At 43.0% G+C, this 118,769-nt stretch overlaps 1 protein-coding gene across 2 annotated transcripts; it reads left to right on the top strand.

Annotated features, from left to right (window-relative positions):
- Positions 1–36,118: 36,118 nt before the first annotated feature.
- OGDHL (oxoglutarate dehydrogenase L) lies at positions 36,119–108,056 on the top strand. 2 transcript variants are annotated; one of them, XM_043988088.1, is made up of 24 exons: positions 36,119–36,315; positions 46,712–46,844; positions 64,086–64,281; positions 68,262–68,447; positions 71,432–71,534; positions 72,620–72,735; positions 73,238–73,392; positions 75,014–75,160; positions 79,831–79,921; positions 80,537–80,716; positions 81,039–81,167; positions 82,087–82,266; positions 84,720–84,872; positions 85,647–85,749; positions 86,408–86,536; positions 89,302–89,452; positions 94,182–94,309; positions 95,874–96,052; positions 99,618–99,689; positions 100,183–100,308; positions 102,363–102,435; positions 104,620–104,783; positions 106,113–106,264; positions 107,312–108,056. In XM_043988088.1, exons 3-24 carry the CDS (start codon positions 64,087–64,089, stop codon positions 107,433–107,435), a joined length of 3,036 nt encoding a protein of 1,011 aa, XP_043844023.1. In that variant the 5' UTR covers positions 36,119–36,315; positions 46,712–46,844; position 64,086; the 3' UTR covers positions 107,436–108,056. The 2 variants fall into 2 exon arrangements, with proteins under 2 accessions (XP_043844023.1, XP_043844024.1); XM_043988089.1 differs by lacking the exon at positions 36,119–36,315 and adding an exon at positions 36,623–36,765.
- The last annotated feature ends 10,713 nt before the right edge of the window (positions 108,057–118,769 follow it).

The following is a 118,769-nucleotide window of genomic DNA, read 5'->3' as shown; positions in this document are numbered from 1 at the left end:
TTCCCATCTTTTGTCTGAGGGATTACTTCACTAACTGATTTTCCTGAGCTTCATCCAGCAGTCCTAGGAGAGGATTTTTGAGGGAAGAGGGATTAAAAAAAAAAATCAGACAAGCTATGTAAAGACCTCAGTCAGAGGGTCTGAGCAGAAATGCCTTAGAGGTAAAATAGCTTAGGAATAACCCAACTTTTGAGGTTGGGTTTGTTGAAGCCAATTTCTCTTGTGTTTAGTCTTTTTTTTGGGGGGGGGTGAGGCAATTGGGGTTAAGTGACTTGCCCAGGGTCACACAGCTAGTGTTAAGTGTCTGAAGTTGGATTTGAACTCAGGTCCTCCTGACTCCAGGGCTGGTGCTCTATCCACTGCGCCACCTAGCTGCCCCTCTTGTGTTTAGTCTTAAATCTGAAAGTGTCACTCGTATTTGACTGTTGGTTTTGAAAACTAAACAAGCACCCAGCATAAGACATAGAACACAGAAGGCTCCAGTCCTGTAACACAACTAATATTATAATTGAGACGTAGCTGAAACTAATGCTAAGAGTTGAGATACAAGTCTTTCTTCTACTGGAGGAGACACATAGGGTAGGAATTCTCATTGTCCCTTCTTTGGTTCCGTAGGCTAGGACTTATAAAACTGAGATGTCTCATATTCTGGTGCATATTGGGACTTTAGTGTTAAATTAATTGTAGATTTGCTTTTGTTATCTGGAACGTGACCTGCCCTGTCTCTGAATGTAGAAGAAGGTATATTTAGGGTGATTTTTTTTTTTTGGTAGGGCAATGAGGGTTAAGTGACTTGCCCAGGGTCACAGAGCTAGTAAGTGTCAAGTGTCTGAGGCCGGATTTGAACTCAGGTACTCCTGAATCCAGGGCCGGCACTTTACCACTGCGCCGTCTAGCTGTCCCATAGGGTGATTTTATCTTACCTTCAGAGCCTGATGTGTCGAACTATTCCACGGTAACTTGTGGAACCTACTTCCCAGCATTTTGATGATGAATGATTATATATGCTCAGTTTGTCCAATTTCTCTGCCTTAAGAGCTATGCTTCATACTTACCCCCATTCCTGCCCCTTTGCCAGGGAGCCAGGCCTAGCACAGGACCAGAGACAGTTTCCCAACCTCCTGCTTTGTCTGCTTGGGAGATGATAAATCAACTCTGAACTGAGACCCAGAATACAGCTACTACTGCTGCTGAGAAGAATGTGATCATTCACCCTCATCCCCTCCCTCCATAGTTTATCAGTTGACCAATAGCCTTGTTTCCACCCCCCATAGCAGTTCTTGAATCTCTTCCCTTCTCTGCCCATGGCTGCCACCCTAGCTCAAGCCTTCACCTCTCACCTGAACAACCACTGCATTAAGACAGCCTCTTTTTTTGGCCTCCCTGCCTCCTCTCTCCAATCCATCCTGCAAGCAGGTGTCCAAGTGATTTCTTTCCAGGGCAGGTCTAATTGTGTCACTCAATAAACTCCACTGGTTCCTTTTGCCTCTAGGACTAAATACTAACTAAAGGACTAGAATCCTCTCTCTGGAATGTGGCCCAGCCCACCATTCTGGCCTTATTACACATTAGCTCTTAGCTCTCCCCATGTCCACTTAAAGTGATCTTAATGTTCCTGATGCCTGGTGCTCTATTTCCCATATGCATGACTTTCCACTGACTTATCCCCATGCCTGTAAAGCACTCCTTCCTCTTGGCGTGGGGTTGTGTCTCCTACTTATGCCTTTAATCCTGTCTCCCAGGGTTTGCACATTCAACTACCCCCTCTCTTTAATCTTCAATCTCTATCTACTGGCTACCTACAAACGCATCCAGATAGCCCCTGTTCCTTTTCAGCTGCCATAGTCTCTGTTACCCTTTATTTCTTTCACAGCCAAACTCCTCCTTCTTTGTCATTTGTTTTTTTGTTTGTTTATTTTGCAGGGCAATGAAGGTTAAATGACTTGCTCAGGGTCACACAGCTAGTAAGTGTCGTGTCTGAGGCCAGATTTGAAATCAGGTCCTCCTGAATCCAGGGCTGGTGCTTTGTCCACTGTGCCACCTAGCTGCCCCCCACTGCACCACCTAGCTGCCCCATTTGTTTTTGAAGAGGACCATGACATCCAGAGGTGATGTCATGACTTGCACTGAATTGGATTAAAGTGAGGGAGGGCTGTGCAAGGTCAGCAACCTCACTGCCCCAGAGCTATTTGGGTCCAGTGGCAAGAAATAAATCAGGATGACTGGAGATGGCCCTTATTTAAGGCAATTGGGGATAAAAGACTTGCCCAGGGTCACACAGTTACTAAGTGTCTGAGGTGAGATTTGAACTCAGGTTCTCTCTACTTCAGGCCCAGTGCTCTATCCACTGTGTCACCTAGCTGCCCCACCAAACTCCTAGAAAAAGATGGCCTTTATTTCCTCACCTCACTCATCTCTCAACCCCCTGCAATCAGGCTTCCAGTCAAACCATCCAATTAAAAGTGCTCTCTTCCCAGATTGCCAGTGATTTCCCAATTGTTAAGTCCAAAGGTCTTTTCTGAGTCCTCATCCCTGACCACTCTGGAGCATCAGACAATATTGAAACTACTTTCTCCTGGTTAATCTCTCTCCTCCCCAGATTTTTGTGGCAATATTCCCTGGTCATCTTTCTACCTTTGTATATACTCAGGTCCTCCTGAATCCAGGGTCGGTGCTTTCTCCACTGCACCACCTAGCTGCCCCCACAAGATGATTTTCTAAAGCACCCCTTGTCACTTCCATTCTCAAGAAGTTCAGTTGTCTGACTTTCGCCTTGGAAAAGGAAAACAACCAGAACACCAAACTCCTCTTGTTTGGTATCTAAAGTCTTTTAGAATGCGGCTCTAACCAGTATCTCCAGAATGATGGTTGCTCCTGCACTGTACCGTTATCCAAGTTGTCTGCTTGATTTTGTTCCATGTATACAATAGTCCATATCCTGCCTACATGCCTTTGTACGGTTGTGTCCCATGTCTAGAATGTGTTACTTCTCTTCTCCCCACATTTTGGAATCCCGCAATTTCTTTCTTTCTTTCTTTCTTTTTTTTTTTTTTCGGTTGGGGCAATGAGGATTAAGTGACTTGCCCAGGGTCACACAGCTAGTGTCAAGTATCTGAGGCTGAATTTGAACTCAGGTCTTTCTGAATCCAGGGCCAGTGCTCTATATACTCTGCCACCTAGCTGCTACTGCCTGCCCCCCATGATTTCTTAAAGATTCATCCCAGGGGCAGCTAGGTGGCACAGAGGATAGAGCACCATCCCTGGAGTCAGGAGTACCTGGGTTCAAATGCAGCCTCAGACACTTAACACTTACTAGCTATGTGACCCTGGGCAAGTCACTTAACCCCAATTGCGTCACTAAAAAAAAAAGATTCATCCCAAGTGAATCCCAAGTTTTTCATGATTCTTGCACGTGCTATAACCTTCCTCTAATCACTTTGCATTTCTTTTATGTGTATTCTTTTTTTTTTTGGGTGCAACAGGGGTTAAGTGACTTGCCCAGGGTCACACAGCTAGTAAGTGTCAAGTGTCTGAGGCTGGATTTGAACTCAGGTCCTCCTGAATCCAGGGCCAGTGCTTTATCCACTGTGCCACCTAGCTGCCCTTATGTATATTGTGTGTGTGTGTGTGTATATATATATATATATGTATATATATATATATATGGAGGGGTGTATTTATATGTAAATGGTTACCCTCGGGCAGAATGTTAGCCCCATGAAGACAGGCACTCTCATTTTTGGTCTTTGTATGCTTCATAGACCTAGCACAGTGACTGGCAATAAACACATTTATTGAACTTAACGGAACTCATGACATTTTAATCTTTCCATATGCTCAGGTTCTCTGGGTTCCCTTTGTTATTGATTCAGCCAATCCCAGAGTTATAGTTTCATAATATAAAAGAAAACATTCCCTTCTGTCTCTCCCCAAGTTGGGTGTGATGGAATAATGGTGCAGAATTTATCTTAGTAAACTTTACTGCAGTTAGCTTCCTGTTTTGCATATTCAGTGTTTGTGTAACCCCTAAGAAGCCTTCATCTTTTTCCCCAGCTCAGCCCCGCATCAAAGGAGCCTTTAACAGCTGCTCCCCAGGGACAGCTCCAGAGGCACCTGGATGAGATCAGTGGCAGGCAGGCTGGTGGCCTCCTTGCATCCCAGTGACCTTTGTTGAAGAATGAAATGTTATGGCTCAGAGACTACAGTAGCCAATATAATAAGAGCTCATCCTTTCATTCATTTTTCATTAAGAGTGCTGCCTGGGACCAGTTCTTCCACTGAAAGCTCAAGTTGGCAAATGACACATGCCTGCCCCAGCTGCTATCTTGAGTGAAGAGAGAATGAATGGTAGGTAGAGAAGGAAAAGTCTCTGGGAAAAGGCAGAAAAACAACCATTTATCTTAGGTAAGGACCTTTTGAAGAAACAAGTGATTCTGACATTCTTATAGGGGTCCTGGGGACACAAGCTGTCAGTCGGCAACAGTGGAAAAGCAGCCAGGAAGAATTTATGAGATACCTACTGTGTACTAACTAGCCTTTTAGCACACAGATGAGAATGAGCCTCTTAGTCCAACCTGGAGGCATAAAGACTTGGTTTCTAGCTCAACTTCTGCCACAGACTGGCTGTGTGACCTCAATAAGTCTCAGGGTCCCCAGGCCACTTTCACACCATAAATTGGTGGGCCATGTCTGTCTGAATTGCAAAAGCATTGCTGCTGCCCCGCCTCCCCTCCCCGCCCCGTTCCCTATAACAATGAAAGCAGAGATCCTGTCCAAAACCAAACCAAATCCCAAAGCAACTGTTGTGCTTAGCTTTCGGATCAGGTGCTGTCGAAAACACGGAAATATAAGACAGGGCTCCTTCCCTTAAGAAACTTTTGATAGAAAGCTTGCACTGACACATGAAACTGCTGAATGATGTGATGTAGATGATATTCTGTAAGCATTCAGAGGGGAGAGAGGTTAGAGAAGAGAATTCAAGATGAATCTTGAAAATGGAGGGGAAGGAGCAGCTAAGGGGCACAGTGGATAGAGCACCAGCCCTGGAGCCAGGGGGCCCTGAGTTCAAATCCAGCCCCACACACTTAATAGCTGTGTGATCCTGGGCAAAACCCCAATTACCTCTCTTCCCTCCACAAAAAAGAAAATGATGGGGAATGGTTGGATGGGCTGAGGGAAAGACCTTCGGGATGAGTAAGAACACCAGGAGGACAAATTAACGTGGCTTGTTTGGAGGAAGCCCAGCCTGACCAAAACAGTATGAATGTACATATGGAAGGCAAAGGACCTGAGTTCAAATTCCAGCTGTGACACCTATTTGCTGTGTGACCTTGGGCTAAGCTGTCTGTATCTGTTTCCAAATGAGAGTTTTGGTCTAGATGACCTCTGAAAGTACCTTTCAACTGTAAATCTATGATCTTGTGTTGGGAGTAAGTAAAAAATAAGGTCAGAGTCTGATTAAAAAAACTATGTAGTTGGGGAATGGCTGGACAAGTTGTGGTATATGAATACAGTGGAATACTATTGTGCTGTAAGAAACGATGAGCAGGAGGAGTTCAGAGAAACCTGGAGGGTCTTATGTGAGCTGATGATGAGTGAGATGAGCAGAACCAGAACATTGTACACAGTATCATCAACACTGAGTGTTGATCAACTGTGATGGACTAGATTCTTCTCACCAATGCAATGGCACAGAAGAGTTCCAGGGAACTCATGATGGAGGAGGATCTCCAAATCCAGGGAAAAAAAACCCCAAAACTGTGGAGTACACATGCTGAATAAACCATACTATTTCTTTTGGTTTTGGTGCTGCTGTTTTTCTATTTTGAGGTTTTTCCTCATTGCTCTGAGTTTTCTCTTATAACATGACTAATGCAGAAATATGTTTAATGTTATTTTATATATATATATATATATAACCTATATCAGATTACCTGCTGTCTAGGGAAGGGGGGGAGGGAGGGGAGGGAGGGAGAAAAATCTGAAATTGGAAAGCTTGTATAAACAAAAGTTGAGAACTATCTTTACATGTAACGGGGAAAAAATACTTTATTTTTTTTTTTTAAACTATGTAGGAGCAGTGAGATGAGGCAGCCCCCTTCTAGAGTTTGGTTCCTCCATAGTGATACTCTCTTTTCCAACCCTCTTGTTCATACAAGAACCTTACTTAACTCAGCAATCCCACTACTGGACACATACCCAAAGATGACAGAAAGATTCTGCACATTCCAAACTAGTCATCCAGTAAGCACACTTATTGCAGTAGCAAAGAATTGGAACAAAGTGGGCATTGAATGAGGAGTGGATGAACAAATTGTGATATTCAAATGCAATAGAAAAGCATTGCATCATCAAGAAACTACAAGTATGTGGAAATCAGGGAAATAGGGAAAAATTTCATGGAACTAACGCAAGGAAATAAATAGAACCAAAAAGTCAATATAAACAATGGCTGTAATGTTTATGAAAAGAACCCTGAAATAAAGCCCAAAGCCAAATACTTTGGACACCTAATGATCCATTGATCTTCAGAAAAGAAATGAGAAAGTGTAGCTCACTTTTTTTTTTCTTGGTAAATTCAAGTGACCATTTTAGTCAGCATGATATTTTGACATCTCTTCCATGACTATAAATTAAATCTATTTTAACCTTTCATATTTGTCTTGGAACCAAAACTAGACTCTCCTTGAGGATGAGTGCCAGGTCTTATATTTCTTTGTATCCTCTACAAGACCTCAGCATTATCTCCTTGCACCAAACTCAATAAAAAAAATTGATTTGTTAATACCAATATTACAAAAATTGAAATACTATCTGTCATATACCTACATTATTTGATTTCCACAAAATAGTACCATTTGCATTTCTATAAAGTATAGAATCCATCAATTAATTTAAAAGCATTTTAAAGCATCTAGTTATATGCCTTGCTTAGGAACCTTAGAGACCACCTAAATTTTGAGAAAGCAGATTTCAGAGTTCAAAGGAAAGATTGGCTTGGATACCCTGGACCAGAATAGGAAATATATCTAGGAAGGTCAAGAATTAATTCTGAAGACACGAAAGGATACAATTCTTATGAGGGGAAAAATGGGATTTGAGTATTGGACTTGGAGTCACAGGAAGACCTGAGTTCAAATCCAGATTCAGACATTTACTAGTTTTGTGACTGGGGCAGCTAGGTGGCGCAGTGGATAAAACATGGGCCCTGGGGGTAGCTGGGTGGCGCAGTGGATAGAGCATTGGCCCTGGATTCAGGAGGACCTGAGTTCAAATCTGGCCTCACACACTTGATACTTACTAGCTGTGTGACCCTGGGCGAGTCACTTAACCCCAATTGTCCTGCAAAAAAACAAAAACAAAAGCAAAACATTAAAAACAAAAAAACAAAGGGGCAGCTAGGTGGCGCAGTGGATAAAGCACCGGCCCTGGATTCAGGAGTACCTGAGTTCAAATCCGACCTCAGACACTTGACACTTGCTAGCTGTGTGACCCTGGGCAAGTCACTTAATCCCCATTGCCCCGTTAAAAAAACAAAAACAAAAAACCAAAAAAACCAAAAAACCATGGGCCCTGGATTCAGGAGTACCTGAGTTCAAATGTGGCCTCAGACACTTGACACTTACTAGCTGTGTGACCCTGGGCAAGTCACTTAACCCCCATTGCTCCGGAAAAAAAAAAAAGAAAAAAGTTGTGACCCTGGGAAAATCATTTAGCCTTTCTTAGCCACAGTTTCCTGATTTATAAAAGTGGCATAATAACACCCCTCACAGGTATAAGGATCAAATGAGCTGACATACAAAAAGCACTTTTCAAACTAAAAGCACTATATAAACATTAGCTATTATTATTGTCACTGATGCTATTATTAATCCACCAGCAAACTTATTTTAAGAGGACATGTACAGAAGATGGAAGCAAGGCCAGGTAACAGGATGAACAGAAGACATGGATGGTCCTGTAAAAATAGTTTCAGCTTGGTGCAGCTAGGTGGCGCAGTGGATAGAGCGCCGGCCCTGGATTCAGGAGGACCTGAGTTCAAATGCAGCCTCAGACACTTGATACTTACCAGCTGTGTGACCCTGAGCAAGTCACTTAACCCCAACTGCCTCACCAAAAAAAAAAAAAAAAGTTTCAGCAGTGCTAAAGCTCAGAATGATCTGAGGATACTGAAGGGAGTTGAGGACCAAAGAAAGGAGGGGGGAGGGGGTTAAAGCTATATTGAGAGAAAAATGAAGATCAAAGAAGGGATGATACTTTGATTGAGACAGTTGAGTATGATAACCAAAGAAAGAAAACTGCTGCTTGATTTTTATTTTACTTCCCTTTTCTTTGCCAAGGAGAGTGATGTTTGCAGACATTATTAATGTTGAGTAGATTCCCAAGATAATAAGTAAGGGGTCACCTGACCGTCTTTAACAAATTCAAGCTACCTGGCACAGATGAACCCCATCATCAGGTGCTACAGTAGCTAAGTCACTGTCAGTAATATGTGAAAGATCACAAGAAATAGGAGAGATACTGTATTACCAGAGAGGGGCAAATGTCTTAATTTTCAAGAAAGGAAAGTATAGTCTGTGAACTGTCAAGCAAGAAACTTGACTGATTCCTGGAAAAAATTCTAGAATGGATTGTTGTGTGTGGTTTGTTTTTGTTTTTGGTTTTTTTTGTGGGGCAATGGGGCTTAAATGACTTGCCCAGGGTCACACAGCTAGTAAGTGTCAAGTGTCTGAAGCCAGATTTGAACTCAGGTCCTCCTGAATCCAGGGCTGGTGCTTTATCCCCTGTGCCACCTAGCCGCCCCTAGAATGGATTGTTAAAGAGGCGGATAATTAATATTTATGAAGGATAGTGATGACCTCAGCATGGTTTCATCAACAACAGGTCATACCAAGCCAACCAAGTTCATTTCCTTTTTCAGACAGGATTGCTAAACGAGTTAATGAGAGGAATGCTATGAATAAGGGCTACCTGGATTTTTAGCAAAGCTTTTGATAAAGTGTCTCATATTATTCTTGTGGAGGAGAAATGTAAACTACCTGGTAATGAAACTAGATGGATTTAGAATTGATTTGATGGTTATACTCAAAGAGTAGTTGTTAATAGTTCAATGTCAACCTGGTAGGAGCTCTCCAGTTAGGGGATGGTGGTAGGTATTTAACAATCAGCTCTCTGAGGGGAAAAAAAAAAAGTATGCATAGCACTTTTTTAAAAATTGGAGGGTTTTTTTACTTTTTAAGTCCAGACAGTCAACAAAACTATAAATCAAAACTGGATTTGTAGCATTTGCTGATTTTTGAGGTGTAAATGCTAACCTTTGAAAGAAAATATCACAAAAGACTTCCACAAGTTGGTACTGGCCTGCTACAGCAAACTGCTTCATCCAGAGAACTCCAGGGATCTGTGCTTGGCCTTGGGCTGTTTAATACTTTTTTCTCTCTTATTTAATTTTTTCCCTCAATTATAGGTAATTTTTTTTAACATTAATTTTTTTTTTTAAAGCTGAACTCTAATTGGAACACTAATGCATTGTTGGTGGAGCTGTGAACTGATCCAACCATTCTGGAGAGCAATTTGGAATTATGCCCAAAGGGCAATAAAGCTGTGCATACCCTTTGACCCAGCAATTCCACTTTTAGGTCTTTTGCCCAAAGAAATCATGGAAGGGGGAAAGGGACCCACATGTACAAAAATATTTATAGCTGCTCTTTACGTGGTAGCAAGGAATTGGAAGTTGAGGGGGTGCCCATCAATTGGGGAATGGCTGGACAAGTTGTGGTATATGAATACAATGGAATAATATTGTGCTGTAAGAAATGATGAGCAGGAAGAGTTCAGAGAAACCTGGAGGGTCTTATGTGAGCTGATGATGAGTGAGATGAGCAGAACCAGAAGAACACTGTACACAGTATCATCAACATTGAGTGTTGACCTACTGTGATGGACTATATTCTTCTCACCAATGCAATGGTACAGAAGAGTTCCAGGGAACTCATGATAGAAGAGGATCTCCAAATCCAAGAAAAAAAAAAAAGAAAGAACGAACTGTGGAGTATAGATGCTGATTGAACAATATTCTTTCTTTTGTTTTGGGTGCTGTTGTTTTTTTTTTTCTATTTTGAGGTTTTGCATCACTGCTCTGATTTTTTCTCTTGTAACAGGATTAATGCAGAAATAGGATTAATGTTATTATGTGTATATATATATGTGTGTGTATATATCTATATCTATATCTATATGTATAGAGATATATAGACATAACCTATATCAGATTACCTGCTGTCTAGGGGAGGGGGGAGGGAGGGGAGGGAGGGAGAAAAATCTGAAATTGTAAAGCTTGTATAAACAAAAGTTGAGAACTATCTTTACATGTAACGGAAAAAATAAAATACCTTATACATTAAAAAAAAAAGCTGAACTCTAAATTCTTTCTCTCCCTTCTGCCCCTCCCCCTCCTTGAGAAGGCAAACAAATTGATATAGATTTATATATATATATATATGAAAATATGCAAAACATGTTTCCATATTAGTCTTATTGCAAAAGAAAATACAGACCAAAAAAACAACCAAGAAAAATAAAGAAAGTAAAGAAATATGCTTTGATCTGCATTCAGACTGTAATCAGTTCTTTCTCTGGATATGGTTATCATTTTTCTTTATAAGTCCTTTGGAATTGTCTTGGATCATCATATTGCTCAGAATAGCTAAATCATTCCCAATCAATCACTGTACAATATTGATGTGACTGTGTACAATCTTCTCCTGGTTCTGTTCACTTCAGTTTGCATCAGTACACATGTCTTCCCATGTTTTTCTGAAACCATCTTGTTTGCCATTTCTTATAGCACCGCAGTATTCCATCACAATCATATCTGCCATTCCCCAATTGATGGACATCCCCTCAGTTTCTAATTCTTTTGCTTTTTTTTTTTTTTTTTTTTTGCGGGGCAATGGGGGTTAAGTGACTTGCCTTAGAACTGTAAGTAGAATTGACTACTTTCAGAGTAGGGTTCCTCTTCCTTAAAGGTCTTGGAGCAGACGCTTAAAAACAACTTGTTGGGTATGGTTAGTGGGTATTAGACTAGATGATCTTTGAGGACCCTTCCAGCCAGGAGTGTGCTGGTAAATATTTAACAACTAGCTTGGGGAGGGGAAAGGTATACGTGACACATCTTTAGATTTATCTGCATCATTAACATTCTTCATTATTTTCTTGTCTAGACAGACAACAAGTAGTAAACCAAGCCATGATTTGTATCATTTGCCAGTTTCTGAGGTGTAAATCCTCACATTGACAATTTAATAATCAGCTCTTAAAAGATAGTTCAAGCTAGCTCTAGCACACTCATGCTTCTAGCTCTCAAATTCTGTGATTCCATGATTTCGTTGAACTTATTCATTTTACTGATGCGGAAACTGAGTCCCAGAGAGAAAAAAAGAACTTTATCAGGAGCAGAGAAAAAGTCAAACCAAGATTCAAACTGAGGTCCTCTGATTCCAAATGCAATCATCTTGCTGCTCCACACTGCCTTCCAATATCAGATATAATTTTTGTAAATGATATCATATTGTTGTAAACCAAATAATTTTAGGTGCATTAGGGATATGATTATTTAAAGTTAACCTTTTGGTAAAATCTTTTGCAAATTAATCCTTTGCCTATGTAGGTTTTTGTATATTGAATTTTCTGTATATCTCCTAAATCAAATCAACAGTCACTAAAAAGAGGACAATTCAATTCATTAAACTGGAAAAAAAAATAAGTGGATAAAAATAACTAGCATTTATATAATGCTTTAAAGTTTGCAAAATGCATTATATGTGTGTTTCATTTTAACCTAGCAACAACCCTGGGAGGTAGGTGCTATTATTATCCCTGTTTTACTGTTGAAGAAACTGAGACAGAGGTTGAATGAATTACTGAAGGTTCCCCACCCCTCCCGCCCTTGTAGACCCTGAGGTAGGATTTGAACACTGGTCTTTCTGACTCCAGCTCTAATACTCTCTCTACCTTACCACCTAGCTGCCACTAAATTATGAAAGGATAAAAAAGTCCTATTGTCCAAATCATATTATGTAGTTGAATGGAAAACCCATAGAGTAGGTCAATTAATATGTCTATCATGGGCAGACATATATTTTGGATAGACGTTGGGCTTGGACAATGAACTGGGCCTAAAATTGAACAAGATGAAGAGAGCTAGTTTGTATTGACATTGGGAAGTCACATAGTGATTTTAATGACCCAAGGTTCTTCCTGAATTCACTTTTTTTTTTTTTTTTCCCGGGGCAATGAAGGTTAAGTAACTTGCCCAGGGTCACATAGCTAGTAAGTGTCAAGTGTCTGAGGCCGGATTTGAACTCAGGTCCTCCTGAATCCAGGGCCAGTGCTCTATCCACTGCGCCACCTAGCTGCCCCCTGAATCCACTTTTTAAAAAGCCATTTGCTTTTGGTGATACTCTATGTATTTAAGTCATGGAACACCAGTATATAAATAAAGATCTACAGGGCTATGGAGAAAGTCATGGTGAATGTGATCAGGCTGCACCATATTACCAACCATTTGCTTGCACAAATGAAACTGCAAAGGACATTAGTAGAAATCTATGAACCTGAAAGGAAGATGAATTGAGAATGAAGAATAATTTATGTACAACCCTCAGACTTCCATGTTAGCTGAGTCTGGGTGTCCTCTCTTCCCCACTTTGCTTAATGACCATCCCTTGATTTATCCTTATATAGGTATTCAAAATACACATCTACACTTGTTCTCCTAGGGAAAATCTATGGGACAATAGGAATCAAAGTTGCCCAAGATGAGAAGGCATGGATGAAGTATTTTTTGGGGTGAGGCAATGAGGGTTAAGTGACTTGCCCAGGGTCACACAGCTAGTAAGTCTCAAGTGTCTGAGGCCAGATTTGAACTCAGGTTCTCCTGACTCTAGGGCCAGTGCTCTAACCACTGTGCCACCTAGCTGCCCCATGGATGGAGTATTGTTGAAAGGAGTACTTACATTGGTGAGATCCAAGGTCCATAGAAGTTTCTGAAGTTAAGGCAAACCTGTAGTGTTGGAGGGAGTTTCTAAATGAAAAGTATATGAGTAGTCCCCACTCCAGATTTTGAAGTCCTACTCATCGAATATTGCATAATAAAAACTGTATTTTACTTCTTACCATCTTCTCCCTACTCATTCAATGGTTACCCTGATGTTCCAGTTGCCAGGAGCAGCAGCTTATCCACATACTTGGGTATCTTTTTAAGATGTGGTTTCCTGGAATATGTCGCTTCTAAAAGTGGGAACCACTTATGTCAGCAAGTTGAGTCTTATGTGACAGCCATTCAATCCCTTGTATTACATATACATAAGCCCACTTTAAAAAAATCAATACTAGACATAAAGAACTAGGAGATGTCTGCACTCATCCTTCCTTAAAGCACTGGGGATTTTTCCAACTTTTTGTTTATATGACGCTGGCATTAGTCCCTGCCTGCCAGATGAAAGATGAGGGGTGGGTTCAATATTCATTTGGGATTATGTCAGCCATAGGGATGAGTATATCAAACCCTGGTCTGGGATCAGAGTCAGGAGCTATTGGCTACTGCAAATTCAAGCAATCTTGACAATCATTAATTAAAAAGCTTTAACAGAACAATGAGCCTTCTGGTTGCTTTTTATCCCCTCCTTGATTGATTTTTAAAGTACTTAGTAATCAAAGGAAGGAAAATACTTCGGGGGGGGGGGGTTGCATATTCTCCGGCTTAAATTAAAAAAACAACAACGACAACCCAACACTCAGAAGCATCCTTTAGGTATCAAATAATGTTTCAAAAAATTAAATATTAAGTAGAGGCAAAGAGCAGTGACTTCCAATTGCTTAATGTATTTGGCCAGAGAATAATGAATTTGAAGTCTCTTGGGGGCTTTTAAACCAAATGTAAGATGAAATGATGCTTTGCTGGCATCTTTCACCTCCAGGAAGGAAGTTACCATCTAAGGCAAACCGCACAATTTCTTCTAAAGCCTTAGACTCTCCCTCTGGGCTGGCAGCAAACTCAGAGGCTAGTCTTTTAGCCTGCTCCTTTGTATTCCTAGGGGCATAGTTGGTTCATGCTTCTACATAGCCCAAGAAGCCTGATTATCTAATGTGTTAAAATGATGACCCCTGGAAGTGGAAGGAGATATATATTATCCCTCAAGGATTATATCTCTGAGTCTAAATAGAATTCTGTCCTATACAGGGTTTATTGCTTCTAGGAGAAAGTATATTCTCTTTTAGAGTCCTCCATTATTTGGTTCCCTCCAACGTTTCCAGTATTATTTCATATATGCTTTCTCCAGTGCAAGCAAGCTGACCTTCTGGTTGTTCCCAGCACATGACACACAAAACTCCATTTCTCAACCACCACACCTTTGTACAAGTAGTCCCCAGTGTCTGAAATGCATTCCCTCTTCACCTCTGCTTGAGGTGTCACCCCTCACATGAAACCTGATGCCGATTTCCCCTGAGTGCCCCTGCGAGGTATTAGCACCAGCTCCCTCTTAAAATTATTTTATATCTTTTACCTTTGCTCTCTATTTGAGGGTTTTATTCTTTCCCACCTGACTGCTCCTTTGGATTTCTCCAACATGCCCTCAGGGGCCTCTTTAGCCCGTTCTTGATCAATGTTCATCCTTGGATACTTTCTTCCACCCATCAGCTTCTCTTCCCCATCTTCTCTTCACCTATGTATCTATATATCCCCCTTCTAGTGAAAGGCTTTACATTTTCTATACATTTTTTGCCTTTCTTTGTATCCCTAGCACTTAGCCCAAAGCCTGGCACATAGCAAATGCTTGATAAATGCTTCTACTTTTTGGCTCTTTGTGAAAGAAAGCATCTCAATAAACAATACAAAAGTTGTTCCTATACCCATTTTGAAATTCTCTCCTCTCCCCACTCTGTCTAAGCTCCATTTATGGTATTAATAAATGAAGACATCAGAAACTGCTGGCTATATGTGTTCCAGGAGCATTTGAGGTGCAAACCTATATTTTTATATTCTATTTTGTGCTCTGAGTAGCTTGTGTTGGATTGTCATTGCCTAAGTGAGTATGTCCTGGAAGTGATATAGGAAGCATCTTTATTACTGAAGCCCTATCAGTTTCTGGTTGGCTGAACTGTCTGATGGTTTTATAATATGATGGGGCTTTGCAGGGATAAGTAGCTAAAAGAAGATACATTGTAAGTATTATTATTTTTTTTATTTTGGGGGTTTTTGTATTTTTTTGGTAAGGCAATTGGGGTTAAATGACATGCTCAGGGTCATACAGCTAGTAAGTGTCAAGTATCTGAGCCCATATTTGAACTTAGGTCCTCCTGAATCCAGGGCTGGTGCTTTACCCACTGCTCCACCTAGCTGTCCCCAGATATATATATATATATATATATATTTTTTTTTTTTTTGAGAGGCAATGGGGGTTAAGTGACTTGCCCAAGGTCACACAGCTAGTAAGTGTTAAGTCTCTGAGGCCGGCTTTGAACTCAGGTCTTCCTGAATCCCCTCCAGATATATTATAAGTAGAGGGGGGCTGTCATCATTGTGGGGTTCAACTTGGGATTCATACTGTACTGCTACTAACCACAGGTAAAGGGGAAGAGTGGGATTTTTCTAACCAGGGCTATGCCTCTGTTATTTTACATTTTTCCTCTGCTTTCTCTGGTTTCTTTTGGACTGGCCCATGTAGCCAAGCTCGTATACAACTGGTTTGGGTTCAAAGTCATATTTCATTATGGTGTGAGGTAACATAGGGGCAAAATTAGGTGTCCACAAGGCATCTTAGAAACACAATTTCACATTAGTGTTTTAAACCTGTGTAAGACCACAGGGGTGCAGTAGCTTTTGGGGCAGCTGGGTGGCTTAGTGGATAGAGGCTGGGCCTGGAATCAAGTCTCAGGTCAAAGGCAGCCTCAGACAGTTATGTGACTCTAGACAAGTCACCGAACTCTGCTTGCCTCAGTTTCCTCATCTATAAAATAGGTTGGAGGAGGAAATGTCAAACCACTCCAGTCCCTTTGGCAAGAAAACCCCAAATGGGATCAAGAAGAGTTGGACATGACTGAAAATGACTAAACAACAAAACTGCTTGAATAAACAGTTCCAGGTGGTATCTATCATCACACTCCCCTTGACTCCACAGATTCTTTTTCCAGGCCAATGTTTCTTAACCATTTTTGTATCCTGGATTTCCCTGAAAGTCCAGTGAAGCCTAGGGACCTTGTCTCAGAATAATGTTTTTTTTTTTTTTAATGCTATAAATCACTATTGATCAAAGAAATGCAAATTAAAACAATTCTTAGGTACCACTTCACACCTATCAGAGTAGCTAATAGGACAAAAAAGGAAAATGTTGGATGTCGAAGGAGATATGGGAAAACTTGGAAACTAATGCACTGTTGGTGGAATTGTGAATTGATCCAACCATTCTGGAGAGCAATTTGGAACTATGCTCAAAGGGCTATAAAATTGTGCTTACCCTTTGATCCAGCAATACCATTGCTAGGTCTATATCCCAAACACATCCAAAAAGGGAAAAAGACCTATTTGTACAAAAATATTATGGCAGCTCTTTTTTTTTTTTTTTTTTTTAGTGAGGCAATTGGGGTTAAGTGACCTGCCCAGGGTCACACGGCTAGTAAGTGTTAAGTGTCTGAGGCCGGATTTGAACTCAGGTACTCCTGACTCCAGGGCTGGTGCTCTATCCACCGCACCACCTAGCTGCCCCAATATAGCAGCTCTTTTTGTGGTGGCAAAGAATTGGAAATTGAGGAGATGCCCATCGATTAGGGAATGCCTAAACAAACTGTGATATATAATTGTAATGGAATATTATTGTTCTATAAGAAATAACAAGCACGGGGCAACTAGGTGGCACAGTGGATAAAGCACTGGCCCTGGATTCAGGAGGACCTGAGTTCAAATTTGGCCTCAGACACTTGACACTTACTAGCCGTGTGACCCTGGGCAAGTCACTTAACCCTCATTGCCCCACAAAAAAAGGAAAGAAAAGGAAAAAAAAAAGAAAGGATGAGCAGGATGGTTTCAGAAAACCTGGGAAGATGTATATAAACTAGTGCAAAGTAAAGTGAACAAAACCAGGAGAACAGTGTATACAGTAACAGCAAAACTGTCATGATGACAACTGCAAATGACTTACCTACCCTGATCAAGACAATGATCCAAGACAATCCCAAAGTACTTGTTTCATAATGAAACACACTATCCACCTCCGGAAAAAGAACTGATATCAATCGAAGACAGACTGAAGCATGATACTTTTCACTTTCTTTCATTTTTTTTTCTTTTATTTGAGTCTTCTTGTACAATTCTTGTTTTGCATAATTAAAAATGAATAATATTTTAAATGTATAAAATAAAGTACATGGCATTACCAAAGAGACAAATTATGTTGGAATATGGTTAGCAAAATTAAAAGCAAAAATGCTTCCAAGTGAAACCTGTAACATGATAGTATCATAGATCTAGATAAAATCATAGATAAAAAAACCCAAGTTTATTTACTTTAGGCTAAGCCTCCCTATTCTAGGTCCTTTCCTGGTTGTAGTTTCTCTGCCTAGGGCACTACCACTTCTACCCTACTGCTCCAGGGCTGGGGATGCTGTCTAAAGCCTCCCCAGTAGTCCCATTTCCAACACAAATACATACATACCCACACACACACACACACACACACACACACACACACACACTCATAGCAATGCCACTCCTTTTGATCTCTAAACACTCAGATCCTTTTTTGTTTAACCCCTGATACACACACAAGTTTTGTTTCTGGCTCTTAGCTACTGCTGGTCTCTTTTATCTGATGCCATCCTGGAAATCTTGTCTTCTCTCAATAAATGGGTCTCCCCTCAGCCCTTGCACTTTTCATTGGTATCCACTGGCTAATGTTATGCCAGTTATGCTTGTCCCCTGTCATGCCCCACCCCACCTCAGTTTCCTCCATAAAATCACTTTTTTCCCCTTTAACTCTTTCCAATTCTGCCTCCAGGTATCACTTGAATATCCTCTCCTCCTCAGCCTGATCATTAACTATCCTGTGATTTTATCCTCATATGAATATTCACAATATACCTCTGCATTTAAAACATTTAAGACACTTTCAACACAGGTACCTATGTGCCTCAGTCTAGGAAAGGTAGAATTTTGCCACCCACATATGCCAGCCACATTTTTTGTATTGTTGTTGTTGTTGTGTTGTTTCAGTTGTGTCTAACTCTTTGTGGCCCTAATTGGTGTTTTCTTAACAAAGATGCTAGAGTGGTTTGCCATTTCCTTTTCCAGTTTATTTGCCAGATGAAGAAGCCATTAAACAGAGTTAAGTGGCTTGCCCAGGGTCACACAGCTAGTAAATGTCTGAGGTCAGATTTGAACTCAGGAAGATGTGTCTTCTTGACTGCAGGCCTGATACTTTATCCACTGCACTACCCAGCTGCCTTTGTATGCCAGATCTTAAATGGTATTTCCATTCATGGCAGTCAACAGTTCAGTTTATTCTTTCTTTTTCTTTTTAAAATTTTCACATTCATTTTCAAAAATTCTGAGTTCCAAATTCTCTCCTTCCCTCCAACCCCTCCCCTACCCATTGAGAAGGCAAGCAATATGAAGTCATGCAAAACATATTTCCATATTAGCCATGTTTGGAAAAAAGCAAGAAAAATAAAGTGAAAAAAGTATTCTTTGATCTGCAATCAGAGTTTATATGTTCTCTCTTTGGAACTGGATAGAAGTTTTCATCCTGGGTCCTTTGGAATTGTCTTGGATCATCGTTTTGATCAGGGTAGCTAAGTCATTTGCAGTTGATCATCATTACAGTTTCACTGTTACTGTTCTCCTGGTTTTGCTCACTTCACTTTGCATTAGTTTATATACATCTTCCCAAGTTTTTCTGAAACAATCCTGCTCATCATTTCTTATAGCAAAATAGCATTCCATCATAATTATATACTACAACTTGTTTAGGTATTTCCCAATCAATGGGCATCCCCTTAATTTCCAAGTCTTTTCCAACAAAAAAAGAACTGCTAGAAATATTTTTGTAAAATAGATACTTTTTATCCCTTTTGTCTGATCTCTTTGGGATATAGACCTAGTAGTGACATTTCTGTGTCAAAGGGTATACACAGTTTACTTGTCATTTGGGCATAGTTCCAAATTGTTCCTCAGAATAGTTGGACCAGTTCACCAGTCCACCAACAGTGCATTAGTGTTCCAATTTCTCTACATTTCTACCAACATTTATCATTTTCCTTTCTGTCATGTTAGCCAATATGAAAGCTGTGAGGTGGTACCGCAGAGTTGTTTTAGTTTGCATTTCTTTAATCAATAGTGATTTAGAGCATTTTTAAATGTGACTATTGATATCAGCTTACCTTTTCAGAATGACAGTGCTACTAGATTCTGCCCCAGTGGCCATGGTTCTTTATTATTTTTAAGGTGCTATTTTCCTCCCTTGGGTTGCTTTCAGGATGACTCATACATCTTGTAAATTAGAATACAGAGACAGGCAAGCCAGGGTGTTCTCAAAACACAGAAAAGAGGGCAATCATTCATCAGTGCAAAGAGCCACCTTGCATCATCCACCTATCCATATCAGAAGTGATTACTCTTCAATGATAGAAAATAGTGACTTATATGAACATTGCATCCTTTTCTTACCCAAAGCATTCAAATCATTTATGCCCTGTTTTACACTGGGGAAAATTATCTCTTAAGAAAGCATTAAAAAAGAATCAGTAGCACAAGTGAGACTCAATTCAGACTTTGGCTGCCACAACCCCCAATTTCAGTTTTTTATTCAAATACACCTCTATAGATAAAGCAATAAGAATCAATCTTTTGAATGGAATTGGCTTCTATCCTTGGCTTGTGCAGCAAATATAGTGCTACTTTTTTCCAGTGAGACCTTGAACAAGTCCTATAAAATGAAGGGGTTGAACTCAATTATTTCTAAGATCCCTTCTAGTTCTAGATTCTATGAATTCTCTAGTTTATCTCTTACTGTAGAAAGTAACACACTTCAAAAGACAGTGAAAAAGTCTCCATTTATCCACTCTAAAGGCATGTGTGTTGTAAGAAAGGAAGATGTTAATGCCAACATGGTATAAGACAAGTGGTCAGATACACTCAACAAAAGCTAGCCTTGGGGGGCAACTAGGTGGCGCAATGGATAAGGCACTAGCCTTGGATTCAGGAGGACCTGAGTTCAAACCTAGCCTCAGACACTAACTAGCTGTGTGACCCTCGGCAAGTCACTTAAACCCCATTGCCCTGCAAAAAAAAAAAAAAGCTAGTCTTGGCAGTTTTTAAAAGAAGCAAATAGCTCTGCAAGGGGTGACACTGTAAGTTAATAGTTAATACCTTACTCTTAATTAACAGTAGTTTAGACAGGAAAAAGGGTGCATAGATAGATTAAGGGGGACAAAAGACAAATGTTCCTGATTTTATAATTATGCCCAAGGATGGTCCTTACTATGCCACTTAGTCATTATGGGTACTACCTTTGGCATGCATATACTACATTCTCAGTATCCATAAGATTCACACACACAATACCTACATCAAGGCTGTATGGAATTTAGGACTGATAGGACCATGGTGATCATGTTCTCTGATATCTTCACTTTGTAGCTAAGGAAACTGAGGTTCAAAGAGGTCAAAAGGTTTTCCTGAGGTTATAAAAGTAATAAATATCAGATCCAGGTTTCAAACCCAGATAATTTGATTCCAAATCCAGTGAACTTTCCATCAGAACTTGCTATGTGTATGCGCGCACACACACACACACACACACAGAGCCTAGTAATTCTCAACCTTTTGGGCATTTGTTCTGACTTGTTTGACTTTGGTAGCACATTACCATTATAATATTGCTTTATGGAGTTTTATTTATTTAAATGAAAGTTCTCTTTTTTGAGAATTCTGCTATACCTTTTGAGAGAGAGAGAGAGAGAGAGAGAATTAGCCTGAGAGCACTTAGTTGTTGCAAATCCAGAAGGAAAAAGGAACTGCTGTAATAGATAGAACTATGCAGAACTAAAGGTTGTATGATATGAAAAGGACCCCAGATTTGGCATCAATAGATTCAAGTTCAAATCCTACCTTTACTACTTACCAGTTCTTGGACACATCACCACTTCTTGGAGCTTTAGCTTCTTTGTTTGTTAAATGGTAACAACAGCAACAACGATGGTGATAGTGATGATGGTGATGGTGGTGGTGGTGATGACGATGACAATGATGCCTGCACTATTTAATTTACGGAGTTGTTTTAACTAATGAAATCATATATGTAACAGTGCTTTGTAACCTTGCAGAGCAATCTAAATGCAAGCAAAAAGCTGTTAAAGTTCTGGATGAACTGTCCGTGGTCCTGACAGTCACGTTGTACTTTACTGCACATATAGGGAGAGAAGATGTGTACCCAGAACAGCAACAGCTTCCACCCCAGTTTGATCCCAACATTTATTCTTGCTAGAAGCTCTCCAAAAGTGTGGTGAGGCAAAGATCATTGGGCCCATTGCTGCCTATGCACCTTGCTTGTCTGTTCACCTCAGTGCAATAAACTTTGGAATACACTGATATATTCATTGAATAAGAAGGAGGAGAAGAAATAGGAATAGGCTTTTGAATAAATTATAGTGAGATTTTCCCTTGAAAAGTGATTTTATTCAATAGCATTATCTACATAGATTATTACAAACATACACTTGAGTCACCCCTACTTTATATGTCTTATGGAGACTGTTACCTTACTCCATCTTTGAATGATTTTGGAAACATGAATCCTTCATGTATAAGTAAGATCATAACATATCCATATACTACTTTAAGGTTGACAAACTGCTTTCCCTATATCAGCACTATAAGGCAGGCAATGAAAGTTTAATCATCCCCACCTTTCAAATGAGAAAACTGAAGTTGAGAAGTCACAGGATCATAGATTAATCAATAAGTATTTATTAAATAATTACTATATGCCAGGTATTGTGTAGTTTTAGAGTTAGAAGTGACCAAGGAGGTGTTCTATTCCCAAACTCCTCAGTTTACAAATGAGGAAACTAAAGCCTAGAGAGAAGAAATAACTTCTCCAGGGCCACAGAGGTAACACAAGGCAGAACTGGGATTTGAACTAAGTGCTCTAACTCCAAATAAAGTGCTCTTTCTACTTCAGCATACTCCCTTAACTATAATCACATAACTAGAAAGAGTCAAAGCTAGAACACAAACAAAGGGGAAAATGTTTATCATTTTTCAAGATTGCATTATGTGTGTTATTTGTGCACTGGAACTTTGCATAGTTAACCGTGGCAGAAGACAGCTTGAATCTGCTTCTTTTAAATATTCCTTTTGTTGACAATACTAGCTTGGATAGAAATCCCCTCCAGATTGCAACAAGAGTCTTTATGTCACCAGGAGAATAATGGTCCCAGGTTGATAAAAGCAGTTTATCAGGTCCTTTTAAAGCCCTCATCTGAGAGCATAAATTGCCAGGACTCTGGGCTTAACAGAAAAAAAATGCTGTGCACTGAGGGCTTTACCTGAAAGATCAACATGGCACCACATGCCAACTTTGAGTTAGATGTCTTTTTGGAGAAGCATTTTGAATTATGGCAGAGTCTAGATATATTTCTTACTGTCCTGATTCAATAGCTAGGGACATGTTGGAGACTTTTCTTCCCCCAAATTGAACAATTAGAAAATGTTGTTGAAAACCTACATCTGGCCATGTTGCAATGCTCCAGGCTTTTCTTATGAAATTCGTCAACATAAAACCAAAGTGGTATTGATTATTGTAGAAAGACAGTCATCTCCAGCCCACATACTTCTGTACTAGACAAAAACCTCCCCCCAGTTCCCATCATGAAATCACCTGTCTGTTCTATATACTGGGAGGTAATTATATTGTTGAAGTTTCTAAGCCACTGTGCTTGCAGTTGCCTGGAGATATTTTAAAGGAAGAATGAGGATTAATAAGATGCCAGGAAGCCAGGTTTCTCAGCTTCATCTCTGTCATCATATAGGAGACAAGCAGACCAACTAGTACTTTCATTCATAATTGCTAAATTCACTAGAGTAGTGAGTTAGGGAGAAGAGACAGGGATGACCTAACGTTAGTAGTTTGAAGCAAGTTAATGAGCACCCAGCCTTGTGGCTGATCTAATGGATGCCCTATGGCCTGATTGGAGCCAGGATGTTTAATAACCATATTCCTCCCAGGAAGTGTAGGTCTGGAAAACGGGCCAACAATAGCTCCCTGTCTTGCTCTTCTCCAAATCTAGGGCTACATGTTTCTCCTTGAGCTTTCTTTATGTTTCTCTTAACCCTGCAACTTCACCCTCATGGCAGCATACTCCACTGGGATCTGTCTGGCTGGTGATCTCATCTCTGTCCTTGAAGTGATGTTCTGTCTGCTAGGAAGGCTATACACAGTCTCTGCTGTGTGCTTCAGTCTGAGCCCCAAAGGAATAGAAAATTCCATCCTGGCTGAGCAATCCTTGTTAAATGAGGTTGGCTATGCCAACCTGATTCCTAAGGATGCAGGACGGAACTGTGATTCTTGTCCCCTTGTGGAGGTGAAAGAACATTCTCTTCCTATACTCCTTGACTCCTTTCCAACTTTTGTGCCTTGCAATCATGGACATCTTGCTCAGGAAAGCCTCCTAGAATTGTAGATTTAGGGGCAGCTACATGGCGCAGTGGATAGTGTACTGGCTCTGGAGTCAGGAGGACCTGAGTTCAAATCTGGTCTCAGACACTTGACACTTACTAGCTGTGAGACCCTGGGCAAGTCACTTAACCCCTATTGCCTCACCAAAAAAAAAAAAAAAGAATTGTAGATTTAGAGCTATAAAGGACTTTAGAAATCATTGAGCCCCATGCCCTCATTTTTCAGATGTCCAGAATTCCTCATGATACCATTCAGCCTCAAGAAATATAATGTTAATATAACCCAAAAAAGGATAAGATTGGACATTGGAGGGGATGTAGGAAAACTAGGATGCTAATCCACTGTTGGTGTAGTTGTGAAAAAGATCCAACCATTCTGGGGAGCAGTTTGGAAATATTCCCAAAGGGTTATAGAACTGTGCATACCTTTTGATCCAGCAAAACCACTGCTAGGTTTATATCTCAAAGGCATCCCCAAAAAGAGAAAAAAACATATATAAAAATATTTATAGCAGCTCAAAGGAATGTCCATCAATTGGGGAATGGCTAAACAAGTTGTGGTATATGATGGTGATGGAATATCATTGTGCTATAAGAAATGATAAATAGGATGCTTTCAGAAAAACCTGGAAAGACTTGTATGAACTGATATATAGTGAAGTGAGCAGAACCAAGAGAACATTGTGCACAGAGACAGTAATATTGTTTGATGAAGAACTGTGAATGACAACTATTTTCAGCAATCTAATAATCCAAGACAATCCCAAAGGACTAATGATGGAGTATACCTCCAAACAAAGAACTGATATTGATTGGAGACTGAAGCATGCTATTTTTCACTTTATTTCATTTTTTTCTTTTATTCAAGTTTTCTTATATAAAATGACTAATATATAATTGCACATGTATAACCTATATCTGATTGCTTACTACCTCAGGGAAGGGAGAGGGGAGGGAAGGAAGGATAAAATTTGAAACTCAAAACTTTAAATAAAAATATTTATTATTTTAAAAAAAGAAATATAATGCTGTCAGGATCCCACTTCAACCATCCAAATTAATAGGTAAAGGCAACTTGATGTAGTGGAAAGGATACTAGATGGAAGCCCAAGAACCTGGGTTCATCTTCTGACTATGCTACTTACTACCTGTGTGAAATAGGGCAAGTGACTTGTTCTCTCTGCTCATCTCTTCTGTACAATGGGGGCACTGGACTCAATAGCCTCTAGCTTCTTTTCCAATTCTAAGTCCTAGGATCTCTCATTTTTAAAAACTCCCTTGATAATCATATCCCATTTCTAGGACAGAAATTGTGATTTTAGAGCCTGTGGTAGGGTGGGGGGCAGGAAATTAGAACTGCTAGTAGTACAGGAAGTAGATGATCAACAAGGGAATGTTCCTGAAATGTGGAAAAGAAAAACAATTCAGAAAGCCTGAACAATCAGAAATAGCACTCCCCCGCATATTACTTTTCTTTATTTTATGTTCCAGTCAAAGTGGCCTCCGTGGCATTCTATCTCCTAACTCTTTGATTTTTCATAGATCATATCTCAAGCCTGCAATGTCTGTCTCTCCTTCACTTCACCTCTTGGATTCCCTCACTCCCTTCCAAGCTTAGATGAAGCACCATCTCCTACAAGAGGTGAACCTTCCAATTGTTAGTGCTTCCCTCCCCCAATTACTTTGTATTTATGTTTATTTTTTACACATGCGTTCGTGTTGTTTCCTCCCAGGAGAATGTAAGCTCTTGAGGGCATGGAATGTGTTGTTTTTGTCTCTATTCCCTGGGGCCTTGAAAAATACCTGGCACATAATGGGTGTTCGTTGGATTGAAGTGAATTGATGTTTCCCTTCCACCACCAATCTGATGCCAATTCAGAAAAAGAACAAACAAGGTTTTAAGACTGTCAGGGGTCTTTTCTTAGCATCAGCCCTGGGGTAATGGTCCCATGTATTCTTCCCTAAGGCTGTTCCTGAGCGATAAAACTAAGAAGTCATATTACTACATCACTACCTCTGACCCCCATAACATACCTGGTTATATCCATAGATTTTGCCTCTCAGTTCTTAATCCGTTTTGTGGAAAGGCCAAGAAAAGTTATCAAGGAGGTGAGGGGAAATCTTGATGTGATGTGAAAGTGTTAAATAGACAAAACAAAAAAACAAAATCAAGACCCCTTTTAGGTAGAAGAGGTCTAGAAAGCCTGCTTCAAAGGCATCCATTAAGAGAATGAATGCATATATACATATATGTGTATACATGCATAACAGACACATACATAAACAAATAAATAAATAAATGACCAACAGCCCCAACCCCCTCCAGCATCAGAACAAAAGTTGACAGTGGAAGCTGCCTAGTAATTGCCGGAGGAGCCAGTGGGGGCCTGGCATCTGAAAGCTCTTTAGCTTTGAGACACAACATGATGTTGATTAGTGCAAAGCCAGGCCCCTTTCAGTAATTATAATCAGACACTACCTCTGGGGCTTCAAAAGCTTCATTAAAGGGACCCTCCAAAGGGAGCCGGGAAACATAGACATGGGAGAAGTCGGACAGATTGGAGGGAGAGGATGATGTGCTTATTTGTTTTCAAATAATAACAAGGAGCTTAAATGTATCCATCCTAAATCTCCAAGAATAGGCATATCCTCCTGGGTAGGATAGCCTAATAGCCAGAAGCAAACTTTTAGTTCCCTATGCACAGAAATCTTGAGAATATGGTGACAGATCCTTGGGGGAGAAAGGGTGACCACTGGGATTGATTGGATGGGGTCATTCATAATAACTACAGCTAAAATTTCCATAGCTTTTGACAATGATGACTTCATCTTAGAATAGTGGATAGAGAGCCCAGTTTGAAGCCATGAAAGACCTGGGTTCAAGTCCTGTCTCTGACGTATACTGGCTATGTGACCCTGGACAAATCACTTGGCTTTTTAGTGCTTTAGATAGCTCTCCAAGACCAGAAATCGCTCCCTATTACTGATGAAATCACAGTTCCGGCCTTTATCCCTTGACAATTTACAGAACATCTCCCATTCATTGACTTGTTTGATGCTCCCGGCTCCATAATTTCAAGAGCACCAGTATATTATTTCCATTTTAAAGATGAGAAAAAAAAGCTCTAAGATGAATGACTTGGCCAAGGTCATGTAGCTAGTAAGTGGCAGATATAAACCCATGTCTTCTGATTCTTCAGTCCAGACCACTTTTCCAGTGTTTCACCAAGACAGGCCACAAGGATTTATGAGAACATCAAGGAAGGAAACATGCCTTTATTAAGCGCCTGTTATACGCCAGGCCCTGTGGTACTATTGTCATGCCCATTTTATAGTTGTGGAATCTGATGCAAACAGAGGTCAGGTCACTTGTTCAGGATCACAAAGCTGTTAAGCACCTGAGGCTGCATTTGAATTCAGGGTTTTCCTGAGTGCTCTATCCACTGGGTCACCTCAATCCTAGCTAGGGAAGAAAACCGTCGAATTCTGTAGTTGAAAGTCTGGCAGCAAGAAGGCTATGTTTCCTTTACAAGCCAATTAGCCTGAGATGCCAAGCTTTGCCCATTCTTTTCTCAGGCACATTGCATCAGCTTTGAAAGGGACTATTGTTTTGATCTGCATCTGCACAATCCCACCGCTATCTTCTACCAGTCTTTTGTATATTATCATTACGGTAGCAGAAGAATGTTGTGTATCTTTCAGCCACTGGGCGGCCTAATAGAGTTGAAAGCCAAAGGCAGGCACACCAGGGGAAATTGGGAGGGGGCATTGCTAGGGGTCAGCTACTGAGGAATACAGCAAGCTAAGTGGCTGTCATCTACTGCCTGACCTAATTCTATTTTGTAGGCGGTAATTGTGTTAGCTCTAGGGTGGATGCATGCTCCAAAGATGGATGGTTTCTTTCATTAAAACTGACATGGCAAAGACTAGGCCCATCTTAGGGTATAAGAGAGACTGTGACAAATGTAATAGGACATAGTGCCTAGAAAAAGTGAGCAAAAGGCTTGCTTTCAGGGTAAGAAGTGGAGAAGTAAGCCTTTGGATGAGAAGTGTTTGGGGGTTTGGAGAGAGTTGGATTCTTCCTTGAGGCTGAAGCAAGTAGCTATCACAGAATCATAGGATTTCAGAGTTGAAAGAAAGCTGGGAGGTGACCTACTCCAATTCCCATCTGTCCAGGATTCCCCAACAAGTAGCCATCCAACTTTCATTTGATGCTTTTTTTTTTTTGGGAGGGGCAATGAGGGTTAAGTGACTTGCCCAGGGTCACAAAGCTAGTAAGTGTCAAGTATCTGAGGCCGGATTTGAACTCAGGTCCTCCTGAATCCAGGGCCGGTACTTTATCCACTGCACCACCTAGCTACCCCTCATTTGATGTTCTTTAGTAAAGGATAATCTACTATTTCCTTAGGGAGCCCATTCTTCTTTTGGGGTCTATGTTAAAGGAGTGCGAACACCTCTGGTGTGAGGGCTTGCTGAGCCCTTTCTAGGGCTGCTCAGCCTCCTTTGGTGCCCATCTCTCACCCAACTCTCACCTGTGGCTCCAAGAAGCTGTAGCATGCTTAGTGGCCATACTCCAGTAAAACTGGGCTAAACCAGGTGAAGGGTAACAGAAAAGGCTTCAAACCCATCAGTCAACATGTGAAGACTTTCATGGTAGAACAAATGGATGAGAACAATTTGTTTCAAATTATGGCTGAAGCAGGCACTGTGGAGCCCTGAGAGCTTGGTCAGACAAGGAAGATGCCAAGGTCATTCACCACATCCCAGGCCATCACCAACCCTCTTGACTTTTGTCCTGTCACTGGCCTTTGCTGACTCTGGAGGAGAAAGTGAGGTCAATGATTTTGTGCAACTCTACCTCACTTAAATCCAATTTACCCTAGTTAAGACACCATCCCAAGATGTCATTCCTTTTTGAAAAGAAAGGACAAATGACAACACCCGTCTTTTTAAAAAAAATAACATTTTTATTTATAGTTTTGAGTTCCAAATTGTATTCCTCCTCCCCTCCCTCCCTTCCCTCCTCCCTGAGGCAGTGAGCAATCATGCAATTATGTAAAATGTTACCATATTAGTCATTTTGTACAAGAAAACTTGAATAAAAGAAAAAAATGAAAGAAAGTGAAAAATAGCATGCTTCAGTCTCTGTTCAATCAATGTCAGTTCTTTTTTTGGAGGTGAATAGTATGTTTCATCATGAGTCCTTTGGTAATGTCTTGGATCATTAGATTGCTGAAAATAGTTAAGTCATTCACAGTTCTTCATCCAACAATATTGCTGTCACTGTGCATAATGTTCTCCTGGTTCTGTTCATTTCACTATACATCAGATGTTCATACAAGTCTTTCCAGGTTTTTCTGAAATCATCTTGTTTGTCATTTCTTACAGCACAATAATATTCCATCACCATCACATACCACAGCTTGTTTAGCCATTCCCCCATTGATGGACATTCCTTTGATTTCCAAGTTTTAGCCACCACTAAAAAAGCTGCTATACTTTTGTACAAATAGGTCTTTTTCTTTTTTGGGGGGATGTCTTTGGGATACAAACCTAGCAGTGGAATTGCTGAATGAAAGGGTATGCACAGTTCTATATCCCTTTGGGTATAGTTCCAAATTGCTCTCCAGAATGGTTGGATCTTTTCACAACTCCACCAATAATGAATCCCCTCCAACATCCAATATTTTCCTTTTTTGCTATATTTGCCACTCTGATAGGTATGAGGTGATACCACATAGTTGTTTTAATTTGCATTTTTCTGATCAATAGTGATCTAGGGGGCAGCTAGGTGGCGCAGTGGATAGAGCACCGGCCCTGGAGTCAGGAGTACCTGGGTTCAAATCCGGCCTCAGACACTTAACACTTACTAGCTGGGTGACCCTGGGCAAGTCACTTAACCCCAATTGCCTCACTAAAAAAAAAAAAAAAAAAATAGTGATCTAGGGCATTTTTTCATATGATTATAGATAGCTTTGATTTCTTGACAACACCTTCTACTTGGAAAAGCTATAATTATTAAGAACCTTTAAAGATAGTCTACCTCTCAATAGAGCCTAAGATCATATTAGTTTATTTGGTTGATGTGTTATAATATTGTCTTAGATTGAGCTCTTAGTTTCTTAAAATATCCCTATCTTTTTCACACAAATTATTGTCCACCCCCTCCCTTCACATACATATACTTCTTGAACTGATTGAGGTTGATTCTTGAGTTCAAGTGTAGGCTTGTATGTTTATTTAAATGTCATCTTATTAGATTTCAACTTCATCCATTCTATCATATACAAATCTTTAGGATGGGTGTCTGACTCTTTCAATCTGATGTTTTAGCTCTTCCCTCCCTCTTGTGTCATCAGTAAACTTGATAAATATGCTGGCTTCCTTCTTCTACCTCATTTCAAGTCATTGTTCATAGCATCTTTGTATTGGAAAGGACCTCAAAAGTGATCTATGTGATTTCTAAGCATGAATCCTGTCCAAAACATTCCCAACAAGTGAATTTTTTGTCAGCCTCTGCTTAAATACATCCAGTTAGAATTCACTACCTCACAAGGTAGCCTGGACAGTTATCATTAGGAAATTTCCTTACATTTAATCAAAATCCTTCTCCCAGGAGCTTCCAGTCATTTGTCCCATGTCTCCCCTCTTGGACTAGTCAGAATATGTGCAATTTCTCTTCTATATATCAACTCTTTGGATATTTGAAAACAGATCTCACACCTCCCACAGGGAAGGAAACAAATGTGCATTTATTGTGTCTTCTCTGTGCCAGGGACTGTGCTAAGCATTTTATAAATATGATCTCATTGGAGACTCACAACAACCTTGGGAGGTAGGTGCTATTATTATCCCCATCTTACAACTGGGGAAACAGAAGAGATGAGTTAAGTGACTTGCCCAGGGTCACACAATTAATAAGTGTCCAAGGCTGCATTCCTGACTCCAGACTCAGTGCTCTATCTACTGCACCACCAGCTACTGCCAGTCTTCTCTTCTCCAGGACAGAGGTAATAAACAAGATGTAGCACTGTCATCACAAGAATCCTGTGAGGTAGATGGCTCAAATATTCGTATGCCCATTTTATAGGTGAGAAAACTGAGGCCCTAAAGGGTCAAGTAATATGTCCAAACTGACTTTATGGCCCCAAGTGAGGCTTTCTGATTTCAAGGCTAGTGCTCCTCCACTCATCACACCACATTTTAACTGTTGGTTAAAGGCTAGGATGATACTTCCTTTTGAGAGGAATGAAATAATCTAAACTTTTAATTGTCCCAAATTTTCTATTTTAATCAGCAAAATTAACCTGATGCGTCAATTAAATTAGAAAGCATGATCTCTTTCCCTGCAGGAGCCAACAGCAGTTGATCCATTTATTCTGTTTCCTGGACTTTTCTCTCTCTCTTCTCCATTATTAAGAACATTTGTGGGAAAGTGGAATCTTTTTTGTTTTTTACCATTGAGGACTGTCTAGCCAGCAGTTTTCCTGGAGAATTTCTGGCCTATTTATATAAGAATCTTGATTTTTTAATAAAATTTTCTGGTCCAAACAATGACTTCTGCCCTTCTTGTCCTCTCCAGCCTTCTGGTTACTACCAGGACAATGGGTAGATAGTAATTCAAAGTTGAGATAACAGTTTCAGATTTCTTTCTTTTTTTGGTGAGGCAATTGGGGTTAAGTGACTTGCCCAGGGTCACACAGCTAGTAAGTGTTAAGTGTCCGAGGTAAAATTTGAACTTAGGTCCTCCTGAATTCAGAGCCAGTGCTCTATCCACTGCTCCACCTAGCTGCCCCTCAGATTTCTTTAGGTCCTGATTTGCACTTAGATTTTCAAGCTATTTAAACACCTGAATTTAGGCCATGTAAATTCCCAGGGACTAGTCTCTGTAGTTTCTACATATTGAAGGACAACAAGTGCTGCCATACCCTCTAATTTTAATGTCCTAGGGACAAAGCTCTGGTGACCATTTCCTAGTTATGGCTTTACCTGAAAGAAATTAGGCTTTAGTCAACTTTTTTTGGGGGGGGGCAGGGCAATGAGGGTTAAGTGACTTACCCAGGGTCACACAGCTAGTAAGTGTTAAGTGTCTGAAGTCAGATTTGAACTCAGGTCCTTCTGAATCCAGGGCCCGTGCTTTATCCACTGCACCACCTAGCTGCCCCTTTAGTCAACTTTTTAAGAAATTTAGACTTGTGATTTTCATCTGAATAGGAAACTCTCATTGTCCAAACTCCCTCCATTGATGCACACAATTCAGTAGTGACTTATAGTTTTAGAGATTTGTCTGGGACACTAAGAGGTTAAGTGACTTGTCCAGGGTTTCATAGCTAGCAGTAACCACATTTTAACCAAGACTTATATCTAGCTGACGCTCTTATTCACTAGGTTAGGTTCCCTTTCTTTGGCAAATAAGTGCTGAAAAATCTAAACTGTAAGTCTTATCATTTCACATGACGGACATGTGAGGCCATCTTTGCTTTAGCAACATCAAGTTTGAAAATAAAAGGCAGTGTGGCATAATGGATAGAGTCAGCAGTCAGGAAGACCTGAGTTCAAGTCCTGGCACTAACAGGAGTGGGAACATGGGCAAGTCATAATATCTAAGTGCCCTACGTAATTTTCTAAGTGTGTATGTTACAAATGAGTTACTAATCTGCATCTGTGGAGAGTTTCCATACCAAGAGTTCCCCATGATGACAATTTTGACCAAACATGAAAAAGACCAGGGCTGGAGGAATTGTGATTTGTTAGCGACTTCTGGGAATCTGTCTTTTAAACCTTTGGCTTTATTCAGCATCTTCCCCAAACTCCCTGACAGGAACCATTCTTGAAAATGTTTCTAGTTGTTACTGATTCATTCTTGCTTTATCCTCATTTATGAGTCATCTGAATGATTCCTAGCTCTGTCCCAAGGGTATGGCTTTGATGATAAATCCCTTTAAGATCCATCTGCTTATGGCAGCCTGTAGGCTGAGAGAGGGCAATCTTATCTCTCACCATTGGAATTTACCATACTGTCTGATTCCAGTTGCTTACACTCATAAATAATGTGGGAGTCAAGTTCTTAATGTGTAATGAACAATTTTAATGTACAGGTTCCTTGGATGAAAATAATCAATGACAGCTTATATTTAAATCACTTGCTTGTCTAATAGGTAGACCATACATTAATACTTTCTGTCCTTTAGACAAAGGATTCATAAGAAGAAATGTGGGGGCAGCTAGGTGGTACAGTGGATAGAGCACCGGCTCTGGAGTCAGGAGTACCTGAGTTCAAATCTGGCCTCAGACACTTAACACTTACTAGCTGTGTGACCCTGGGCAAGTCACTTAACCCCAATTGCTTCACTAAAAAACAAAACAAAACAAAACAAAAAACAAACAAAAAAAGAGAAATGTGGCATGATGGAGCAAGCTGTAAGGGGCTAAAATTCTAGCTATACTAGCTAAAATCTAATGAGTGGTTGCCAATAAATTATAAGCTTTAGCAAGAGTATTTAAGTGTTTAAGTATTTATTAAAGAGCATTAGGATCAGAGAGAAAGGTAAAAATCTAACTATTTCTGAGAGACCCCCATAGCGAGGTCAGGAACCAAAAGAAGAAAAAACCCTCTGCCAGTGTCCACTTCCTACTTTGTGTCTTCTTCCCAGAAATGGGAGGCTCCTCAAGTTGATTGGCTGGTAGCCTTGATAGACAGTACCCACGAGCAAACGTCACTTCCTGACGCCAAGGACCTTGACCACATGGCTTGCCCTCAGAAGCCTTCTCCTCGTGGTGGAGCTTTCCTAAAGTAGCTCTCCAGCAGGTGGCATCATTCCAATCATTACAGAGCTAGGAGCCAGTTAGATCTAGCTGAGTTCAAGTCTCAATTGTGAGACATACTGACTGTGTGTCTGAACCTGGACAACCCTGGACAAGTTACTCTCGGTGCCCCACAACTCTCTGATAAGTTGCAGAAAAGGTGCTGACTTTCACTGGAGGGGGACTCCCCATCCAGGCAATTCCCTATATCAGTGAAATTACAGGACCAGGCTCTATCCATTTACAGATGAGGAAACAGACTCTGACAGGTTAAGTGATTTCCCCTGGGGTCACACAGACAAGAAGCGTCATAGCTAGGATTCAAAACTCTTTAGGGACACTAAAGACTACCAGAAATGGTGCTGAGGCCTTTGCTTCCCACATTTCCCCTAATCTTCCAATTGTTTGGAGAATCCCTGTGAAACAGCACTCTGAGTGGGTGCTGCAATGTGATTTCTGCAAACAAATAAAAGTGAATCAGGGCAAATTGATTCTGGAGCAAGCATATGAAGGAAAGTGGAAGATTTGATGACAAATTTGTGAATGAATTTCATTTGCCACTAGTAAGTATAACAAAGGATTCTTCTCAGAGAATAAGCCAAATGATTGATTTCCCTTTTCTCTCATCTCCTCCAAACTCCTGTCATTCAACACTTTCATCTGAATAGAACCAGTCAACTCTCCACTTACTATGTGTAGTTCATCCACTTTTCTGAAGTGCTCATGTCAAAATGTTAAACCTAGGTTGACTTCTTTCTTTCTTTCTTTTTTTTTTTTGTGGGCCAATGGGGGTTAAGTGACTTGCCCAAGGTCACACAAGTGTCTGAGGCCAGATTTGAACTCAGGTACTCCTGAATCCAGGGCTGGTGTTTTATAGACTGTGCCACCTAGTTGCCCCGCTAGGTTGACTTTTTAAGGCTGTCCAGACTGTTCCTGGACAGCTAGGTGGTGCGTAGAAAGAGGGCCAGGCCTGGAGTCAGAAAGATTCATCTCTCTGAGTTCAAATCCAACCTCAGACACTTAATAGCTGTGTGACCCTGGGCAAGGGCCACACTTATCCCTGTTTACCTCAGTTTCCTCATCTGTAAAATGAGCTGGAGAAGGAAATGGCAAACCAATCTAGTATCTTTGCCAAGAAAATACCAAATGGAGGCGGCTAGGTGGCGCAGTAGATAAAGCACTGGCCCTGGATTCAGGAGTACCTGAGTTCAAATCCTGTCTCAGACACTTGACACTTATTAGCTGTGTGACCCTGGGCAAGTCACTTAAGCCCCATTGCCCCACAAAAAACCCAAACCTAAACAAACAAAAAGAAAAGGAAAAAACCCAAATGGGGTAGTGAAGAGTAAGCAAAACATAACTAAACAACAACAATCTGTTCTTTCCTATGCCTCCTTAATGGATGCTGGGGAAGACAAACCTAGTAAAGGGGATAATGATAAAGAAGGCCTTTTTCAGTGCACACCTGTGCCAAGAATATATTGTATTATACGTGTCACTCTCCCCAGAAAGCCTTGAGTTTTGAGTTTACAACCTAATAGGCTGATGATTTTTCTTTCTTCCTTTCTATTATTCTGTCTGTCTGTCTGTCTGTCTCTCTCTCCCCCTTCCAATCTATCTAGGTTTGTGGTTCTTATTGTTCAGTTATGTCCAACTCTTAGTGACTCCATAGACCACAGCTTCTATCTTCCACTATCTCTTGAAGTCTGTCCATGTTCATGTTCATTTTTTTGATGGCACTATCTATCCATCTCATCCTCTCCCTTCCCCTTTTCCTTTTTCCTTCAAACTTTCCCAAAGTCAAGGTCTTTTCCAATGAGTTCTGTCTTCTTCTCAACACGTGGCCAAAGTACTTAAGCTTCAGCTAACCTTTGTCCTTCCAGTCAGTCAGAGTTAATTTCTGGGACAGCAAGAGTGCGCATGTGCGAGCAGTTTTACATCAAGGTTCATAGGATCACAGATTTAGAAATGTGAGGCATGTAAAAGGTTATCTAGTTTGCTCCTCCTTCCATTTTTACCGATGAGGAAAATGATTTCATCCCTCCCCTTCTACTTTTAAAACGATAGGTTATGTCCTTTGAGGACCAGGTAGAAAACTCAACGCCACAAATTTGATCACCAGGTAGGTAATGAAGCCAAGGCACTGAGGTGATGCAATTAGCGCTTCCCATAGGCTGGTCCTGTGAGCACATAGTCTGTTACTGGGCCCCCTCTCAAAGCTTCCCAGCTATGTAGGAGCTTTCAAGGCTTTAGAGGTGTCAATGGGGCCTGGTAAGGACAGCCTTTGTGGCACCTGGAAGTGGATCACCATGGACTAGGGTGCAAGCGACGACTGCACCCTCAAGCACACATCCGACAGCGGGGTCAGGCGACTACGGGTCAACCAGCCAGAGCTGTAAGGAGATAATTTTGCTAGGTCCTGGGGGAGAGGGGGAAAGGGGTTTGAACTGAGGGGCACTAAGCCGCCAGCCTCTCCTAAGACTGGCTAGGAGGCGAGACCCACGTGGCTCGTAGGGATGCGGAGGCTGTGCGCTTTGGCTCGCCCGCCACACCTGGGGACTGATCCCTTTTCCTACTACGGACGAGCCCCACGGCCTGGTCCATCCTGCCCTGGAGATCACCCCCTTCCCGCCCATCTCTTAATGGAACAGGAGGAGGGGCGGGTCCTCCGACGCGACCCATTGTGACGCCACGACGCCGAGAGAACCCAGAGAAGCGAGCTCTGCTGGGACCGGAGCTGCTAAGCGTTCCAAGAGATTGTCAATGGCCACGTGACCCAGGTAAATTTCACTCTCCCTGACGACGCCTCCCCCACCCCAGTTCTGTAGGCCCCCATCTCCCCGCCCGGCCAGCCCCCAGCTCCGGCAGCCTCCCGCGCCCGGCTCAGGTCGGCTCCTGCCATCACCCGGGGGTGGGGGGTGAGCCCCAATTTGCCACCGTCACCGCCGCTGCTGCGCATTAGCCGGCCTGGTGGCGCGTCTCTTCTCCCGGGTCTGGGTGAGAGCCCTTGCTGCCCGGTTTCTCCCCTGGCCCCCTGAGCTTGGTGGGGCCCAAGGCGGGAGAGGGGGGTGAAAGGACAAAGCTTGGCGGTCCCGCAGCCGGAGATCAGAGCGGCCACACGACCTCCGAGTCCTGGCGCCAGCAAGCCAGAGGGACTACCCCCCTCCCATCCTCCATCCCCGCCCCCCATCCTTGTGGACACAGCTTCCTTCTCCGGTGGCTTCCGAAAGGTCACTCCTTTTTTCCAACTCCGAAAGCAGGGGAAAGGAAGGGTGGCTGGGCAGCAGAAGTCTCTGCGCACCCCGGGGTGGGGATGGGATGCCCCTGCCCCTAGAAGGCTGCAGCAGGTGTCAGGCAGATTACTCGTCCACAGTCTCCTAGGCTTGGGGAGGCTTAGGAACCAGGCCCACCAGCCTCGAGGGGCCCTCAAGTGAGAGCATTGCCTTTGTGGGGGGCACGACTTTGTGGATTGTCCTTCAAGAAGGGACAAGAGGAGGCCTGCAGGAGGGGGTGGAAGGAGAGAGCCCAACACATCCCGGTCAGGGGCGGGGGTAGGGGGAAGTATTTGACCTTTTGACCCTTCCTTAGGTTCCCTCCCCATTCCCCAACTGTATCTACGAAAAGTTTTCGTTTGATGTGTGCTCTTTTCCTGGCGGAGGGGAGGAGGAGTTAGGCTCTTGCAACTGGATCTCGAGAATGTATCGAGGTCAGATCTGGAGGGCAAGGAAAGGCGGAGTCATCCCTTAGCAAACTCGGTGAGGGATTGGCTGAGGCGCTTGGAAGCTGCTAGGACTGTGTAGGACTGTGCTGGGAAGTGCTACCTTAACCCCAAAGAGTGAATCTCTAACTGCGGAATTTCAGGCATCACCGGCTCCCTCTCCTCTCCTCATCTTCCCACAAATACCCACCCAGCCAGGCGTTCACCCAAGGCTTATCTTGAGCTCTGCCATCCTTTTCGTTTAGTGTCTGGTGAAGGACAACATACTTTTTTCTTGAACCTAGCAGGGAAGCCCTCTTGTTCTGGATAGGAGATGCTAGGCTTCCTTTCCACCTGGTCCTCCAGCAAGGAATCTGGAAACGTAGAACAAAATGGAACTGCTCATTTATAGATTTTTAAAAAATCACTCATTTAACAAAAATCGGTTGAGCACTGATGGGGATCCAAGGGAAGCCAATGTCCTTATTTGGAACTTACATGGACCTTAAAGATTGTCTAGATCAACACCCCTCATTTTACAAATGACGCCCATGGGGGTTGTGGTTTGCCTAAGGCACAAGGGTAGTGTCAAAAGTGGGATTTGAACCCAGTTCTTCTGACTCCAATGTCAATGTACACTACAGTAGAAAGTACTACTGTAGTGTACTTCCTCTATGAAACACTATTAACCTTCCTAAAACTCAGGTCTGACCATGTCTCCCAAGCCCTTCCTTTTTTCCCATCTTCCCTCCTTCCTTCCCATTCAATAAACTCCACTGGCTCTAATACTTCCAAGATCAAATATAAAATCATCCATTTTTAAAGCTTTTAATGACTTGGTCCCTCCAGACCTTTGTTTCAGTCTTCTTACACTTTACTCACCTTCATGCACTCTTTGATCCATTGCCTTTGACCTTCTGGCTGTCCCTCCCATAAGACATTTCATCCCCCTGATTGTGCCATTGCCTCTGGCTGCCCCCTCATGTTTGGAATTCTCTTCCTTTTCATCTATTTACTGACTTCTTGCCTTCTTTCAAGTCTCAGTTAAAAATCAAATGCCAGTGTCTTCCTCCTTAGACTATCTATCCCTAATTTATCCTATATGGAACTTGTTTGTGCATGGTTATTTGCGTGTTATTTTCCCCATTAGAATATGAGCTTCTTGAGGGCAGAACCAATTTTTTTGTTTTGTTTTGTTTTGGTATCCCTAGTGCTTAGTGCTGTGTGCCTGGTACACAGTAGGTGCTCAATAAATACTGTTGATTTGATTGGGCCAGTACTGACACAGTTGTGCCACCTTGTGTGATACTGGACTTATGCCTTGTTCCCAGTCTCTTCTGTTGTCTAATATAGGCTCTTCAGCTGCATTCAGTAATCCCTGTTTGACAACAAATTCCTTTGGGGTTTTTTTGTTTTTGTTTTGTTTTGTGGGGCAATGGGGTTAAGTGATTTGCCCAGGGTTACACAGCTGGTAAGTGTCAAGTGTCTGAGGCCAGATTTGAACTCAGGTACTCCTGAATCCAGGGCTGGTGCTTTATCCACTGTGCCACCTAGCCGCCCCAAATTCCTTTGTTTTTTGAGCAAGCAATCAATGTTATTTAATGTTCTTAAGGGTCTTCTACAATTAGGACCCAAAGCCATACTCCAGTGCTTTGTTACCCAAACACAGGCCAGGCCAACTGAGCTCTTCACTGCCCCAGTGTCAGTCTTCCACATTCCTGCATTGCAAGTTTGCTCTTAACTCCCCCTAGCCCAGAAGCCCCTCCTCTCCCTAGCCAGATCTTGTACTTCTTTCACAGTCCAGAGACAAGTCTCCTCTTTCTCCTCCCCTGCCCCTTTTTCATGGAGCCTTCCCAGACACCTCAGATTCACAACCAGTCCTTCTCTCTGAACTCATAGTGAACTCTACAGTGTTGAAAGTCATCAAAACGTCATGGGGAAAATAGGGTAGGGGGTTTGGGGTCCTTAGGAATTCCTCTTTAAAGAATTACACCCTCTTGCACACAAAAGCAATTAGAATAAGATGGTAGTTTATTTAGGGCAGGGGAAGGGAAGGGAAACCAAGAGAGAAATCCTTGGACTTCTTCTCATGGGGAGAAAGGCATAGCACAGAGTGTGGCTCTGAGATACCAATCTCCTCAAGCAGGAGACAGGCAGGTACTTTTATAGAGGACTGATGGGGGTGACCATCTGACTGTGGAAAGTTCCCTTAGTGAGGGAGGACAGGACCATCCCCCACTGGTGGTGGCTGGAGGAGTTGGGTGAGGGGTGGCCAGCCAGGCGTTGTCTCCTCAGGACACAAAGGCAGCAGCCACACCTAATTTTACCTCCCCAGGGGTGAGGGAGACTGGAATGAAGGGTGGAGGAAGCTACCTCGGTCTGATCTGGTTCCACTTATCTTTTTAGGTGTGTCTCTCCTTTGGTTTAGCTTCTCTCTCTCTCTCTTTTTTTTTTAGTGTGGCAATTGGGGTTAAGTGACTTGCCCAGGGTCACACAGCTAGTAAGTGTTAAGTGTCTGAGGCAGGATTTGAACTCAGGTACTCCTGACTCCAGGGCCACTGCGCCATCTAGCTGCCTCTGGTTTAGCTTCTCAAGGAGAAGGTTCCTTGATGTACCCCAGAGAACTTCTGGGGTGCTCTGAGCCCATAACAAAAAGTATGCAGAAAGGTCTAGCCAGTGTATTTTGGATGGTTCAATCACTTACTAAATTATCCTCATTTAACTACAAATTTAGCCAAGTTCTCAGTCTACACACATTCCTGGTCCCTAGAGATATAGCCTAGAGACCCTGGGGCACCAAACCTAGACATTCTTCTATGACCTTGGGTTAAATTTGGTCCACAGGTATTCTCATTTAAATTTAAATTTTGTTTAATTTGAAGCTTTGCTAACATTTGTTTTTCTTTACAGTCATTTCCTATTACATATTCCCCACATTTTCCCAGGCCTATGGCATACAAATCCTAGTAAAAACAATCAGTATCCATTGTTTTCCATCCCCCAGTCCAGCAAGTGGGTAGAAGGAAGTGTGTTTCATCATTTGTCTTTCAGAACTAATATTTTTGTTGTTCATCATTTTAGTCCTGTCCTACTCTTTGTGACCCCATTTGGGGTTTTCTTGGCAAAGATACTGGGGTGGTTTGCCATTCCCTTCTCTAGCTCATTTTACAGGTGAGGAAACTGAGGCAAATAGGGTTGAATGACTTGCCCTGGGTCTGAGGCCAGATTTGAACTCAGGTCTTCCTGACTCCAGGCTTAGCACTCTGTTCACTGTGCCACCTGACTGCTACTAGAACTAATTATCGAATGTCCTTCATCTGAGTTCAATTGTCTTTTAGCATATTTTTCAGTCATTGTATATGATGTTCCCTTGGTTCTGCCTTTGCTCTGCATCTCTATTTCTGATGGAACAATAATGATATGGGGAGAAAGCACCTGGGTCCTTAGGAGTCCTTTGTAAAGAATTACACTATCACGCAAGTCCTATTTAGGAATAAAAGAACAGGTTTATTGGGGTACAAGAGAAACTGGCTGGGAGGAAGGTTTAAAAAACGCTTTCCTCCCCAACTAGCTTGGGGAGAGCCCTTTCATAGGGCTAAGAAAATGTCCCTTATTGGGCAATGGGTTGGAGGTCATCCGGTGGTGGGCTGGGGTAATTTGATGATGGGTCATGGGCGTTAACTCCATCCTGGTGGGTCAGAGCAGTCTGCTGGTGGTTGGTTTCTGTGTCTTCTCCTGGTGCAGCCACACCTAACAGGATTACCTCATCCAGGTGGTGAGGAGGGCTGGAATGTAGGGTGGTGGTCTTGGAATTTGCTCTGTTCCATCCGTGCTGCTTATCTCTTTTGGATATGTCTGTCCGGCCTTGATCTCAGGGGAAAACTCCTGGGGTTTTCCGCATCTGTAAAATGAGCTAGAGAAGGAAATGGTAAACCTTCCCAGTATTTTTGCCAAAAAAATCCCAGATGGGGGCATGAAGAGTTGGACACAACTGAAATGACTGAATGACAACAGCAACCCAGTCAGAAACCACCGTTTTAGGAAACATTTTTTTTTTCTTCTAGCTTCCCTCACAGTCCCTAATACAACTTGATTGATAAGTGCTATAGGCATTCACAGCCTTCTTTTGATCTTTTTACTCCTCAGCCTACTTACCTTTAATAACTTCTTGAAAACGTTTATTCCTATTGGGTCCACTTCCTTATTACCCATTGTTTTTCGAACCCTCTAGCTTTTGCCCCAAATATTTTGTATTGAATCTTTAATCTCAAAGATTGCCCATGACTTAATTGCCTAATTGAGTGACCTTTTCTCAGTCCTTATTCTCCTCAACCTCCCAGTAGTATTCAATGCTATATTGGCCATTCTTTCCTACTGGCTACTGATTTTTCCTTATTCTCTTCCTACCTCTCCTGAATTTCCTTTCAGTAACTCCTTGTTCTCTTCTTGACACCCCAAGGAAGGTGATTCCTCAAAGTTCTGCCATCAACCTTTGTGCTTTTCTTTCTTTAGTAGTTCTTAAGTAGGGTCCACAGACTTGTTTCTTCAAAAATATTTTGATAACTGTAATTTAAAATAATTGGTTTCCTTTTAATCCTTTGTCTTTTATTTATATGGATTTTGAAACATGATTCTAAGAAGGCATCTATAGGTTTCACCAGACTTCCAAAGGTTAGTCCATGACTCAAAAAGGCTTAAGAGGGCAGCTAAATGGCACAGTGGATAAAGCACTAGTCCTGGATTCAGGAGGACCTGAGCTCAAATCCAGACTCAGACACTTGACACTAGCTGTGTGACCCTGGGCAAGTCACTTAACCCTTATTGCCCCGAAAAAACAAACAAGCAAACAACAAACGAAAAAGCTTAAGAACACCTGTCTATACCTTTGACCTTGACATGCACTGCTCCCTCCGCTTTATCCTTCATGTAGTTGGCTCCCATATCTCTCCATCTCAAGCTCCTGACCTCCCAACTTGTACCTCCAACTGTCCACTTAAATGACTTATTGGTTCCTCAAACTTTACATATCCCAAACAAAAGATACTTTTTTTTTTGGTTCTACCCTGTTCTTCCTTTTGACTTCCTCTTTTTGTGCTAGGGGCACCATCATTCACCCCGTTCTCATATTTGAAACGGTGATGACATCTATGACCCTTCCTTCCTTCTCCCTCATTGCTCATATCAAGTAACTTACCAAGTCTCATTGATTCTACCTGGGCAATTTCCTTCCCATTGGCCCCTTCCTCTCCATGGCTACCACCACCCCCACCCCCACCCTTATTCTAGCTTGCTTATTACTGACTGCCTAGGCTGTTGCAATAATCTCTTTACAAGTCTTCTCACTCTCCTGCTGCCCCATTCTGCATAACACTGCTAGACACTGCTTCTTTATGAACAGATTGGATTACGTTACTCCTCTTCTCAAAACTCTTGAGTGGCTGTTATCTATCGAATACGGTAGCAGTTCCTTTGTCATTCAAGGCATAGTTTAGATTTAATTTTCCTTATCTCATGTTTTTCTCCTCCACCAAATCTGTACATTGGTCAAAGTAGACTGCTTGCCTAATCCCTGTACAAGACACATCCTTTGTTGTTGTTTAGTCATTTTCAGTCATGTCTGACTCTTTGTGACCCCTTTTGGGGTTTTCTTGGCAAAAAGTACTGGAGAGGTTTGCCACATTTTACCAAATGAGGAAACTGCTTGTGCGAGGTTAAATGACTTGCCTAGGGTCACGCTGCAAGTGAGTTTCTGAGATCAGATTTGAACTTGGGTCTTCCTGACTCCATGCCTGGCATTCTATCCACTGTACCACCTACCTGTCCATTCTTTGATGTCTCAGTTGAATACTGTCTCTTCCAGGAAGCCTCCTTGTCCCATCCCCTTGGTCAATAATCACCTCCCCCTGCCCCACTTTGCTTGACCATGTTTTAAAAAATACACTATTGTGAATGATTCAAATTATACTTTTTGTTTACATAATACTAGCACTGGGACAGTAGGAGTGATTATTATAAGCTAGTGAAGAAAATGGCAAACCACTCCAGTATCTTTTGCCCAAAGAAAACCCCAAAAGGGGTCACAAAGAGTCAGACACGACTGAAAATGACTAAACAAATACTTTTAAAATCTCCTAGTGCCTGGTACGATGCCGAACACACAGTAGGCACTTGATAAATATTTATTGAATCGAAAAATCAATAAACATTTATTAAGCACCTACTGTGTGTCAGGTACTGTACCAAGCACTGGGGATACACAAAGAGGCAAAAGACCCTTCCTGTCTTCAAGAAGCTTACAATCTAGTTGAGATGGGAAGGAGAAAAAAAAGGAATCGTTCATGAATTTACATGTTATCCTTAGTTAGGTCTCTGAAAAACTGCCTCAGAAAAATGCCTATGGTAGATGCTATGTGAATGCTGCCCCTCTTTCCCATTAATTCAGGCCCTGTTTCCTTAAGCATTGGCTTCTAAATTGCATCTACCATTTTTTTTTCTTTAGGCCAAGTCAATAAGGAGGTTACTTAGGATAGGACAGAGAATCACCTCCAGGAACTTTCTGCTCCTGGTTACCTTGGACAAGTCACTTAATTTCTGTGTAAAATTGGGGGGGGGATGGGGAGGTAGGACTAGATGGCTTCTAAGGTCCCTTCTAGCTCTAGGTCCATGATCCTCAGATACCAGTTTAGTTGTGGAGATGGGGCATTTACACAGACATTTGGCTGGTCGGACACGGCTTTGATAAGTGCCACATGAGTGGTGCAGAGGGACTTGCCCCCACACACTTCGGGAGTGCTAAGGAGGGAGCAGTCACTGTGGGTGTGACGGTGGCATTTTAAGGCCTGTAAAGGTTTCTGGGTTCAAATTCTGCCTTTGCCCCTTAGGGAGAGGCAGAGGGGCTAAGGACCAGATCTAGGATTTCAGTGGCATAGGGAAGTCCCTGGATGAGGAACCCACCCCCCCCTCCATCAATTCGAGTCTGTACCTTCTCTGCCATGTGGGGCTTCAGAGATTGCTGAGAGCACTGGAAGCTTACACGAATTGCTCACGGTTGTGGAGCCAGGATATGTTGGGGTTGGGGCTTGAACCCAGGGACAACCCAGGTCTTTCTGGCTTCAAGGCTGGCTTCCCAGACTAGCTGTGTCAAACAGAATGATTTCCGCAGCCCTTGTTGACTTATTATCTGTGTTGTATTGTTATTTCTTTTCATTCAACATTTTCCAATTACATTGGGCCACTTTTTGGACACCTCTGCTCCAACACTAGTTATTCAGTGATTTGGCCATGGTCGGGATTCTTTGAACTTCAGTTTTCTCATCTGCAAAATGGATAGGATGATAATGCCTATAATGGTCAGTGGGAGATCATGTTGATAAGAGAGCTCTACAAACCTTAAAATGCTGAGGAAATGTCACTTGATATTGTTGTTAACCTTGTGATGGGGAGGTAGGAGGGAGAGAATTCCAAACTGAAAATAAAATAAAATTGAATTAAAAAAAAAAAACCTGTAAGTGAGGTGCTATTACCATCCCCATCTTACAGACGAGGAAACTAATGTCCATAGAGATTAAGTAATTTGTTCAGGGTCACAAAGCTGCTGTCTGGAGTGGGATTTGAACCTTCATCTTCTAACTCTAAGTCCAGCTCTTTTTTATACCTTTGCTGCCTTTAATTATGATGAGCAATAGAACACATTGAGAAGTGGGAAGTGATCTGCATTTTGGAGGCAGGTCAGAAGGGATGGGTAGGTGGTGCTGTACTGGATAGCACACTGGCCCTGGAGAGTCAGGAAGTCCTGAGTTCAAATGTGGCTTCAGACACTAGCTGTGTGACCCCTGGCAAGTCACTTAACCTGGATTGCCTCAAAAATAAAATTAGACTAAAAAATGATAAACTGAGCTCAAGAGTGGGGAGACCCATAATCTGGCATGCCCTCCTTACCTCCAACCCCAGAGACCAGTTAAGGGAATTAGGGGCCTCTGGCTAAGGTTTTCTTATCTGTAGGTCACATCTAGAGGAAACTTTGACATCTGGCACTTTCTGGTTTCCAGCCAGGGAGGCTGATGTTATTGCCTGGAGGGAAGCTGGCATTGATGGATTGCTGATTGGGCAATTCAACCCAATTGTCCCTGATGGTAGCAAGGAACAGGCACAGCTGATGATGCCTGTCAAGCCCTCTCCCATCCTCACCCCTGGCCCTAAACCTTTCTCCCCATCTCTTCATATCTCCCTTACTCTTCTCTTTCTCTCTCGCCCCATCTTCCAGAGCCCTTTTAACATTAGAGCCAGAGCAGAGTCCTGGAGTGGAGCCAGGCTTGTGAAGGCCGGAGCTTGTGGCTGGGGCCCTGCTGGGTACACAGAGTCTCCTGCTGAGCTGGGTGAAGGTGAATGCCCCAGAATTGTGTGAGTGCCTGGTTAGCCCGCAGGTGCCAGCTGAGGTCAGCCCCTGGCTAATGTGTTTTCAAAACAAATTGTTCCCACGGCTGGCATTTAGGGAATGGTGGGAGTCATCTCTCTCCTGGGATCAAAGATCCATCCCCCGGATTCTCCCAGAGCTTAGGGAACTGCTTGTATCTGTACAGGTTGATGTTTCAGCTGGATTTTTCTTGGCTCTAGTTGGGATGTTCGGATCCCTGCTCTGGGCTGTGATTCTTATTAAGGGAGAATTCTAGAACTGATGAGTGCTGAAGCTCTTGTGGTGTGGGCCCAGAGCTAACCCTTGGTTTGGAGTCTAGAGTTCAGCTGGCTGGGAGATGTTAACTTTGAATAACATTCAAAGTGCTTTTATATCCATTCTCTCCTTAGATCTGCCCAACATTCCTATTATAATCCCCATTTTCCAGATGAGAAAACAGAGGCCCACAGAAATCCAGAGAAGGACTTTTTTTTCTCCAGAAGGAGTTTGAGTATCAGTCATACTAGAAGACCTGGGGGGGTGGGGTGGGGAGGAGGATGTCCCTTCTGATTCTGGGCTTTGCCCAAGGTCAGAAGGCCAAGTCAGTGACAGAACCAGGTCTAGAACCCAGATCTTCAAACTTAAAATCCAAAATCGTTTCTTCCTCCAATGTTTCTAGCACTCTTTGGGCAGCCAGCCCCATAGAGCTTACTTAGCGACTCTTGCATCAGTTGCCTCTTTATATAAATGATCTCTTCCCAACTGGACTATAAGTTCTCTGCAGGCAGGGTTTACATCTTACACGCTCTCTATCTCCCATAATGTCAGGCAGGTACAGGGCAGGTGCTCAGTGAATGAATGGGTGAGTCCGTCACTGAGCTGGTGCAGGCAGAGATGTGTCACACGGACTGTGTGTGTGTGTGTTGCTTAGAAGCCACCAAAAGAGAGAACTTGGCACCAGGAGATTCTGCAGCAAGAGGTTTGAATGACCTCTTTTCCCGGAGTGTGCCCTGGCTCAGGGCCCAGTGACTCAGTCTCTTTCATCTCAGGCTCTAATTTACTGTGGCCTTTCCTCTCTTTTGTCCAGACGTGCCATCCATTGCTATTCGGACCTCGTCTTCCCCTGCATGAGAAGACATTGCTGTCTGTTCCCAGGGGATCTGGGACCCTGGACTCTGGCCCCGCTGACCTCTGAGCTCTTGAAAACTGCTCAGCTTCACGTAAGTAGGGAGGACATGGAGGACTCTTACCTGTCCTCCGCCATCCCCTCTCAGGTCCCGTTCTTCTCTGAATCTGTCTTCGTGAGGACATTCAGCATTTGGTTCTGTCCACTGGCCCTTTTTCTGTGTGCTTGGTTTGGGCAGGAGCTGGGTGGAATCACACATCTCAGCCAGAGCCCACAGAAAAAGCAAGGTCCCAATGAAGCAATTAACAACTCAGCATCAGAGCCAGTGGATAAACAGGGAGCACCCCCTGAGACGCATGGGCATGGAAACCCTGGAGGAAGCAATGAGTCGGCAGAGATGGCAAGTAAGGGAGAAGCAAGAAGCAGGCCCGGAATGTGAGGCACTGATTCTTAGGGACATAGGATTTTAGAGGTGGAAGGACCAATTCTATTGTATTCTATTGTATTGTAGTCTGACCCTCTCATTTTACAGATAAGGAAACTGAGGCACTGATAGGTTAAGTGATTTGAACAGAGTCACAAAGATAGAAAGTAACAGAGCTGGTTTTTTTTTTTAAACTTATTAATTAATTAATTAATTCAAGCATTCATTAAATATCTATTATGTACCAGGCCCTGGGGCACTGGATGAGGCTGTTGACTTCAAATCCAGGGGTTTTTCCACTGGACACATTCCTCTTTTTTTTTTCTTTCTTTCTTTTCTTTTTTTTTTTTTTTTTGCAGGGCCGTGAGGGTCAAGTGACTTGCCTAGGGTCACACAGCTAAGTAAGTGTCAAGTATCTGAGGCCAGATTTGAACTCAGGTCCTCCTGAATTCAGGGCCTGTGCTTTATCCACTGTGGCACCTAGCTGCCCCTGACACATTGCCTCTTATGCAATTCCCACTCTGTGCAGTCTTATTTTGAATCCTTGGGAGATGCAAAGATAAATAAGAAAAGCTCCTTGTCCCTCAAAGAGCTTACAGTTAAGCTCATTCAGGAAGGAGACAGATTAGAGCAAAACAGGGCTGGGGTAGGAAAGGAAAGGAATAGAAAGAAGGGAATGAAAGAACCCCTCAGTGACTTCCGAAGAGGCAGCTTGACTTGCTTGGTTGGTCCAGTAGAATGAAAGCTCCTTGAGGTGTCCGGGGGTGGTTCACTTTTGTTTTTGCATCCTCAGTGCTTAGTGTTATACCTGGGTATACAGTAGGTACCTAATAAATGCACGTGAAGTTGAGCTGGTGCTTTTCTGCCAAGACTGTCCGTGATAGTGGGAGGGTACAAGGACCACAACTGAGACCTTCCCAAATCTTCTTTCTCTGTATTCATAGGATGTTTCCTCTGGAGGTATCATAGAAGGAACCCACAAATTCTGGAGTACATTCCACTCCCTGGTTGCTGTGCTTAGGGGCTGGAATCCCAGCCGCTGTTATGGAATAAACTGTAGTTCAGAACACAGGAACATCAGCTTTTCCAAGGGCTAAGCATAATGTCCTTATCCTCCAACTGAAAGCATTATTAATCTCCCATGTTGTGGATCTGCATCAGGGAAAGGTCCTGCTTAATTATACAGTAGACATGGAACACAAATACTGACTGTATTTGTGTATTTTAGGGTCCCCTAGGTGGCGCCATAGTGCATAGAGTGCCAGACCTGGAGTCAGGAAGGCTCATCTTCCTGAGTTCAAATCCAGCCTCAGACACTTACTAGCTCATTGACCCTGGGCAAGTCACTTGGCCCTCTTTGCCTCAGTTTCCTCATCTGTAAAATGAGCTGGAGAGGGAAATGGCAAACCATTCCAGTATTTCTGTCAAAAAAACAAACAAAACCAAATGGGGTCACAAAAAGTCAGACATGACTAAAAACAACTAAATGACAAATTCATGGTTTTTAGCTTTTTTTGGGGGGGCGGGCAGGGCAGTGAGGGTTAAATGACTTGCCCAAGGTCACACAGCTAGTAAGTGTCAAGGGTCTGAGGTCGGAATTGAACTCAGGTCCTCCTGAATCCAGGGCTGGTGCTTTTTCTACTGCGCCACCTAGCTGCCCCACACATATCTTTTAAAGGTAAAACATTCCACCCTCCATGGCCTGTAGGAATTTGTTCTGTGATAAAGAACAGTTACTCAAGGGGCTTGAAAATTTCACACCTTGTCTTGACTCTAGGAAAAGAACAAAGGACAGGTGACTCTGTGAACACAACACCTTTCAGATAGTAGATTCAGGAAATTATCTAAGGTAATAATGGACAATAGGTGGTCATTAGAACTTCATTGGTAGGGCAGCTAGGTGGCTCAGTGGATAAAGCACCGGTCCTGGAGTCAGGAGGACCTGAGTTCAAATCTAGCCTCAGACACTTGACACTTACTAGCTGTGTGACTCTGGTCAAGTCACTTAACCTTCATTGCCCTGCACCAAAAAAAAAAAAAGAATTTCATTGATGACATTTGGTTCTTTTGTGTATAGAACCCCAAAGGGCATTTATCTGTAGGAAAGAGAAAACACCAACTCCTATTATTCAGTGCAATTCAACAAGCAATTATTAAACACCTACAGTATGTGGGACACTATCTGAGTGGTCCTCAATGAACCTGCATTATACTGTGCTGGGAAAGTGCTTTCTCCACCCCGATTTTCTTCTTTAAACTTGTCTATTCCTCACTTCATGAATACAGGTAGTGGTGAAGAAGTTTCAGTGTTAGACCTGGAGTCAGGAGGGCCACAGGTTCGAGTCCTGACTCAGATTTTTCATTCACTAGCTGTGTGACCCCTTGGGCAAGGGAAGCAAGGGGCGGTCAGCATAAGCAGAGACATGGAGGTTGAAATGATAACACAATAAGGAGACATCTTGGGCTGGAGCAGAGGTCATATGCAGGAGAGGGAAGAGAGATGGGCTGGAACAGTTTAGTGTCCCATTCTAGATTCGTCGTCCCTTTTGTCACTTCTGTGTAGAGCCAGTGTCTCTTGTCCTTTGACTAAGGACCATAACCATTTAACTACTTGGGAACCCCCCTTCCCTGGCTATAGCACCTGTCCCTACCTTTTTATACGTGTGCCTTTGAAATAGCCGTGGGGCTCCCTCCACTAATGGGAGGTTCCTGTCTGTAGTTTTGCTTTAACATTTCCTCTCTCCCTCCACTACCTCTGGACTTTTTTTTTTTTTTTTTGCAGGGCAATGAGGGCTAAGTGACTTGACCAGGGTCACACAGCTAGTAAGTGTCAAGTGTCTGAGGCTGGATTTGAACTCAGGTCCTCCTGAATCCAAGGCCAGTGCTTTATCCACTGCGCCACCTAGCTGCCCCCCCTGGACATTTTTAATAGATTACATCTATGTCAGAAACTTTCCTCTTTGCTCCCTTTCCCTGGAGATGGGGGTGGTGGGTCGTTTGTCTCTGGATCTCAAGGGTCATGGGCCCTGCTAGGATAGGGAAATGCAGAGCCAGCTCTGAGTTCACTGTCCAGGACAGTACGGTTTGTTTTCCCACCTAAATAGAAGAGGTAGTGCAAGAGGCGTGCCAGGCTTGACCGTGGCAGGGTCCTCTTTCAAACCCTGGAATCAAACTGCCCACTCAGCTCTCTAATTATTAACCCTGGTGGATTTGGAAAGTACAGAGAGGGCCTGAGCCCGGGGCTGGGCAGAGCTGCTGACCACAAGTAGACATCCATCCAGCACCCACCCCTGGGGTTTCTTTGGTAACACTATAAAGCACAGGGTGAAAGCGATCTTACCCAGGAGGTCTGTTGCGGAAAGGGTCTCAAAGGTGCCACTGTACTAAAAGGGCTTTCTTTGTTTAAAGCACCAGCCCTGTGAGCTTCAGGCAGGATCCTCTGGGCCCAGTGTTGGGGAATGTTGTCTATAAGGGTGGGCAAAATGCCAGCAGGACCGTGGAGTGCACGTGTGTGTTTTGCAACATTACTAAAACAATCGACCCGGAGTCAGTGATGTCCTGGGGACCAACTGTTCTCTGCTGTCGTCATCCCCCGCCAATGTTTGTTACTGCTGCTGGGTTGCGGACACTGGGTGGGGGTACACAGACTACCCTGGGCCTGCAAAGCTCTCTTCCTTAGCTTCCTGACGTAGGATCACTATCACCTGTCATCTTTACCAGAAGCCCATCCGGATACCTCCAGCATCCCTTCTCCCCCATCCCAATGACTTTGTATTCATTTTCTAGGTGTTTTTTATTTTCAGGTAGAGTATAGTTGTTTTATCCAGTAGAATATAAGCTTTTTAAAGGGTAGGCATTGAGGGTTTTTTGGGGGGTTTTTTGGGTCTTTCTATCCCCAAACTTTGCATATTGTAGGGACTTAATGGATTTTATTGATTAATTGATTTGAAAATGAATGTGCCCCTTGAGGTCAGGGATTATACATTACAACCTCGTTAGGGAGATGGGACAGATGTTCCACTCCCCATCCATTTTTTAAGCAAGAATGGCCAGATAATGGATAAAGCCCCAAAGTTCATTAGAAGTTCTGACCATCTGATGTCATGACCCACTCTTTATCCTTATCCCTGCCCACCTCGTCCCCTGTTTTTTTTTTAATTAATAAAGTATTTTATTTTTTTTTCCGTTACATGTAAAGATAGTTCTCAACCTTTGTTTATACAAGCTTTACAATTTCAGATTTTTCTCCCTCCCTCCCCTCCCTCCCCCCCTCCCCTAGACAGCAGGTAATCTGATATAGGTTTTATATATATATATATATATATATATATATATATATATATATATATATATATATATATATATACACACACACACACATAATAACATTAATCCTATTTCTGCATTAGTCATGTTATAAGAGAAAAAAAAATCAGAGCAATGATGGAAAACCTCAAAATAGAAAAAAAACAACAGCATCAAAAACAAAAGAAATAGTATGGTTCATTCAGCATCTATACTCCGCAGTTCTTTTTTTTTTTTTTTCCTGGATTTGGAGATCCTCTTCCATCACGAGTTCCCTGGAACTCTTCTGTGCCATTGCATTGGTGAGAAGAATATAGTCCATCACAGTAGATCAACACTCAATGTTGATGATACTGTGTACAATGTTCTTCTGGTTCTGCTCATCTCACTCATCAGCTCACGTAAGACCTTCCAGGTTTCTCTGAACTCCTCGTGCTCATCGTTTCTTACAGCACAATAGTATTCCATTGTATTCCTATACCACAACTTGTCCAGCCATTCCCCAATGGATGGGCACCCCCTCAACTTCCAATTCTTTGCCACCACGTAAAGAGCAGCTATAAATATTTTTGTACATGTGGGTCCCTTTCCCCTTTTCATGATTTCTTTGGGAAAAAGACCCAAAAGTGGTATTGCTGGGTCAAAGGGTATGCACAGCTTTATCGCCCTTTGTCGTCCCCTGTTCTTAATGATTTTTTTTAATCACCTTGCTGGAGAAAAATCAGGAAAATCATTGGACCAGATCCACCACAAATCTCCATTTTCTAGCCTTAGCTGGGGATCTCATGACTGCATAGGAATCCTTTTGTTCATCTCTCATGGACTCCTCCCTCTCCCTCCAGCCTCCAGTTGTGTTTCTCTCCTCAGCTGAATTCCCTCAGCAGAGGGCCTCCCCTCTGATGGGAGACTGAGGCCCTTCTTGCTGAGCCTCCTCAGCTCCCCTTCTTCAGCCCTTTCTCATCACCTATTCTGCCCTTTTCTCCTCTCTCAAAGCATGAAGTTGCCACCCTTCTTTGCAAGGCTATAAAGCGACTGCTCATTTTGAGGCACCATGCTAGCTCCTGAGGATTCAGAGATTAAAAAAAGCAAAAAAAAAACCCCAAACCAACAGACTCTGCCTCTCTGGGACTCAATGTGTAAACTGATAAGTGAGCACAAAATAATATGAGTAAGGAGAGAGTCCTAATGACTAGGGGAATCCTGGAAGACTTCCTGTAGGAAGCGGCACTTGGGCCAGGCTTCAAAGGAAGCTGGAGATTCCAAGGGTATATGTTCCAGGAGATGAGTATGGAGGAAGGTAATTTAACCCAAAGGTAGCATGTAAAATGGGTGAAAGGGAGTATGGTGAAATAAGGCTGCAGTGTTTGGCTGGAGCTCCTAAGTGCCAGGCAAAGGAATTTGTCTTTTATTCTGGAGGTAAAGGGGTCCCTGAAGATTCTTGAGTGACAGACAGACAGACCTGGCAGCTCTGGCAAGAGTGGATTGGGGAGGAGGGGGACTAGGAAGTGGGGCTGGGAAGTCTATGGTCCCCTTCTCAGAATGTTTTTAAATGCATAAAGTAAAATGTATAGGATTACAAAGGAAACCAACTATATTGGTTTTATATGTGTGTGTATATATATATATATATATATATATATATATACAGAGAGAGAGAGAGTTATCTGTCTACATATCTACACACACATATATATGTGTGTGTGTGTGTGTGTGCGCGCGCATATGTGTACACCAAGTTCATAGTCCCCAGGTTAAGAACCTCTGGACTAGACACCAGGCTACTGTCAGAGTCCCTGGGAAAAGTTAGGAGGGGGCTGGACTAGGTAGCCAAGCCAATATGGAGAAAGTGGGGGTTGGAAGAGGTCAGTTCTGTGATCATCTCTCCTCTCTCTTTCATCTTTTTTTTTTTTTTTTTTTGCTGGGCATTGAGGGTTAAGTGACTTGCCCAGGATCACACAGCTAGTAAGTGTCAAGCATCTGAGGCCAGATTTGAACTCAGGTCTTCCTGAATCCAGGGCTGTTGCTCTATCCACTACGCCACCTAGCTGCCCCACTCTCTTTCATCTTTACCCTTTATTTTATTTATTTATTTATTTATTTTTTGCAGGGCAATGGGGGTTAAGTGACTTGCCCAGGGTCACACGGCTAGTAAGTGTCAAGTGTCTGAGGCCGGATTTGAACTCGGGTACTCCTGAATCCAGGGCCGGTGCTTTATCCACTGCGCCACCTAGCCGCCCTTTACCCTTTATTTTGGCTTCTTTTCTTCTCTGTCTACAGACACAGTGTAGTACATAGAATGAGTTCTTAAGAAATTATTGAATTAAATTAAAATGTCTTGTTTTTTTCTCTTTCTCTTCCTAGTCAGACCTTTAGGAATAGTAGTCTGTGTTTTAATATATTCATTTCCTCAGTGCCCACTAATCTGGCTTCTGTTCTTACCTTCCTACTGAAAATGCTTTTTCAAAAGTCACCTGCTCGCCAAACCCAAGGTCTTTTCACAGGAGGTGGTATACTATGGTGGAAAGAGGGCTGGTTATGGGGTCAGAGAATCCAGCCTCAAAATGCACCTCTGACACCTATGTGGCCTTGGCCAAGCCCCTTAATCTTCCTTGGCCTCATCTGTAAAATGGGCAGATGTGTCTAAAATGGCCTCTGAGATCCCTCCCAGCTATAGATGCAGAATCCTATGACCTCAAAGGCCACCTGGTCCCATCCTTATGTGGACGTACAACCCCTCTGAAACATCCGACAGGTAGTCATCTAGGATTTGCTCAAAGACATCCGGGGATGAGGAATCCACTACTTTCCTTGGGCAATTCATTCTGCTCTAATTGCTAGGGAATTCATCTTCCTATCAATCTTAAATTATCCCCTTTGCAACTTTCACCCAGTGTTCCTAGTTCTGCCTTCTTGGGCAAAGCAGAACAAGTCTATTTGTCTTTTGTATAGCGGTCTTTCTAATGCCAGAAGGCACAACTGTTGTGTCTACCCTTTGTCTTTTCTCTAGGCAAACATATCCATCTGATTCTCTTATTCAACAATGTTCTTCCTAAAAGATGAACACAGTTCTTCAAGTGTGGTTTGACTAGGGCAGAGCAAAGATGATGTTATCATTTCCCTTATTCTGTATTTTTCTCAATGGCCAAATTTGCCATAGCCTCTTTGGTTATCATGTCATATTGTTAACTCATGTTGAGTTGACTCTATATGAACCCCGCTCCAGTTCTTATTCCACTATCTTGGACTTTTCTTTTTTCTTTTTTTAAGTTGGTTTTTTTTTTTTTTTGGTGAGGCAATTGGGGTTAAGTGACTTGCCTAGGGTCACACAGCTAGTTAAGTGTTAAGTGTCTGAGGCCGGATTTGAATTCAGGTCCTCCTGCCTTCAGGGCCAGTGCTCTATCCACTGCACCACCTAGCTGCCCCAAGTTTTTAAGTTTTTTTAAGTTTCTTTTTTCTTTTTCTTTTTTTAAGGTTTTTTTTTTTTTTGGTGAGGCAATTGGGGTTAAGTGACTTGCCTAGGGTCACACAGCTAGTTAAGTGTTAAGTGTCTGAGGCTGGATTTGAATTCAGGTCCTCCTGCCTTCAGGGCCAGTGCTCTATCCACTGCATCCCCTAGCTGCCCCAAGTTTATTTTTTCTTAACCTAGATGTAGGACTTTACCTTTACTTCCAATGAATTTCATCTTATTAAATTTGGCTCACTGTTCTAGCCTGTTGGGATTTTTTGGAATTCTGTCCATGTCAACCTGTTTGTTATTTTCAAGCTTCGTGTCATCTGCAGATTTGATTAGTATGCCATCTAGGTCTTCATCTGTCACTAATAAAAATGTGGCAATAGCATAGGGCCAAGGACAGATTGCTAGTTTTTTCCCCCACAGTCCTTCCTTCAAGTTGACACGGTGGATACATTAACTTGCCTACATTTTCTCCTTGTTTTCAGGCTCTGCCTTGATCCGCCTATTGCTGCCATAGTAATCTTTTTTAATTATAAAAGTATTTTATTATTTTCCAGTTACATGTAGAGGTAGTTCAACATTTGTTTTTATAAGATTTCTAGTTTCAAATTTTTCTCCCTCCCCGCTCCCCAAGACAACAAGTAATCTGATACAGGTTATGTATGTACAATCACATTAAACATATTTCTGCATTAGTCATGCTGTGAAAGAAGAATCAGAGCAAAAAGGAAAAACCTCAAAAAAAGAAAAAACAGAAAAGTAGAAATAGTATGGTTCAATCTGCATCCATATTCCACAGTTCTTTTTTTTTTCTGGATTTGGAGAGCATTTTCCATCATGAGTCCTTTGGAACTATCTTGTACCTTTGTATTGCTGAGAAGAGTCAAGTCTATCTTGATCAACACACAATGTTGTCGATACTGGGTACAATGTTCTCCTAGTTCTGTTCATCAAATATCATCAGCATCAGTTCATGTAAGTCCTTCCAGGTTTCTCTGAAATCTGCCTGCTTATCATTTTTTACAGCACAATAATATTCCATTACATTCATATACCACAACTTGTTCAGCCATTCCCCAACTGATGGGCAACTTCTCAATTTCCAGTTCCTTGCCACCACAAAAATAGCAGCTATAAATATTTTTGTACATGTGAGTCCTTTTCCCTTTTTTATAATCTCTTTGGGAAAAAGACCTAATAGTGGTATTGCTGGGTCAAAGGGTATGCACAGCTTTATAGCCCTTTGGGCATAATTCCAAATTGCTCTCCAGAATGGTTGGATCAGTTCACAGCTCCACCAACAATGCATTAGTGTTCTAATTTTTCCACAGCTTCTCCAACATTTATTATTTTCCTTTTTTGTCATATTAGCCAATCTGATAGGTGTCAGGCGATACCTCAGGGGTTTTAATTTTCATTTCTCTAATCAATAGTGATTTAGAGCATTTTTTCATGTAGCAATAGGTAGCTTTGATTTCTTCATCAGAAAACTGCCTGTTCATATCTATTGACCATTTCTCAATTGGGGAATGACTTGGGATTCTTATAAATTTGATTTAGTTCCTGATATATTTTAGAAACGAGGCCTTTATCAGAAGTACTGGCTATAAAAATTGTTTCCCAGATTTCTGCCTCCCTTCTAATTTTGGATGCATTGCTTCTGTTTGTACAAAATTTTTTTAATTTAATGTAATCAAAATCATCCATTTTGCATTTCATAATATTCTCTATCTCTTCTTTGGTCATAAACTGTTCTCCTTTCCAAAGATCTGAGAGATAAGCTATTCCTTCCTCTCCTAATTTACCTATACCTATGGTATAGCCTTTTATGTCTAAATCATGTACCCATTTTGCCATAGTAATCTTAATGCATCCTTGGGGTCAGAACACACCCCTGCTCAAAGCCTTCCCAGGTTTCCTACAGGTTTAATAAAAACAAAAAGCCAGAAACATCTTATCTTGATATTCAAAGCCCCTCATGGTCTGACTCCATTCTAGCCTTTTTTTGTTCTACTCTCCACACATCCTGTCTTTCAGTTAAATTTTTTTTGGGGCGGGGCAATTGGGGTTAAGTGACTTGCCCAGGGTCACACAGCTAGTAGGTGTTAAGTGTCTGAGGTCGGATTTGAACTCAGGTCCTCCTGAATCCAGGGCTGGTGCTCTATCCACTGTGCCACCTAGTTGCCCCTGAGTTAATTTTTTGGTTTTACTTTGTTTTGTTTTTCATTGTTAAATCCCTAGGTGAGCTTCTTCTTCTTCTTCTTCTTCTTCTTCTTCTTCTTCTTCTTCTTCTTCTTCTTCTTCTTCTTCTTCTTCTTCTTCTTCTTCTTCTTCTTTTTGGGTGAGGCAATTGGAGTTAAAGTGACTTGCCCAGGGTCACACAGCTTGTCAGTGTCAATCTGAGGCTGGATTTGAACTCAGGTCCTCCTGACTCCAGGGCTGGTGCTCTATCCATTGTGCCACCTAGCTGCCCCCCTCAGTTAATTTTTTTTTTTTTGTGAGGCAATTGGGGTTAAGTGACTTGCCCAGGGTCACACAGCTAGTAAGTGTGTAAAGTGTCTGAGACTGGATTTGAACTCAGGTATTCCTGAATCCAGGGCCGGTGCTTTATCCACTGCGCCATCTAGCTGCCCCAGTTAATTTTTTTTTTTTTTTGGTGAGGCAATTGGGGTTAAGTGACTTGCCCAGGGTCACACAGCCAGTAAGTGTTAAGTGTCTGAGGCCGGATTTGAACTCAGGTCCTCCTGACTCCAGAGCCGGTGCTCTATCCACTGTGCCATCTAGCTGCCCCCCCCAGTTAATTTTTAAAGAGCTTTTACAAAGGAGTATTTGCTGAGAAGAGATAGAAAGAACAGAAAATACAAACTTATCCCCTCTCAACTATGGGTACACTCTCAATATCAACCCATGAAAAGTCAGCTCAAATTTGAATTGGTTGCTGCTCAGCTCCCTTCTGAATGTGGCCTGGCCAAAGGCTGGTGGGACTCGGCATCTTGGGGTGAGGCCAGTCCTGGGATAGGCCAGAGTTGCTCCTTGTCTCTGCTGGCAGTCCAGGCTCAGATAGCTATAACTGGACCTTTCAAAGCTCAAGGCCATGGCCTAATCCGTTCTAGCTCTAAAAATCCTTCATTAATGACAGGGGGGAAATGGGTACATCAGGGACGGAAACAACACAATGGCCAAGTACTCCTCACTTTTTTGTTACTCAGAGTGGGGAGAGAGAGACCCCTGGAGCCACCTCTCTCAGCACTAGAAGGCCAAGTTCACGTGTCTCTGTGCTAGCTTTGGGTGAGAGGCCTAATGCTGTCCCCTTCCTTAAGGCCCACTGGAGCTTGTCTTCCTCAGTCACCATCAGGGAAGGAAAAAACAGCTGTTCTAATTAAGCTACTAGCAATCCCACAGTCTCATCCTACTCCCCTTTTCTTCTGTGTATTGTTGTAAAACTGTTTCTGTCGTGTCCTACTCTCCATGACCCCATTTGAGTTTGTTTTGGCCAAGATACTGGAATGGTTTGCCTTTTCCTTCCCAGCTCATTTGACAGATGAGGAAACTGAGGCAAACAGGGTTAAGTGACATGCCCAGGGTCACACAGCTAATGTTTGAGGTTGGATATTTTGTATATAGTGTCTGCCGTCTCTGGAATGGACTCCCTTCATATTGCCAACTATTACCATCCTCTCTTCCTGTAAGGCCCAGCTTGGGTATTTTCTCTTCTGTGAAACCTTTCTTGAGCTCTTTAAGCTAAAGGAGATCAAATACTTCCCTATTGGGCAGCTAGGTGGTGCAGTGGATAGGGTACTGGCCCTGGATTCAGGAGGACTTGAGTTCAAATCCGGCCCCAGACACTTGACACTAGCTGTGTGACCCTGGTCAAGTCACTTAACCCCAATTGCCTCACCAAAAAAAAATAATAAGAATAAGAATAAGAAAAGAAACAAAACAAATACTTCCTTCTTCTTCTTCTTCTTCTTCTTCTTCTTCTTCTTCTTCTTCTCCTCCTCCTCCTCCTCCTTCTTCTTCAGGCAATTGGGGTTAAGTGACTTGCCCAGGGTCACACAGCTAGTAAGTGTCAAGTGTCTGAGGCCGGATTTGAACTCAGGTCCTCCTGAATCCAGGGCCAGTGCTCTATCCACTGCGCCACCTAGCTGCCCCCCAACTTCCCTATTATTATGATTGAGAACTAGTAACACTATTGCCATGGTGTCTTACAAATCTAATCTAAACATATTTAGTCTGAAAAAGGAAGAGGAAGGAAGAAAACTGCCTTCATTCATCTACTCTCTTCTGGTTAAAATAATCTTCACAGGAGACCAAAGAGAAGAAAGAATCTAAGAGTGAAACCCAATGGCTTTAGACAACTGCTTAAAGTTCAAGCAGTAAGCCAAGGGAGCTTGAGACATTCTAAAGCAAGGGGGCAAATTAGGCCTTCCTCATTGGCAGCACTATTTGGTGGGAACCCACTCGTGGCTAGACAGTGACTCTCTATGGGGGTGGCTTATTCAAGAGACTAAAGAGAGGTGCAAGCAGGATTGGGTTATCACAGTCTATCATAAAGATTCCCAGAAGGAGAAATGCAGGGTGTCTTCAAAGTCTTATTGCAGTTTTATTGCAAGTTAGCTTGGAGTGACTTTGTCATCAGAGCGTACTACATATCATAGGTCTGGACAGGAAGAGGAAATGAAGTGTTTGGGAAATAAATCATAAGCCCAGCGCAACAACATGATATTGTATTATAGAGGACTTCAGACACTTGTCAAAGTCCCTTTTTCTGCCAAAGGCAGAGCAAGCAGATTTCCTAACATCCCTTAATGACAATTTTATCCTTCAAAAGGTGAATTAAATGATGAGGGAAAATTCTTTTGTCGATTTGATTTCTCACTAACAAGGAAGAAATGGTTCCTATGGTGGAAATGATAGAAACCTGAGGGAATGTGACCATTCCTCCTAGAGTCTGTGGAAAAACTATCTCCTGCTGTTCTTGTGGAAAAGCTGGAGAGGTGTCTGTTGTCATTTTCTTTTTTTTCAGTCACGTCTGACTCTTCACGGTTTTCTTGGGAAAGATACTGGAGTGCTTTTGCCATTTCCTTCTCCAATTCATTTCACAGATGAGGAAACTGAGGCAAACAGGGTCAAGTGACTTGCCCAGGGTCACACAGCTAGTAAATATGTGAAACCAGATTTGAACTCAGGAAGATGAACCTTCCTGACTCCAGGTCCAGTGCTCTTCCACTGCTTCACTAGCTAATAGGACAGTTGGATGGTTTTAGAACTGGTTGAATCAGTCAGAACTAAAAAGTTTATGTTGCTTTTGGGATTTGTGCTTGGCCAGGTACTGTTTGACATTTTTCAACAGTGACTTGGCTAAAGGCAAAGATAGTATCCTTTTCAAATGTGTTAGTGACACAAAACTAGGAGGGAGAGCCAATGCGTTGAGTGGCAGAATTAGAATCCCAAAATATTTTGGCAGGTCAGAAAACTGAGCCGAATCTAGTTAGTTGAAATGTAATCAAAATCAATGTAAAGACTCAAAACCTGAGTACAAAAATTGACTTCACAAATATAAGACATTTAGACAGAAGTTTGTCTGAAAAAGATCAGAGGGCTTTGGTAGACCGCAAGCTCAATCTGATTTAGTGGTATATAATATGGCAGCTTCAAAAGCAAATGCTATCTTGGCCTGTAATTAAGAAAGGCATAACTTCTACGGATAGGAGAACGACCATTTTATTCTCATCTGCCTTGGTCAGACCACATTTTTGGGACATAAGAAGGACATAAATTAGGGGTAGCTAGGTGAAAGTGGATAAAGCACCGGCCCTGGATTCAGGAGGACCTGAGTTCAAGTCCGGCTTCAGATACTTGACACTTACTAGCTGTGTGACCCTGGGCAAGTCATTTAACCCTAATTGCCCCCCCCACGAAAAAGACATAAATTAGAGAGCATTCAGCAGAGGGGCAACCAGCATAGTAAAGGCACTCAAGCCTGTTTTCTGTGAGGACTGGTTGAACTCAGCATGTTTAATTGAGAGAAGAGAAGACTTGGGAGGATGGAGAGCCACGTGAGCATCTGAAAGGCTGTCATGTGTAAAATAGAAATTAGATTTGTTCTACTTGGCCCCAGGGGTTAGAACTAGGATCCATGGGTAGAAGTTGCAAAGCGGTAAATTTAGGTGTGACATAAAAAAAAAATTGCTTTAAAATGTTTATTTATTTATTTTTTTTGCTACTTGACACTTAACAAACACCAACTGTAAGATCCTTGAAGGCAGGGATTGTCTTTTGTCTCTTTTTGTATCCTCAGCGCTCAGCACAATGCCTGGTGCATAGTAGGTGCTTAATAAATGTTTGTTGATTGACTGATCAATGAACACAAGAATTCCTACCTACAAAGAATTTTTTAAAAAGGAGATTTCATATGAAATCCTGAATCTTTACTATAAACAGCTTACCTTTTTTTTTTTTTTTTGTGGGGCAATGGGGGTTAAGTGACTTGCCTAGGGTCACACAGCTAGTAAGTGTCAATTGTCTGAGGCCGGACTTGAACTCAGATACTCCTGAATCCAGGGCTGGTGCTTTATCCACTGCACCACCTAGCCGCCCAACAGCTTACCTTTTTAAAAAAGCATTTAATAAATTCAGGGGCTAGTTTCAAAACCATCCTGCTGGTTGGTTTCCCCCCTCTATTAGATTCTGTGGGGGATTTTTTGGTGCCTCATCACTTTCAGTAACCCCCTTCTCCCCAAATCCCTATCCCAGGTTTTAAAAAAATGCACAAAATGATAACAAAAATAAAGCAAACACAAAAACCATCCTCCCATGATTAAATAGACCTCATTACAGTTAAACAAATTCATACACATCAGCCATGTCTGAAAATGAATATCTCACTTTGTATCTCGCATCCATTGTCTCTGGGCAGGAGGTAGCATGCTTCCTTAGAGCTCTTTTAGAGTCAAGGTTTGTCATTGCGTCATCAGAATTCTTTCTTCCTTTAAAGTAGGAAAACCTTGCTAATAAGCAGAGTTATGCCAAGATGGGATGGGTTGGCTCAGGAGTTTTAACAGATTACCCCTCAGTGGAAATGTTTGGTCAGAGGCTGGAAGACCCACTTGTTGAGAGTCTTATTGTAGTAGTCTTTAAAAAAAATTTTTTTCAATTAACAAGATTTTGGGTTGTTTTCTGCCTCCCGCCTCCATCCTGCCCAATGATGAAAAGGGGGTTTCTTTTTCAAATAGAATTTATTCAAGGTGATTTCAGAGGTCCCTTCTACAGCTAAGTGGCACAGTGGATAGAGAACTGGGTCTGGAGACAGGAAGACTCATCTTCCTGAGTTCAAATCTGACACTTACTAGCTGTGTGACCCTAGGCAAGTCACTTAACCCTGTTTGCCTCAGTTTTCTCATCTGTAAAGTGAGCTTTAGAAGGAAATGGCAAACCACTCCAGTATCTTCACCCAAATGGGGTCATAGAGAATCAGACATGACTGAAAAGGCTTAACAATTAAAACTTGGAAGTTCTTTGACTTTGAAATTCTTGGAAGTGTCAGCTCTTATTCTTATTACCAGCATGCTTTTTGGTTTGACCTATCTTTTTCATTCTAACTTGTATTCGTGTACATGTCCTATCACCCTATTAAACTTAAATTACTAATCAGGAATTGTCAATTTTCATCCCTAGGGCCTAGCCCAGCGCCTGTAACACAGGAGAACTGATGAATGGATGAAGTGAAATAGCATATGAAAGAGCTATGAAAACTATGAATAAAGAGCCTTGAAAATATAAGAGAATTACCCCCCTCCTCCCAAATGGAATGAATAAGACCATACATGAGTGGTTCAGATAGCCAATGTCCTAGCAGTTCAAGGAAAGAAAGATTGACATGGAATCATAGAGTGGAGAAGACAGGACTTTAGGTAGACTTTGGAAGATGGGTAGGATTTAAACAGGGGGAGAGGAAGAGAACACAAGCTATGGTTGGGAGCAATATAGATCACTTCATCAACCAAACACCTGCTATGGAAATAGGACTGGTCAGTTTTCTTTGGGAGATAGTCTACTCAGTATGGCAGGAATGGAATTCTTTTTTTAAAGATAATCCGGCCAAGCTCTGCAGTATTGGTTTTGGTATCAGGGGAGAGAAGGCTTCTGTCTCCAATAAGGACAGAACAAGAGGGAATAATAATAGACTCACACCACATCATGATGGATTTTGTCCAGATGTATGGGGAAGTATTTTATGGTGGCTCAGAGAGTCATCGATTCAGAGCTGGATGGAGATCGCAGACACTAGAAGAGATTCCAGGGGGATTTCACACGTTGTTGTCATCTCATAGCCCTTAAAAATGTAAGAGAGAATCTTGACTGTCTGAGGTGGTTTGAAGTGTGTCTGAAGGAAGATGGATGAGATGAGATTTCAGAAGTCCCTTGTGTTTCCCAAAAGTCTAGAATACCAACAACTTGAAATCATTTTTGCAAAGCTCTTAGAACTGTGCTAAGAGGAGGCGCAGAGTAGGTGCTGTGTAAATGTGATCTACTGTCCCCTCATTAGGTGCTAGGGAAGATCCAAAGAGAGATGAGACAGCGTCTGAGCCCATGATAATTAGAGCTGCTGTTTGTAGCTTGCCTATGACCCCTTCTGTTCATATGACCACCCTGGGCAAGATACTTCACCTCCCTAGGCCTCAGTGGCCTTGGTTGTTAAATGAAAGGATTGGCCTCAGTGCCCTCTGATCTAGATCTCTGTGGTGCTTTGTTCTGTCATACAAATATCTGTATGGCCTGACTAACTGTGGGGATCCCCCCGGGCTCTGCTCTAGGCTCTTTTCTCTTTTTGTTCTAAGCCATCATCCCACTGGGTGATCTCAGCAGCTCCCCTGGGTGAAATGATTTCTATGGAGGTAGCTCACAGATCCTGCCCTGGTCTTTGCCCTACACCACAGTCCTACAAATCCAGCTGCCTATTAGACGTCCAGACAGACATCCCAAATTCCACAAACATGTCCAGAACAGATTATCTCTACCTCACCCCCACTCTCCTTCAGAACTTCCCTGTTACTAGGGGGTTTTTTTGGGTGGGGCAATGGGGGTTAAGTGACTTGCCCAGGGCCGGGCTGTAGGGCAGCTGAAATCTTACAGTTTTTTTCTGTTGCCAGGATGAATCAGCTAAAGGTCCTGGCTGCCAGGTTTCGACCTTGGGCCTCTCAGCTTCTGTCGAAGCTCAATGGCCCACTGCCGAGTCAGCGAGCTATGTCCTCTGGGCCACCTGAGGCCTTCCTGAGCAGTGCCAACAGCAGCTATGTGGAGGAGATGTACTTTGCGTGGCTAGAAAACCCACAGAAGGTGCATAAGGTTGGTGAACCCCCAAGCCTCCGGAAAGGCAGCACGCTGTCTTCCCTTTCCACTCCAGGGGAGGTGTTGGGATTCAAGGGGAAGCGGGACTGGGTGGTGGTGGCCTTTGTGTGCCTGTGTATGTGCCTCTCTTCTCTTTTTTTTTTTTTTTTGCGGGGCCGTGAGGGTTAAGTGACTTGCCCTGGGTCACACAGCTAGTAAGTGTCAAGTGTCTGAGACCGGATTTGAACTCAGGTCCTCCTGAATCTAGGGCTGGTGCTTTATCCACTGCGCCACCTAGCTGCCCCCTGTGCCTTTCTTAAAGAATCATGCCATGACGGTGCTTGTGGGAGGCCTGGATTCTAGTCTATTTCTGCCAGGGACTTACTGTGTGACTTTGGGTGATTTACTTACTTTCTCTGGATGTTGTTTGGCTCTATTTGTGAAGAAGGCCGTTGTATCCCAAACCTACAAACTCTGTCTAGTTTAGGGCAACAAGGGATTTGTTAAAGGGTTTTCTGAGAGCCTGTCCTTTGCACAGGCAGAGTAAGTATTTGAACCAGATAATGATTGAAGGGAAGCCTCCCTAACCCAGAATATTTCCCTCCCTCAGTTACAGGCCTAAAATTCTTATCATTAGAGTTTTAATTAATCACATATCCCACCTGTACCACTTATGAGCTATGTGACCTGGGGTGTCTCCTCACCTCTCTTGGTCTCCTTATCCGTAGAACTTGGGGGGGGTAGATTATGTGACCTTTCATGCCTCCTTCAGTGCCAGATCCTATGAGCCTGATGGTGGCCTCCTGATGTTTGGGGGGGGGGGGGCAAGAATTCTTCACCAAATTGAAGTCAGCTTTGATTTATGAAAGTGGCTGGTTGACAACCCTCCTAATCTGGGATCCCCACTGATGGATAGACCTGAAAGGTCATGAGTGTCAATGTCAGATTTTCCATTTCCATTTTATTCCATCCCACCAACATGCCTGAATTTGGAAGCCGAGGGAGGACTCCAGCTGAGATCTCAAATAAAGATGCTGGGGGAGGGTACTTTTTAAAATTGTGGAGCAAAAGCCATTTAATAAGTGTTTGTTGAATGATTAAAAAAGCCCAATATACAAAATGACATTCCAAAAAAAGTAGCCGTCATGGTGATCTATTTTTTTCTAAATCCCCAAACATTAAAGCCTATAAGACAAATCAAGGTGAGTAAATATGATCTTAGGAAGAAGAAACATCATTCATTAGCTCTATATCATTATCAATTCCTCCCATCATCTCTAGGATGGAATGATAGCATCGGTTGTACTTCTCATGTTATAATTGAAGCTATGACTCAGAGGAAAATGCCATTCAGAGGAAATAGTAGTGGCAGTTAGCAAGTTGGAAGGTACTGGGAGGTAGAGTAGGGGACTTATTTAGATTGTGTTTCAGGTGTGTGTGTGTGAGAGAGAGAGAGAGACAGAGAGAGAGGGAAAGAGAGAGAGAGAGAGAAAGGGAGGGAGAGGGAGAGAGAAAAGAGACAGAGACAGAGACAGAGGAGACAGAGACAAACAGACACAGAGAGATGTCACCCAGCAGACATTAGGAAGGTCTAGACTGAGATCTCTTCCTGTTCTTGTTTTTTTTGCCCTTCCCCACATGTGGATCTTGTGTCCCCCGTGCCTGGAATACACTCCCTCGTCACCTCCATTCTTAGATTCCCTAGTTTCCTTCAAAACTTGGCTCAGATGCCATCTCCTACCTAAGGCCTTTGCTGACCACTCTGGATGTTAGTGCCCCCTCGCAAGGTGCCTCATAGAGATTTTCCCCTTGTCTAGTATATGATGATAGATGTAACATGTCTCTCCCTACAGAACATGTGCTTCCAGAGGACTTGCACAGTTTTATTTTTGTCTTTGTATACTTAGTGCCTAGCACAGGGCCTGGAACAGAGTAGGTCCTTTAATTAAGTGCTTATTGACTGGTTGCTTGCTCTTAGCTAATGCTAAGCTGGGCCAGATCAAGGAATAAGGAGGGGATGTCCTTTTTTTCTGTGGAAGAAGTATTGGGCTTATTCTCCTTGGCTGCCGAGCTAAGAACCACAGGTGGAAGTTACAGAAAGGTTGATTTTGCCTCATTACTTTTTGGCAGCTTGCAGTATTTTCTCCTTGACCTGAGAGCTCTGGAATTTGGCTATAATATTCCTAGGAGTTTTCCTTTTGGGATCTCTTTCTGGAGGTGATTGGTGGATTCGTTCAATTTCTATTTTAGCTGCTGCTTCTAGAATTTTTCAGGGCAAATTTTCCCTGAGAATATCTTGGAAGATGATGTCTAAGCTCTTTCCTTGATTTGCCTCATTACTAAGGAAGAACATCCTCACAGTTACAGGTGTCATCCTCCATGGGGTTGGGGAATGCCTTGCACTGGGGTTTTAAAGCAGAGGAGAGATGACAGCTTGTGAGGGTCCCCTTCTTATGGATGGCATTCACACTTCAGGCAAGGGTTGGGCTGGATGATCTTTGAGGTTGTTGATACAGTGGAGGGGAGGCTGGTTCGAACCCCACGTCTGACCCTCACTATTTGTGGGCTCTTGGGCCGGTCCCTGGAGGGGCAAGGTCCCTTCTAGCTCTATTTATGAATGCCAAGATTCTCTGAGTTGGGGGAAATGACTTGAGTGAGGCTGGAGGTCTGGAGAGAAGAGGCTTTAGGAAATAGTGATCAGGGAAAGACTGAAATGGGGTCCGATGTCTGGAAAATGTGAGAGTGACTTCCATCCGCTACATGCTGTGCCTCCAAGGGCACAAAGTGAGTGTGTCTGCATCAATTTATGCCTTCCCCAGCAGGCTGGTCGGGCAGCACTTGAGGGAGCTCAGCGGGCTGGATGAGTAGAGTCCAGGGAGCGCTGCAAAGATCAGCAGGGAGAAAAGTGAATAAACACATTTGCAAAGGCTTGGGCATTTTAGCCAGTGGGAAGGTGAGAATCTTAAATGAAATAACAGAAGGAAAGCACTTTGCAAACCTTAAAGCACCAGTTGAGCACCAGTTAAGGTTGGCCACACTACTCTCCATCAGACTCTCCATTCATTCACTTAATCATTGACTCAATCAACAAACATTTATCAAATGTCTTTTCTATGCAGAGCACCATACCCAAGATATTGAGGAAGTTACAAATTTTAGTAGAGTAACATTCCTTCTCTCATGGAGGTTAGGCTGGTAGGGAAATAAGACATATAAACAGATGACCATCTACACAATATTGCATAATTAATATGTATACGGGTGTCCCAAAAGTCTTAGTGCATCTCTAAGCTCTTAAAGTTTAAGCTGATAAAACTTAAAGCTGCACCAAGACCTTTTGGACATCCTGTATATATTAATTGTGTAGTACTGTGTGTCTTACTAGGTCGGTATTATGTATAGGTTTATAATATACATGCATTTATAGCATATGCAGATATTTATTTTATATATAAGCACACTTATGCACACATATGTGTATGCATATACATAATAAATATACACAATAAAGATATGTGTGTATAAAACACATACACACCATACACAATCAATATAAATCTGTGTGTGTGTGTGTGTAAACTTTAATAGCTGAAAACTGCACTAAGATTTTTGGGACATGAGGTATATTGAAGTAGTTTTTAAAAGTGTTATATGAGGTTTAAGGGGGAAGGTGGCCAGGGAAATCAGAGAAGGCTTTTTGGAGAAAGCAGCCTTTGAGTTGGGCTGTCAATGTCCAGGGTCATGGACTTGCCAATCCTCGTTGGGTTTGGAATTTATGTTTTTGCTACCAGCTGCTATTGAGGCTTCTGTGCTAACCCCAAGCCCTGGAGCTTCTTCCAGGTGGGTGTTCCCTACCTTCTTAAGTGCTCTTTAGGACCCTCACCTTAGCTTTAAGGGGCTGCCATGTGCTATTCAGTATTACTGTTGATATTAATAAAGGTGTCATCATCATAGCATGTCATCTCCTGTCTACCCCATTTCCCCATTTCTACCCCTAGTCCTGGGATACCTTTTTTCGGACCGCCAGCATGGGAGTAACCAAAGATCATACCCACGGAGGACTTCCATGTGTTATTCACACGGCTGCTCTCCAAGAGGGCCCCGGACGCATCCAGAACAAGGCCAAGACCGAGAAGCTTGTGGCGGATCACTTGGCTGTACAATCTCTGATCCGGGCCTATCAGGTAAGAGTATCTTACCTTTGGGAGAGGAGAAGGGGAGGAGAGTCATTGGTCACATGGGGGGATACAGAGCCTCCACCTTAAGAGAAATTGGGAAGGGGGAGAAAAGCTCAAGCCCAACTTAGACATCCCCCACTGCCTGGGAGCTAGCGATTGCCATCTTCTGTTGGGGCAGTGTAGTGCACTAGGAAGGGCTCTGCAGGCAGAAGACCTGGGTTTCAGTCCTAGCTTCTGCACTTAATAGCTGTGTGACTGTGGATGCCTTACACTCTTTGAGCTGCTGTTTCCTTATCTCTAAAATATGGATCAAAACATCTGGGGGAAGCTAGGTGGCACAGTGGATAAAGCACCAGTTCTGGATCCAGGAGGAGCTGAGTTCAAAATCCGGCCTCAGACACTTGACACTTACTAGCTGTGTGACCCTGGGCAAGTCACTTAGCCCTCATTGCCCCACCAAACAAAAAAAAAAACCAAACCCACACATCTGTACTGCCTACAAATATCCAAGGAGAGTCTTATGTAAGCAGTGAATCTGTTATTGCAGCATCATCACTAGTGCCTGTGAGTAGATGTAATTTTGGGTTAGAATCTGAACTTTAGAGCCAGGAGGGAAATTTTGGGGGTCAGCTGATCTCCCACCCTTTCATTTTACAGATGAAGAAAATGGGGTCCACAGAAGGAATGTGACTCCCCCAAGGTCCCACCACCACCAATTGCAGAGCTGGGCCTAAAACTTATCTTTTGATGCCCAAGTCTAGCACCCTTTCTACTATACCATACACTGCCCACCATACTACATTGCCTTGGTTTGCATTTCTGAAACCCAGACCAACTCCTGGTGAGAAGAGACAGTCTAGAAGTCCTCTGGTTGGTGGAGGAAGCCATCTCGGAATTAAATTCTTGTAGTCTATAACCCTTCCTTCAGAATTGACAATATTGAGAGCCCTTCTTTGTAGGAAGGAAAACAATTCTGCTGTGACTAGCTCTGTTGCTCCTTGCAAAGTTGTGTGCAAATTGGATTTTTGTGAATAAAATAGTGTAAATGCATTGGGGTGGGGAGAACTAGCATTTTTAAAAGGAGCCCTATAGTCATTCCTTCTTTGTAAAATAGAATCCTTTTGGTAAGTCTCCTAATTTATCTGGGGTTTTCGAATTGTGGAGTCTCTGGGTGAAGGGAACCTCATCTAGATTAAGGTCCCAGATAATTTCTTGCATTCTTGGTCTTGACCAAACATGGCTAATTGCAAAGATTCTTTCTAGGGTTGACTGGATAATGAGCTTAATCATATTTGAACTTTGTAATAATTAGAACAGTCAAGATTACATCATTTCATCATGGAAACCTGTCCCTTGGAGGGGATTCTTAGACAAAATGCATGTAGGAGGAAGAGTGGTGATTTGGGGTAGGGAGAGGAAGGGTGATGATTAGGTGATGCAAAAATCACCATCACATCATCCAATTAGCAAATAAAAATTGGTAAGGAGAGTTTCTCTAATTGTTGGTTCCCAGGCGGTGTTTTCATGTCTTAGTTTGACTCAACAAGCATTTATTAAAATGTTGACTACGTTCCAGGCCTTATGTTCGGTGCTAGGATACTTAAGATAAAAACCTCAGAACAGTCCCTGTCCTCAAAGAGTTTACATTTTATTGAGGGAATCAAAGGGTACATAGATATGCAAGTATACTCTCATTTGAGGAAAGAGAGAGTACTTCCTGTTGGAGTGGCCCCAGTATTGAGTCTTCAAGGAAGCTAAGACGTCTTAGGGGCAGAGGTAAGGAAGAAGTGTATACCAGACAGCTATGATACAGTGGCAAAAGTTTGGGATTTGCAGTCACAGGATCTGGGCTCAAATCTTTTCCCTCCTACAAGTCAAGTTACCTATTTGGGCCTCAGTTTTCTCATCTGTAAAATGAGGAAAGATGACTCTAAGATTCCTCCCAGCTATAAATCTATGATCTCACTAACCAAGCATGGGGATGAAGTAGGCAGCCTTTCTGAAGGAACTGAGATAGGCAATGAAATGATGTTTGGGGAACAGCCTGGCCAATTTGGCTGGAATGTAGAGTGTGCGTGTGTGTGTGTGTGTGTGTGTGTGTATGTGTGTGTGTGTGTGTGTGTGTGTGTGTGTGTGTGGTGGAGTGTGATAGGGAATAAATCTAGAAAGGGAGATTGGAGATAGATACCGAAAGGTTTTAATCACCAGGCTAAGGAGTTTGTGTTTCATCCTGGGACTCAGAGACACACGAGCTAGCCACTGCTGAATTTTGAGGAGGGCATGATGCAGTCAGCTCTGTGCTTTAGGGAGATTATTTTGACAGCTGTGTGGAGGAATTGGTTTTAATTTTTTTGGCTAATGCCTTGATATTTCTTCATTCAAGGGTCATCAACTTCTAGACATAATCATTCTAATGCTCCACATAAGTAAAAAGCAACTTAATTTAATTGTAGTTATGCTTATATTTCCCTTTTAAAAAACAATCTAAAATATTACATATATGTGTATACATACATATTCACATGTATATATGTATATAAATATACACATACATGGTTATATATTTCATTTGCTGGTATATGATAGAATCACATTATCTGGGTATTTGAAACCTGTTAATAAGATTAAGTTACAGGGTAGGGTTTTGGAGTAGTGGTAATGTTTATCATATATATTCATACATATACATATACACACATATATACATACATACACACATATATGTGTGTGTGTATATATATATATTTTTTTTTTAAGTCATTTGAAGCTGATTTTGTGGGGGGCTGCTGCTTGGTGGGAAATATGAGACCTCAATAGGCATTTCTGGGATCACTGGCTCTAGGTATTTCTGTCATCATGCCCATGTGAATAAATAACATCACCTCTCTATTGGGTGTTAGGTAGAGGGAATTCTGTGCCCTGTGTTTTTAGAGGCGCTAGACTTTCTGGCTGTTTCCCCCCTGCTCACTTCCAACCTTCTCCCCCAACAGATCCGGGGCCACCATGTGGCCCAACTGGATCCCCTTGGAATTCTGGATGCTGACCTGGATTCATTTGTACCCTCGGATTTAATCACCACCATTGATAAGCTGGGTGAGAAGCAGTAGCCACTTCCTGAAAGGAGGGCTTAGGCACCAGTGGGGTTAGTGTGCCCTGGGCCAGGGGGTGGCCTTCATCAGCCTGTGGAAGTGTTCATCCCTTTCTTGCTGTCATTGTCAGTTAACCAACTAGCATGTATCAAGTGCCTTCTATTTCCCAGGCTCTGTGCTAAGCTCTGGGATTGCTGAGAAAACATATTTCTTGCTCTGAAGGAGCTCACAGCCTATTGGGGGGGACAACATGTAAATAACTCTGAGCAAGCAAGATAAACAGGGTAAATTGGAGATAATTACCCGAGGGAAGGTACTAGCATGGAGGGAGATCAGGAATGGCATCCTGCAGGAGGTGGGATTTCAGCTACTAATGTCAGTCACTCAGAAGCTAAAAAAGAATGGGCATTCAAACCCTGCCCCTATCCTAAGCCTCCTGCTCACATCACAGACATTGCATCTGGGAAGGGGGTGAATTAATGTCTAAATCTCCCACCAGTCCCCCTCTAGTCACTGTCTTCTAGAAATACCATGCAGAGGTAGGGTCTTCTTTAATCCAACAGGACACTGGTAGCTCAGCATAATATCTACACATAGTGAAAATCAAAAGGATTCTATGTTCTAGCGTGGACCTTTTTGACTCTTGCACTATCATAATATGATCCCTTCTCTCAAGGTCTTTCTCTTCAGCGCCTCTCCATCTTCCATCTCTTTTGCTCATACAGTGTTCCTGAGAGGATGGGGCAGAGACAAATCCATGCATCTTACAAAAGGAGAAAATAATACCAGAGAAGCTAAGGGATCTGCCCCCATATAATCAAGGACTTTAGCCCCAGGACTATTGGTATTCTCCTTAGACCTAACTTTGTTCTCTTAAAGGGACTTGGGCATCTTTATCTAGTTCATGCTATGGTGGTTGAGAGCTGCTCTGATTGGATATTGTTAGCATACCATCATATACTCTAGACAGAACATCATTGCTTCCTCTTCCTCGCCATTCATTGTCATTTCAGTGTGGTCCCTCACCACACCAATCCCTTTGATGAGTCTCTGATGTTTTTTTTCTTTTGTATGATCTCATGCCATCAGCCTTCTATAATCTTCATGAATCTGACTTGGACAAGGTTTTCCATTTGCCCACGACCACCTTCATTGGGGGCACAGAGAGCACCCTGTCTCTGAGGGAGATTATCAAACGCTTGGAGGTGAGCATATCATACCATCACATCACAAGGTCTCAACCCTGAAGAATATGTTGATTTTAGCTTCCAGAAAGACAGTGAGAGGGAGATACCCTAAGGGCTTTGATATGTGAAGGGAAAAGGCATGATTTAGGTTTTGTTTATTTTTTTTTAAAGGAAGGATAAGCCTCAGAGGAAGTGGGGTGGTTTGAATCTCTCCTAAAAGGATGGTCTATGAGGCTTATTCCTTCTCTACTTCAAGGCCAAGTGGTTAGATAGCTCCCAGGGCATTAATTAGCAAGTAATTTCCTGTCTCAAAGTCCAAAGTGAAATTGACAGAAAAATGAAATTCCAACAGCATCTTTTTGAGAATGCGTCAATCAGCTGTGGCTTAGCAGGGTTCTATCCCAGCCTCCCGAAGGCTTGTTCCCATATTTCCCTCTCCCCTTGGTTCTCTGGATGAAAAGAATGAGGTTGTGGTTTGCTAGACTTGTGGAGTTCCCCAGGCCCTTCTCTTCCTCTCCAGAACACTTACTGCCAGCACATCGGCCTGGAGTTCATGTTCATTAATGATGTGGAACAGTGCCAATGGATCCGGCAGAAGTTTGAGACTCCTGGAGTGATGAAATGCACCAATGAGGAGAAGAGGACGTTGCTGGCGCGGCTGGTGCGGTCCACGAGGTGTGGTTCCAGGGGTTGGAGGGGACCCTGGGAACATTTAAACCTCCTGCCTCCTGGGATCATTCTGGGTTTGGCACTCTCAGTGAGGGGAGTCTCTGAGCACTATCCTGTCCACTAGTGGTCTTCAGAGGGAAGACCTGTGCTTCCCAGTTGGTAGCCCAATAATGAATGGGCTAAAAGCAACAGTCAGAACAGTATTATACTCCTGACTTGAGAGAAGGCCCTGCAGAAATTCCACTGGGACAGACCCTTATTTGACACCTTGGAAAAGCATTATTTATACCTCATGTCATTTCTGAACTGAGCTGTGTGGATAGGTTCACAGAGAAGTCTTGAGATGAGCATTTGGGATTGTAAATAAGGCAAGAGTGTTAGAAAGCTGAGTATTGGGTATTGAGACAGTTTGCCCCACATTAGATCCTAAGTGGCAGAAACATGGGCCCAGACCAGACCCCTTTTCTCCAAGGGAGTATCAGACAGTACCCCCATCATTATTTTTCAAATGAATTTTAACTGAGCAGAGGTGACTAGATCAAGTATACCTGATGCTGCCAAGTGGGATGCTGGGGGAAAGGTTGGCGTGTTTTTGGTGGCACTTGGATTTGAGGGTACTAGTGAGACCGTTGGGTAGAATCACAAATTCCCCTTCCTCTTTGGCAGGCCCAGTCCCAGCATGCCCACCCTCTGGGTTGTGTTTAGGGGCTAAGGCTGGTGACATTCTGATGCTACTAAAGGGCAAAACCTACAGCCCTTCATCACACTCTAGGTTCTCAGTGCTGTTTTTACTGAGGGTCCTGCTTACTGCTGGCACCCTCTCCTTGGAGAGAGAATGTGGCGCTGACTATTCCAAACCTTTGCTCCTCCTACCTCTTGGACCAAAACAAATGAGTTAGGTGGCCACTGGCTTCTCCCATATCTCCTGAGATGAGGCAGATTGACCTTGGATCTTGGATTCATTGGCCTATCGGGCTGGTGCCTGAGCTAATTTTTTTTTGTTTTATTTATTTATTTAGAATTTTTATTTTCCCAAATTACATGTAAAAACAAATTTTGACATCAAATTTTTAAAACTTTGTGTTCCAAATTCTCTTTCTCCTTCCCCCCCACCAAGAACTCAAGCAATTTAATATAAGCTATACATGAATAGTCATGCACAACATTTCCACATTAGCTGGGTTGTGAAAGAAAACAGACAAAAACAAAACTTCAGATAAAGGAACTAACACAAAAATTATGTTTCAATCTGTATGAGCTAATTAAAAAACCCCAATATTTTGCTGTCTTTTTTTCAGTATAATTGATTTACTTTGTAGTCCTATGCATTTTATTTTATACATTTAAAAACTATTCTGGGAATGGGTCCATAAATTTTATCAGATGGTCAGCAGAGTTCATGAACAAAAAATGTTAAGACCCCTCCCTGGTTTAGTGTAAGACTCTCTCTTTCCCCAAGAGGAATATAAGCGACATTCAACTTAAATCTGACATTTTGTCAAAAGATCTGCTTCTCCTTGGCGCAGTTGAATGTTGGTTGGGTCCCCTCCTGTAGACTCCCATGACTGTGTCTGCCAGCCCCTCTTTGATAGATCCTGACCCTCCTCTTCCCCCCTCCCTATGGCAGATTTGAGGATTTCCTGGCCCGGAAGTGGTCCTCAGAGAAGCGATTTGGCTTGGAAGGTTGCGAGGTCATGATTCCTGCCCTCAAGACGATCATCGACAAGTCAAGCGAGATGGGGATTGAGAACGTGATTCTGGGAATGCCACACAGGTGGGAGCTGGGTGGAAAAGGAATTGTTTCTGGGAATGACTGGGCTTAAGGGGCTGGTAAGACTCTTTGCTAGGACTTGAGTCCCCTTTCTCTCAGGCAGAGCCAGTTACAGCATATCTAGTTCTTGGATTGTGCCTAGGGTCTATGGTTAGTGCCATTGGCTAGTGTCAAGATGCCATGGGCAAAAGCTTATCTCTTCTATGCCCTCTGGGTCCTGGCGCAGATCCTTTTACTATTCTGGGATAAAGAATGAGCTCAGTCTTGCAAATAGTTGCCTTCCCACCCCAAATTAACCACTCAGAATTGCCCTGTATTTACAAAATGTCCCTTGCCACACCCTGGGCCCTGCCTAGCTTTCATTTGGGGTTTTTGGTAAAGAGAAGACAATATTACAGATTACTTACTGTTGGGGAGAATGAGGAGAGGTACAGAGGTTGGTGGGGGTAAATTGAAAATTCTTGTCATACTCATATCCTTAGGACTTTAGAGGTTCCTTTCTCTCTTTCATCTGTCCATCCATCCATTTGTCCCTATGTCTATCCATTCACTCATCCGTCATCATCAACAAAGAAGATGTCTAGCCGCTCAGTCAGAGGGACTTCAGAATCATCTAGTCTTACTCTCACCCATCATATGAATACTTTTAACAACATCTCCAACCAGAGGTCAGATGACTTCTGCTCCTGTGAACTCCAGTGATGGAGAATTTGCTATCTCACAACGAAGACTGTTTCACTGATGGAGAACTCACTGTCTCACAAGGAATCAATTCCATGTGGAGGCGTTGTTAAGAAATTGGTGTGAGGGGCAGCTAGATGGCGCAGTGGATAGAGCACCGGCCCTGGAGTCAGGAGGACCTGAGTTCAAATCCGGCCTCAGACACTTAATACTTAACTAGCTGTGTGACCCTGGGCAAGTCACTTAACCCCAATTGCCTCACTAAAAAAAAAAAGAAAAAGAAAAAGAAATTGGTGTGATAGTGGAAAAGAGTGCTAGATTAGGATTCAAAAAACATGGGTTTAAATCCAGGCTCTGCTCGTTAGTAGATATGTGAGAGGCAGAATGGAATACTGGATGGGCAGCCAGACTTGAAGCCAGAAAGACCTGCGCTCAAAGTTCTGCCTCTCAAATATATACTAGTTGTGTGACCTTGGATGAGTTACATAACCTCTCTGGGGCCTTGGTTTCTTTATCCGTAGACTGGACTAGATAACATCAAGGTCGCTTCAAACTCTCAATCTCTATTCCTTTGGTCCTTAGAGTGGGCCAAAATACCCTGCTCTAATTTCTACCTGTTGGTCCTAGTTTTCCTTTAGAACCACCCCTACAAGTACATTCTCTTTCCATGGACAGCAGTTCAAATATTTGAAGATCTTTGCCTTTCCTAACCTTCCCTTCTCCAAGTTATAAACATTCCTAGTTTTTTTCCACAACTTATCCTTATAGGAAATGGTTTTAAGTCCCTGATTATTTTGTTCTTTTTTTTATGAGCTCTAGATTTTCAATGCCTGCCCCGAAACGTGGGGTTCAGAATAGAAAACAAAGATCATGAAAAAATCTGACCAGGGCAAAGCCCAGAAGGACCATTACCTCCTGTATTCTGGATGCCATTTATCTACTGGTAGAGATGGGGCATAGGGACTGGCTGGGTTGATTTCACTGTTACACAGAACCCCCAGGTGAGAAAACTCACCCTATTAGGGCAGATCAAGCACTGCAGCTCATAGTGTTACAGAACTGCCTAGAGCAGTGGCATCAAGCTGTGAGATTTAAAATTGGATATTAGATCATAAATCTCCCCTACTTAACCTTTCCCTTAATTTATCTCCCAAACTAGTAAATGGAAGCAGCTTTTGGTTTTCTAGATAGACCTTTTTATTTATAGTTATGATAGTCACAAGGTGATGTTGATTAGAAGGATAGGAAAGTAGAAACACAATACAAATCGTCTTAAGTCTAAGCTTAGTCTATATTCCTTATAAAAACTCACCAAACCGACAAGGCCACCTTTGGAGAGAGAGTCTGTGCCGCGCCGTCAGGAGTCCCGCCAAGCAGGCAAAAGGCCTCCTCCCGTTCTCTCCACCCCGGAAGTCAAAAAACCCGGCAGGCAGTCTGACATGCGCAGCAGGCGGACTGTACCCGGCAGGCAGTCTGACATGCGCAGCAGGCGGACTGTTCATCTCCTCCCCAAAAGGGTGGTCCTTGAAAACCTGGCGTCTTTCAGTTATCCTAACCGACTGTTAAAAACTTTCATATTTTACCACAAAACTTAAATAGAAAGAGATGCCTGCTTTTGTTGTTCATATAATGACTTTTTTTGTTGTTCACTTGTTTTCAATTGTGTCTGACTCTTTGTGACCCCATTTGGGGGGTTTCTTGGCAAAGATCCTAGAGTGGTTTGCTGTTTCCTTCTTCAGCTCATTTTACAGATGAGGAAACTGAAGCAAACAGGGTTAAGTGACTTACCCAGGGTCACCCTGATAGGTGTCTGAGGCCAGATTTGAAATCAGGAAGATGAGTCTTCCTGACTCCAGCCCTGCACTTTATCTACTGTGCCATGTAACTGTCATATTGACTTAGAAAACCACAAATTAACATTACCTATGTTTTAGTGTATTTTTATTTATTTTGCTAAACATGTTGTATTTTTAAATTACATTTTAATCTGGTTCAAGTGCATTCAGAAGTTTTGTGGGCAGCAAGTTAGACTCCCCTGGCTAGAGAAGTCAAATGACTTGGCCAGGGTCCCACAGGCAGGACTTGTGTCCAGCTCTTTCTGGCTTTCAAGGCTGGTTCTCTTGCAGCTACATCAAGCTGCCTCTCACATATCTATTAAGACTTCCTAAAATTTCATTAGCTTTCTAGCTGCCACAGTCCTGTTGATTCACATTGTATTTAGAGTATACTAACACCCCTAGGTCTTTTTCTTATGAATCTCCCTCAAGTTCCAGCTTCTTTATCTTCTCCAATACATTTGATTTTATTTTACCATTCCCTTAAATTCAGAACTTTACACTTACCCTTATTCAGTTTCATCTTTATTTATTTATTTATTTTTGGTGGTGCAATGAGGGTTAAGTGACTTGCCCAGGGTCACTGTCAAGTGTCTGAGGCTGGATTTGAACTCAGGTCCTCCTAAATCCAGGGCCGGTGCTTTATCTACCGCGCCACCTAGCTGCCCCTTCATTTATCTTTGGTTTCCATTTTTTAACCCTTTCTGCTGTATCTTTTTCAGTCATTCTCCTCAAACACAGGAGCTAAAATGGGAATTGAACAGCTTGGTTTCTCCCTGTCATCAATCATCATTATTTCATCTACCCAACACCTACCCCTTTCTTCCTTGTTCTTCTGGCACCAAGACAGTGGAAAAGAAAATGTTCTTTTTATTTATTTCTGTTGGCATCTTTCAAAAGCCTTAGCTCATTCTGGGATTTAACCTTCTTGACCCTGTTTTTACAGGAATATGCCACTCAGAAAGAAAATATAAAATATTCATCCTTTGTTTACATGTCTTTGCTCCTGTTTTAAAATCAGTCAGTCAATCAAGGAGAAGACATCCAGACCCCACCATGTGTCGGGCACATTGCTCAGCACTGAGACTTTAAACAAAGTCACATTAGTATTTCCTGACATGTCCCCACTCCCGTTTTTATAAGCTCATAGATTTAGAGCTGGGAGGTACCTCAGAGATCATATATTTCAGGGGTTCTTTACCTGGGGTCTACAGATCCTCGAGTCTTTGGTGGATGGACTTTATTGTCCTTCAATTATATAGGCAACAAATATTATTCTGAGCAGCCGTTTGTAGGTTTCACCAGAGTACCAATAATTATAGCTAGCATTGTGAGCTTCTTCGTTAGATTGGGAGCTCTTTGAGGGCAGGAACCACAGCATTTTTTTTTTTTTTGCCTTTCTTTGTATCCCCAATGATTAGTAATAATTCCTAATAAATGTTTGGTGACTTGAGGTAGCCCTTCAAGGTTTGAATACATATATACATATATATATATATATATATATATATATATATATATATATATATATATACACACACACACAATACATTCATTTATTTATTTATTCTTTTATTCATTATTTATCTATTTGTTTTGTATATGTGTTATCTCATTTAGTCCTCCCAACAATCTTGTGAGATAGGTGCTATTAACCCCATTTTACAAATAAGGAAACGAGGCTAACTGAGGACTTGCCCAGGGTCACACAGCTAGTAAGAGTACGAAAGCAGTATTTGAACTCAAGTCTTCCTGACTCCAAGTCCACTGATCTTGGCACAGCGTAGGTCCTATGTCACTGCCTGGTGCATAGCCGGCACTTAATGAAAGCTAATTGACAGACTGTACCATCTAGCTGCCGAAGGGGTTCCATGACACAAAAAAAGTTAAGAACCCAGTATCCAGTCCAATGTCTTCTTTTTCCAGATGAGGAAACTGAGGTTGAGAAATAAAATGACTTGCCCAGGACAACACTGGTAAAGAAAGGCAGATTCAGGATTTGAACCCAGGTCCTCTGACTTAGAAATTCAGGGTTCTTTCCACCATGCTATTTGTCATCACATTGGGATTTTGTTCTGAGAGCCTACCATCCCTCTTGAGCCGACTTCCCTTTTACAGCATCAGATTGTTTCCCACAATAGAATCTTCTGTTCCTAGGGGCCGCCTCAATGTCTTGGCCAATGTGATCCGCAAAGAACTCGAGCAGATTTTCTGTCAGTTTGACCCCAAGTTGGAGGCGGCAGATGAGGTTGGTGTTGATGGGGGCATGGGGTAAGGGAGAGACAGATGCTTTGCTCTCTGACTCTTTTCCCAGGCCTTTCTCTGGTGGTAGAGGGTGGGCAGGATTCGGGGAAGGTTAGGATGGGGGAGTATTTTCAGCATAAGGGCTACTCCCCCGACCCCAAAGTTTGGGAAGCTTCCAAACAAAAATCTGCTTAATAAAGTAGTGGGAAACTGTTTAGAGGCATTCCCCTTGTGGTCCTTGTCACCTGGATCAGTGCTCTCTGGGCATCATGTACAGACAGACCAAGGAACCCTGCCTCAGGAAGCTGTCTAAGATGTCTAAGGGACATCTTCAACAGGGAAAGGTTTATAGGTGAGGCTTCATAAATCTGCCGATGATACTAGATGTAGATCTACTTCTTTGGTATTGTTCTAGCTTTAGCCTACATGGGAATGGTGAGTGGTGGGACACCAGGTTTCCTTTGGGAAAAGCATAGTAGCAAGAAATGGTGTTCCCAATAGGGACAGTAAGATTGTGGAGGCTCAAGAGTAAAAGTGACCCAGCACATGGCTTTTCTCTTTGTGATGGGTCCTATATATCTACCGGGGTGGGCTCACTGCTTTGTACTTTGCTTTCCAGGGCTCAGGGGATGTCAAGTATCACTTAGGCATGTATCACGAGAGGATCAACCGAGTTACAAACAGGAACATCACGCTGTCTTTGGTGGCCAACCCTTCCCATCTGGAGGCCGTGAACCCTGTGGTGCAGGGGAAGACAAAAGCTGAACAATTCTATCGGGGAGATACGGAGGGCAAGAAGGTAAGCCAGAGATTGGGGGAGCCCTATTTCCTGGATTGTGGAGGGGGAGGAGAAGAAGGGGCAGGAGGAAGGAAGTAAGTTTGGATGGGGAAGATGGAACTTCAGCCCCTGGGATCCCTCTCATTCCCATCCCTCTCCCCAGTCTGATGAGGATAGATGCTTAAGATATACATCAAACAGCAGGAGATGTCTGCAGCTGAAACAGCTGTCAAACAGGGTCAGGGTCTGAGGCCCAGAGAGAGACCAGGTGTTAGAGCCAGGCTTTAGGGACTGGAAGGGGATCCAGTGACATCTGTCCAGCAAAGATTTCTCTCCCATTAAGGTCATGTCCATCTTGGTCCACGGAGATGCGGCCTTTGCAGGACAGGGTGTTGTCTACGAGACTTTCCACCTCAGTGACCTGCCATCCTATACCACCAATGGCACTATCCATGTCGTGGTCAACAACCAGGTGAGGTGGAGTGTGGGGTGGGGTGGGGATGCAACCCAGACTGACCCAAGGCTGACCAGCTTTTCTGTCACCATGACAGAGTCTTTCATTTACCCTGAGACGCGTCCTTGAAAACCCAGGGAGGCAGCTGGGCCCTCTCCACAATTTTGCCAGTGGGGAAATAGACACCCAGAACAAGTGAAGGGAGTCTTGAACAATACGATGCAGGAGATTGGTATCAGATAAAGGACTGCAAGTCTGAGTGCCAAATCATTTTTTTTTCTGGTTGTTATTTGGGTGATGGTGTTTCTGACCTCCAGTATTAAAGATCCACAGGTGAAAAATAAAATAAAATCCACGGTTGATCCAGCTAGCATCCAAGGACAGCCTTATCCACTATATGCAGGGGGCCCCGTCAGGTAGAGTGGGCTGCTTAGGTGTAGTCTGCCCATGATCTATAGACACCTGTAAGGTTTTAGTGGGAAGAGTTCTGATCTAGAAGCTGAGACCTAGGTTTGAGTTCTAGCTTTCTCACTCACTAGCTGGGTGAATATACGTAAGTCAATTTACCTTCCGTGAACCTCAGTTTCCCCAACTATAAAATGAGGGGATTGGACTAGATGACCTCTCAGAACCATACCAGCTTGAACATTTTGTGGTTCTAGGTACCCCAAACCCCACTGGGTGGAGTCAGGGTACCCTGCATGTCTAGTGCAGGACTTCTGTTAGAGTTGGCTTGCTGGGTCCAGTCAGCTCATTGGGTATAACGGTTGGTCGGCTATGGGATACCCAACAGCTCCAATCAACCTGCCAGGTATAACCAACCTATAGGCTGCCCATCTAACAATACTCGGCCTAGACTGTGTCTTGTGTGGGGGTGCTTGGCTCTCTGGAAGAACTCTCAGAGAGGAGGCTTCATTATTGTCCCCCATCTCTCCAGATCGGATTCACTACAGATCCCCGAATGGCGCGTTCCTCCCCCTACCCCACAGACGTGGCACGTGTGGTCAATGCACCCATCTTCCATGTGAATGCAGATGACCCAGAGGCCGTGATCTACGTCTGCAGTGTGGCTGCTGAGTGGAGAAACACCTTCAACAAGGATGTTGTCGTAGACCTGGTAAGAACCAGATGGAAAGGAGAGAGAAAGAGTGAGGGATGGGTGATGGAATTGGGGTAGAGGAAGCCCACCTCCCTGATGCCTTCCCTAATGTGGAAGACAGGAAAACAGCAACGTAGAGTGGAAAGAACATGATCTGAAGCCATAGGATCATAGACATAGAGGCCATTGAACCAAACTTTCTCATTTTACAGATGAAGAAACTAAGGCAGAGGAGATTACTTGATTTGTCCAGGGTCACATAGCTACTAAGTATCTGAGGCAGAATTTGAACTCAGAGCCCTGGCCTTAGAGAAAGGAAGGTCTATTAGTCGTGCCACCAAACTACCTCTCCTACCAACATGTTGGAGGCGGGGGGAGTATAGGAGAGAGGGGAGGGACCAGGACGGGCCTTGTAGAAAGTACTGCTTGACCTGGGGCAGCTAGATGGCACAGTGGTTAAAGCACCGGCTCTGGATTCAGGAGGACCTGAGTTCAAATCCGGCCTCAGACACTTGACACTTACTGGCTGTGTGACTCTGGGCAAGTCACTAACCCCCCATTGCCTGCAAAAAAAAAAAAAAAAAAAAAAAAAAAAAAGAAAGTACTGCTTGACCTGAGACTTGAAGGTGTAATGATTGGAATGACGCCACCTACTGGAGACTTGCTGTGGAGAGCTCCACCATGAGGAAAATGCCTCAGAGGCATTGTGGCTTTTCCTTGGCGTCAGGAAATGACGCTTGCTCATGGGTGCTGTCTATCAAGTCTACCAGCCAATCAACTGGAGGAGCCTCCTATGGTCTGGGAGGAGACAGGAAGGAGGAAAGGGAGCCTGCGCAGGGAGCGCGGCCCCTTTTGGCTTCCGGACTTGATGGTGGTGGCGGCAGAGGACTTCACAGGAGATTTGAGGAAAGATAGGAATGCCAGACTGTTAGAATTCTGTTCTCAATCTTTTTCTTTCTATTTTCCAATAAACCCTTAAAAACCTAAACTCGTTTTATCAGTGATTTTTAGTCAGTTTCCCCCAAACTGGGGGAACACATTAGAATCCACATTTAGAATCTTAAATTACACAAAGGAAACTAGGTGATGCAAAGAGGCAGGGGGTTATTAGACTCCACTCTCCCAGGCAAACAGAGTCTATCTGATTCCTCTTGTTCTCTATGAATTGTAAATTAATTATATAGAAGTAAAAATTACAATATATAATATAATATATTTATATATAATAGTTTATATAATACAAGTATATTGATATATTTAGTAGAATTATATTAAAATAATACATAATATAATAACTATATAACACAATTATATTAATATAATACAAAATTGTATGCAACATTATAAGAATATAAGTCATTCCCCAGTTGATAAATGGTCAAAGGATATGAACAGGCAATTTTCAGACAAAGAAATCAAAATTATCTATAGTCCTATGAAAAAATTCTCTAAATCACTATTGATCAGAGAATATCTGCTAATCAACTCTTGGTAGAATTGCAAACCGATCCAACCATTCTGGTGAACAATTTGGAATTATGCCTAAAAAGGCTATAAAACTGTGTATACCCTTTGATCTAGCAATACTACTGCTAGGTTTATATCCCAAACACATTTAAAAAAAGAGAAACGGACCTATTTGTACAAAACTATTTATAGCAGCTCTTTTTGTGGTGGTTAAGAACTGGCAATCAAAAGAATGTCCATCCATTGGGGAATGGCTAAACAAGCTGTGGTATATGATTGTAATGGAATTATTATTATGCTATAAGAAATGACAAGCAAGATGATTTCAGAAAAACCTGGAAAGACTTATATAAACTGATATATAGTGAAGTGAGCAGCTATTCTCAACAATATCCAAGACAATCCCAAAGGATTAATGATGAGGCATATTATCGACCTCCAAAGAAAGCATTGATATTGATTAAACACAGACTGAAGCATGCTATTTTTCACTTTATTTCATTTTTTCTTTTATTCATGTTTTCTTATACAAAATGACTAATATGGTAATGTTTTACATCATTGCACATGTACAACCTATATCTGATTTCTTATTGCCTTAGGGAGGGAGGAGGGGAGGGAGGGAAGGAGGAATAAAATTTGGAACTCAAAATTTTAAATTAAAATAGATATAAAAAACCCTATATAGCATAATTATATTAATATAAGATACCATAACCATATAACATAATATATTATAATAACTGAGCAATATAATTATATTAACATGTCATTATGATAATGGTAGAATACATAATAATTTTATAAAATCATATGATATGTAATATAGTTTCTCAATCTACAGGATTAACTATATTAACACACATCCCTTTGTGGGATGAGGGATTGTGATTTGGGGTTTACAGTGGCAGCCTAGGGCTCCGGTTTGGAATCAAGGTTTGCCTCTCTGAATGGGTCTCTTGCACTGGCTGGTGAATGTGACCTTACTAAACTTCCCTCCATAGGTGTGTTACCGCCGGCGCGGGCACAACGAGATGGATGAACCCATGTTCACTCAGCCTCTCATGTACAAGCAGATTCACAAACAGACGATGGTCTTGAAGAAGTATGCAGACAAACTGATCTCTGAGGGCACTGTCACCCTGCAGGAGTTTGAGGTGGGCTTGGGAGGGTGGAGAGATGCTGGGGTTAGGGGTCCCTCAGGGGTGAGAGATTACTGGGAGAAAAAGGGCCCTGCCTGGCTCTGGGACTGTGAGTTAGTCACTTGACCTCTGCTTTGGACAGCTCTCTAAGACCATGAGTGGCAGAGAAGGTGTTGATCTGCATTGGTAGAGGGAATTTCCTCACTTGGGAGTTCCCAGGTCCTTCTCCCTTTGTATTTACTTATCTGTATTCTCCTCAAAGACTCTAAATTCCTGAAGGGAAAGGACTCTTTCTTCAGCACATGTGCTTGGCACATAGTAGGTGCTTAATACATGCTCACTGAATTAAATTGAATTATTCCAGGGGACCAGGAATTAGGCCCAGCCAGAATTCCCAGCTCATTGTGTGACCTTGGGCAAGACACATAATATGTAGACTCTCCCTCTGCCTTCCCCATTTCACTGGTGGTTGGGAAATGACAGATTAGATAAGAGCCTGGAGTGTGTTTAGGACATCCTCCAAGGGGGAGAAAAAGTCTAGGCGAGGACCTCTTTGAGGATGACGCTCAGCTGGGCCTGGGTGCTGTGTGGCCCACAGAAGGTGGCTCGCTCAGCCAGTGCCTTGCTTCCTGCCCTCCCATCTCCTGGGGCTCTTGCCAGTCCTGGGGTGTCAAGGGAGGCAAGGAGGAAGGTTTCCTGGCCGACAGAGGCCCTTTCGGATTTGGGTCTCTGTGGGGAGTGGGTGTGAGCCTCCTTTGTCTTCACTGAACATGTTCATCTTTGCTATAGGAAGAAATCTCCAAATATGACAGGATTTGTGAAGAAGCTTTTACTAGGTCCAAGGATAAGAAGATTCTGCACATTAAACACTGGCTGGATTCCCCATGGCCTGGTAAGACTGGATATGGGGCGAGGATGATTTCAGAGTGACTGTTGGCGGTGGGGGTGTCTCTATGATCCCTGGGGTATGTTTAGAGGCATCCAGGGTTCATGGTGCATAAAATGCTGGACCTGGTGTCAGGGCTGAGTTCAAATCCAGTCTCAGATGCTTGCTAGTTGTAACCTTGTGCATGTCAACCTCCACCAGCCTCAGTTTCCTTACCTGTAAAATGTGGGTGATAATAATAGCACTTACCTAACAGCACTGCTGTGAGAATCAGATGAGACAGTGTATATGTAAACCTTAAAACGCTGTATTAGTGTCAGTTTATTATTATTGTCATTATTATTATTATTTAAAAAGCAAAAGTAAGTTCAGAGGCCAGTTAGGCCTGTGTGAGTAGGACAGTATGTTCATGGTAGGGGGTAGGATAGGAGAAGAGGCTGAAAAGGCAGATGAGGCTCAGATATGGCAGACCTTCAGATGATCAGAGAAGTTACAGGACTGACTGCAGTACCCTGAGAAGTGTTGGGGATGTATTCAGAGCCTCCAAAGTCCAAGGAAACTGAATTTCCAGGTATCCTGCTGCCCAAGTAGGTTTTTCTCCTCTTGCTTTCTCCCTTGTTTTCCCAAATTACCTCTGATGGGCCATGGCTTTTGTTTCTTTCAGGCTTTTTCAACATGGATGGAGAACCTAAGAGCATGACGTACCCTGCCACGGGCATCCCCGAGGACATACTGTTGCACATTGGCAATGTGGCCAGCTCAGTACCCCTCAAGGATTTCAGGGTCCACCCAGGTGAGCTGGACTCCTGAGGCCATGATGTGCTAGGGTGTGATTCCCCAAGGATGGAAGAGGGGGATGTCAGCCTGTCTGGAGCCCGCTGCTCACCAGCAAGAAGCCCCCTAGGGTCATGTCATAGGCAGACAAGAGAGATGCTCACTTAAGCTTGCCATAAAGAGTCCTTCCCCTCATTACTCAAGTGAGTTCATTCCCTTAAGCATGGGAGGAGAAAACCGGATAATATATTAATGTCCACATAGTGCCTACCATACCAGGCCACACCTAGTCACACCAGTACCAAGGAAATGGTACAGATGGTGGGCACAGAAGGGATTGAGAGGAGAGACTAGAGGAGGCTTCGGGCTGGATGTGGCACTTGAATTAGGCCCTGGAGTCTGTGTAGGCGTTAGAGAGGTGGAGAGATGGGTGACGTTCTTGGCCAGGAGAATAAGGACAATCAGAGTCCAAGCAGAGCTGGTTGTGTGAAGCCAGGGTTTTAGGAAGATTTATCGCATGCCCTTGAGCACAACAGAATTTCTCCTGCTTGCTTTGTTTCCTTGGCCTGGAGTCCCCTCCCTCTTCCCAGGGCCTAGCAAACACTGCTCTTGACTGGACTCAACACGACATCAGTGTGAAAAGCATACCAGGTCCATTCCCTCGGCCCCTTTAGAAATATTCTTCAGGTCCCTTAAGGGCTGTAATGACTCCTGGTAATGGGCTTATTAATTGTTGCTGGCATCAGCTTATTGGATGGAAGGCCTCCTTGGGTTATTAATGGGAAGGGTCTGGTGTATTTTGTGAGGGTGGCTTTGGATTGGCTGTGACACTCCAATTACATTTTCAAATGAAACTAATCCAAAGAATTAATTTAAGGAGGATTAATGGCCGCTCCAACACCTCCTGAGGAAACCTGGTCCCTGGCTGTGGGGTGAGGGCAGGACGTGTGAAGCAGCCATGTTGGAGGGGGCCACACTGGTTGGGAACAGAGGAAAGCCTGAATATCAGAGAGAGCCAATGTAGACTTCTCCCTACAGCTGAAGGAGGGGCAGAGGAAGCGTTATGCTTTTGAGAGCTTGGATTTCTCTACTGGGTCCCTATTGCCAGAGTCGGGGTGTGCTGGGGCCAAAGTTGCCTCCAGTACACCTCCATCTTTAAACTATTTAGTCTCTTCTAGTTCTCGGTTCTATTTTCATTGAGTATTTCCTTCTTCGGAGGAAGCATGGCTGATGAACAAATGAATGGTTGAAGAAGTGTCTGTTAGGAGATTACTACAGGGCAGCTAGATGGCACATTGGATAGAGTACTTAGCCTTGGGTTAGGAAGGCCTGGAATCAGGAAGTCCTGAGTTCAAATCTGGCCTCACATATTTACTAGCTGGGTGACCCTGGGCAAGTCACTTAAACCTGTTTGCCTCAGTTTCCTCAGCTGTAAAATGAGCTGGAGAAGGACATGGCAAACTACTTCAGTATCTCTGCCAAGAACCCCCTTCCCCCCCAAAAAAGAAGAGTTGGACACAACTAAAGAAAAAGTAAACAATAACAGGCAAGGTGCTTACTATGTGCAAAGCACTAGCAATAAAAATAGGAAAGCAAGACAGTACCTGCTATTGAGGAGTTTACATTCTAAGGAGAGGTTTTAGCAGCAAATTAGATGGGAAGGCCCTGTGGGCCTTGGGGGACAGTGGCAAAGCAGATGGTAACGCACCTTTTAAAAATGGTATTTCCACCGATAAAACCACATCCATTTCTAATGTTGAACCACTTTACAGTGCCAGGAATTTGGGGAACGAAAACATTCTTTTCTAGGTCTTCAGCAGCTGTGGCTACCGAGCTGTGGCTCCACTTTCCATAAGAGCTTATTCCCTAGTCAGTGGTTTAGAGTGGCCGAATGAGAAGTAGAGTTGATGATCTGGGTGTGGGGGGGTACTGTTATTTCTAGGGCTCTTGGGCTCAGGGTCCTGGTTTGTCTCCATCTAGGTCTGAGGGCAGGTCTGAGATTGTAGTAGTTTGATTTGCCTAATTGTAATGGACAGAGTGATGTTTTGGGGATTGGAAAGACCCCTGCTTCTTGCTTAAACTTGGTGACCTTGGAAAAGTCACTTAACCTCTTAGTGCCTCTAGGCAACTTGAGTAGACTAAATTGCAGAGCAGTTGCTGATCTGCCTTGGTGGAGGGAATTTCTCCACCCGGGATGCCCTGGGACCAATGAAATTGCACGTTCAGTCCTATTCCATCCCATTTCCTTTGTAGTTCTTTATCTTCACTGTCATTTGGGACCTGTTGGGGTTTCCTTCCCTCTTTGATATGTAGGTATATGTGTATACATATATACATGTATATTATATGGAGACGGAGACAGGCTATGAAGTACAGAGAAAGGTATCAGAGAGAGTGTGTGTGTTCAGACTTGGGAAATATTCACAGGCTCATAGATCTAAAGCTGTGAAGGACCTCAGAGGTCATTGAGTCCATTTTACAGATGAGAAAACTGAAGCTCAGGGTGGTTGTGACTTGTTATAAGGTCACACGGGTAAGTGTTAGAGGTGGAATTTGAACTCAGATCCTCTGGCGCCACGAGGCCACTGCTTAGCCCACAGAGTCTGTCTGTGGCTGAGGCCGGTGACCTCCAGACAGCCCTGTTGATGTGGAGATGGGAGACGGTCTCAGCCTTGGTCAACCTGGCCTGCGCTGGCATTTCCCAGCACCCTGGGCTGCCCTCGAAGCTGAGTCTGTGGGAGGAAGCCACCCCAGTCCTCTCATGCTGACCTTCTTCTACCCCAGGCGTCTTTCGTATCCTGAAAAGCCGAGTGGAGCTGGTCAAGCGTCGGATGGTGGACTGGGCCCTGGCTGAATACATGACCTTCGGCTCCCTCCTGAAGGAAGGGATCCATGTGCGGCTGAGTGGGCAGGATGTGGAGAGGGGCACGTTCAGGTGAGGAGTCCTTGGGGGAGGGGGCTGAAGAAGGTATCTCCCCTTTCTCTTGGATAAAGTGAAAGCTGGAAATAGTGAAGCAGTTGACAGAGGTCATATTAACCTAATCTAAACTAATATAATAACACCTCACCAACTCAGAACATACCTAAGAGTCAGAAAGTAATCAGAGATAACCTCAAGTAGCCAAAATGAATGTTACTTTTCTATTAGAGGGGCATGTACTTTATAATCAGAAGAGTCCCTTGAGCCTACATTCAAGGCCTATTAATTCTTACTTTGCTAACATTTCTAATAAACTCTATGATCTAGCTTTTTAGTCCGCAGCAAATTAGAAAGGGGAAAGGAGATGGTATACAGCTAGGTACACTGACAGAAGTGTTAAGTGACCCATGAGAGTAATATCAGAAACTAGAAAAATTTGATACGCCAAATCCCTCAAAAGCATGACAGTCTAGCATAGAGTTAAACAACCACAAATATCTCAGTGGCCTCCAGAAGCTTTCCTGAGTTAAAGCTCAATTATAATCATGACCTTGAATCATCAAGAGAAGCTTAATTTATGTCCAGCATATTCTGTTTAAGAAGTCAGGGAAGTTTTAATGTATTTGATTCAGAGTTAAATTTTTTTTTTTTTTTGGTATTTGAAGGTATGGTTAACTCTTATTCTAATGATTCTGGAGGTCTTACTTTAATGATAATTCTTTATCTTTATAAAGTGCTTTAGACCTGTTAAATATACTTTCCCACATTAATCCTCAGGATAACCCTATGACCATTATTTCCACTTTGGAGATGAGGAAACTGGAGTCTAGAAGGGTTAAGTAGCTTTCCCAAGGCAGTAGTAATACCTGTCTTTAGCAGACCTAGAACTCCTGATTCCCTACCTAGGTCTCTTGACCCCTGTATCACCTTAGTAAGCAGTGTTTACCCTTTGAGTCCCCTGCCCCAGGATTGTCTCTTACCCTCGGTCCCAATTCTCAAGTCTTCTCTTGCTGAAACAGGGTCTTAAGACATTCACATGGCACTTTCGCCTCCCATGAGGAGGCTCATTACCTGGCTGAGGTGTTAACGAGAGCTACTGCTCTCTTCTGCTCCAGGGCGTGCAGTCACTTTGTTGTCTCCATTGAGCTGCCAAAATGTCCGAGGGGTCCAATAATGCTCCCTGCTTGGGCAAGTGACCGAAGAGCTGACCATATTGGAAAGATTCACTCAGTTAGCCTCGATCATTACTCGGGAAGCTAATGGGTTACAGTAATTGCTTCAGGCATCTCTGTTTGGATAATGGGCTCCCGTAATACTGATAGATGGAGCTAAACAGCAGGGTTGGGGCATTAAAGGGGGACGGGTAGGGAGTGGTCCAGTCAAGGCTGAAGACATAGTTGGTCCTGAGAGAAGGCTCTTTGGGTAGAAGATGGTACCAAGGAAACAAATTTCCAGCCATGGGCAGACTAGATGTCATTTGGGCTTCTAATGTCACTGCTTCAAGCACTGATTTGCCTGTTCTTGTAAACAATGTTGGAGCATGAGGGAGATGTGATGGTGACCTTGACCTCACTGATAGGATCCCAGGGACCCTGGTGGGGCAGGGAAGTGGGAGGGAATCAGAGGAGGGAAGAAGTTGTCTGAAGAGATGTGTGATGGGAATAAAGACTTTCCAGGGCCAGAACTATGGGTCTCTGCCATTGGGCGGTACCATTCATTTATAGGGCATCCTAGAGACTCTGTGGGCTAGCGGGATTGCATTTCCTTTGTAACCACCCTCACCTTCTCCAGGATCCTCCATTAATTTCTCCTCTCTTCTCCCTTGAATCTTTGATTTTCCCCTCTCTACAGGCGTAACAAACACAATCCAATTTTTTTTTATCCTTAAAACAAAACAAAATTACAATTTCCCTCAACTCCAGTTACCCCTTCAATAACATTCATCTCTCTCTCATCATCACCTTTGCTGCCAAATGACTAGAAGATATATTCTATACCTGATTTCCTCCACTTTTCCCCATCCACTCATTCCTTAATAATAGCTAGTTTCAAGGGTTGCAAAGTTCTTTACAAATATTAACTCATTTTAATCCTTATAAAAACCCTGTTGGGTGGGTTGCTGTTATTATCCCCATTTTACAGATGAGGAAACTGAGGCAGACAGAGGTTCTGACTTCCCCCCGGGTCACACAGCTAGCAAGTTTCTGAGGCTGAATTTGCCTTATGGCATTATTTGAAAGGATTTGGAGGGATTTGGGGGAGAGCTCTGAGGAGTCACTGCCTGTCTTCCGCCATCTTGGCTCCGCCTGTTAACTCTCTGAGATGGAATTTGAATTCAGTCTTCCGGACTCCAGGTCCAGTACTTTATCTACTGGACCACCTAGGTGCCTCAGCTTATTGGACGGAAGGCCTCTTTGTAATATTAAAAGAAATAATTAAATCAATAAGAAGTAGATAAGTAAATAATAGATACCAGGTACCAACAACATTATTACTCCCATTTCCCAGAGGAGGAAACTGAAGCTCATGGACATCGAACAAGGCCTGGAACTGGGTTCTGAATCCAAGTCCAGTGTTCTTTTCCTTTCCTTGTTCAACTTCTCTTGAATCCCAGTGGTGTCACTGAGCTCACTTGATATCTATTCGTCCCAGCTCTTAACACGGTACCTGGCACATAGTGTTTAATAAGTACAAGTACCCTGCTTGCTTGCTGAGCTTTTGGAGTTATCTGGTCCGTGTATATTCAAGCGTTTAATTTTGTTGTTCAGTCGTTTTCAGTCATGTCCAACTCTTCATGACCCCATTTTGGAATTTTCTTGCAAAGATACTGGAGTGATTTGCCAGTTCCTTCTCCAGCTTATTTTACAGATGAGGAAACTGAGGCAAACAGGGTGAAGTGACTTGCCTAGGGTCACTAGTAAGTGTATGAGGTCAGTTTTGAACTCAGGGAAATGAGTCTTCCTGACTCTGGGTCCAGTTTGGTGGAGCAATAAATAGAGTACTGGGCCCAGAGGCAGGAAGACCTGAGTTCAAATCCAGCTTCAGACATTTCCTAGCTGTGTAAGTCTGGGAAAGTCACAACTTCTCTGCCTCAATTTCCTTAACTGTAAAATGAATATTGTCATTATAGCACCTACCTTCCAGGGTGCTTATAAGGATCAAATGAGATCGTATTTAAAAAGCCCTTAGTACAGTCCCCAGAATATAGTAGGCACTTAATAAATGCAGATTTCCCTCCTTTTCTTCCTACTTGTCCTTTGTGGGCCTGTTTCCTCATCCATAGAATGATGGGGTTGGTGTAGATCCACCTCTAAATCTGTGATCTGCAGATTTGATAAGCATACCTTCTTTGTCTTCATATAAGGCAGGCAGAAAAATATTGAGGAAGACAGGGTCTCAAGTCCAAAGCTCTGAGGCATACCTCTACACTTATTGGGCAACTGTTCTATTGGCAATTCCAACTCAACCAATTGAGGTCCTATGGTCTGTCCTTCTGTAAGAATCCATTTCTGAAAAGAAACTAAAGGAATTAGAATAAGTAATGAGGAAACAAAACTATTACTCTTTGCAGATGATATGATGTTATACTTAGAAAATCCTAGAGAATCAACTGAAAAGCTACTTGAAATTATTGAAAAGCTATTGAAATTTAGAAAAGTTGCAGGATACAAAAAAAAAAATCCATTTCTGAGCCCCATTAATGCTGTTGCCTCCCCTCTGTTGAGTTTTCCCCAGTTGATCCTATATTTATATCTTGGTTGTATGGAATTGTCTTCATGTCATCTCCCCCATTAGACTTTGAGCTCCTGGAGATCAGGGACTGTCTTTTGACATTCTCTGTATCCCTGATGCTTAGCACAGCACCTGACACATAGTACACATTTAAAAAATTCCATAAATTAAAAATAAATAATTTTAAGAAATGCTTATAGATTTATTGAGAGTCCTGTGCTAAGCACTGGATGGTGGGGAAGTGGGGAGCAGGGAATGGGGGTCTGGGAGAGGAGGAGATATAAAGATGTCAGCATGGCACAGTGGGAAAGGGGTGGAGGAGTCTGGGAAGAAAGAGAAAATACCAGAATGGATTTTTTTTTTTTAAACAGTGTCAACTTTCAACTTTCTCTAGGGGTAGCTTGGGGCTGGAATCAGCAAATTTGGGTTCAAATTTCTGGTTCTGCCTCTCCCTGCCTGTGTGACCTTGGGTAGGTTACGTCATCTCTCTGGGGCTTGATTCATTGTACCTTCTCTCTGAATCTCTGATCCTCTGTATAAGACATGATACCTGCCTTTAGGAACTTTATAGTCTAGCTGAGGAAAAAAGTATTAGGTGAAAGGTGCTATAGATAGCTAGTGATGGTGGGAAGATCAGGGAACGCTTCCCAGAGAAGGTAAAAATCTAGTTGGTTTTTGAAGATAAATGCATTTGACCTCTGTGGTCTTATAATCGTGGCAGATCTGATTCTAATGCCCTCATCCAAGGAGCCTCCCCAGTGGTAAGGGGGGAAATGATGACATTCCAGCAGCAAGCTTTCCTGAGTCCAGGGGTCTCCATCTGTTCCATTCAGGGGGTCCATCCCATGTTCGTGGCAGACACTGAGAAGGCAGGAGGAAATCTCTGGAGCCAGTGTTTGTTCAATGAACATCTTTTGAGAACTTCCCACCTCCCCAGCCCTGAGAACAGGTTGGATGAGAAGACAGAAAAGCAATGATAGGAACATCCAGTTCTGTTTCTGTTTGCTTGCAGTCACCGCCACCATGTGCTACATGACCAGGAAGTTGACCGGAGGACATGTGTCCCTATGAATCACCTCTGGCCTGACCAGGCTCCCTACACCGTGTGCAACAGTTCCCTCTCGGAATATGGAGTCCTGGGTGGGTCTGGGCTCTTGCTTTGGATGAGCTACAGGAATGGTGTGTTGGGAGGGGAGGAACTAGAGGTAGCCGACCAGTTAGGAGGCATTGCAACTGTCCTCATGGGAGATGATGGGACACTGGAGGGATGAAAAGGTAGGGCTGGAACCAAGAGATTATTTGAGGTGTTATTGATAGAATTTGGCAACTGTTCAAATAGAAGAGGTGGGAAGGAGTGAGAAAAATCAAAGGCATTGGATTTTCAGCCAGAGTAAATGGGAGAATGGTGTTGTCCTTAATAGAAACAGGCAGAACTGGCTTAGGGAGGGAATGATAATAAGTGCGTAGAGGACAGAGAATCCATTATCCATCTCACACCAGAATTGCCTTTATGAGATATTCCAGTCTATTCCTTTGTCCCTAATGTGGTCCTCTTTGAGAACAAAGGACAAATAACAACAGCGTGGTATAATGGAATAAGCCCTGGTTCTAGAATTGGGGGTTCTCAGTTCACTTCCTATCTTGTGACCTTGGTGACCTCTGGGTCTCAGATTTCCTCTTCTATAAAAGGAGGGGGATGGGTTAGATAGATGCCCTCTAAGGCCCCTTCTGCCTCTCAATCTCTCATCTGATGATCCAGCCCCAAGCTACCCCTAGAGAAAGTTGAAAGTTGACACTGTTTAAAAAAAAAAATCTATTCTGGTATTTTCTCTTTCTTCCCAGACTCCTCCACCCCTGTAGGTTTCCCTTAGGCACAACCTTGCCTATATGTGTATGTGTGCGAGCGCATATGTGTGCTCATAGACACACACCTGGAAATGAATAGTTGCCTGGGGAGCTGGGCTTGCTGCTAATAGTCACTCAAGTAGACAGGCTTTCCCAGTGGAGGTGCCAGTCCCTTCCCTTGCTGGATTTGTTCTCCTGGCTCTTTGCCCTAAGTGAAGCATGGCCAAGCATTTGCTTGCTCTATGTAAAGGTCTCCAGCTATTTGACAGCCTGGTCCCTGCTTTTCACTCATCTTTGGGGATGGCTACCTTGGATTTTTTTTTATCTCAGGCCAAGCTGACAAGGGACCTGACCAAGCTGGGTATTTCATGGGCTGAGTCTGCAAGGCAGAGAAGAGATTGGGGGTGTGTGGGGGGGGAGAAGTCAGAGCTGCAGGTGTGCTGTGCTTAGCCATGATGGGAGAGCCGGCATCTGTTTCAGAAAGGGAATGGACCCTGCACAAGAATCTGTTGCTTCTTTTGCTTACAGAACAGAAGCTTGGGGCTGGGTCTGAAGCATCCCCTGGTGTGTAACCGATCTACTTGTCCTGATGTCACACCCCAAAACGTGTGCTTCAGGTGTAACTGACACTCCTCAGCAGCTTATCCATTTGCATGAATGGAAACCTCTTTGAAATAAGCATAGAAGTGAGTCAGAGCCTTGAGGTCAGGGTCACTGACAGCCGCTGGGGTTGGGAATCCCTTCCTGTGATACCTGGGCAGAAGGAGGCCCTGGTGAGGAGTTTAGATTAGGGAAGAACGAGGAAGAAGAGGGTGGGTCCTTCCTCCAGTGACTATCTCTTTGTGTCACTGGTATTTAGGGTTTGAGCTTGGCTTCGCCATGGCCAGTCCCAATGCCCTTGTGTGTTGGGAAGCCCAGTTTGGTGACTTCTATAACACTGCTCAGTGCATCATCGACCAGTTCATCAGTTCTGGCCAGACCAAGTGGGTACGCCACAATGGCATCGTGTTGCTCCTCCCCCATGGCATGGAGGGCATGGTAAGTTAGCAGCTGGGTCCTTGGGAGGGGAGAGGAGGGGATGGGGGGGGGGCACCCTTCCACCATGGGACATATGTTCACTCATAGCTTCTCTTCATCATATAATAGTTCACAAACCCTATAATAACTGCATGAAAGGCAGTGTTTTGTAGCAACTAGAGAGCCAGACCTGAAACTAGGAAGTCCTAGCTTCCAGTCTGGCCTCCTACATTAATAGACTCTGTGACCCTAGGTAATCCTCTTAATCTTTCAGTGATATAATTAGCACTAAGACTATAAGTTGTAGAGAAAGTGATTTGGTAAGGAGAAATTTCCTCACCTGGGAGTTTTTTCAATAATTTATACCACTATAATGAGATCTCTCCCTAAAGAAAAATATAACTATATGTATATATTTATGTAAAATTATATTTAATACTTTTAAAAAGTTGTATTTACATACAAGTTATCTATCATCTATCTATAACTGTATGTAACATATGTGGGACTATATTGAACATCACATATAATATATGTTACTGTTGATGTTTTATATAGCAATATATTATATGATATATAACATTACATTATATGTGACTATATTGATATAACAATTTTATACATAGCAACTATATCATGTTATGCATGACCTTGTAACATTTAACTATATGTAATATGTAATTTTCTATTTAGCATTTTCTATAGAATTATATCATTCTTTATGACTATATTACAGACTATATAACAAGAATGCATAATGATATATAACACAAATAACATATATAATTATGTTTTTGTAGAACATATATAACCTATATCTATCTGTCTGTCTCTGTCTTTCCGTCTCTCTATCAACACATGAGCACTTAACTTCAGTGCTTTGATGGATCTGTGATTTCAGTGATCAAGTTGTCCCCTCTGGTTTGTGCACATTGCAACCTATTCATCCTTTCCCATAGTGTAGGACTCTTGTCCATTGTCCATGCCTCCTTGTAAATCCAGCATGGGGACCCACCCAATGTACAGAGGGCTGCTTTCTCTTCCATGATATTTCCTGGATTCAGTGATACCTGTGGTCTGTCTGTTAGCCACTGCTTCCCCACCCCCTTTTTTTTTTTTTTTTTGCGGGGCAATGGGGGTTAAGTGACTTGCCCAGGGTCACACAGCTGGTAAGTGTCAAGTGTCTGAGGCCGGATTTGAACTCAGGTACTCCTGAATCCAGGGCCGGTGCTTTATCCACTGCGCCACCTAGCAGCTCCCTGCCACCCCCTTTTTTTAATCCCCAGCTCACCTCCCCCCGCCACCCCCTCAGTTAAACATTTCCATGATGACCTCCTTTAAGGATATCCATAAAAATAACCAGTTACAAAGGTTGCAGTGGGAAGAGGAGAATCTTGGGAAAAGGAAAACATCTTTGGGGAGGCTTCCCTCCCACTTTGCTCCGTTCTCTTTGCCCTCCCAGCTCAGCCTGATAACTGGGAACAAGAGACAGAAAGTGTGATTTTGCTTTGGAGACTCCCAGGATGGTGCTAAATTGATTGATCAGGAGACATATGGGACTTTCAAGGTGGCCTCATTCCCTTCCCTACTCCCCTGTTGGAAGTATCTGTTCTCGGGCAAGGGTTCTTAGTCTTGGTGTCATGGCCTGCTCTGGCAGTCTGTGTCTAGAGCCCTTCTCAGAGAATCATGTTTTTAAGTGCCTAAAATAAAATATATAAGATTACAAAGGAAACATCTTGAAATACAGTTAGTAAAAATATGCATGTCATACATGGGTACAAATCACATATATATGGATACAGACACACATATACAAGCTCATCAACCCCCAGGTTAAGAACCCTTGTCTTAGGGGCAGCTAGGTGGCACAGTGGATAAAGCACCGGACCTGGATTCAGGAGGACCCGAGTTCAAATCTGTCCTCAGACACTTGGCACTTACTAGCTGTGTGACCCTGGGAAAGTCACTTAACGCCCATTGCCCCACAAAAAAACAAAAACAAAAAAACAACAAGAACCCTTGTCTTAGATATCCATGGCTTTGGGGAGATTCTTTGGATTCAATGATTTCCATCCCTGGTGCTTTCACTCATTGGTACCTGCTTGGTGAGGCTTACTGATATTAGAATGGCATTTCTGTGGTTCACCAAAGCTTGACCCATTAAGACCAGTTCTTCTTGGATGGTACTGAAAGAATGGGTGTGGGAGGTGGTAGGATTTTGGGGTGGTGGAAGGGTTGGGGGACATTAGTGCAGAGCTTGGGGTCTGAAATATCTAGCCCTGTCTTCTCTGGCTGGAATAATGCAAGTGACACGGAGAAAGGGCATACTGGGATCACATTTCAACTCACTGATTTGCCACACATCCATCTTGTTGCACCATTGTTCTAGGTTCCTCTCCCTCCACCCCCTTCCAATCCACAAGGCCCTCTTTGACTGGTCCAGTTAGTGACTGTTAATCTCTTTTCTCAGAGCCCCCCTCCCCCAGCCACTTGTCGGTCCTTTGCAGTTTTGCCTTTTGTATATTGTCATTCCATCATTGAGTGCTATGATAGTGTTGCTTCTGGTTAGCATTCATAGAGCACTTTAAGGTTTACAAAGGCTTTCACTTGTCTTTCGCCATTTGTTATCCCTTAATGCTGGTGCCCTCCCTCTGTTGCTTATTTTCACTTTATCCTGTCTGTCTTGTCTGTCCAGAGTTATTTGCAGGTTGGCTCCCCTAGTAGAAGGTGAGGTATTTGAGAGCTCATCATCTTTTGACTTTCTTGGCATCGTTGGCATTTAGCGTGCCTGGTATATAGTAGGTGCTTAATAAATGTTTATTAACTAAATGATCCTTACAAAACCATGTGAGGTTGGTGCTATTATTATCCTCATTCTGTAGAAGAGGAAACAGGCTAAACGACCTGCCCAGGGCCACACAGCTAATAAGTATGTGAAGCAGGATTATGAACTCAAGTCTTCCTGAGATTAAGTCCAGTACTCCTGCTTCCAGTATTCTCTTAGCTGTGTGACCCTGGTCAAGTCATTTATTCATTCATTCATTTATTTGTTTGTTTATTTGTTTATTTATTCATTGATTGATTGATTGATTGATTGGGGCAGTGAGGGTTAAGTGACTTGCCCAGGGTCACTCAGCTAGTAAGTGTCAAGTATCTGAGGCCAGATTTGAATTCAGGTCCTCCTGAATCCAGGGCAGGTGCTTTATCCACTGCACAACCCAGCTGCTCCTGTGGGCAAGTCATTTAACCTTGTTGAGCCTCAGTTTTCTCATTTGTAGTTCCTCAGAATGGGGACAACAACAGCATCTACCTCACAAGGCTGTTTTGAGTATCAAATGAAGTAACAGGTGAAACATTTTGAAACTTTAAAGTGATACTACTACTATTATTAGCAGCAACAGGTTTATATTATTACTTGTTATTGTTTCTTATCTAGAGAAATCTAAAGTAAAAGCTCTTTCAGGTCAGAGACCATAGCCTTTCTCCCAGAGAATGTAGTTTATCCTTCCCTCCAAACACACACAAACAGTTCATCCCATGCTGGTGCTTAGTAAGTCTTAGGTGAATGAATGACTGTCATTTTCAGGGCCCTGAACACTCCTCTGCCCGACCAGAGAGGTTCCTGCAAATGAGCAATGATGATTCAGATGCCTATCCAGTAAGTCATGAGTCCCCATGGCTATTCTGCCTCTCTTTACACCCTGGAGCATTTCTTGGCCATTGGAGACCAATGGGTCATCTTCCTTCCCAAGGTCTCTGATTTCTGCCTTTTGCTGAATCAGTAGGGAAAGCAGGTTCCTTCTTCTCCATTGATCCCACAGGTTGGGGGTTGCTTCCTGGACCTGACAGAGGAAGGAGTTGAGGTGGTTTCCTGGGAAGGGAAGGGACTCAAAAAATAGGGAGGAGGGCAGGTCAGGGCTAATGATTTAGGTATAGGAGGGTGGGATGTTGTGGGGAAATTTTTCAAGTGAAACCACCTGGGGATAAGAGGAGATGGGGAGAGAGGATTAGTTGGCCCCTCCTAGGAGGGAGGTGTGGGTCCCATTCCCCCTCTTTCAGCTGGAGCCCCTTTGTTCAGATCAAGGGTGAGAGGGGCCTCTGGTTGGGAAGTGAGTATGTGGGGATTTCTCAGGTGGACCTTCTGCTCCCAGGAGTTCAGTGATGACTTTGAGGTGGGACAACTCTATGATTGCAACTGGATTGTGGTCAACTGCTCCACACCTGCCAACTACTTCCATGTGCTCCGCAGGCAGATCCTGCTCCCCTTCCGGAAGCCGGTGAGTCCCTGAGGGTTTTCTCTGTCCATGTGTAAGATGAGCTTACGGTGGTTGGGGTCATCTGAAAATCTCTGAAGCTTTGGTGGCTTTTCTTTTTCAGAGCTCTAGGGAGAACCTAGGATTATTGGTTCTTGTGTTTGTTTTTTTAAGTTATTGCTGTCTTTTGTTCTTAGATCTGAATATACCCTTTTCCTCCTTCCCTACCCAGAGAGTCATCACTTATAACAAAGAATAAATAGGAAAGGGGGAGGAAGGTCAGTTCAGCCAAACTAACCAATATATCAGCTGAGTCTGACAGTATATAAAATGTTCCCCACCCATAGTCCCTCAGCTCTGCAAAGGAGGAAGGGAGTTTCATTTTCTCATCTTTTCTTTGAGGCCAAGCTTGGTCATTATAATGACAGAAGACTCAGTTTCATTGGTCTTCTGTTTTATTGGCCTTGAAGAAATGTCCCTAGCTGGGGTGGAATTGATGTAATCTGGTTCTCCCTTAGGAACTTGCCCTGAATTCCCCTGGAATTATCCCTTGCCTGCTCCGATCAATCTTTTCTTTTATTACATACTGTCATTGGGGGAAGAAGGAGGGGAGAGAGAGAGGATAAACTCCTGCCTAGAATAAAGCTGTTGATAGAGTATGAGTGTCCACCTCACATAATAACACCTTGCAACAACTGTAAAGTGCGAAAGGTTTTCACATCCATTATCTCATTTCATTTTCACAACAGTGTGGTTACAGAGGCAGACAGGAGTGTGCTAGCAAATGCTTAACAACCAGATCTCAAAGAGAAAAATATACACATAACACACATTTAAGTTTCATCTGTATTATTAACATGTCACATTCTTAAGTCTAGACAGTCAACAAAACAATAAAATCAAGCCCTGATTTCTAGTGCCTGTTGATTTTGGAGACGTAAAATGGCAGACGTTTTAGGCCACATAGAATGGGAGTGCGGGGGATGGATGGCTTAATTGCATTTTGCTGGTCTGTAGAGGTCCAGAGTAATTAGACTTATAGAACATTAGGGCTGGTTTCCCCTTTAGCTCAATTTCCCTCCCATAGGCCTCACAGCTAGAGAAGTTGGAAGGAGAATGATTTGTAATTCCTACTCCTGAAAATTTCATGAAAATAGCCTTGTCCCTGGCTGCCAACCTATAGTGCTCAAGATTGGAGTTTGTATTCTCCCATTATGATGCTGCTCAGTCACTGGCTTGGGCTGTTAACAGAGGGGCACGTGTCATTGGGATGGCCCCGGCCAGGGTCTGTTTTGGGGGAAGCAGAGGAGAATTATGTTCTCTACCCCAGAGGGATGGAATAGAGTGGGACGAGCAGTGGTTGGAAGATCCGGATTCTTGTCTAGGCTCCTTCGCTGACTTGCTGGGTAACATTGGATGAGAAGTCACTGAATCTCTCTGGGCCTCAGTTTCTTCCTTTGCAAAATGGGGTTGATGCTACTCCCTCACTTCCATGCTTGCTTGAGGGATAATTTGTGTGAATGTGCTTTGAAAAGCTTTTATCTCAGTCCAAGTGCAGCATGTGCCATTGGGATGTGGAGACCTCCTTCTACTCAAAAAGGTGGAGGTGGGAGGAGAGAAGGAGGGAGGGAAGAGACTAAGCACTTACACAGATACCGTGCTAAGGGCTTTACAGATATCATCTCATTTGTTTTTGTTTGGTTTGGGTTTTTTGTTTGGTTTTTTGTGGGGCAATGAGAGTTAAGTGACTTGCTCAGGGTCACACAGCTAGTAAGTGTCAAGTGTCTGTGGCTGGATTTGAACTCAGGTTCTTCTGAACCCAAGGCCAGTGCTTTATCCACTGTGCCACCTAGCTGCCCCAAATATCTCATTTGTTCCTCACAACAACCCTGGGAGGTGGGTGTGTTTACTTTTGTCATTTCACAGTTGAAGAAACTGAGGCAGATAGCAGTTATAATTTTCCCAAGGTCACATAGCTAGGAAATGTCTATGGCCAAATTTGAACTCAGGTCTTTGTGACTGCAAGCCTAGGGCTCTAACCACTGGGCAACTTAGCTTTCACATCATTTCTTTTCCAGCTGATCATCTTTACTCCCAAGTCCTTGCTACGGCACCCTGAGGCCAGGTCCAGCTTTGATGATATGATGCCTGGTAAGCACCCTTTTTCAGAGTATGAAGGAGGGAGGGTGTCAGGTATCCTTGAAGATGGACTGGGTTGGGGGTGCCCTGTCATGAGGATCACTGAGGATGAGCTGTTGGCCATTGGCGATGTGGCCAGCTCAGTGCCTCTAAAGGACCTCAAAGTCTGCAGAGGTGAGCTGAATTCCTGGGGCTGTGGTGGGCTGGGCTGTGGCTCCCTGAGGTTGTGCCGGGAAGGTGGAGAGAAGGATGTCAGCCTTTCCAGAGCCTTCTGCTGATGAGCAGTGAGTCCTCCTCTGTCCATCAAATGAGCAGACAGGAAAGATGGTTGCTTGAGTCTGCCACAGAGAGCCCCCATTCACTGTATCCCAAGAGTGTTTTCCCCCTTAACAAGGGAAAAAAAAAGGTTAGCCTACAAATTGTTACATAGGGCCACTCGTGCCAGATGCTGATAACACCAGGGCCAAACAAGTAGCCCAGCCAATGGGTACTGTGGGAATTGGTGAAGATTCATGAGTGGCTTCTTAGAGGAGACAGGATTTCAAATGGGCCTTGAAGGCTGTGCAGGCTTCAGAGAGGCAGAGAGAGGGATGGCATTCCTATTTGGGAGAACAGCAGAAACCAAGTCTGAGCTGAAGTCAGGGCAGAATGAGTATTCTTTCCTCTTGCTCTCTTTGTCTTGTTGGCCTGGGAGTCACCTCTCTCTTGTTGGCCCAGGGTGCAATGCCTCTGACTGAGCTCAAGAAGAGATGTCGATTGCAATGTTCTGTTTGACCCCTGAGCCCTTTTATAATTGTTCTTCAAGTCCCTTAAGAGCTATAATGACTCCTGGTAATAGGCTTATTAATTGTTGCTGACATCAGCTTACTGGATGTGTTATTAATAGGAAGGGCCTGGTGTATGTTGTGAGGGTGGCTTTGGATCGGCTGTGACATTCCAATTGCATTTTCAAAGGATCTGAGAACCGTTTTTTTCCAGGGCCCATTGGTAACCCCCGGGTCTGACGCTATATGTATGGAAAATTATTTTGAATTCTCAGGTGGACGCTCAGGGCTTCTTTGCTGGATTATATAGTGCATGGCTGTATGCTGATTGTGACTGCCCCTTTCCTAGCAGAACCAGGAGTTTGGCAAGGTGGCCAACAAAGATCTGAGTGCCTCCTGATAGGTACACAGCCATGCTGGGGTCTGTGGGACATTATAGGACCAGAGATCCAGAGGCAGAAGAGACCTCAGAGGGTAGCCAACTCCTCATTCCTTTTACGGATGAGGAAACTGAATTTCAGAGAGGTTTAAATGACTAAGTAAGAATAGAGTGTAAACCTATTGTCTTTTTGCCCCAATATACAGTGCCTAACATACATACAGTAGCTGCTTAGGAAATGCTTGCTGAACTGAATCGAATTGATTTAGAGGAGAGAAAAGAAGATAGGGCCATAGCCATGAGGGAACTTCTATTCCAGCTGGGGACCTTCCCATCTCTCAAAAATGTCTAGAGAGAAAGAAAAGTTGACTAAGTTTTGGGTTTGTACCCCTTTTGGGCTATCTGGTGAGAGGATCTATTAGGAAATCCTTTGTAATACTGGGTCTTGAAGGATGGATGCCATATTTGAAGAAAATGGATCTGGAATGACTGGAGAAATAGACCCTTGTCATTAGTAACCAAAGAAGAAATCTTTGAGGCTCAGATTAAGGGAATAGCAAGAGGAGGCCCCTTACCTCTTTTGTCACAAAGTGACAAGACCTACGATTGTGTTTTGTGGATCTTGGTTATGTTTCTTTTGTTTATTCCTCTATATGCTATCTTCCCCCCTCATCTCTTTTCCCTCTGTCTAGTTTCCAAGGGCCTACCCCCCCCCCCCCCCGGAAGCCACCTCTGGCACCTCACAGATCCATGTGGTTTATAATCTCAGGGAGGAAAGGAGCCAGTTGTGGGTTGAGGGCCATTGTCCCCATGATCACTGGGCCAGGGACTTCTCCCTCTCCTGTAATTGATTTTTTTTTTTTTTTAGTGAGGCAATTGGGGTTAAGTGACTTGCCCAGGGTCACACAGCTAGTAAGTGTCAAGTGTCTGAGGCCAGATTTGAACTCAGGTCCTCCTGAATCCAGGGCTGGTGCTCTATCCACTGCGCCACCCAGCCGCCCCCTGTAATTTATTTTTAAACCAACATTGACCATTTATGATGGTTTCTTCAAGGTACCAGCTTCCGACGGATGATTCCTGAAGAGGGATCAGCTTCCCAGGCACCGAAGGATGTGAAGCGGCTGATATTTTGTACAGGAAAGGTATACTATGACCTGGTAAAGGAACGGAAAAACCAGGATCTGGAGAAGCGAGTAGCTATTACTCGGGTGGAACAGGTAAGCAGTCCTCCACCCAGCCCTCCTGCTAACAAGGGTCTCAGAGCTCTCGTGTGTGAATCTCCAGATCTTGAACTGGGTTGAATTACATAAAGATATCTATCCCCTTCCTTACTCCTCTTCACCTGTCCATAACACATACAAGCACTAGCTCTACCGCTAAATTCCTGTGTGTCCTTGGGTAAGTCATCTCCCTCTGTGGGCCTCAGTGTCCTCATCTCTAAAGGGAGGAAATTGGATCAGATGAAAATAATAGCTAGTTATTTTTAGAGTACTATAAAGTTTGCGTTGCACTTTGCAAATACTATTTAATTTGCTCCTCACAACAACCCTGGGAGGTAGATGCTATGATTATCCCCATTTTATTATCACCCCAAAATGACTTGTCTAAGGTCACACAGCCAGTGAGTGACTAAGGCTAGATTTGAACTCAAGTCTTCATGATTGTAAGTCCATCCTCTGCGATACCTGGCTGCAAAGACAGATCAGCATGAATCTACCTCTCCTTGGGCCAGCAGGAATCTGTGTATGGAGTGAATGAGAGACATTTAGGCCAATAGAATGGTGGTTGGGGAAGGATAGCCAGTGGCATTTTGCTGGTAACTTTGACTTTATGCTGATCTTTTTTTTTTTTTTTTTTTGGTGTGTGTGCCGGGCAAACAACAGCACCAAAAACAAAAGAAATAGTATGGTTCATTCAGCATCTATACTCCGCAGTTCTTTTTTTTTTTTTTCCCTGGATTTGGAGATCCTCTTCCATCACGAGTTCCCTGGAACACTTTTGTGCCATTGCATTGGTGAGAAGAATATAGTCCATCACAGTAGATCAACACTCAATGTTAATGTTACTGTGTACAATGTTCTTCTGGTTCTGCTCATCTCACTCATCATCAGCTCATGCAAGACCCTCCAGGTTTCTCTGAACTCCTCCTGCTCATCGTTTCTTACAGCACAATAGTATTTCATTGTATTCATATACCACAACTTGTCTAGCCATTCCCCAATTGATGGGCACCCCCTCAACTTCCAATTCTTTGCCACCATGTAAAGAGCAGCTATAAATATTTTTGTACATGTGGGTCCCTTTCCCCCTTCCATGATCTCTTTGGGAAAAAGACCCAAAAGTGGTATTGCTGGGTCAAAGGGTATGCACAGCAACTAGTAAATGTTAAGTGTCTGAGGCTGGATTTGAACTCAGGTCCTCCTGAATCCAGGGCCGATGCTCTATCCACTGCGCCACCTAGCTGCCCTGACTTTATACTGATCTTAAGAAGAGGCTTTTTTTTTTCATCCTTCTCTCATCTTTGACCATGTGTTCTTCTTCCACAGATCTTTCCCTTCCCCTTTGACCTAATAAAACAAGAAATTGAAAAATACTCGGGAGCTGAACTCATCTGGTGTCAAGAAGAACACAAAAACATGGGCTACTATGACTACATCAGCCCTCGGTTCCTCACCGTCAGCCGCACTCGGCCCATATGGTATGGTGTTTGTTATAACAGAACAGCAGGGGTTATACTTGGGCAGTGGGATGGTTTTTATTGGGCATTCACATTTGTAGTTTGCACATGTGGTGGCAGTTGACTCAGAAGTAGAGAGAAATGCAAGTTGACCTTATATAATCAAGGACTAAGTTGTCAGGGTTCTGACCCTTAGGCCTGGTGGGAGGGCAAAATATGGAGAGGTCACTGTGGGCTGGATCCACTGAGGAATCCTTTGTAAAACTTGACTGTTTGAAGGCCATATTTGAAGGAAAGAATCTTGAAATGGCTTCATTGGGGTAGAAAGTGTATAAGACCAGAAAATTAGGAGACAACAACTCTGCAGATGACCCAAAGGTTGGAAGGATGGCTACCACACTGGATGATGGAATCAAAATCCATTAAAAAATCATGACAGTCAAGAACATGGGGCTGAATTTCATAAGATGAAATTCATTATGGATGAAAGTAAAATCTTGTGCTTGAGTTCAAGAGATGGACTTCACAAATATAAGGTTGGGAGGGGGGAGATAGAGTTAGGGTAGCAGGTCTCCCGATAAAGATCTGGAGTTCTTAGTGACTAAAACTTTAGTCTGAATCGATGATGAGATGTGACTACCAAAAGTAGGGAGCTGATCTTTGGTTACATCAAGAGCAGCACGTTGTCTAGGAATAAAGAAAAAGGGAAAGAATAAAGGAATAAAGTCCCAGTGCACTCTTGGTCGGACCACCTCTGCACGGTTCTGTTCAGTTCTGACACTGCAGTCTGGGAAGGGGACTTTTTTTTTGTTTTTTTGCAGGCAATGGGGGTTAAGTGACTTGCCCAGGGTCACACAGCTAGTAAGTGCCAAGTGTCTGAGGCCAGATTTGAACTCAGGTACTCCTGAATCCAGGGCCAGTGCTTTAACCACTGTGCCATCTAGCTGCCCCGGAAGGGGACTCTTAAGCAGATCTTCTGTATTCCATCTCCTTTGAAGGCTGCTCTCACCAGACTTCTTCCCTCAAGTCACTGCTGGGGGTGGTAATCATTGGTTTCTTGTCCTCCAGGTACGTTGGTCGTGATCCAGCTGCTGCTTCCGCCACAGGGAACAAAAATACTCACCTGGTTTCGTTGAAAAAGTTCCTGGACACGGCCTTCAACCTGGAGGCATTTGAGGGAAAGACATTTTAGACTCCCCCTGTCTCCTTCGGGGTGATGAGACGGAGTGCCTTCCAAAGATTGTGAGATGACCCCAAGGACATGGGGGGAGTGGGTGGGGGGCCAGCCTTTTGCAGGTTTGATTTTTTTTTTTTTTCCCTTTTCTGTTGAGGCTCTGAGGAAGGAAGAGACAGACAGGTGCAGGCAGAAGAGGACCTTGGGCTGGGGTCTGATGTAGGGGCTGACAACACACCTTTGCCTCTCCCCTCCTACCTGCAGGTTTAACTCTCTCTTCCTGGGTTCTCTTCCTGCCTACTTAATTAGGATCTTATCTCTTTCTAGAGCCAATGGAAATGACTGGTTGGCTGAGACCAGCCTGCTTGTCTCTTGCCATTTTTGCAGCCCGATGTGATTAAATGAATAAGCAGTAGATGAAAAGAAAATATTATTTTATGTCCTTTTAAATGGGAATTTCAGCAATAAAACCTGGGCGAAGCTAAGTAATGTTGGAACAATTGAGTCTTTTTGTGTCCTGTTTTACGGGGCTGTATAATACAAAGTTTGTCTACCCCATGTTATTGGTGTGCCCAGGACTCAGTGTGTACCAAAGTAGAAAACAGAATTTATGTAGAAATAAACAATGGTAAAAACAGATCTTCTTGCCATTTTGTGTGTGTGTGTATGTGTGTGAGAGAGAGACAAAATCAGAGAGACAGACAGACAGAGGGAAGGAGAGAGGGAGAGAGCATCTGTGTGTATTTCTCAGTGCTGGGCAAATAATAGGTGCTTAATAAATGTTTATTGAGGGACTCTTAAGAGGAATATAAACAAGAAGCTGTCCACTCCCCACAGTTTTCAAAAGGACAAAACACATGCTCTGGGCTTTGAGTTCTCCCTCTGAGAGCCAGGGTTTGTGAGATGTTGAAAAATTGACAACTCTGTTCTTGCCTTCTGTTGGTTTTACTTCTTATAGATGGCGGGAAAAGTTACAGAAGGAGAGGGACTTATGATACTCTTTAAAATAGTTTTAGAAATCCTTAAAAAGGAAAATAAAACCAGGTTGCAGTTAGGAATTTAAAATCCTTTAAGTCTCAAAAATTGCTGCATCCAAGAGTGCTTCTGGATGATTTGAAAGAATGTTTTTCTTTGTTGTTAATTTTCTTAAACCTATAAAAATCAAATCTTTTAAGGTAATTTTTTGCTAATAAGTGATACAAATAATTTTTAGGATTAGGGGATTTCCAGACCTATGGTTTTATCTGTACAGGGGAACTCCCAGCTCAAAAATTCTCTCCACTGATACAGGAAAATTCCTCTGTAACTTTAGAGTTTTAGAGAATTTCTTAAGAGTACTAAAAGGTGACTCACCAGTAGTCAGTTGAATGTGTCAGAAGCAGGACTTGAACCCAAATCTTCCTGATTCTTAAGGGTGGTGTTCTAGCCCTTTATACATATATGTCATAGGGGCAGGGAGATACAGTAGAGAAAGTGCTGGGCCTGGAATCAGGAGAACTTGAGTTTAAATTCAGCCTCAGACATTTACTAGGTATGTTTCTCTAAGCAAGTCATAACCTTTGTTTGCCTCAGTTTACTTATCTGTAAAATGGGAATAATAACAGTGCTTACCTCTTGGGGTTGTTGTGAGGATCAAATGAGACTATTTGTAACATGCTTAGCATGTGGTACCTGGCGCATAGTACATGCCGTATAAATATATTGCAGTACCACCTTTGGAATCAGGGAGTTGGGTTCAAATTCTGCCTCTGACACCTATTACCTTTATGATCTTGGACAAGTCACACTCTCCCTGGGCCTCAGTTTCCTAATCTGTAAGATGAGGGCCTCTGAGGGCCCTTACAGCTCTAAATCTGCAAAGTCGGCTATACTTCTTTTTTTTTTTTTAGTGAGGCAATTGGGGTTAAGTGACTTGCCCAGGGTCACACAGCTAGTTAAGTATTAAGTGTCGGAGGCCGGATTTGAACTCAGGGACTCCAGGGCCGGTGCTTTACCACTGCGCCATCTAGCTGCCCCTCGGCTATACTTCTAAGGAGGCTATAGTCGATATGACCTAGAGCTGCAAGGGACCTCAGAGACCATCTGGTCCAACTCCCTCATCTTACAGATTGGGAAACTGAGGCCCAGGGAAATTGTGACTGCATCTCGGTGTATTTGGGAACAGTTCCTAGTGTTTCAAAAACACTGAACCTATTTAGAGTCAAGTACTAGCACATTCATTTCCAAGTACATTTCCTGATGGTTGCATTTTGCCTTTGTCACTAAATATGAATTCATAATTAGCCATAGAGCATTGCTCTGTATCCCACTTAGGAGAAGTGTTTGTTTCATTAGTAACACTACCAGCTGGTAGCCGGCTCTTTGAAATCAAAGCAAGCCCAGTGGTTTGCCATGAGGGACACACAGCAACCTGGCTAGGCTGCCGGCATGCTTTCTGACTTGATTTGAGTTGAGAAAGAACTGGCCTTCCTAGAACACCTTGAATTGTATCTCAGTTGGATCGCCGTGTTTGACTGGGAATCCTTAGATCTTTGGGGAAAATGCGGGATTAGAGACCTTCTCTGGGCTGAATGTCGATCCAGTTTTCATTGCCTCTTATGTGTGGCAAGTTGTGGAAGCAAAATGATGAACTCGTGTTTACAGAAAATGCCAATGTAGGCTGGGGGTGTGGGGGTGGGGGGTGGGACAGAGTGCTCTGTTGAAGGAGAACCCATTGGGTCCGGTGAATAGAAGAAACAGAGATGAGATTAGAGCAAGTCTTTCTGCTTCCAGTGGGTACCAGCACTTACCAGCAGTGAAATTCAATGAGATGATTTTAAATTTGGTGGCAAAACAGACCTGAATCAGCTTAGAGTCCTCCAAATTAAAGTTAGTTGGAAATGTGCACTTAACCAACCATTATGGCCCAGTGGAAAAGACCATGACTAGAGTTAGAGGACCTTCCGTCTGATGGCTTCTCTACTTGGCACATCTCTTAACCTCCCCAGGACTCAGTTTCCTCAGTTATATAAAATGAGAAAGTCTCTGAGGTCCCTTTCAGTTCTAGGTCGATGGTCCTATGTACATCTGAAAGAATCCAGTGTGTCTGGGAGGTCAGTGGTGTGCCGTAATCAACTCTGTGTCCTTGGCTTAATATATTGATATTCCAGCATTTCTCTTCTCCATCAATCTGCTACTGTGTCTAGCCCTCAATCAAGATGATTCATAGTAATGACTGTTGAGCAGTTGATGCATTCATCCCATTAGCTAAATTGGGCTGGGGGAAGATGTCAGTTCTGCTGTTTACTGTGGCTTTTATGAATGTGCTGTGGAGAGAATGGCATTATTTTTCTCCTTCAATTGCTATGCTTTCCAGGGGAACTTTGAACACAGCCGGAGTTAATTCCACAAACCTGGATGGCAGAGTGGTAAAATCGAACAAATTATCAAAATTAGCATGTGGTATTTGCTGTCATTCTTCTTAGCTAAAGTGCAAAATGAAAATATCCTGTGGTGCTTCTGTCCTCAAAACTAGGGGAGCCAAGCTGGACACGTGCTGTCCTCACATCCCCCCTCTCCCTCCAACCAAATTGTAAAGTCAGAGGACCACATGGCTCTCATTTTATTGCAAATACATTTACTGGGGTGGGGGTGGGGGGGAAGACCAGTTTATTATTGTTTCCCATTAATAATGACCAAGGGAAAAAGAGGAAGCCGGGCAAATTGCTAAGAGAACCTGGAGACCCTTTTTACCTAGAGGGGTCAGGGAAGGCTTCATGGACAAAGTGGTATCTGAATTGGGCCATGAAGAAAGGGACTTCAGTAGATGCAGATGTGTGAGGAGTCTGTTACAAGCATGGCGGATGATGTCAGCAAAGGCACATGGGAGAGAGTAAGATGAGAACAAGATGGAGGGTATAAGTTACTTTGCATTTGAAAGGGTTTTTTTGGGGTTTTTTTGAGGCAATTGGGGTTAAGTGACTTGCCCAGGGTCACACAGCTAGTAAGTGTTAAGTGTCTGAGGTCCGATTTGAACTCAGGTACTCCTGAATCCAGGGCTGGAATCCACTGAATCCACTGCGCCATCTAGCTGCCCTGTAAGCTACTTTGGCTACAACGTAGAATATGTGAAGGTGAGTATTAAGAGAAAAGGCTAGATGGGTAGATTGGAGTCAGCGAGTGGAGAGCCTTGAATACCAGATTCTGGAGTTTTCAGGCAACAGAGAGCCACTGAAGTATTTTTAATAGTGCCGCATGACCCTTGTGTTACATTAGGAAGACTACTTGAGTGGCATTGTAGTCCTCTACAATTGGGGAGGAAGTAAACCAAAGGTAGGAAGACCAATTTGGGGGGTATTGTCAATAGTGTAGGTGAGAAGACATGAGTTTGCCAAACCTAGGGTTGGCAGATAAGGACAGGCATGTTGATAGGATCACCAGGATGCTTTCTGGCATTTATAGGTATTTTCTCAGGGATATGTATTTTCTGCTCCTTGACACAATGGAATTTTAGAACTGGAGGGATATTTAGAGATCATCTTGTCTGACCCACACTATGGCCTAATAAGGGTAGATGACTTGTCTAAGATCACACAGCTAACTGGTGCCAGAGTTGGGGCATGAGCCCAGGTGTTCTGAGTTCAAGCGTGCCTTGGGGTTGTTACTTAGAGCATGTGCTACCCCCTAACTTCTCTCTGTTGTACCACTATCATCCCATTCCCCAGTGTCCTTAACCTGGAAGTTGTTTGTAACTCTTCCCTTTCCTCTACCACACAGATTCATTTATGTTGCAATCTCTCGAGAAATGAGATGTCCTGATCTGGGCCCCTTCTAAAATGGAGATTTTGGAGTTTTGGGAGTTTTTGGCCCTGCTTTCCCAATTAGTGTGAGAGGGGGGTGATGAGGTAGTCTTAAGGCTGATAGGATCTTGTAGGATGATGGCATTTTCCAACAATGAGCTTCCTGGGACATGGTGGTGTTGCTGCATTTGTTCTTCCTTCTGGAAGACATCAATGACATCATGAGGGTGATGTCTTGACTTGCAAGTGAATTGGATTCAAGTGAAGTAGGGCTCTGCAAAGTCACCAGCCTCACTCTCTCCTCCAGAGACATCTGAATACAGTGGCAAGACACGGATCAGGATGATAGAGGATGTCCCTGGATGCAGTGAGAAACCTTGGCCCTTTTAAGCTAAGGTCTTTCCCTGGTCTCAGTTTGCTGAGTCAACACTCATTCAGTGATTAAGGCTAAGTAAGAAATGAGGCCCAAAATGGTTTTACCTACTCAAAAAAAAAAAAATCAACCTGGGAGGGGAAGACCCTCAGGGTTTCTGGTCAGAACAGAAATAATTGCTATTTTCAGTCACTCTGAACATCAACCCCCAAACAATAACCAAGTGAGACCTGGGCTGGAGACCTATTGTTGGCCAATCAATGAGAGTGATTTGGGCTTAGGCATGGTCTTGTAGCTGCGTTTGAATCTCAATGGGCTTTATCAAATCCTGGTTTTCTCATTCTGTATTTTAACAAATCATAAATGAAACTACATGGGGCAAAAGAGTTAATTGTCCCAGTTTGTTTGTTTTGTTTTTAGTGAGGCGATTGGGGTTAAGTGACTTGCCCAGGGTCACACAGCTAGTGTTAAGTGTCTGAGGTCAGATTTGAACTCAGGTACTTCTGAATCCAGGGCCAATGCTCTATCCACCGCACCACCTAGCTGCCCCTGTCCCAGTTTTTTTTTTTTAAATGATAGAGTAAATAAGTAGGGAAAAAAACCTCTAAAACTTGTACATGCTGTACAAGTCAGAGAAGTCCCAAACTACTACTCATACCTCTTCAGCTACTCTGCCTGGAACTTCTGTGCTCAGCCCATACTAATGTGAAAATGGATACCTTGATTTGCTTGATTCCCTCCCCCCACCCCCCACAACCTCCCCTCCCAATTATCCAGGTAACCAGAGGAACTGTATGAAGACTGGCTGCATTGGCTGACATACCAACAATCCTTTGCAGTGAACTTAGCTGAATGTGCAAAAAATCAGAAACTCAAGTCAATTAAGCTCATACCAGCTTTGAAGCCGACCCTGGGCCATTTGGTGGTTTATGGACCTTTGAGAGACATCCCTATCTTCAAAGACTTACCTGACTGCAGGTTATGAGACTCTGGATATACCCTGTTTATGGTCTTTTTGTAGACAACCTTATCTCCAGAGACTCCCCTAATTTTGGTTACGGGGCTCTCAGAATTATCCTGTTTTAGGAGACATCTCCTTATCAGGCCTGGAACTATGAAGTGCTTATCACCAGTGATGCCTTCTGATTTTAGTATCAAAGGCCACATCCTTGGCACCTGGAATTCCTTATTCTCCCTCCTTTTGGAAATGAGGCCTACTGACTCTTTTCTTTCTAATCTCACCTTTCCCCTCAGATTCTTTAACTTCCTTCATTTAAAAGTCACATAGGGGCAGCTAGGTGGCGCAGTGGATAGAGCACTGGCCCTGGATTCAGGAAGTCCTGAGTTCAAATCTGGCCTCAGACACTTGACACTTACTAGCTGTGTGACCCTGGGCAAGTCACTTAACCCCAATTGCCTCACACACACACACACACAAATGCTAGAGCACCAACCCTGGAGTCAGGAGGATTTGAGTTCAAATCCCACCTCAGACACTTACTAGCTGTGTACCCTGGGCAAGTCACAACTCCAATTGCCTTAATAAAACATCCAGGGCCATAAAAGTCATATAAACTCTCTCCATACATTACCTGGCATCCCATTCACTATAGGCCTGATAGTACCAATGGGCATGTTAACTTTTTTTTTCTTCCCTGCTTAATAAAATCTTTAATTTTACATGTATCATCTTCTGGTTTCCTTCCCTTCAGGGAAAAGGGGGAATTTAGATCTCAAGAACTTGTCTTTGAGTTCTCCACTCACCTTTACCTTTTGCGCTCAAGAGGGTATTTACCTCAGTTTATAGTTAAAGCATTTGTAGAAGAAATATCTTGTTTTTGTTTTTGGAGTTTCTCCAACACCTAAGGGAATTGTAGATGGTTATGTGCTTAATCCAAAATCACCAAACTGAATTGATGGAGGTTTTAACTACACATCATCATGTATCCAACAGGTCAGATTTGATTAGCACAGGAGTAGTCTGCTTCTCCCTACAGAGTAATGCTTCCCTAGTGGGTTTTACTATAACGGCAACAGTTTATACTTAGCACTTTTCCCCAAGGAAAGTGAAATATATTAGAACTCCACAGTGTCAATTAAATGAGACACTGAGGTCAAAAGATTAAACCAGGGGGCAGCTAGATGGCGCACTGGCCCTGCAGTCAGGAGTACTTGAGTTCAAATCCGGCCTCAGACACTTAACACTTACTAGCTGTGTGACCCTGAGCAAGTCATTTAACCGCAATTGCCTCACAAAAAAAAAAACCAAAAACCAAAAATCAAAACAAAAAAACCCAAAAGATTAAGCCAAAGTACTGTGATATTATAGCAGAGAACCTAGTAAGAGAATCTATTCTTCTACCCACTGGACAACATAATGAAAAGACCATATTGTATAGTAACAGAAAACCTGGAAAGAAACTCACTTGGGTCAGACCGAAGCAGGCTCTCATAGTCTCATAGTTCTGTCTGTCTGTCTCTCTCGCTATCTAATTTTTACATGTGAGTACAGCTCTGGAATGGAAGACACTAATTTGAGCTGCCATTTGGAGGGAGACAGAGATCTGGGGTGATAAAGGAGTAAGAAAAACTCCTGGGTTCAGCTGAGTGCTATCTCCTTTCTCACCTCAGGTATTCCTTACACACTTAATATACAAGGTGTCCCAAAAGCCTTGGTCTAGTTTTGAGTTTTATTAGCTTAAGAGCTATTAAAAAAATAAAGGCTAATAAAGCTTAAAACTGCACTAAGACTTTTGAGATATCCTGCATAATTATGTTCATGCCAATTTTCTTCCCTGAAGTTAGGTTTTGGTCCCTCATGACAAAGTAGCCAGGACCCAGCCTATCTGGAAAAAAGAACTTTTAAGACATATAACTCTGGGGCAGCTAGATGGCGCAGTGGATAGAGCACCAGCCCTGGATTCAGGAAGTCCTGAGTTCAAATCCGGCCTCAGACACTTGACACTTACTAGCTATGTGACCCTGGGCAAGTCACTTAACCCCCATTACCTGCAAAACAAAACAAAAAAACTAAGACATATAACTCTGAAACACCACTGATGGAATGATGTTTTACATAGCAAATAGTTTTGGATTTTAAATGAGTATTTAGGACAATGAAAGAAACACAAATGAATGACCTACCTTAAAAAAAAAAAACACTACTGGAAAATGTTTATGCATTTTGACAGCATTTTGAAACCACTGCAAACTAATGCATATCCCCATAATTGCCTTAGGAGGGAGAATTGCCCCAAAAGAATTTTATTTAAATTCCATTGTGCTGCCTGCCCATTAGTACCACTTTACTACTAGCTTCAAAGAGCAGCTCCACAATTGACTGGTATTTTTACATATTTTCCATTGTGAAAGGAGTATGGATAAAGGCTGAGAGGTACTTAACTCTATAATTCCTCTAATGACTTAGAATCCTTGACAGCCATTTCAATGATCTGAACATATTTGAAAGGAGAGAATTAGTCATACCTTTCAGCTTTAATCACAGGCTGATTTGGGCTACTTTCAGTGTGGTGATTTGCTGAACTTTGAAATGGGCTCTACACAAGCTATCTTTCTATGAGATTCTACTCTGTAATCCATAATCAACACAGACCCTAAAATGATGGGTTTGGGGAAAATGACACCAAGTTTGAATTTGTGTACATGTATAAAAATGTTTAAATAAAAAATTTTTAAATCGAAATTGAAAACATAATGGGAATATGCTAGCATTTGTTAAGTATATACAAACAAGATTTATACAGTGCAAATTGGTAATAATCGACAGAGGGAAGGTACTACCATTAAAGGGGATCAGGAAAGGCTTCTTATAGGTGAGATTTTAGCTGGGATTTGAATGAGGCTAGGGAAGCCAAGGAGTAGAAATATGGAGGGAGAAGATTCCCAGAATATGGGATAGCCAGTGAATATACCTGGGTTGAGATATAAAGTGTCTTGTGTCAGTTCCAGCCAGCAGGCCAGCGTCACTGGATCCCAGGCTATGTGTGGGTGAGTAAGGTGTAAGGATATTGGAAAAGAAGGGGGAGGGATTATGAAAGGCATTGAACGCTACCTGGAGAATTTTATTTTTGACCCTGGTGTAATATGGAGCCACTGGAGTTCACTAAAAGGGGGTAGGCGGTTGACATGGTCAGATCTGTGCTTTTTTTTTTTTTTCCAGTTACATGTAAGGGTAGTTTTCAACATTCATTTTCATAAGATTTAGAGTTCCAAATTTTTCTCCCTCCCTCCCTCCCTTTCCTCCCCCCTCCATAAGACCGCAATCAGGTTATATATGTACAATCCACAAGTGTTCTTTTTATCAGTTCTTTCTATAGGGGTGCATAGTAAGCTTCTTCATTAGTTCCTTGGGATTGTCTTGGATCATTGCACTGCTGAGATTAGTTAAGTCATTCACAATTGCTCATTGAACAATACTGCTGTCACAATGCACATTGTCCTCCCAGCTCTGCTCACTTCACTATACATCGATGTTCATTAGTCTTTCCAGGTTTTTCGGGGATCATCCTGTTTGTCATTTCCTATAGCACAAGACCATTCCACTACAATCATATAGCACAGCTTTTTCCATCATTCCTCAATTGATGGGCATTCCCTTGATTCTCAATTCTTAGCCTCCACCAAGAGTTGCTATAAATAATTTTTTGTATTTTTGTATAATTTTCCCCCCTTTTCTCTTTTTCATGATTACTATTGTTAACTGTTTCCCTTCCATCCTATTCCCTTCCCCATGATATTTATTCTATTATCCATCTTCTTTCATCCTATCACTCTTCAAAAGGGATTCGCTTCTGTCTGTCCCCTCCCTCACTCTGCCCTTCCTTCTTTTGCCCCTCTCTCTTTATCCCCTTCCCCTCCTATTTTCCTGCAGGGTTAGAGAGATTACTTCACCCAATTGAGTGTGTACATTATTCCCTCCTTGAGCCAATTCTAATGAGATTGAGGTCTTTGAGCCAATTTTGATGAGTGTTAGGCTCATTTACTGCCCAGATTAAATAGGTTACTCTGCCCAGTTGGGTGTGTCTGTTAGTCCCTCCTTGAGGCAGCTCTGATGAGTTTAAGTTCTTTGAGCCTTTTCTGATGAGTATAAAATTCATTTACTGCCCTGCTCCTCTCCCATCTCTTCCCCAACTCCATAAGCCTTTTCCTGTTACTTTCTTTTTTTTTAATTAATAAAGTATTTTATTTTTTTCCATTACATGTAAAAATAGTTCTCAATTTTTGTTTATACAACCTTTACAATTTCAGATTTTTCTCCCTCCCTCCCCTCCCTCCCCCTTCCCCTAGACAGCAGGTAATCTGATATAGGTTATATATATATACACATAATAACATTAATCCTATTTCTGCATTAGTCATGTTATAGGAGAAAAAAAATCAGAGCAATGATGAAAAACCTCAAAATAGAAAAAAACCAACAGCATCAAAAACAAAAGAAATAGTATGGTTCATTCAGCATCTATACTCCGCAGTTCTTTTTTTTTTTTTCCCTGGATTTGGAGATCCTCTTCCATCACGAGTTCCCTGGAACTCTTCTGTGCCATTGCATTGGTGAGAAGAATATAGTCCATCACAGTAGATCAACACTCAATGTTGATGTTACTGTGTACAATGTTCTTCTGGTTCTGCTCATCTCACTCATCATCAGCTCATGCAAGACCCTCCAGGTTTCTCTGAACTCCTCCTGCTCATCATTTCTTACAGCACAATAGTATTCCATTGTATTCATATACCACAACTTGTCCAGCCATTCCCCAATTGATGGGCACCCCCTCAACTTCTAATTCCTTGCCACCACATAAAGAGCAGCTATAAATATTTTTGTACATGTGGGTCCCTTTCCCCCTTCCATGATCTCTTTGGGAAAAAGACCCAAAAGTGGTATTGCTGGGTCAAAGGGTATGCACAGCTTTATCGCCCTTTGGGCATAATTCCAAATTGCTCTCCAGAATGGTTGGATCAGTTCACAGCTCCACCAACAATGGATTAGTGTCCCCCTGTTACTTTCATGTAGGATTTCACCTCTGCCCTTCCCCCTCCCCTGGTGAATTCCCTTCACCCCTCGATTTAACCCTAAAGATGTCATCACCTAGCTAAGTGACACAGTAGACAAAGCATCACCCCTAGACCCAGGGGGATCCCAGCCAAAACCTGGCCTCAGACACAAGACAGTCACCCACT

Source organism: Dromiciops gliroides, chromosome 2 (assembly GCF_019393635.1).
Source record: "Dromiciops gliroides isolate mDroGli1 chromosome 2, mDroGli1.pri, whole genome shotgun sequence".
In the NCBI taxonomy this organism is placed as follows: domain Eukaryota; kingdom Metazoa; phylum Chordata; class Mammalia; order Microbiotheria; family Microbiotheriidae; genus Dromiciops; species Dromiciops gliroides.
This window is presented reverse-complemented; position numbering and strand designations above follow the sequence as displayed.

What these genes read in the sequence shown, in the direction of transcription:
- OGDHL (XM_043988088.1), top strand. Translation starts at nt 64,087, where the DNA reads ATGAATCAGCTAAAGGTCCTGGCTGCCAGGTTTCGACCTTGGGCCTCT. An exon ending in CACCACCATTGATAAGCTGG is followed by an intron (nt 71,535 to 72,619) that starts GTGAGAAGCAGT and finishes TCATGCCATCAG; the next exon opens with CCTTCTATAATCTTCATGAA. An exon ending in CTTTGATGATATGATGCCTG is followed by an intron (nt 102,436 to 104,619) that starts GTAAGCACCCTT and finishes GGTTTCTTCAAG; the next exon opens with GTACCAGCTTCCGACGGATG.